Source organism: Cupressus sempervirens, chromosome 7, assembly GCF_028749045.1.
Source record: "Cupressus sempervirens isolate cs-2001-9-10 chromosome 7, ASM2874904v1, whole genome shotgun sequence".
Lineage (NCBI taxonomy): Eukaryota > Viridiplantae > Streptophyta > Pinopsida > Cupressales > Cupressaceae > Cupressus > Cupressus sempervirens.
Window position 1 is genome coordinate 624,363,850 of NC_143124.1, and position 144,179 is coordinate 624,508,028.

Consider the following 144,179-nt stretch of genomic DNA (forward strand, 5'->3'; position numbering starts at 1 on the left):
TCTTCCAATTTGCATATCAGACAAATTGGACTACCCATCTTAATTTACATAAACAAGATGAAAAAATTAACTAGAGAGAAATGAGTTGAACCTCACTAATTTGCTACAAACTATCAATAATGGCCTAAATAGAATTTTTACCTCCCAGACTAGCAACTTCTACAAGACTAGTGATTGCCAAAGACAAATTGGCAATGAGGAAGAAAGAAGCTTGATTGTATATAAATAAGCTTGGCCACCATGGCAATTTCTTGAATGTTTAAATCTTTAAATCTTTAGGAATCTTTCCCATAAATGCAAATTTGAACTCTCTTTAGTAACGAAAAAGAAGAGATACATGCAAATTGCAATGGAAGAGAGAATGTCACTGACAGTGACAATATATCTATTTAATGCCCACCGCAAGTGAAACTGGGTAGAGGGAGATGTGTAACCATACTAGAGACTTGAAGAAGGTCTAGGTTCTGTTCAAGGCATTTGACCCAAAATAAAATGTCAATTGTTGATATATAATCATCAAACAATAAACAAATGTTAGGTGCACATCGCGTTAATCAACAACATCATCCATTGTGATATCTCTGATTAATTGCCATTTGGCATATGCTAACATTACACATAACAAGTATTAAAAAGTGGTTGTTCACAAGTACAATTATTTTCTTTTACATTTATAGGTAACACATTCACTTATAGATTATATATATTTTTCATAAAAACAAAAAAAAATTGCCTCATACATTATATATTTTTCTCATTAGAAGGAAAGAATCGCCTCATACATTATATTTATTTCCATTAGAAGACAAAAAACCATCTCATATATTATATACTTTCCCCAAAATTAATGCCTTAATTGCCTCAGTTTTATGAAATGTTACAATAGTTAGAATAAAATTGCCAATAAAATTAAAGTTGTTCTTATGTTGAAAATAATTTACCAATAGAAATTAATTTTACCCCCTAAAATAATGTTTTTGGTTAAGAAAGCAGGTTTTCAAGGGGCCCTAATACCTTGTACAAAATATCTAGAGTAAACATTAAAGCCCATTAAGCAACAACATACACACGACAGAGCCAGCAAACAAAAGACAACAAAGAAAAGCCAGAAAACCAAAAAGACATAGAACTGGCCAGGGGACAATTGGTCATTAACCCATTCTTTTAATCATCTTCGTTGCTTGTTCTTGAAGCACGTCTATCTTCTCAATGACATCTTTGATCTGTTTGATTTTCTTTGTGGTAGCCCTGGTCCTTCTTCCCATGCCTTCCTTGCTCTCAACTCCAGGTCCAAAATCATCATCCACAACAACAATAGCTTTCTCCCCAACGTTTCTCTCCATCTTGGTGATCAAGATTTTGACATGCTTGTTGGAGGCTTTGAGAATATTGTAGCTATGTTTTGGAATGCTCCAAAGTGTACTTTCAATCCTATTGACTTTATTTTCTAGCGCCATCACCTAGGCTTCCAACCTATAGAAAGTGGCCATGTCAATTAGGGACCCAATAGGGGGATTGTCTATGTTCTCAGTACCATGCATCTTGTTACCACCAACCCTCTCCTCAACCATGGTCATTGTATCCTTCAAGTCCAAAATCTATCAATGACATGGTATAATTTCAAAATTCCAACTATCCTTAAGCTAAAAGAGTTAAAATATGGTTCAACCCAACAAGTTTCCTAATGAAAACCATAAGAGTTAGAATATAATCACTCACTTGACATATAATTCTGCATATATTCAATTATAAAGCTAATAACAAAAAGACCCCAAAAACATAGTTAAACATAAAATGACATGGACCCAACTTGTAACTTAAAGGTTGAGCTAATTATAGTGTTACAAAAATATTGAAATAATAGTCTTTGTAAAATTCATAACCCTTTACTACTAAGCCATCATTTTAATTTTATATAACTAGCCTATTACCAAGAATATTCTCCCACTCTTATTTAAGGATGAGTGCTTAACAATATGCAAAATGATATACATGATGTAGTTACAACCATTTGGGTGCACACTACTTTGTTACAATTAACTCCTAGGACATGTGAAGAGATATTTGTCCCCTCTGCTTGATGCCATAATTTCTACTCAACAACTTGACATTAAAGCTTCCATTTGCAAGGCTTGGACCTAGACATGTGTCTCACAAGCATGTGTTACCATTGATCTCTCTTTTTTCATCCTCTAAAAAAGTCACATGAGTGTGACATTTGACATTGACAATAGAAAGGAAAACACTAAAAATAGAAAAGTTATATTGTTGACAAGTATTGACCATGACATATCTCAAATATCCATTGAGAATACTAAAAGGACAAAATGTTTACCATGGCTTCATAGGATATTTCAAATTGTATTTATCCTTGGGCTATGTGTAGACTTCTTCATAACACTCAAATTAATAGCCAAAAACAATCATATTCTAACATAGAGCACTTCAGCAAAGACACAACTAATCCTTACATAAATATTCATTAAACTAACTCCAATATTACTATTTTGATTGGAATAGTTAATAAGGAACACACAAATACATGTGTTGTGCACACAAATATACATACAACATATATATACATGCATATATGTTTACATATACATATACATTAATATATATAATTATCTCCTTATTTAAAAAATCTTAGTCTAGAATGATGGGAATAGTAGATTACAAGACTATGGAATAGAGAAGATTTATAAATTTCCTAATGTTAAATCTATTATATAGGATCTAACTTGTTTGATGTTGGATGTCTTCATTTATTTATGAAAATTGTTGGATATAGTGAATCCCCTAGATTTGAATAAAATATGTAGTGATAATGTTATGTGGAGTTATTGAATATGCTTATGATTCTTCTCCCTAACCATTCTTTAATCAAAAACATGTTGAAGTATATAACTAAAAAACTTTTGTGAGGGATAGAGGGAAATTGTTTGTATCTTCATGAAAGTCGTAAATGCATCGATTTACTTGATAGCTGAAATTTAACTATGTAAGGAGTTTGACACGTGGAATAACAATAGTAGTGAGTGTTCGAGTTTCACTCTTTAGTCATATGGTGTTCGTGCTTGACAATGAAAGTATTTATAATGAGATAAACAATTGAGATTATCACAAGGTTTAGATTTTATCTATCATCAAAGTGTTGTTAATAAAACATGTATAATGTAAAATAAAGGAGTCATTGATTTACAAATGTTTCTTGGATCAATTGCTAAGTCAAACATTTCTTTGGTAAGTATTGAACATATTTAATGATCATTTTTTATGTGTAATTAAAATCAAGTAGTTTGTATTCAAATGTGTTTTTTTGACATGATATTAGTTTCTTCCCATATCTTAGTACTCTATTTGATTGTAGCAATCCGCACAATTTTCTTGATGTCTCAAGTTACATATCTTAAATTCTTCAAAGTTCGATATATTTCCAAGGACACTAACTTGTTTCGAGGTACGAATTTGTTTTCCTTGATTTCAATAGCTAAAAGAGTAATTACTCTTTGGTAGTTTCTATCACACATTGCTCTTATTTTTAACTTTGTCAACTAATCATAAGAAATAATTTTCTAAAAGAAAATTTTGCCAATCATAAGAAATAATTCTATTTTGTTTTGATAGTTTGAATAATTCTGAACAAAGATAGGCAAGAGCCCACAACACAATGATAAATTGTGAGCCTTTTATCGAAGAGGTCTTGGATTTGAATCTACTCACACTTAATAAATGATAATAATTAATCACAACACATAATAATAAATCTTGACTCTGACCTCTTACTAATTAAAAAATATATATTGAACAAAGACTAATAATGATGACAACTAAATATTATGGACTAGTATTATTCTAAGAATCCCTGAAGTTTTATTGATTAAGTCTTTTGTTTTAAGATTACTCTTTGATAAGAGTATTCTGTGATAATTGTATATGCTTCTATTTTCTTCTAAATTTAATTGTTGATTTGTTGCTTTTTAAATCTCTTCTTCTTATGATTTGTATAATATGTTAGATATTTGTTTCTTTTATTCTTTTATTTTTGTTTGAAGTGTTGTTACATTACTATTATGACAAGTATTTGTTAGTGTTGTTGCATTCATGCCATGACAAGTATTTTTTGGAAAACTTTAAACCAGCTAATATTCATTAACCAAAATTTATGATAAAAACTCTGAATGAGTGATCTATCTTGGCTCTAGTCGATTGGGTGCCTCCAATCGGACCAAACTGACTTGCCCAACACTAAATTTATTTTCGGACAGCTGCTTCTCCCACAAATAAACCCATTCAATTCAAGTTCTGTGGAGTTATTTTTAAAATTTTAATTTCAAAATCTCTGATCATAGACTATTAATACTACTTCAGAAATCTGAATTATGGGACAGCACAATGTGTAAAATAAAATTGAATATTAATATGAATTGAAATTGAATCTGGCCACCATCAAAAACGTGGCGAAAAACCGCCGCAAGACTCATTTCACACTAATATTACCAGTTGCGCTTTTTCACTTTTCTTAATTCTATGTCTGAATGCCCAAAGAAATCTAATTTCGAATGGTATGTTATCTTTCCTTCTGTTTTTTTTTTTACTCTTCTTCTTCTTCTTCTTCTCCTCTGGGCATTGTGTTGTGAGCAATCTGAAGTCACATTGGTTCTTTTTTTCCAAAGGGAAATTTGGTGGAATACGAAGACAGTGATTCAGAGGAAGGTATGAAGAAAAATGCCGGCCAACCTATTAAATTATCAGGAGATCAAGATAAATGCAAAGGCAAAGGAATTCCAGAAGAATTGGAAGAATGTGCTTCTACTATTATATGGCAGGACATTAATTCTCACACCACATGTGAGGTAAGATGGCCCACATTTCTTTACTGTTTTGCTACTTGATAACTTGGCTTCTTGTTTTTAGTTGCCCGTCTTCTCATTTATCTTCATGAGAAATGAGGGTGGCCTTTTTTCTCTTATTTGCTACTTGACGATTTGGCTGCTTGTTTTTGATTGCCCAATTTACCTTCCCCTTAACTTTGTGAGAACCGAATAAGTTCCAGCTTCTGAAGTTTGTTTGGTTCTGAAATTGCTTGATAGTGAAGCTTGTTAGAGGTACTTGACCACGGTACATTAGAAAACGAAAATTCTTTCATGATTCTTGAGACTCTTTCAACATAATACTCGAATCAAGCCGCTGGGTATAATGATACCTTCAAAGGTCAGGTTTATAATTAGTTGTATGAATGTTAGCTGAACTTGTATAGATAATGTTTTCGAAAGATGTGCTTCCATTCTTCAGGAGTGAAATGTTGCTTCGATAATTTCCAACTCATGCACACGCTCTTCGAAATAGAAGATTTACTTGATTCGAAAGGATTCCTGGATTTCAGAAAAATTCAAGACAGAATTTAGGGGCCACTCTCAAAAGCATTTTAGAAGTCTTGAATATTTCTATTTGACATTGAGCTTAGAAAATTCTATTCGACTTTCGTGACTTTACAGAGTTCTCACCAAGTATGTGCTTGGCGATTCATCAAACTCTGGTCATATTTGAACTCTTATGTTCATGTGACATTGTTCAAGGTTAACATTAACAGAATTTCTTTTACTTTTTTTTGGAGACTTTGGATTCCCTCAGTAAGGATAAGTCTGAATGCCAGAATTGTTTAATTTATTTTTTGCTCGTTACCTTCACCTTTAGTTCATCCCTTGTATGATGATGAGCTCAACTCCTACTCAGTGCTCTCTCTAATATTTTAATTGATTATTTTCCATGATTCACATATAAAGACCTTTTTTGCAAAATCTAAATACTTTGCATATAAGACTTGCACTATAACACTCAGGCTAACGAAATTAGATATTACGCTGACCGTTGGAACTTTGACATCGAAAACCTTAGGCTTTTATTACTAACAAATATGCAAGCTCGTGAATTAATGTAAGAAAATATCTATTTTCTTATCACTCACATTTTTATTTACAGGCAAGCTCATCAAACGCATCATGGAGCTCCATCAAAAGATGGTTTGTGGATATGGGATGCTCTTCCGCCATAGTCGATAAGGCTATTGATATATATGGTATTAATGCATTTCTCTTGATATATATGGTATTAATGCATTTCTCTAACTGTGATTTCAAGCCGATTTTGTGATTATTTTTTGTATTGTGCTTTAGCTTTTCTAATAATTTAAGTTTTCTAATGCCAGGAACGAAGAATGAGGATGACATCTTAGAATATGTATTAGCTTGTCAAGTGAGTGAATTGATTCAGATTCCTAAATTGTTGAAGAAAATTTTCTCTTTGGTCTATGATAACAATTGCAGTTTTGTGTTTATAGGCTGCTGACTATTCATCAGATTCGAGTCACCAAGATTCTTTCACTGATTTAGGGAGATTGGAATGGGAAGATATGTATAATTTTGGAGAGAATGAAGTGAAAAGCCATCCGCAGTTTGCTGAATTTGTCCATCTAAAGGTAATAATTTCATATTGAAATGCTAGAAATAATCTGAAGTTTTTGTTGATGTAGTCCTAGGTTTGATGTAAGCAAATCATCTGTGCTATAAATTTTTATATGCATTATCTAGTAAATTTGTTTTTTAAAACTTAAACAAATTACCCTAATAAGAATGATGGGGTATGGAAAGTAGGAAAATTTTCGAATATAGAATGATATTTTGCTTGCCTTAATATCATAGAGGATGGCATAGGATATGTTTGTACGCAAAAATACAAAAAACTTAATTTCATAATTAATGGCCTACAGAAATGTCAAAATACATAATAAAACAAATACCCATGCACAACACTATGAAGTACTTGTGCATTCAATTCTTAACTAATGAATTTCATAAATCTAAATCCTAAGAAATACCTTGGAGCTATGTAAAATTTCTTTGTTGAAAATGATACATTGTTCCATGTTGGCATGCACTCGTCTATAATATTATCAGACCAATCATAATTTGGAACAGAAATTCCCCACTTATTAATGGATTTTGAGTACTTCCAGACATCTTTTATGCAATTTTCGGAATCATCAACATTCCAGTTGTAGATCCCTGAGTTGAAATCAATGACCACTTCGGAAGTACAGAATTGGAATTCTAGATATCCCTAACCCATAGTCCCTTATCTAAGGGACAACAGTGGTGTCCCTAGTGCTACATATACCAAGATCACAACCCTAAGACATTTTCTATCAATCCCATGTGCTCATACCAATGGAGTTACATTAACACATTTTCAATCCTAAAATAAGTATTTATGAGATATACTAAATAATATATCATTTTGAAATCTTTTTGCAAATACAAATTTTAGTTAGTTATTCATTAGTTCGGATTTTCAGGTTCACAACATGTTTTTAATAAATAATAAGCAAAGATATAAGTTTCTCAAGTCACCTGTGCTTTTGCACATGGTTCTTTTTGCAGTTACATTGATCATGTTTTGGTCATTTGCAAACAATGGCATCTCTAATTTATTCATTTCCTTGAGGTTCAAAATGCACATCCTTTCTTTTGCACCTATTTTTTTCCTATATCAAAAGACAACTCTACGATATATGCCCGAGAAGGATCTTGGACCTTAGAAGTACTTTATTTTTAAAAATAGATTAACAAATATTAAAGACGTGGGAATCTTAAAAATAAGATAGTTAAGAAAATAAAAAAGTATGGACTGTTAATTATTCTTCCTAAACATGGTTTCCTCCCTATGCACAAGCAGCTAAGAATTTTGATTTGCTGACATTTATATGAAAGGAGACCAAGATACAAACCTAAAACATATGAATATATAGAGTATCTATATCATGTGATATGCCAATATTTTCTATTTTCTTCAACACCACAAGATAAGTATTTTTCAGTAGACAATTGGAAATTAGGACCTTCGCAGAGTTAAAATATGGTTAAATATGGAGGCTCATTAGGAGAACCCTTCTATCTTTAGGATTAACTTCCTTAACTGGCTCAACTTGGAGCAAAGCATTGAGGAGGTTTGTCCAGATATTAGTTTATAATATATATATAGAGACCATCAAATTTATACCCTATCCTTGTATGCCGATGCATCTCCAAACTTGGGTTGCTTGGTTGTTGAATACATGTTATATCATGTCCCTGTTCAGTATTTTTTGTTAAATTTTGGGTTCCTTCTGTACTTTTTTTATTTTTTGAAACAAAAGACAAACCGGACCAGAAAAATCAAAATGAAATGAATTACTAGAAACTTCTTGTCAAACACTTTCTGGCCGGAAAAATAGCTCTAACTTCACCCCAATCTAGCAAAAGCTCACTTATAGATGATAAATTACCCCCAACGAAATGCTGGTTACGGTATGATATGAAACAGACAGCCAACATTCAACCTATATGCAATTACACTAAGATCTAAGTAGAAAATGCTCACATACAAGCAATATCAATGTTGATATAACTAAAATTGAATGAACAGAATTTCCAAATGGCAACAAACATACAAGAACGGAACCCTAGGATATAAAATTTGATTAGATATGAATTAAAATGCCATTTTATCACCTTCACTATGCCTTTATTAGATTTGCAAAATGCTGGAGCAACTTGAAATGACTGACATGCACGATTTTCAGATTCACAATAATAGATCTTGATAGCCATCTCCTCTTTTTTCCTCTTTTCTAATTATTTTTGTTCCTCAAAATCTTTTGATTGAAGTTGCACTTCATGTATATCCTCAAGAGGCATATTTGGTCATGGATTAGCATCTTGGCATGATGGTATTTTAATTGGCGAATGCCTCCCCCTTGAAAGGTTGTTTTGCAATGGAAACAAGTAACCTCTCCTTTGTCTTGCCTTGGGTTAACAATAGCATGTTGTACAATAAGATAAGGTAGCAAGATAGATTTCGCCTTTATTCCCTGGTGCGCAATCAGAAGGAAGATGATACAATAGGCTCAAGTGGAACCTATGTGCTAAGTGAGTCAATGATCCTTCACAATAATGAATTAATTGAGATGATTTAGAGGAAAATGATACAATGATGCAATATTGGAGTCTAAAAAAGAAAAACCAACAAAGATTTCAGGAAATACAAAATGATAAAAAATAGTAAGCAACCTGTAATGATTCGAAATAGAAACCAGACAACTGTACCAACTTGTGATCAAATTCTGAAGTGGATTTGTAGGGTACAAATGCCCAAGGCATTTTGTTCCTGGGAACTGAATGCGTCGCACATTATGTTCCTTGTGATTTGACCTGAAAATAGTTGTCTTCCTGTCGGATCTTGGACTCCCTGGATAAAAAAATAGGGATGAAGGTTAGATACAGGGGTTTTCCTCAGTCAAACCACTATTTGGAATCAGCATTGAAATGATATAAAGGAAATGAAAGCACACTGTCATATAGCAGAGGCTAGATCTGAAAAATAGAATATGGCATACCTTGGAAAAGCAAATGGTTCTTTGGATGTGATCAAGTATGTTGATGCAATAGCTTCGACTTAGCACAAAAACTCAAAAAGTAAATTACGAAAGACAAAACCTTATGTGATGGATGTTGCAGTTTGTCACAATGCTTGATTGGAGAGAGAAGAGAGAAGACTTGGATGAATGCAGATGTATCTCCTTTGCTTGACATGCAATGAGGGAAAGAGGCTTGATCCATAGAGAAGAACACCTTGAATGCTTGAGAAAACGTATAGATCCTGAGTGCTTGAATGCTTACCTTGAAACCTTGGACACGAATACTTGATATTAGTTGCAAATTCTTAAACACAGTTCTTGAAATGAGGAGAGATAGGGTGTTTACATGCATCTCACAACATCTCGGGGTTAAAGCTCAAGCAGGATGACTATAAATCCAAATACCCAACGAAATCAACAATAAAGGGGCTTGTTTCCAATTTTAGTGCAAATCTTGGGGAATAAAATGCCCTGGGCATTATGTTTCTAGGAACACGGTGCCCAAGGCATTATGTTACACCCAATCGGGGCTCAAAATAGAACCAAAAATCCCAAATAATAAGGGGATGCCGAATTACAAGGTATCACTAATGTTGAGGTCAAGACTAAACATGAAGGCTACAAATGGTAACATAGGGCCCACATGATGAAATAAATTATTGGATTAGAGGAATAACAGACAAGAACATTCAGAAATAGGGCTGACTGTGAGATTGAAATGTCTTTTAGTGCCATATGAAATCTTGTAATGGAAAAAGCACTAAGCTGAATAATTATTAAAGTGTACACAAATGCTAGGTGCTTACAGTTTAAAATGGTACACATGTTTCCAACTTCACAACAAGTGCCCCTTCTAACTAGGATTCAAGAGATTGTGATAAGGCAATCCACAAGTCTCAAGAAAGGTGTTATAACATATAAATAAATATATTAACATTTATGATTTGTAATTACACCAATATAGAATAATTTGGGTTTTCCAACTATAAACTTAGATTTTCTTAACAAATGTGTCTAGCATTTGTTCAAAAAAAAGAATTGAACAAAATAGGAAAAAAAGGGAAAAAGAGAGATTTTTTGTTTTAAAAAAAATAACCTTTAAAATACAAACTTACCTCTTAAATCTTGCTTGAAATCAGCAGTGAGCTCTTCCTAATCCTCCAAAGACTTTTCTAGATGCATAAAAAGTAGCTATAAACCTGCCCAAATATGATTTAGAAACTGATTTTAACTCAATCTCCTTGGTTTCCCTTCAAGGCAATCCAACTTTGGCTCAAAGTGCAATGAGCCGTGCTGGCTCAACTTCTAACCAATCCAGTTATTGTCAAAGTTTTTAATTTGTTTTGTAGGGTTTGCCTTTTAGAGAATATATAAATATCAGAATTTACAAAAATAAGAAAATTAAATTAAATCCAAAATGCTTGCGATTTTTTTATTTATTGGTAAGAGACCAAAGCCAAGATTAATTATTATGGGTTGTGATTGATTATTATTATTTATTAAGCTCGAGTAGATTCGAACCCGAGACCTCCCAAATAAGAGGCTCACAATTTACCATTGTGTTGTAGGCTCTTGCCTCAAATTACTTGCAATTTACCAACAGAGATTGCCTTATTTTATTAATTGGAAATATAATGCATATTAGTGGAAAATATAAAGACTGAAAAGAAATTGCAGCTTATTGGTGAATCATGAATTAAATTGCTCTGCTAAGGAAATAACTTCAAGCCCTTTCATAATTTGATCCACAGATCAAACAATGGTATATGCCCAATATTGCATCAAACAGCGCCACCAAACCTAGGCAGTTGGATAAGAATTCCAATACCACTACTGTAGAATCTCTTGTGAGCACTGAAAAGGGGTGTGGTTCCCTTGTAAATGCACAAAATTAGACTTTAAAATACTGCTACAGATGCTATGAGACAGCTGCAGATTTATTCTTGATATTGTTAAATACTATTCAACTATCCAAAAACTTCAACCAATTTGCACAATCTGGACCTTTGAATGAAGTCCACTGATAAGCGATGATGCAACTAGTCTTCAACAGTTTTGGAATCGATCAAACACTAGAAAATTAACATCCTTCGATGCTGAAAATACATAAAACCTAGGTTTAATAGCTCAAATCCCAAGAACTTTCAATAACCAAAAAACAACATTATATTTTATTTCCTTGGGCTTTTATATTTCCTCAATATGTTTCGATCATGAAGCTTCCACAATAAGTCACCTTAATGACTTGTAAATGGCTTTGAATGAACTTATAAATAATCCTTACTTTGGGCACCAATTTCAATAAAGCATTTAATATTCATTAGTGATGTCTCATGGCCCCAATTTACTTCATTAACTTTATAAAGGACTTTAAAATATTTCTATTGTTGACCATAGGGTACACCATGATAAAAGCATACCTTTTATCAAGGTTGCATGGGGACGGGGGTACTTGGGGTACTTATGGAACGGGTACGACTATTTTTCATAATAGGGTATGAAGTACTTGGTTATGTCAAACTTTATTTTTAATTATACTTTTATATTTATAGAAAATATGAAATTATGAGTGATGACAATAGTTTTTCAAAACAAGAGCAATGATGAAGTTTGCAAATGTAATGTATTGTTTTCAGTTTCAGATTTGCTATATGTTTGTAATAATAATATATGATAAATGTTTGGATGCATAACAAAGAAGGCAGACTTTATGCAAGAACAAGAAAATCATAAATCATATGACAATGACATATTGCAAATGATAAACTTCTGACTTGAAGAGTGATAAAGTTTATTGTTAATTAATATTGTATCAAAGTTTCAAACTGATTAGGTATTGAATTAAGCTTGATAAACAACAAGCTGATATGCAAACAAAAAACCAAAGAAAAAAGTCAGAAATCTTAATCAAGGTCCTTAGCTATGATGCTCTCCATCAAGTACCCAGTACTTGGGTATGTGGGTACGAGTACTAGGGGTGTGAGTACGAGTACCCATGCAACCTTACTTTTTATTTAATTATAATGGCCCCTCACTTAATAGCACTTAATAAATTTAAATAATAACTTTATAATATAACCATTAATAAAAAACTTTATTAATGCCATTATAATTCTAGTATCTCATTGATTACTCATCTCTTTGTCTTGTCTGAATTTGTAGGTCAACCATTGCTTCCAATGCACAACCAACTACATTACTAAAAAATTGTAAGGTTCCATCTCTATCAACTAAAAATAGTAAGTTCCATCTCTATCAACTCCTAACTTACTATAATAGGTAAATCCTTGAATACCTGATCCACAAAGATGCCAATGGTTAACTATACAATTAAGGTCGGATAAATATAGAAATGTTGGATATATGATTTACTATAAATAGAAAGTGTACCAAATTGACCTAAATGAAGAGCAATCCTAAACATATCCAACCTTTGGAAGGAAAAAAGCCTCCTTTGCCAACTGGGATCCTCTACCCAACTGACTTACTTGGCGAGGGCCACCAATAGGCTAATCCAAACCACTAACCATAGTGAGCTAAAACGGGGACATTACATTACTCTCCCAGATCCCAAGGGTAGAACTCTATAATGTTCCTGTGGTGACCAATTAGCTCATGTAACATTATGACCAATACAACTAATAGAACCTGTCAACCTAAATCAAATCCAACTATAAATGTTGCAAGAGTGAACATCTTACATGGAAGCAATTTGGAAGGTTGACAACGCTTGCTTCCCAAAACTGTGCAAAGTGAGTTGTTATAGACATTGTCTAACACGTGTGCAAATAAACTGTGTGTTTGAAAGGGGTCATGGATAGGAAAATCAAAGAAAAAACTGTAGGAACTCCTCATTATATAAACTCTTGAAAACTCCTACGCGATCCTTGTTTGAAATCCTAATGCAATGGTAAGATCCCAAACATCACGAACACTCATCTTAGGTGAGTGATTAGCATCAACCTCAAAAAGTGGATTATCATATGAAAATGCAATATCCATCTCAAACAATGAACTGTTCACAAAGTGAACCTCACCACTATGCTGATCTGAACTAAATATCTTTGAACTACTAGAGTCATGAAATTTGGCACAATCCTTGTGAATCGTATCATGCTCATCAAATCTAGGAGTATTCCAATCATGTGTAACCAACATCTAAAATATAAAATAAAATTGATTAATGATTAAATCCACATGAACTAGAAACAATCCTATTAATTTACCTTATTATTTAACTACATTTAATTAATTAATTAATGCATGATAATATGTAAACAGTAAAACACACTTACTAAATCAACCTAAATATATTACAAAATAATCGAGCCCCATGAAATAATGACAACGTAGGGCTAGGAAATGCCACCTACGAGCATATTAATAGAGGGACCTTATGATAGGAGATGACCATGGTTAAAAGAGGGGGAAATGGTAGAAAACTTGGAGGGTGACATGAGCATATAGGAGATATAAGTAGGAACAAAAAATAAACCAGCCACGGGGGAGTAAGGAAAGATAAGAACAAATAAGAAAAGAAGAAAGGGAACATTTTCAGGGATAGGGAATTAAGTAAAAAGAAAGTTGCTAAGGTAGGATTAATTCCTTGCCACTCATGTGAAGGCAAGAAATACAAAGTCATAGGGATATATATAAAAATGACTACCAAGGTGACCCAATGTGTAAAAAGGGTATAAAAAATTAGAGAGAAGGAAATGTATAGGCTAGGGTCAAAAGGAGTAAAAGAAAATAAGTACATAAGCCTGTTAGTGTAAATAATTATTATTTACACTTTACTTAAGTTTACTTAGGATAAATGCATTATTTTATTATTTATTAGGTTAGACACCTAGGAGTATGCGTACTCATATGAGTTGTTATGTTGACAACACAAGAGTTAGCAACTCTAATTTAGCACATGGTGTCTACAACACTGGAGTTTGCATAATTAACTGAGTTGTCATATAGACAATATAGTTGTTTGCACTCTAATTAAGCACATAGTGTCTACAACATAATTTTACGTGACACACCTATGCAGGCTTATCCTCTCATCATCGGACTAACTCTTGTGCTCAATGGAGGATAATCCACTCTTAGTGGACATGTGCTTAGTTGTGAGGCTTATCATATTGCTAACTCCTAGTCATTCTAGAGGCCTTTATATATAGGCATTTCTAGTGTACTTGTACATCAATTCATTTTGATATTGTTATTATAATCATACATCATTTGATCAATATTGTGCTTGTTCTTGAGCTTCTTGATCTTGGCATCATTTTTCCCTAAGGAAAATTCTTATATGGTATCAGAGCTATACCAAATTCTTACATGGTATCAGAGCTGAGGGAGCATCATTTCATAGCCATTGGAGATCGTTCTTGCTTCACATCTCGAAGGACCACCGATTCATATCCGACAAATCTGCAGTCATTGGGAGCATCTAGAGCCAAAGCGGACCTCACCATTGCATCCGGAGCGTTGATTCGGTGAATTTTGACTATAAATTTGCCTACACTAGATCATAGTCAAAATTGAGGCAATTTTTTTTTGCAAACTGGCACTCGAAGGCCCAATTTGTAGAATTTGGTATGATCTATTAGATCTGTATAATTTGTTTTTCAGATCAGTATTTATTTTCACTACAATTTTCATCTGTTATTTTCTCTACAATTTCCATCTACAATTTTTTGCAATTTTCCAGAATATTTTTTCAAATTTTTAACCTGGCCCCCACGGAGGAATATTCCTCCATAACCGGCGAACTGCATTTCACAAACTCGGTGGAATATTCCGCCCATTGCTGGCATATTCCAACGGCCCACGGAAATCGACAATCAAATTCCACCAGAGGCTTTGAGTTGCTTCAATACCGTGGCTCCTTGTTTAAATACACCCTCGGCAATATACATTCGATGTATGTGGGACTAATCCCACAACACCCACGTCTTGGCTCCCGCAAATCTTCTACCGTAAACCTGAAGATTCCGTTGGCTACCTTCAACAGTCCACCGGCCACCGTCGATGTCAACCCACCCGCCAGTTTTCCTTCCGTCGGCTACAATCTCCCGTCAACGGCAAAAGCTCCGACGCTAATTGTTTGCTGCACCCGCCACATTTGTCGAGACCGTGTCATCTTTCGGCCACTCTGAAGCCACCAAATGGCCTCCTTTGCCAAGCGGCTAGCTCAATCAGCATCCCACTCAGCCCGTGGGACACATCACACCTCTGCGGCCATGTACTCACACAGTCAACAGACTCATGTCTGTCACGTCGGATCCAAGACAGCTCAGCCAGCCTAGTCAGCAAGCCACGCAGACTTCCGTACAACTGACATCATCGTTTTGTATAGCTAACGTCAACATCCGTACATGCCACATCAGTAGTGACGTTACCTACCACATCATCAAGTGGACCTTTTTTTGCTGATGCATGCATTTTACTGTCTTAAAATTGACAGCTGTTTGACTGCCATCAGCAGGCCCAGATTGCACTACCACGACAGTCGTTTGGACATCAAATTTAACCTTGCAATTTACTAATCAGACCCCTCACCACATTCAGTTTTGATTTGACAGTCTAACTTCGGAGGCCATATCTTAGTCATCTGGACTCCAAATCAGGTGCAATTTTTTTTTTTTTTGTTAGAATTTCCTGAATTTTTTAGTGGTGCTATTAATTTCTATTTTTGGTGCACGAATTTGTTAGAAATTTCAGTTTTTGGCGACTGTACCTATCCAATCCTACATTTTGCAACTTTGAACGCTCCGTACGGGCTCATCTGGACTCCAAATCAAATTCAATTTTTTGTAAAGTGAATAATTTTTCGTCTACTTTCTAGAATTGCAATCAAATTATAGGCTTGTGTGGACAAAAATACCACTTTCAAAAATAGGTCCTTTTTTGCATTGTAATGCTCTGATCAAACTTCAAACTTGTTGTACATCGGAGCTATAGTGCATAGTACCAGATTTGAACTCCAAGAGGAGGTTTTAAGTAGAAAATCAGAAGAGCACTAAGGCCAAAATTGGCAAGTGGCTATTGTAATCGCACTAAGTATAAATTGCCAAAATCTTTCATTTGGGGGGGGTCTCTTGATTGAGTGAAAAAGGGGTGTGTATCTTGGTGTTGTGTTCCTTTTTTCCTATTGTTATCTTTCTTTTCTTGCATCATGGGAAATCTTAAGATTCCAAAATTAACACCACATAACTATGCCACATGGTCTGTTAAAAAATGGTGTAAATTGATGCATGAAGAAGTTTCTCAAAATGTAGATGGTTCCTTTCCTAAACCAACAAGTGATCAAGTATCTAAAATTGAAATTGATGCTTGGGAAAGAGAAAATAGGAAAGCCCTAAGTATTCTTAGGTTAGGGGTTGAAGACAAGATCCTCTATCAAATCATGAAGTATGATACATCCAAGGAAACTTGGGATGCTCTAAAAAAACTATATGGTCAAATGACTGAGGAGGATGTCTACGACATTGAAAATGAGCTTGTCTCCCTAGATCCTAACAGCTTTGATTCTATTCAAGTTTGTATCATTAAGGTGAATGAGTTGAGAACAAAACTTGATGATTGTGGTAGTCCCATTAAAGATGACAGGTTGATTTATCTAATTCACAATAAGTTTCCATCTGAATACTCCACATTTGTCTCTTCTTTTAACACCACAAAGACTACCTTAGGAGCTTCCTATAAGAAAATCACTTTTGATGATTATGCTCAGCTGTTAGAGGATGAACAAGCTAAGTTGATAACAATGGGGATTCTCAAGTCTTCAAAGTCTAAGGCATTGGTGGCTAATAATGAGTGTTCTAAAAATTCAGCTAGTGAAAGTTCAAACAAAGGAAAGGGAAAAAAGAAGTGGAAAGACAATAGACAAGGGGACATAGAAAAGTCAACACCACAATTGAATCAACAACAAAGCAAGTCTTCTCCTAATACCAACAAAAAGGGGGACACTAATCAGGAAAAAAAGAAGTGTGCCTATTGTAAGAAGATGGCTCATGATGAACATCAGTGTTATTACAAGCAGATTGATGAGTTGAAGAACATCATGAAGAAACACAATGTTCCACTGCCTAATGCTTATAAGGAGAAAGGATCTTCATCTTCAAAATCTAAGGGCAAAGGGCATGCTTTACTCACAAACACTGTTAGTCAGGGAGAATGGATTATTGACTCAGGTGCCACACATCATATGGGTGCTTCAAAGAGCGATTTTTCTTCAATGATGCATTCAGAGGTTCCTCACATCTTTGTAGGAGATGATACTAAAGTGGAAGTTGAAGGTAAAGGTGAAGTTGAGATGGATAATGAAGCATTCAAGGATGTTCTATATGTTCCTAATCTTACCTCCAACCTTCTTTTAGTCTACCAAATCACTTACTATGGAGGTGGAAATAAGGTTGAATTTCTTCCAGACTCAGTGGTAGTGAAAAGCATCAAGGATGACTCAATGATTGCAATAGAAGAAGCTAATCATGATTCAAGACTTTACACTTTCTCTTCCTTTTTGCCAAAATCAAATGCACAAGCCTTGTTATTACAGTTAAATACAGAAAGCAAATTGTGGCATGAGAGATTTGGACATCTCAACTACAAGTATCTTTAGCAGCTTAGCAGCAAGAAAATGGTTCATGGTCTACCTCAAGTCCAGTTTTCAAAAGGTGTTTGTTCAGGGTGCTCACTTGGGAAACATCTAGAAAAAAATGCATAACAAGGGGAAGTCTTGGAGAGCACAATGTGTTCTTGAATTGGTTCATAGTGATGTGGCGGGCCCGTTTCTAGTGCCATCATTTGGCAAATCTCGCTATGCACCCACCTTCATAGATGACTACTCTTGCTTTACTTCGATCTTCTTCATGGCTCATAAGAGTGAAGTGTTTGACAAATTTCTCAGTTTCAAGGCTCAAGTGGAAAAGTAGTAAGAAAAAGCCATCAAAGTGCTTTGAACAGATAATGGGGGGGAGTATGTGAACTCAAGACTAATAAACTTTTGTACTCGAGGGAATTGACCTTCAACATTTAGTACCATACATGCCACAGCAGAATGGTGTTGCTAAAAGGAAAAATCGAACCCTCAAAGAGATGACCACTTGCATGCTACTATATAAGTCTCTTGATCAAGTCTTTTGGGCTAAAGAAATGAATTGTGCTAACTATATCTAGAATAGGAGTCCTCATAAAGCTTTGGATGGTATAACTCTTTTTGAAGCATGGATTGGAAGGGAACCTTCTGTTAAGCGCTTTAGAGTCTTTGGTTGTCCAAAATGGGCACAAATACCTTTGCAGAAATGCAAGGCATTGGAAGCTCAAAGCAAACCTTGCATCTTTGTTGGTTATGCGGACTCACATAAAGCCTACAAGTTGATGGATCCAGAGACACATGACATATTCTATGAGAGGAGTGTACATTTTGAAGAAAGTTGTCCAAGCTTTACTTATTCAACTCCTCCTTCTTCCTCCTTCGTTGAACAAAGTGATAGTGATGGTAGTGACTTGGAAGATGTTCGTCCATGACCCAACCAGAGGCATCAACAAGTAGAGGTTGAGGATACTCCTACTACATCTTCTTCCACTAGACCTAAATGGGCTCAACTGACTTTTGATGCAACAGGACCATTGGCAGGGAATCCTTCAGAGACACATGATGTATTCTATGAGACGAGTGTTTGAAGAAAGTTTTCCAAGCTTTACTTCTTCAACTCCTCCTCTTTCCCCCTTCATTGAACAAAGTGATAGTGATGGTAGTAACTAGGAAGATGTTTGTCCATGACCCAAATAGAGGCATCAGCCAGCAGAGGTTGAGGATACTCCTACATCTTCTTCCACTAGACCTAAATGGGCTCAGCTGACTTTTGATGCGGCAGGACCATTGGCAAGGAATCCTTTAGATACTAGGAGGACAAGATCACAACACAACTCACTCCCACATGCTTATACTGCAGTTTCTTTTGATCCACAATCATTCAAAGAAGCATCAAGTATTCCAGAATGGGATAGAGCAATGGAGGAAGAATATAATTCTCTTATGAGAAATGATACATGGGACTTAGTCTCTCTTCCTAAGGGAAGAAAATCGGTTCGATGTAAGTGGATTTATCAGACCAAGTTTGTAGCGGATGGAAGTGTTGATAAACATAAGGTTAGACTTGTTGCAAAAGGTTTCTCTCAGGTACCTGGCATTGACTACACTGAGACCTTTGTACCAGTTGCAAAAATGAATTCCATTCGTTTGACACTAGCTGTAGCAGCAGCTCAGAGATGGGTTGTTCATCAGATGGATGTGAAAAGCACATTCTTGAATGGTGATCTTCATGAGGAGATTTATATGGAGCAGCCATAGGGGTTCATATAGGATTCTACCTTGGTTTGCAAGTTGAAGAAATCTATATATGGACTTAAACAAGCTCCAAGAGCTTGGTATGCCAAGATGGATTCTTTTCTTCTCTCAGCAGGGTTCACCAAATGTCATTCCGATCCGAATGTCTACATTCTTCAGAGGGATGATTCACATTTTCTTCTTGTGCTTTATGTTGATGACTTGATTATTACAAGGAGCACAACATCCATTATTGATAGTGTCAAGGCTACTTTGCAGGACAGGTTTTCAATGACAGACTTTGGTCTACCTCACTATTTCCTTGGTATCAAGATGCATCAGTCTTCATTAGGGATTACATTATCACAACCCAAGTATGCTCTTGATCTACTTGCTCGATTTTGCACGAGTGATTACAAGGCTGCACCTACTCCTTTTTTTGTAAGTGTTAAGTTAGAAGCAAAGTGTTCCACTCCACTTGTTGATGCAACTTTGTATAGACAGTTGGTTGGAAGCCTCATCTACTTGACAGATACACACCCTAGCATCTCATTTGCAATTGGCATGGTTTCACGCTTCATGCAAGAGCCACATGAACTTCATTGGAAGGCAGTCAAACACATCCTCCATTACATCCAAGGTACACATACACATGGGATACACTATGCAGTTGGTACAGGACTTCAGTTAGTGGGATATATAGACTCAGACTATGCAAGGGATCTTGATTCTCGCAAGCCTACTTCAGGATATATGTTTCATCTTGGTTCCGGCCCCATTTGTTGGTAGAGTAAAAAGAACACCATTGCTTTTTCATCAACTGAGGCTGAGTATCGAGGAGTTGTGATTGTAGCGACAGAAGCTATTTGGTTGCAGCAGATTCTGGAGTTTGGTTTTGATCTACCCAGACCCACAATCATCCATTGTGACAATCAAAGTGCCATTGAAATCTCAAAACATCCAGTGCAACATCAGTGCACCAAACATATTGAGGTTCATATGCACTAAATCAGAGAGTTGATTCATGAACAGGTCATTGCACTACAATATTGTCCTACAAAGTAGTAGATAGCCAACATCTTCACCAAGCCCTTCACGGAGGTCAAGTATCTTCATTTGTGAGATCTCTTGGGGGTGAGCGGTTTTTCACTAGTGGGGGTCACATGACTCTTCTCTTCTATATTGTACATATCTCTCTTTTTTGGGGAGGGTTTTTCCCATGAGGTTTTCCCTCTGTCTTTGTTTCCAGAGAGATTTCATTGCATTTTCTTGAATTGCATTGTGTGTACTGGATTGCATTTGTACTTGGGTACCTAACACGCCCTAGTAGTCGGGACCCATTATGCATTTCATCATAGCTTTTGTGAGCTTAAATGCATTCCCCTAAGTTGCACTTAAGGGCGGTGTTAGTGTAAATAATTATTATTTACACTTTACTTAAGTTTACTTAGGATAAATGCATTATTTTATTATTTGTTAGGTTAGACAACTAGGAGTATGCGTACTCATATAAGTTGTCATGTTGACAACACAAGAGTTAGCAACTCTAATTTAGCACATGGTGTTTGCAACACTGGAGTTTCCATAATTAACTGAGTTTTCATGTAGAAAACACAATTGTTTGCACTCTAATTAAGCACATGGTGTCTACAACATAATTTTACGTGACACACCTATGTAGGTTTATCCTCTCATTGTCGCACTAACTCCTGTGCTCAATGGAGGATAATCCACTCTTGGTGGATATGTGCTTAGTTGTGAGGCTTATCATATTGCTAACTCCTAGTCATTCTAGAGGCCTTTATATACAGGCACTTCTAGTCTACTTGTACATCAATTCATTTTCATATTGTTATTTTGATCATACATCATTTGGTCAATATTGTGCTTGTTCTTGAGCTTCTTGATTTTGGCATCATTTTGCCCTAAGGCAAATTCTTACATGGTATCAGAGCTATACCAAATTCTTACAAAGCCATTCAATAAACAATAAGGGAATAGGTATTATATTCATAGAAACATCATTCCATTGAATACAAATAAAAGAATAAATATATTATGTTTGGAAAGCTTGGCAAGGCAAGTACCTCCTTCAAAGTGTATGAATAGGGAGTCATGTGAACAAGAATATAAGGTAAGAAAAGGTATGATATAGTTGACATTATTTTCAATTTTATATATTGAAAACATTATATTATTTTATTCATTGAAATGACAAATGAATTATATACGAGTGTTTTGGAAGATGGCTTATGTTTTATGAAGAAGTCAATATAGCTCCTTATGGGAGAAGAGATTGATCCTAAACTTTCTAGGGTTAGTATGTGAGATTGACACCATGGAGATTAATAGAACCCCTACAATGCTAGTATGCGAGATCGTTATGATCCACATCTAATCGATATGATTGAAACTGATATAATCTTCATGTGCTAGAATATTCAAATGATTTCAACATATACATATGTGACTGGCCTTGGATAGAGGATGCCCATCCAAGAAGAACCTCAAGGGTTGCACTATAGAGAAGATGGTGAAATAACCGAGGATGGTGTTAGAATTGATATTATATAATTCAAAACTTTGGAGATCCTCGTGAGGGTTAGGGATCCGATCTGGAGATGTCTCTAAGGTTGGGGTTAGGATAGAGGGTGCAATAGTATAGTTAGGTTTATTATTATACAAACTCTAACATTTATTTGCAGGTATTACATGTCTCAAGATAAGTCTAATAACGGGAGCATTACACAACATTGAAATTCTCTATGGTTGTGGCAAGCATGCTGCCATTAACCTTAAGTTTCCCAATCAAATGATGAGAAATCTAGAACTTATGAGTCCCATGCAAGCTCTTTTTATCAAAGTTTGCACCATTATATGACGTATCTACATCACTCACCTTGTGATCAATAACATGTATTCTAAAATCAACGCACCAACGTCCAAGACCATGTTGCTAAGCACCTCAACGGATGGCTCAACTGGTAAGGTAGAAGTTGCTGATATGACAGTATCTTCACACACTTTTTCCAAGGTAGTTACATGTCCATCCAAAACCCGATCCTGGGACCTATTATATTGTTAAAGTTTTGCCCAGAAAATAATGATAAACAACAATAAGAAAAGTAGAACAAAATTGCACAAAGGATGCAAGAGATTATCCTGGGAAAAACCCAACCACACAAGAAAAACATCTCTTTTATTAAGATAATAAAATGTTCAAGTACAATGGTTTCCACCTTATATAATACACAAGGCAAACATATATATATATATATATATATATATATATATATATATGAAAGACCATTTCACAACAAGGTCTCTTCAATTTACGGAAATTAGTATGGCACATGTCCCTACATATAAAATTATCTCAAATATTATCATAAATATCTTCTTCAACTAAAGATGACCATAATGGTCATATTTCTATTTCATAAAATCAGAGATAAAGATCTTTATTAGAGCTACAATTTTTAACATTACCAACCACTAAGCTGTTTTCCAAGGTCTGATTTGCAACATCAAACTTCTTCTGACCCGTATCTGCATCGCATAACTCATTTCTAACACCCAGATTTTGAGTGTTAACACAGGGGAACTCCATACAACTATCTTTCACACATTAAATGATTGCTATCTTAGGAGTAGGCTCCACATTATGACTGTTGTCATAAAAATCAGAACTGTTCATGTCCGCTTCTTCCTCAAATTTCACTTTTCTACCACCAAACACCATTTTACTATCACTATTGTTGTCAGCAATTTTGTATTTGCAAAATCAAGGCAACACTTTGAAAAAAAAATCTTTACTTGAATTCTCTAAGGTGTTTTATTAGTTGATTTGTTTTTTTGTTTTTTTCCCTAGGCTTGTTTCATTATTCCTTTCATTTTGAGCTATGTCAAGCCTAAATCAGAGCTATATTTCAAGACTAAATGAGAAATTAACCTGCAGGTGGGGTTTTTATGCCTAACTGCAAGTCTTCATTTATTTTTTAAAATCTTCCGATGTGGAACCAAAAGTCCACTAAGGCCTCTTAAAGTCATGGAATACAGGGCTTTTAATAGTCATTATGTAGCATCTTGGGTATCATCTACTTGGAATCTAGACCTAAAATATGTGGACTTTAATTAGATTTTAATGTATTGGTGGGCTTTTAAAGCTTTGCTGCATGCCTTCTTTTCAAAATTGAAATGCTTGTAGATGAACATGAAAACCCGTCCTTAGAACAAAAGAATGTTTTTAATTAAACTTATACTTGTTTGGTGGGGTTTCAAGCTCATTTGCAAGTGTTATTTATGTTTTAAATGGAAGTGTGTTTTAGTTATAATGGTGACTTAAAATCCTGTAATGATCAAAAGGGCATCTTGCAAAGATGCCTCCCCAAAAGGCAAGGTGGTGATTTTTAGATGCATTGCACATCCAAAAACCTGTGTATGTGTTTAAAAAAGACTTCTAAATTCATTATAAAATCTGTTCCTGCTCTTTTAACATATTTTTGACATGTTAAATCAATGTTAACCCCCGTTAGCAGCCATATAAGAGAAAAAAGTGGCAATTTTTGTGTTTTACATATTATAAATCCCACTTTTATCTTTAAAGAAGAACTTTTTACTTGTACTATACTTCCAAAAGCCAGTTTTATTAGTATTTGAAGTCCCTGCTCCAAATGCAAGGCATTAATACATGCGTCAGCCTTCTAAAATCCCATCATAATGCATCAAGTGCATGGTTTTTCAAAAACAATCACTCCTGTCACTTGTGTATGGATATTAAAATCACCTGCTACCTTAATGCAGCATTTCTTTCAATACGAAAGCCATCACTATTGTCGGTAAAAACTATATTATAGCTGATGGGTAGACTTAGTATCTAAAAGGTTGCATTACAGTTGAGTCACCCCTTTGGTAAGTATATGTACATTATCTGAATGGATTTATGGATTATCACTGTAATTGGAATTGCATATCTGCTTATATGAATAAAGTATCTGTTATGTGTTACATTCTAATCTATTAATGCGATAAGTATCCATTTACCCTAGACGGTAAACATTTGGCGTCGTTGCCAGTCGAACCTAGTACAAAAAAGGCGTTATGAAGATTAATGTTGAATTTGCTTAATAAGGATAGGAATAAAATAAAAGACAAGGATGAGATACTCATAGCACAAGAAGCATTAATCCTCACACAACAGGCGAAGTGAAGGCAAAAGTTTCAACAGCTCACTGACAAGCATAGAAGTGGTGGAGCACAAACTGAGAGAGTGCATTCACCTAGCAGACCGAGGAGTGCCGATGACTTTCTTGAGGAAATGTGATAGAGATTGAATTTGTAGAAGAGACAAGGGAGGAGTTCCTAAACTTGTATACGCCAAGGGTAGATTATCCGAATAGAAGGGAAGGAACCCGCACGGCTCGAAGTGATGAGGGAGCACGAGTGTAGGGTGAACTCTTTCCGATACACCTAATGAATGGGTACAAGTTGAAGAAGACCTTTGCACACCACAGAGTAACGCAGCTTTCTGAAGTAGTGCAGTTGTGCAAAACAACTCAGGTGTTCAGAACAGCGTGGGTGCACAACAAGTACCGCAAATACAGAAGAAATTAATAATGGCAGGACCAAAGGAAAAATTGCCAAAATTTAATGGCAATGGGATGGCCAATCTAGTTAGACATTGTAAAATATTTGAAACAATCTGGACAGCGAACAGTGTAACGGATCAAGAAGACTGGGTCTGACAGTGTAGCGATCGATTGGTTTTCAAACACCGAACCAAAGCAGTTAACTACATGGCCGGATGTCAAGAAAGAATTCATAATAAAGTTTTGACTGCTCAAGGATGATAACGAGATAGTAGCAAAAATCTACAATACGAAACAAGGCAAGAATGAAACAGTCCACATATACGTGAGGAGGCTGAAGAAGCCGGTAGGAAAGATAGAAAGCCAACTAGCAGATGGGTTGAAGAAAAGGTGTATCGTTAAAGGGTTATGACCATCACTACAAAAAAAGATGAAAATTGTACCTCTAGCATCATACATGGATGCATATAACTATACGATGGACTTGGAAAGTGAACTAGAAAATGGGCAAAAAGAAGAAAGACAAATCGTTGGACTCAGAAGATTCATCCTCCGAAAGCAACAACGACAAGGAATCAAGTAAAAAGGTTCAGGCACTAGAGAAGGACATGCTACGTATGATAAAAGAGTTCAAAAACATGAAAAAGAATCTTGGCCAAGTGAGAGAAGGGGAACTGTGGTGTATGGATTATGAGGGCCACACAAAGGGCTCCTATCCTAAGAACCAATTTTGCAATATCTGCCAAATTGTGGGGCATTCCACCAAGGAATGCCCGTTCAATATGTAAACGAATTGACGCCAGCAGGTACTACTAATGCAAGAAGTGTCCACCTTGGGAGTGGGAATGAATATGAACAATGACGCAGCAACTTCAGTAGGGTACTGAAACAACAATCGATGTAGACGAGGTGACAACAACAATAATGGGGGCCGAAGTTGAATATAGTACGATCCAAGTGGACGGCCAATGATACAATGCCGTGTGTGCAACCTCTAGAGCCACTTCACCAAAGACTGTACTATAAAGGGAACACCACAGCTATTGAGCAGATGGTGTGGCCCTGGAGAGCATGAGGATTCAAAATGCCCTAAGCCCAAGGTGAACCTGTTAAGTATAGAAACATGTGATGAGGAGACATTAGCCATCACTTGCATGAAAGCGAAAACATTTCCAGATTCGGAAGAGGAAAAGAAAAGGTTGCAGTAAGCACGAGCAGAATTAGAAAAAGAAATGGAGGCTGAAAAATTGCAAACAAAGGACACTGTCGGCACCTCAAGGAGGAACCAGGCAGAACAAAATATCACATGGCAAGTAATGCAAGCTGAGGTTCCCATGAAGCTGAATGACCTTACAATGCCTCAATTATGGATTGTAATCCTAAACATAACACCATCTTCGAAGGCAATGGAAGAGCCAAGAAAAGACACACAAGGTGGAAGCAGAACAACTGCTACGGACCCAATGCTACTTGTGCTCACCATAGGAAAACACCCCGCAGTAGTGGCGATGGGTATTCTTGGAACCATCCACGAACACCATCATAGATGGAGGGTTAAGAGTGAATGTACTGCCAGAAGAAACATGGAAGAAGTTGAGGCAACCTACGTTATGGCCACCTACATTCCAACTGCTCACCACCAATCAACATGGGATCAAACCCCTAGGGACCCTGATGGCACAACCTGTAATGATTGGGACACAACCATTCTTACTGGACTTCGTGATCATACCGTTGAAAAGAAAAGGGTACAACGCCATCCTCAGATAGGGTTGGCTAGTATAGGTGAAAGTAAAACACGACTGGAAAAGGAACACTCTATCCATGGAAGGTGGAGGTCATGAATTTGTAATTGACCTACATACACAGATGATAGGAGAGGAAGCAACATTGTCAGATTTTGAAGGCGAAGGAGATGATGAAGGGAAGAAACGAATGGAACTCAACAAAGAAGGAATCTTGAGACTAAAAGGAGGGTCCAACAATGATGACCTAGATTCGGTGAATGGCCTACTCCATTGGAAAATGGAGGACTATGAGCTCTTTTCGATCTATCACATTTAGGGGTCGAGGAAGGTAATAAAGGAGAGGAAAATGAGTTCTTGAAGGAATACAAAGAAGTGAAAAGAGAGGCGTAGATAGACGAAACACCAACACATACATTTAGTGAGCCTATTAAATATGAAGAACCCACAGTAAAGCTGATGAACTTAGGGGATGAGGCTAACCCGAAAAATATATTTGTAGGGGATGACTAGAATCCAGTCTTGAAAGTAGCAACATTTAAAATATTTATGGAGTATAAGTATTTTTTTGCATGGACATATAAGGACCTGAAAGGGGTACACTGGAATTATGCGTCCACTGCATCTCATTGATAGGAGCAGTACCTATATGAAAACGACCATATCGGATGAGCAAAAACTATGTCGCACAGGTTACAAATGAGATTAATTGGATGCTTGAAGCAGGCATTATTTTTAGGGTACAAACGAGTGAGTGGGAATCCCCAATCATGATATCTCTAAAAAAAGACACCACTCAGATAAGGATAGACTTTCTATGCTTGAATGCAGTAACGATTAAGGAACCGTTTCCCATACCATTTATTGACAATATTTTAGAAGAAGTGGCAAGGCATGAAATTTATTCACTCATGGATAGATTCTCTGGATACAACCAAATATCTATTGCAGAAGAAGATAGGCTCAAAACAACCTTCATTATAGAAGATGGCGTATATGCCTACAAAAAATTGTTGTTCGGTCTGTGCAATGCCTTGACAGCATTTCAAAGAATTATCCTGCACATCTTCAACAAAATGTCTGTGGGAAACTTCAAAGCATTCTTAAATGATTGGTCAGTCTTCAGTATGGAGGACAAGCATCTGACCGCACTCAGGGAATGTATGGAACGATGTCAATGAGCACAACTAACACTAAATCCGAAGTGCAGATTTATGGTACCTTAGGGGAAACTATTGGGGCACATCGTATGCAAAGTAAGATTTAAGATGGATCTTGACAAAGCCCGGGTAATCTGGAAATGCCACCTTCAACAGATGTCACTGAAGTAAAATCATTCCTAGGACACATAGGGTACTATCGAAGGTTTATTAAGAACTTTGCCAAAATATCTTATGCACTCGACAAACTAACCTGCAAGGGAGAACCCTGCAAATGGAAAATGAAGTAGGATGAAGCCTTTGAGGGATTAAAAACATGATTAGCCACAACACCTATCCTGGCTTATCCAAACTGGGACAAGGAGTTCCATGTACATGTCGATGCATCGAACTATGCAATTGGAGCAATGTTGGCACAGATAGGATCACAGATTGGACCATCCGGTGTACTTTGCAAGTAGACTATTGTTTAAGGCAAAAAAGAATTATGGTACAACAAAGCAGGAGGCTCTCAGAATGATGTACGCCGTGTAGAAGTTTAGACACTACCTACTAGCTACTCCATTCTTATTCTACATAGATCATCAAGCCTTGCTATATCTCATGAACAAACTGATCATCCAAGGATAGATAAGCAAATGGTTACTGTTGTTACAGGAGTTTACATTTAAAATTGTGGTACGGCATGGGAAAAGCCATGTAAGTGTGGATCATCTATTCAGGATTAACTCAGGAGAACCTTCGGAGGGAGTTAATGATGACTTTCCCAATGCACAACTATTCCAAATTGTCATACTACCATCCTAGTACTTGAGTATTGGTGAATATCTCTTGACAAGGCAATTTCCTAGAGAAATGTTGCCAAGGGAGAGAAGGAAACTAGCGCTGAGAAGTCAAACGTTCCAATTGATTAACGGGTTGATGTATAAGATGGGACCCAACCAATTTTTACGACGATGTGTTCTAGAGGAAGGAATCTCAAAGGTATTAAAGGAAGCACACGAAGGACCCGTAGGACATATGGGGCCAAATACAACTGCACGGAAGCTACTTCTCGCAGGATTATGGTGACCAACCATGCACAACGATGCCAGGGAGTGGGTCATTGCATGTGATACATGTCAAAGGGTGGGGAAGCCACTCAAGAGGGATTTCATGCCTCTGAACCCTTCACACGCACAGGAATTATTTGAATGTTGGGGGTTAGACCTTGTCGGACCCCTCAAGGTGAGAAAAACCCGAAGATGTAGGTACATTGTTGTAACAACAGAGTACCTTACCAACTGGGTAGAGGTCCAAGCCCTACCAGACAACTCTACAGTGAGCATGGCACTACGAGTAGATCATCACAAGGTACAGGATCCCGATACAGTTGAAAAGCAATTGTCGAGGACATTTTGTCAATCACATCATCCAGCTACTGACAATAGAATTCAAAATATACCATTCTCTATCGAGGCTGTACTATCCTAGAGCAAATAGACAAGCGGAAGCCACAAACAAAATCTTGGTTGCAGTAATCTACAAATCCTACGCAATTGAAGGAGAGGATTGGGAGGAAAAGTTGTCATCGACATTATGGGCATACTGTACCTCTTACAAAATCACCATGGGACACACTCCATTCTAGCTGATGTATGGTCAAAAAACCGTAGTACCAACAGAGTTCATGGTACCAAGTCTATGAATAGCGATCGAAAACAAGTTGGGAGATATGGAAAGTCTTAAGGAAGATTGCACAACTTGAATAAACTTGAAAAACGAAGATTACAAGCACAATGGGCCACTGAAGTTTCACAGTGCAGTTGCAAGGTATGGCATGACAAGCACTTGAAACTAAACAGGTTCCAGCCAAGTCAACTAGTATTAAAATACAACGGGCATAATGAAATCAAACCAAGCAAATTTAAGGTGAAGTGGGTCAGGCAATATAAAATTCGTGAAGTGGGCGATATCAAAGCAATAAAACTATGGACATTGGACAAGAAGTAACGGATGTAGTAAATGGGTCGAAATTAAAAATCTACCATGAAAGAAAAAAGCTTCTAGGAGAAAAGGAGACTCCCCCAGATGAATAACTCAAAGGCAATATAAAAATATAGTAATAAGTAGTAAAATATATATATATAAGAATATGAAATAAATAAAAATAGTTAATTATAATAAGTATGTACAAAAGCGAACAAGAGGAAAGAGTATAGTAGTAGGACCAGGAGAAGACCACCGTACAAAAAGACTTGCAGGCTTGAAGAGACCATCTTACCCTATACCATATGACCCCCAGAAGGAGAGAAATTGTGAATACACCTACCGTACAGCCAGTGAAAGAAGGAAAAATAAATGAAGTACACTTATCATACCATATAGCCCGGAGGGACAATAGCAATAAAGTCTAAACACTATATGACATACAAAATAGACACCGTACGACAGAAACATAATTGATAATTTACGACAACAGTAGTATGGGAAGATACCATACAGTCAGGAGGAGTTGTTGTCTAGAGTCTCTTTTGTTAAATTTTGAAGTTGTATGAATTACACAAAATAGAATCAGGATACCGTACAGCCTTTTCAGAGTACTGTGTAGCCACAAAAAGAAGAGTTGGAAACACCACCATTACAAAACCGTACAACCACCGTGGAAAGTGTTATAAAGAACACCTTCCTTTTTTCAGGAAACCATTTAGAGTCACGCAAAGCAACACACCATTCACAACAGAGGTCATAGAACCCATACAAAGCACAAGTAGAAGACATCACATGGTTGATTGAGAGAGCAAAGGAGAGAAAGCATTGTATAAGCATAGGAGAGGGAATCACCACCATATGGACATCGTACAAACCTAGAGAGACACACTAAGGAAAAGTACCATATTGCCATTGTGTAATGTGGACATCGTACGATTGGAATCAATGGGCATTAGGAAGAGTGTACTCACGCAGAAGATTGGCAGACTTAGGTACAGTAGTTGTGAAACTGTTCAATCGCTTTCGTTTTGTGCAAACAAAAGAAAGGACAGTGATGGAGAGTGTAGGGAAGAGGGCCTTGAAGAAAAAATTAGAAGAAGATTCAGCCACTAGCACAATGAATAGGAACATACAAGCTTTACCATCAGGACTGCGTATTGCAGGAAGTACAGGCAAAAGAAGGCAAGGGCATAAGTACAATCGGCTACAACTACGCACCTCACACCACAAACTATGACTTTCAAGGGTTTGAATGGGTTGGAGTGTAGGAAGTGGTGGCAGGAGACCTCGAATGACCATTTTGCAAAGGAAAGCATACAGAGGGTGCAAGTGGAATGGGCATTGCGGATGCAAGTGTTCTGCATTCGCAACTTTGAGGGTTTTCTTTGCACCATGCTAGAAACCTATGACTGATTTTCGCAAACAATTTCATTTATGTATCTAGGATAGAACCTCGTGATATCTTTTAAAGTAGCAGATTTCACAAGGGTGTTCGGCATACCAGGTAATGCACAGGGAGGGAGAAAAATTAACAAGCCAAAGAAATTAAGTCGAGAAGTGAAGGCATAGCTGGTAGAACTAGTATGTGGTAAATGGCCTCAGGCAAAAAAATGAAGCCTTAATGGATACTTCGGTGGGAAGAGGATTGATGTGCAGGAAGGACACTGGCATTGTCTCATGGACTCGGTAAAAAGTATACTCATTGGATCGAGTAGGGCATCAAATATCTCATTTCTACAGGTGAACATGATGAACAACATCATGATTGGCAGAGTATATGACTGGGCATTTTTATTGGTTGAGCACATGAATGAGTTCATGACACTGCAGCACAAAACATTCTATATACCACACTATGCCATCGGTCTATTTCTCAATGCCACAACACGGATGATACCTGCTAATAGACTGGAGATCAAGCCAAGTCCGATAGAACCAAGGGAGCCTTTGATCATGCAGTGGAAGCACCTTGATACTCCAGGAGGGCAGAAGGTCATTGGATAGAAGAGGCTACGATAGGAGGTGGAGAGCTTAGAGCATGGGAACACTGATAGTGGGAGGTAGGGCACATCCTCTGAAGACACTGTAGACTCGGAGGAGGTGGAGGAAGATGATGACATCAAGGTTATCATAGCGCCATCACTATTGTTTCTGAGGTCCCTCGCAGCTACTTCTCACTCTCACTTAGTTCCGACAGGAGTTCACATTCTGGAATTTGGGTAGTTTAGGCAGCCTGTGGTTATGACCCTAGTCACCGTAGCAGCCAGACCAGTAGCACAACCATCAGCCCGACCAACATCAGCACCTCTAAGGGTTGTTGAGCCTTCAATCGATCGAGAGGCTTTGCAGGCTACAGTCGTAGTTCTACCAGAGATAGGGCTTGAGACACATACATTCGCAATTATACCCGATGATGAGGTAGAGACACAGGAGGGAGTGTTGGAGGTACCTACATAGGCAGAAATTGTCGAGGGTTCAAGGACATCCGGAGTTCACTTAGATGTAGTGGGATCTGATGTAGTGGTAATGATAGACGATGCATTATTGGCCACCTATAAGGATGCTGCAGTCGAGAACTTAAGTGAGCAAGAGCTGAGTGGGTATTTGGGTAGGAGATTCAGCATCAGACCGATAGTGCCAACACTTGTCACTATCTCACCCATGAGAGAAGTATATGAAGTGATAGATCCTCCAACCCCAACGAAGAGTCATCCTACCGTCATAGTGGAGCCACCACCACCCCCACCTCCAACAGGGAGCACGACTGAGAGGATGCTGGAAGCGATAGAGACAGCAATGGCCATAGAGCACACCACACCATCTAACTCCTCAACAACTATGAAGGAGGAGGATATTGAGACATACTTAGTAGATGTACTAACTTGAGGTAGACAAGTAGTAGTCTCGGCATAGAGACGCATCGTAGAGTCGGTGGTACGAGAGTTAGAGCAGGTCTTGGCATTTATGCGGGTTAGTTTTCCAATGGCTTTCTCTATATGTTTTGAGGCGAGAGGATGGCCGAACATAGAGACCCTAGAGATGCGATAGGAGTGGAATACTCAGGAGCTTGTGGTGGAGAGTAGAATTGAGCAGCTCACGTGAGGGATAGTACAGGTGTATCGAGAGGCATACTATGCTCTGCACAAGAGTGAGGCAGATCGGGTAGTAGCAATAAAGGCTCGAGAGGAGACAACTAGCAGACTAGCCTTAGTACAAGCGAGTTTGGCCACCCAGCAAGCGGCTTAGGAGGAGCGGGCAACACTCATTGCTGAGAAGGCAGTAGTTGTATCTTAGTTGGGGGATGCGAAGAAAGAATCAAATACAAAGGAAGTGGAGCTCCGAAGGATAACTGACATGATGAAGAGAGCACTAGAACTCGAGATGCAGGCCAAACTGAATTTGGATGCTCAGACGTAGCAAGTACATGAGTTGCAAGCACAATTGAACAAGCTCTGGGCACAGAGGACATCTACCACACTAGCTGTACCAAGGACGCAACCCTCTACTTCTTAGTTTGTTTTGAGTTTTGATGTTTAGTAGTTAGTTGTCTTTATTTTGTAGTCCACAGACGACTTTTCTTTTGGGGGGGGATGATGTTGTCAACAAAAACTATATTATAGCTGACTAGTACAGTTAGTATCTGAAAGGTTGTGTGACGATTGAGTCACCCCTTCAGAAAGTATATGTACATCGTCCGAATGGATTTATGGATTATCATTGTAATTGGAATTGCATATCTACGTATATGAATAAAGTATCTGTTATGTGTTACATTCCAATCTATTAATGCGATAAGTATCTTTTTACCTTGTACGGTAAACAGTCACTGCTCTAAGTGTGGCATTTTGCAATGTTTTGCAATTCTAAAAACATATCTTTACTCCTCTTCTATGTTTCTATGCTTGCAATGTTGATCAAGAATGGTTCATTTTTATGAGACAAAATTCAGATTTAAACTTGCAGTGTTAAATCAAGAGCCCGTCTAGGGAAAATACATCATTTTATACAATGAGAAGATGGTACTAAAAAGTTGTGATGCCTTCTACAAAGCTTGTATAGGGAAAAACGTCTTTTGATGTGCAGCCATCAAAGCACATTTAAGAGCAAAAATTGATCATTTGTAGCTTGTGTTTCTTCAGTCCAAACTATTTTCTCCTCTTAAACGGTCCTTTTTTACCCAAACACTATTTTTTTGACACTTCTATGCCTTCTAACCTATGTCTTCTCGAACTTCAAACTTGGAACTGAACTTAGGTTTTCAACATTAACAAGCTCCCTGAGCAAGTTCTAATGCCAAGCACTGTATCCATAAGAAGTCCTAGTTGAAACAATATCCTTGCACTTTACTTTTATAGCATACGGTCCACTTATCATTGAATTGTACTATGTCCCTTGCAATTATCACTTAAGGTTTGACATCGGCAATTTGTCTTTTCTATCTTCCCTTTCACCATGTTCTAAATTACAGTCATGAAAGCGTTATCTTTCTTCTCGAATACTAAATTCTCTATGCCATTGACCCTCAAGGCTCAAAGGCATTTATTGACTTTTGCCTTTTGTCATACTCTAAGCTTGTCCATTGCAATTCAACATTTAAACTTTCACTTAATGCATTGAAACAACAACACACTATCTCCACCACAATCACTAATCTATTGACAAAGGTTTCAGGTGCTTTGAGGATATTTTTTACAATCCAAAATGTTTGATAACCATTTGACAAGGGTTTAACAGTGGATAAGCTTATCATTCAATTTACATGAGAAAATGCAATCACAATTTGAATTTGACAGTGTGACATAACAAAAGAACCATGCAATATCATCTCTGTCCATTTCATATGTGGATACCCTTTAACCTCTTTTTCACAGAGTTAATGTGTCCAGATTTTGCTTTTACAACCTTTTATGCTACCCTTTTAACATTTCATGGCACATGCATATACTTAAAAGTGCCCTTATATGTGTCATGTATCATATCACTCTCATTAACATAGCACATGATCATTGACTATGACGGTAAAGAAACCAGGAACATTGAACAATGATTCAATTGATAAGTAGGAGATGATTTCCACAGCTAGTCAAATTGTGATGTGAATATCAGGATTTAACTGTGTGATTTTTGAGTCAAACTCGATGACCCATGTTTCATGAGTGGTGATTCAACATGAATCCATCTCTCATGAGAATAAATGGAACACTTAGCACTCATTGGATCTAGGTGATGCTCACAGGGGTGAAGCACCGGGTTTTCCCGGGAGGTCACCCATCCCAGTACTACTCCAGCCTGAGCGCGCTTAACTACGGAGTTTCCTCCACAGTTAAACCCAAAGCTTGCAACCCCATTTGCAAAACCTTCACCAAGTGTTGTGCCTTATGAACCCATCTCCTACTTATCAATTGATGAGCTTAAGGGGCTTTCTAATGAATGGTTCATAAGGCACAACACTTGGTGAAGGTTTTGCAAATGGGGTTGCAAGCTTTGGGTTTAACTGTGGAGGAAACTCCGTAGTTAAGCGCGCTCAGGCTGGAGTAGTACTGGGATGGGTGACCTCCCGGGAAGTCCCGGTGCTTCACCCCTGTGAGCATCACCTAGATCCAATGAGTGCTAAGTGTTCCATTTATTCTCATGAGAGATGGATTCATGTTGAATCACCACTCATGAAACATGGGTCATCGAGTTTGACTCAAAAATCACACAGTTAAATCCTGATATTCACATCACAATGATTCAATTGGTAAATGCACTTTGTCATGGTTATATGACTCCAACACGCAGTTTGCCAATAATTACAAGCATTGTGTATATGCTTGAAGCCCATAAAGCACACTTTAAAATGCATACACTACCTCAAGTCTATGCAAAAAACCCATATGGTCCTCTAATGACTAGCATACTTCATTTATTGCCTTTTCACCATACCTACTCATGAACTAGCATGAAGATCTCACTCAACAAATAGGTGCATAGAAAGATAATGCACTGTCATTATGTTCCATGCAGCAAATATGGCATCTCCTAATAACAACGCAAGGGGTTTACGGAAAAGAAACAACAGTCCTGCACATAGGACCTTCCTTTTGAACGTTTGAGGATGTGGAAACAAGTTGTTTCCAACTCCTGAGGTCCCTCCCTTATGATGCGGCATGTCATACACCTTCTTATGACTCTGTAATGTGTCATTACTCCTTCACCGTAGATGTAGTTCTACACCAAGCATAACAAGCTCCTTGAAAAAAATGCTCCATTGCTATTACAAATGATGATATAACCTAGTCTACATGTAAATGCATTTTCATGTGTAAAGATTTTTAAATAAGTCTAGAATTTTATTTTTTTATTTTAGCTTTCATTTTCATTATTGTAAAAAAACAAAAATCAATGAAGGGATTTTTGTTTAAGAATTGTAATATCCCCTCTAATGATGAAATATAGTGATAAAATTATAATTGATACCACTATTTCTAAATTGATTAAATAGATCATTAAGAATATATGATGACATGGCTAAGTGATCACTAGTTAATTGCAATATTAAATATTATAGTTACACATAAAATAAGCAATTACTAATGAATCCTAATAACAAATAAATCAATGAACTTTCGATAGTGAATTACTAATAATAAATAAACTAAACTCAATATTTGAATGGACGTATCCCATATTACAAAGGTACGTAGGTGCATTTATATAACCAATACAATAAGCACATTAAGGCATCGGGAAATGCTAGATAAACATTGGACAAGCATGAGTCAAACTACCAAAACATAGATCACAGGAATTACATACAAGGCATATAAAAGGAGCGAATAAGATATAACTGTGGCCAAAAGATTTGGAAATGCATTCTATAACATGTTGATCACCGTTATTTGCAGCGAAGGAATTAATAAGACTATCTATCTTACATTATATGGATACCCCATGTGGATAAGCAAAGTGGGATGTAATTAATATATAAAAAAGTATAAGAGACAAAAAAAAATACATAACTAACCATGGGAAAAAGGCACACTAAATCATGCTTGGGAAATGGCAAAAAAAGGCCAAAATAAATAAAAGTCCTTAATATTAAAAAAATGTATTGGAAAGAATAATCCCTCTAAATGTTCTATATATAAGGTTAAAATGGATAAAGATAAGAAAGTATAAATTGTGCTATAATAAAGGAAATGTTTTAATATTAGTAATAATAATTCATAATGAATATTTTATATGATTAATATATACATATGATATAATTAAGTATGGAATGAATTATATATTTACATACATTTGTGCTAATAAAATATATATATGCATATCTTAGAATTATAAATTATAAAGAAATTAGAATTATTATTTAAATAGGAAAATTTTCATTTCTTACTCCATGTTGAGGTATTTTTAGATAGGGAGTTTGTGGAAAGGCAGAGTAATTTCGGACACATGGCAGATTATCCCAATACTCGGGTTAGGCCTTGAGGGACGTTTCATGTAATTTGTTTCATGCGACCTTCGCATAGTAAATCTATCATTTAAGAAAGACCTGAGTACTTAGAGGAAGTAATGGGATTTTGGTAAAAGACAATTAAATGATATAAATAAATTCAATTGATTATGATTCAAAATTATATGTTTAATGATACCATTACACAAATAACCCTAATTAGCAATTATTATGATAATAAGTCAAGTATACTAAAAAGGGATCATGCCTCGAGCAATTGAGCAACCTTTCATTTCTTTCAGCCTACAACTAGGGTTTTTTATTTTTGCCACTCCTATGGTGTGGGCCAGTGTGAGTGATTGGGGGTTGAAGATCTGTGCAGAGGGAAGTGTGGTCATAAGAAGGTGAATGGAGTTTTCGGTATTGCGTCTAATAGGGGATCGCATGCAAAAGGTAACAACAACCACCTACAACCTAGTAATAGGTTTGTATAGTTCATGCCCCTCTCCCAGCACTTTGATAGAGAAAATCATGGGTTGCTGCTTTTTGATGGGGAAAGACAGCCAAGGATGCCCCTGTCACAAATCCACACATGGAGAAAGTGCGGAGTATTGTAGGGTCTCAAGTGCAGACAGGCAAAAATAAAGGCCCACTGAGGGTTACAATGGCAAAGATGGTGAGGTAAATGTTCACCAAAAGACTAGGGTATCGAAGATGGAATGCATGAATGGAGGCGGAGTGGGAGATTCAATCAGATTTTAGAAGACAAGTTCTATAACGATGGAGATAGCAGATGAAATGGAAGAAGAGGTAAATTACAATGTTGATGTTTTTTCTAGGTTAGGTCTGGTAGGGTTCTTTAGAGGCCTTTAGCCAAGTCTTAGTGAGCTCCACAAATGGATACCAAAAATCTAGGAACCTTTTTTGGAAGGCTATGTCTAGATTTACCCTTGTGCAGGAGGGTTCTTTATTATAGTTTTTGAACATGCACGTGATAGAGCCAAAATTCTTTGTGATAGCATTTGGAGTTGGGAGCAAATGTACCCCTTAATGCTGAAACCATGGCACCCTTCTTTTTGTCCTGCTACAGAAACTTTTGACTTGATTCCTCTATGGGTGCGACTTCCTAATCTTCCTCTACATTACTGGTTTGTTTCTTGTCTTGAAGCTATTGGCAATTCTCTAGGAAGCTTTTTAATGATTGATGAAGGGTCTTCTAATCTTCTCCATTCTACTTATGCGTGCATATTAGTGGAGATGGATATTTCTGATGGTGTTCCAAAAGAAATTTTGCTTAAAACTGCAAAAGGGTGTTGGACACAGCCTGTAGATTATGAAGGAGTGCCTTTTTGTTGTAGGTGGTGCTTTCAAATAGGGTATAGAGCTGATCATTGCTCTAGGAAGAGATTGACTAAGTCAGCCTCATGGTGGAAAGATGTAGCACACCATCACTATACCGTGGAGAAGAAAGGGCAGCAACAAAAGAGTTTTTCTCAAGTTGTGTTGGATGCAGCTTCACAATAGAAATCTGATATTCAACATCAAGATGCTCATTTGGTTATGAAGATAGCCACCACTGCTATGGAGGAGAATGTGAATAAGGCTTCTGCTACACCAGAAGTTAAGGAAAAGAAAAGACCAGTAGGATCTCGTGTAAAGGTGCATGAGAAACCAGACAAAAATCTGCAGCAGCAAGACGGGGGTCATTTGGATGAATACTGCCCTGACAATATTCTGCAGAAGCATGAAGAGGGTCATTTGGATGATGGTTGTTACCCTGACAAAAAAATCAAATGGCATGGAAAGAGGAGGCAGCTAGGTTGGAAGATAGTTGGGAGATTGTGAGAGGGAGAAAAGGGAAACACGACAGCAAATCATTTGATATGGTCCTCCGCTCTTAGAAGAAGGGAGGAGTTAAGAGTAATTTGTAATGGTTGCATTTGGTTTTGAAGTAACTGATATTTACATGTTATTGGATCTTGTTATGCTTTATCTTTATTTGGAAGATGGCTTTCCTTACGTAGTCATCCTTGGTTTGGGCCAAGTTTTAACTCAATTAAATTAATAAATTCATACCTATTACCAATCAGAAAAAAAGGGATCATTACAATTGGTATCAAAGCTATGATCTTGCCATCCTGTAGGGTAAGTACAATTATAAAAACTTTGATCAATAAATGGTCAAACAATTGAATGCATGTGATAATTTATCCTGCAGACACATAAATGATGAATATAATTTCATGAATACAATTAATTTATTGTCAAGATGGGAGAGGCAGAGTAAATCCTCACAAGATAGGTAGATTCCAAGATAGGTAAGGACATGTGTTCCAATGCCTTGAGGAAAGATTCCAAGATAGGTGAGAACATGGTTTCAAATGCCCTAAGGAAAGAGTGCAAGATAGGTGAGGACATGATTCCAAAATCCTTGAGGAAAGACTCCAAGATGGGTATGAACATGCAGTCCCAATACCTTAAGGGAGCCCACTCGTAAATGAGTATCTAGGGCCCTACGACATCAAAATTTACATCCTTCTTAAGGAGGTGAAGTAAGAAGCAAAGAGAACTTAAATCAATGTGATAGCTATCAAAGCTATTGAGGATTATTCATCATCTTCTTAAAATTGATTCAATCTTAAATGCATAAATCCATCTTTGTATTTGAGATAAACATCAAAGAAACCCTAACAAGATTTTAAAACTATGAATATCATCTTTCAATTTTGAAGATATCAATCAAATTATATTTGGAACCACTTGAAGAAATTCAGCACCTCGACAATATGAAATCTATAATTTGTCATCATGTAACATGTGATCATCAAACATATTAATAAATTGATCACTTTATACTCAATCAATCACCTATTATTATGGATTGATCTTACATCCACTAGTCTGATCATTTCATGAACAATTAGAATGATATCACTCATAACATTACCATTAATCGATAAAGCTAACAAAAGAAATGGAAATTACAATTGCTTGAGGACAAGCAATTTTGAGAGGGTAGGACTGTAATATCACCTCTAATGATGAAATATCGTAATAAAATTGTAATTGATACCAATATTTCTAAATTGATTAAATAGATCATCAAGAATATATAATAACATAGCTAAGTGATCATTAGATAATTGCAATATTAAATATTATAATTACACATAAAATAAGCAATTACTAATGAATACTAATAACAAATAAATCAATAATAAAATAATTTTATTTGACTAAAGTTTCAGTAGTGAATTACTAATATTACTAATAATAAATAAACTATACTCAATATTCGAATGCATGTGTCCCATATTACAAAGGCATGTAGGCACATATATATATATAGCCAATACGATATGCACATTAAGGCATTAGGAAATAGTAGATAAACATTGGACAAGCACAAGTCAAAGTAACAAAACATAGATCAGAGGAATTACATATAGGCATATAAAAGGACCGAATAAGATATAACTGTGGGCTAAAGACTTGGAAATGCATTTTATAACATGTTGACCACCATTATTTGCAGCAAAGGAATTAATAAGACTATCTATCTTATGTTATGTAGGATAACCCACGTGGATAGGCAAAGTGGGATGTAATAAGTATATTAAAAAGTATAAGAGACAAAACAAATAAATACATAACCATCCATGGAAAAAAAGCATACTAAATCATACTTAGGAAATGGCAAAAAAAGGCCAAAATAAATGAAAGTCATTAATATTAAAAATATGTATTGGAAAGAATATTCCCTCTAAATGTTCTATATATAAGGTTAAAATGGATAAAGATAAGAAAGCATAAATTGTGCCATGATAAAGGAAATGTTTTAATATTAGTAATAAAAATTTATAATGAATATTTTACAAGATAAATAAATGATTAATATATACATATGATATAACTAAGTATGGAATGAATTATATATATATATATACATACATTTGTGCTAATAAACTATATATGATATTGAAATCTTATAATTATAAATTATAAAGAAATTAGAATTATTATTTAAGTATGAAAATTTCCATTTCTTACTCCATGTTGAGGTATTTTTATATAGGCGATTTGTGGAAAGGAAAGGCGGAGTAATTTCGGACACATGGCAGATTATCCTAATACTAGGGCTAGGCCTTGAAGGACATTGCATGTAGTCTGTTTCACACGACTTTCTCACAGTAAATCTACCATCTGAGAATGACCTAAGTAATTAGAGGAAGTAATGTGATTTTTGTATAAGACAATTAAATAATATTAATAAATTCAATTGATATTGATTCAAAATTATGGGTTTAATTATTCCATAACACAAATTACCCTAATTAGCAGTTATTATGATAATAAGTCTAGTATAATAAAAAGGGATCATTACAGAATCTCTCTATTACAAAATCATCTCACTCATTCTATTTGTGCAGGTACTTGTATATCTTAGACAGATAGGTTAGTGTTTACTTTACACAAAATGCTCTCATTTTTCTTTTCACATTGCATAAAATATCTAAATGTAGGAGTTTTGAATTATTTGTGCTTGTTCATTTGACTTGTCAAAATTTTCAAGAAATGTGTTCCTATCAAGATATACAAATGTTGTCGATATGAGCACCTTCAGTGAAGTTAAAATCAAATGGCTGTTTACTAATTTTTATCATGTGCACTTTCCTTTTCGAAAGGGTTTGAAGAAAGTGTCAACTACTTCAATAAATTCTTTGGAATTTTGTTACTTTGTTAAGAAAAGCTTCTAACTTGTATCATTTAAAAACATTTGCATACTTGCTAAGTTGAATTATTTTTCACTGTCACAAATTACATCATAATAAGGAGATCAACATAAATGTGTTCCATGCTCCATATTTATTTTATATGCATGTTTTTTATATAGTCTCTTCAAAATGTATTAGGAGGTCCAACCAGAATATTTTGAAGCAGATATTATCATGGCCCAACTGATGGAAATGGGGTATTCTGAAAATGAAATCTCTGCAGCCATTCAAATAAATGGTATGTGATCCTGTAGCTGATTGGAAACTCTGTTTCTTCCATTTAATTTCATGCTCAATTTTGCACACAGAGTTCACCCATTGTATTTTTAGATTCAACCTCCATTGATTGAGGCATTTTGTGAATTTAATTTGAAAATACAATATTAGAAACAAAGGCTGGCCTAGATTTGTAATGTCCCCAGTTTGATGCTCTGATAGTTAGAACTGATTTATTCAAATTCAAGAGACTTTTTCTCTAGGAACTCCAATATTGATTCCTACGAAGACAGTGTTCTTGATTGATATCTATAATTTATGTGATCAATTTCCCGAAAAGACTACTTCCAACTAGAGTGCCCCAATGTAGATGAATTCTGTAATATGAAAATATTCAATGATGGATATTGGCTGGCCATATGATTGATGCTTTCAGGTATTACTATGAGTACTTTTGTCAATTGAGTGTTTTGTTATTTTCTCTTGAACTATTTAACAAACATGAATCCTCATCTGGGAGTGCTTCTATTTATTAAGATAGGATGTTGCTTTGATCAATCCCTTGACTGCTATTACTCTTTCTGAGTTAGGATAATGGTCACCTTTCTTTAATGTTTTTTTGTGGGGTCCTCCTGACCGGTTAGTGTGTTCTCTGTTTTGATTCGATTCAAGCTTGACTGTCACCTAGCCTCTATTTGTAGTTGGTGCCTTTGAACCGGCATTTCTGGTTCATGACTGATGCTACCGTGTTGGATATTATTTATTTGACTTCCTGTTGTGCTGCTTGACTTAGACTTACACAATTCTTCCTTGACCTTTCTTTTGCCATGCTCTTTGAATGTGTGGCAACATTATCATCTATGGATACTCCAGAGATACAATGCAGATAAGTAATGGATCGTCCAACCTGCTGTTGAATGCCTACGTGTCACCTGTGCTGGAAATGATTGATTGTAGACTCATGTAATCAATTAATGTATTATCCTGCTTGTTCCTTCCTGAATAGTTCTGACTTATGTTACGTAGCACTGATTTAATCTATTATGTAGTTGCTAAGTCTGAAATAATCTCTTGTTCCTAATGTGTTTAGAATTTTCGACATTGCTAATTGTCTTGGTTTGACTCCCTTCTATTCATCAGCTATTCCTTATTTATATCCTTATCTATTCCTGTGCCTGTATTCACCCTCCATCTCTAATCTTTCTTCAGCGTGATACTTGTAATGTTCCTCCCGTGATATAATCACCACCACTGTTAATATAATAAAATAATATGGCAACCCTCCTCCTTGCTATGCCAAGTTTAGCACCAGCAAACTGTTTTGTCTTTGTTATTTTCTGCATCAGGGATATGCTGCCTGTGATCCTCCATTCCTTCATATCCTTCTTAATTCTTCTCTGTTTGCATTTGGTTATTATTATACCTACACACGAAGAACTCATTAAATTGTTTCAGATTTTCAGCCTGGACAAACATGTCTATAGATTATCTTTTGCCGTTTTTCCTTAATCGCTGGCTTTAAAAGGGTTGGCTTCAACCATCAAACATTTGCAAATGTAGAGGATTTGATATTCAATATATTTTTTCATCTGTATATCTCTTATGATCTTCTGTTCGTGGTATGATGGCATATGTAGGTCTCCATAGTCTTGTGTGTGGATTAAATTATAGATGCCAAAAAAACAAACCGCCAATATTCTGATAGAATATTCCTGTGTCTTGGAGCTGCCTGAATTCTTCCTTCATATAAAAATGAACTTCTCGTAATCTTCTCCCTCATTTCCACCAAGTACACATTATATATGTGCCATGATGGATGAGTCACACCTCTACAGTGAATCGTAACTTTTAGTCATGCAATTCCAGCACATTGCTATGTATATATATTTAAGTTCATATTATTATTTATGTAAGTTATGATTATACTATTTGCTTATTTTTTTTATTGCCTATTAAATTTTATTATTCTTTACAATATTCATTTATCAATAATATGAGAATATAATATCATATTATATTAGTTAACAAAGATTTATTATAATTTATTTGTTCATTAATGTAATCTTATTATTATTAAAACATTCTTAGGAATAAGGGGGGGCATTACAAGATTAATGTAAGACCGATAACATTCTCACTGAAATATTTAGAACTTTATAACAGTTTACCATCTTGCTCTTGAGTGCAAGTTTCCAGGTTCAAAATTCAAATTACTAGTTACTTCCTCTTTCTGTAAGTAGCTATAGGGTCATTATTCTGATGCTTGTAAGAATCTACAAGTTAATTTGACGATTTTTTCTATTCTCATTTTCACTGACAAACAAGAGCATTGGAATCCCTCTATACAATCTGATTTCTAGCTAGTAGATAAGATAAATTTATTAATGTCCAACAAGAGACCACGAGGGTCTAAGGGACTAAAAAGCATACAAAGAGGAATCTACTAGCAGCTGGAACACCAAATGGTGTCCAAGTGAAGAACAAGGCAAGAAATCAAAAGAGCAAGAGAGACAAACTAACTAACTACTCCTCACAAGTGAGAAGTAGTCAAGAACCGAGGGGTATAGCCTCGGGTGAGGGTGAGCCTCGGGCTGTCTCGAACAGTCAGTGAGAATTTGGTGATGCTACTGAGTGTAACCTCTACAAGGTCTCACAAACCTGGTGTGATCCAAAGAGTGGCAAAGGGGCCGCTTCACCCCTAGGCTAGGGACTCAGGGGCAACGAATGAGAAGATGAGCTAGGTGGTAGACTGCACTAAAGAAACCTAAGGCTGCAAGATGTGGTCACGAAGCCGCAAGGCCTCTTGAAGGTAAAGTGCCAAACATCGTTGATCCATGCACCTAAAGAATGATGAGAGGGATATTCACTCTCCGAATAGACGATGAAATCTCCCTCTAATCTCATAGAAAAATAGGGTAGCGGCAGATAAAGTGGGTCTTTTTTTTTGCCTCTCTAAGCTGGTAGTGTTAGTGTAGTTTTTTTATTTTTCCTATTTTGCTAGATTTTTCCTACACTTTTAATAATCTCGCTTAGGTTAATAAAGCATGTCTTATTAGGTGAATGGTTGTGAGGTGTCACCTTCCTACATGTGAGCATCCATTAGCTATCTTGGGAAGATACTTTGCTATCTTTAGTCTGATAGATGGTTGCTCCTCATTGGTTGGTGTTGCCACCTCCTCCCTCTTCCTAGCCTATATAAGCATGCTATCTGGCTTGTATTTGCATCTCTTGTTTTTGCATCCTCTTAATGCTATTTTGCTTCCAGCATTTGCATTACTCTCTTGGAGACTAACTCTATGATGCTATTTTGATTTTGTATCATTTGCATTCATAGTTTAGATATTTATTCTTTGCACTAGTTTTCTGGGTTATTAATCTTATCAGATTCTAACATGGTATCAGAGCTTTTCTATGTGCAAGAGTAGATTTTAATTTCCTTATTTGAGAGATTCAGGGGGGGCAAATAAACTTTATTGTAGTTTTTTGAAAAACGAAGTATGCTCTTCTCTTGCATCTTTGGATGATCCTGAGAATCAGAAAAGTTTTGACAAAAGCGGTTTTCCTCTGGGGTTTCAATCTCAAATTTGACAACCAACTTGCATATTTGGAGTTTTCAATCAATTTTGCAGGTTCCAGCATGCCATTGATGGACTTAGGAAGCTGATCCAGCATTTGCATGTCATATTCTTGTTGCTAGGGTCGTTTTTTGATTTTTGGAGCTGTTTTTTACTGTTAAAGGCATCTGATTTATACTACAACAACATCTTCTGTACATCAGCAAAAAAAACGCTTTTTGGGTTTTATTTGCAGCCCCGAAAAACCATCTGGGTATCTTTTAGATTTTGCATGCAAGCTGTATATTTTGCAAAATCGAGCATGCAAAGCTACAGCCATACCCCTCTCCATTGGCAGTCGTAGATTTGAACGCAATTTTCAAATATCTCATTCTTGCTCATACGGACTCCGATTTTGATGATTCTTGTTATGAACTTGGCTATTTTTTTGTGCTCTATCCACTAGTGGAGTTGTTTTTTGATTTTCATGCATGAATTCTTCAGAAATTGCAGATTCTCAGCCGTGACTATGCACAGTTCTCGTTTTGGAAACTTCAGAGGATCATAACTTTCTCATACGACCTCGTATCAAGGCGATTCTTTTTTTGAAAGTGCATGATTTCTCGAGTAGATCGCAGTAGTGCTATTTTTTTCTTTGATTATTGTGCCCAAGTTTCACTTTTAGCATATGCTCTTCATGAGGGTTTGTAATGCATTGAAATCAAGACCACTAAGTATTTCTTTCTAGTGGTAGTTGTAAACGCACTAAAATAAAGTGTCAAATCATATTTCTTTAGGGGGGTTCTTTGATTGAGTAAAAGGTGGAGGGCTTTGTCGTGAATTTCTTCTCTGCATTTCTTCATCATGGATCAAACAAATATGCCCATCCTAACTCCATACAATTACTTTGAGTGGAAATCACGCATGACAATTCACTTAAAGAAAGCTGGATTAAATAGGATAACTATGGGACTTGAAACTAAACCTGCTAAAGATGAAGATAAGCCTAAGTGGTTTAACAAATGTGACGAGGCATTTGAAACATTGTGTTTGTCTGTTTCTCCTGACTTGCTATTTCACATTGAGTCTTTGGATACACCAAATGGAGTATGGACAAAGCTAGAAACACTATTTGGCACACAAGATTCAATGAGGGGTCATATGTTGGAAAATGAATTAATTAGTTTGAGTCCAGGCAATTTCAACACAATCCAAGATTTCTTCACCAAATTAAAATCACTAAGGTTGCAGTTAAAACAATGTGGAATTGAAAAGAAAGATGAACAACTGATTCTTAGTATTCTCTCTAAGCTAAGTTCAAAATATTCTATGTTTGTCTCTACCTTCTATGCTACTAAGGGTGCACTTGGTACTCAATTCACCATGCCATCTTTAGATGATTTTGCTGTCAATCTCACTCGAGAACAGGACAAGCTAATCTAGATGGGCACTCTTATGTCCTCTAAGTCACATGCCTTGGCTGCCAACCAAAGCACAAAAGAACAACAAAGACAAAGTAGTAACAACAATAGTAAGGATAAGAAACAAAAGAATAGCAAGGAGAAGAAGGATCAGATATCGATTTCTTCAAAAGCAACTATTGATACACCATCTTCCAAGGGCAATAAGCCTAAGAAAGAAAAGGTCAAATGTGTCTATTGTGAAAGACCTGGTCATGATGAACATACATGTTTGCAGAAACAACTTGATCACTTGACATACATTCTTGAGAAGAATAATATCAGTGTTCCTGAGTCTATCAAACAAAGTTCTAATGAAGGGTCTAACAAGGAAAAAGAAAACAGCAAGGGGAAAGGAAAGGGCAAGGCCCTTTTTGCAGTTGCTTCCTCACCATCCACTTGGGTTCTTGATTCGGGTGCTTCACACCACATGGCTTCATCTAAGGAAGAACTTGCATTCTTGGAGCTGTGTACTATGCCTTCTATTTTGATGGGTGATAACACTCTTGTTGAGGTGTGTGGGAGAGGGTCTATTGATGTGGGGGATGGCACATTCCATGATGTTCCTTGTGTACCCTCATTGTCAACTAATCTCCTATCAGTACACCAGATCACTCACACAGGTTTAGGCAAGCGGGTTGAGTTCACTCCTGATTCAGTTGAGATACGTGAGTTGCACAATGATTCTACAGTTGTAGTTGGGAGAGCAGATCATCAGTCATGGCTCTATATGTTTTCTCACTTTGTTCCTGATCCTCCTTTGACTGTTTCACTCACTCACTCTAATGATGTGAGCAGATTATTGCATGAGCGGTTTGGCCATCTTAACTTCCACTACTTGCATCAGCTTAACCAGCAGAGCTGGTCACAGGGTTGCCTTCTACTTTGACATTGGAGTCACTTGGAATACATGATAGATCTTCTAATGGGTCAGATTCACTTGAGCAGTCTTCTACCTCCACTTTTGATGCAGAGAGTGATTCAGAGGACTCACCTCCTTCCTCTCCTAGTCATCATTCACAGGTTGATGATTCTCCTCTAGATTCTCCATCTTTTGGTCCACTTTGGGCTAGACAGACCTTGCAGTTTGCAGGTGATTGGGTTGGGGATCCATCAAACACCAAGCAAACTCGTTCACAATTCCAAGATGCTCTACATATCTTCATTGCTACTGCCTCAAATCCACAGTCCTTTCATGAGGCTTCTGGTATTTCTGAGTGGGATACAGCTATGCAGGAAGAGTATAGTTCCTCGATGAGGAACCACACTTGTGATCTTGTCCCTTTTTCTAAGGGAAGAAAAATTGTTCAATGTAAGTGGATCTACCAGACAAAATTTGCAAGCTTTGCTGGGGGTATGGGATGCTTCATCTTTTGGGGGGGCTGCTTCCTCTCACTTGGAGTCCTAATTTTTTTTGGGGAGTCTCTTTTCTCTCTCTTTTGGGGGAATTTTATGTACATGGGTATCTCATTAGGTTTGACTTGCCGGGACCCATTTCTACATCCACCTAAGCTTCGCTTATGGGGGGGTGTTAGTGTAGTTTTTTTATTTTTCCTATTTTGCTAGGTTTTTCCTACACTTTTAATAATCTCGCTTAGGTTAATAAAGCATGTCTTATTAGGTGAATGGTTGTGAGGTGTCACCTTCCTACATGTGAGCATCCATTAGCTATCTTGGGAAGATACTTTGCTATCTTTAGTCCGATAGATGGTTGCTCCTCATTGGTTGGTGTTGCCACCTCCTCCCTCTTCCTAGCCTATATAAGCATGCTACCTGGCTTGTATTTGCATCTCTTGTTTTTGCATCCTCTTAATGCTATTTTGCTTCCAGCATTTGCATTACTCTCTTGGAGACAAACTCTATGATGCTATTTTGATTTTGTATCATTTGCATTCATAGTTTAGATATTTATTCTTTGCACTAATTTTTTGGGTTATTAATCTTATCAGATTCTAATAGGTAGAGATGGCACATCCTCTATTCTATCAATTTGGTGGTCACTCTAGATCCGTAGTCAATGAAAGCCCACTCTAAAAGAACCTAAAGAGATGCAAAGGGCATGCATACAACGACGAGTGATGTACCAAGGGTGCATAATAATCTCATCGTGTATAACCATGAAGTGCTCAGTGTAGAACGCCATCCTCAACCGAAGACCTCCCAAGGGTTGCTCCAAGTCATGATAATATATTGTTTGTAGATGTCAGCCCTAACATTCTCATTGAAATCTTGTTGAGAGGGGAGGAGGTGAGCTGGGACATCTAGAGAGAACTAAAAGGGAGGAAGATGGTTCATTGAGATCCCAATCAAACCAAGAAGAGAAAAATTCCTGGGAAAGCCAATGACGAGCCCTGTAACCACCTCAGAGGAGCAATAGGCCAAGTGGGAGTATCTGTAGCTACCCTTCGAAGAGTCTACAAAGCCTAGCAACCAGTGGAGAAACCAAACCAAATCGAAGATGGTCCCAAGCCTAAAAGGATGGGCACCAAAGTTAGCCAAAATGATACTGAGAGGGGTGGACCGACGACATCTAATAATACATCGGAGGGTCTGAACCCGCTCCAGGGAATCCCAATCAGACTCAGGGAGAGGATTCCACTCATTGGATATGTAAAGGATAACCGGTCTGACCAAAGAGTCTGGGAGGGACATCTTGGTCATAGTATCCTGAAAGTGGTGTTTGAAGCACTGTCTCTCAAGCAATAGTTAGGGAGTCGAGCCCCTTGTTCACATGGGGTTGCATAGCAAGTCTCAAATTGAATCAGGGCCAAGAGAACTTAACCCCCAAGTAAATATAGGGGAAGTGATCTCAATCTCCTCAACCCGAAAGTAAAAGTGGAGATGAGAGGTCTTAAAGCAATAGAAGACCATCACCCAGGTCTTGCCTAGGTTCACAACTAACTACTATAGGCACAAAAGGAAGCCGACCCATCAAGATGTCTTTGGAGCCCCCTCAAGGGAGGAAGCCAAGAGAACCACATCATCAAAAAAGATCAAGATGAAGATAAAAACCTGGTGTAAGTAGTAGCCATCACCAAGGAGCAAGAAGTCACGGAGGAAGGTCATTAACTCATCAATGTAGATACCAAAACAAGTAGGATAGAGAGGATAACCTTGCTTCACCCCAATGGTGCTCTAAATGTCGTTTGAGAACCCCTAATGGATTCTAAACTTGCCCACCACACACTCATATAACCTCATGATAATCATCAAGAGAAGCTCAGGAATCCCAATATCTCTAAGCCTCTGGAAGAGGCTCGTTCTAGGGATAGAATCAAAAGATTTGCGAAAGTCTACAAAGTAGCAATAGACTTTCATCGAGTAGTGTCGAGCATCCTCAATGATACTTTGTGAAGTGAGAATATGATCCATAGTCTAGTAAACAATCCGAAAACCAGCATGTGCCTTGGCCCGACAGTGTCAACAGTCAAGCTACCTAGATAATTGAAGGTTCAACACTATGGCATACATTTTGGGAAATGTATGCCCAATCACGATGATCCTATAGTTGTCAAGGTCTAAGACCGACCTGGTCTTATGTATTAGATATATGATGTGTCGTGACCAAGAGTCAAGGAAGCCAGTACAAACCACTCTATTGAAAAGCTCTGTGAGGTAAGACCCTAAGACAGTAATGCCAAGCTTGAAGAGCCCTGCTTGGAACCCGTCCTCATTTGCAATCCTGCTATTGTTCATGTATCTAACTACCTCACAAATGTTGGAGAAAGTGAAAAGGTAGCAAAGAGGTGGGGAGATGAGATGAAGGAGGCCTAGCCAAGGTCTCATAAAGAGTGGAGGTGTGGGATACAAGGGAGCTATGATCGAGGGAGGAGAGTGGGGGCGATGACGTGGAAACATGGTATGCTAAAAGAGCTTTGGGGATTGCAGAAGAGAGGCACAAAGGGATTTACACTTCAGCACTCTAAACATCTACTTCTTATGGCAAAGGAAGCGGTAGTAATCAAGTCTCAATCGAGAAAAAGAGGGGGAGCGGGTGGAGAAGGCAGAATGAACCGAGTGGTGGAAGGACTTACAATCCTCGTCAAATCATTGGTTCATGGGACAAGAAAGCTTGCATGAAGGGCTATGAGAGAGTGGGGAGGTGTGGTGGGGGATGGAAAGTAGGGTGGATTCCCATAACGCAACAATAGGCGAATAAAACATGTAGGGGGCATCTCTAGAATTCGCGAAGGAATCCTAGGGGAGGAGTTGTTTAAGGAGATGGAGGAAGAGGTCACAATCACCCTCAGTGAAGCAAAAGGAAGTGTGCATGGGGGAAGGAGTGGGGAGAGGAGCCTTAGGTAAGGGGGAGGAGGAGGCAGAGGAGAGAAGGGGATGGGCTCGAAGAGGGAAGTTGAGGAGGGCATATGATTGGCCAAGGGGAGGCGAGAGATGGTCAAGCGGTTGATGAGGACAATAACGGAGGCAAAAAAAAGGGCGTAATCGACAACACTCGCGTCATCACACTGAGGCCAACAAGTGAAAAGGTCGAAACCCAGGAAGTAGGAAAGCTCGTTCAAGATCACCAAGACCAAAGACTCGCACAACTATATCAAATGACATCCATATCTAGTGAGGGGTCCCTCACTATCCTCTGAAACATGATACAAGGCCAGAGTGTTTGGATCAGACTCTATGGTGCAAGTCAAATACGACTCACGATTGTGGATGGGTGTCTGAAGATATATAGTCCATGCATTAAAGTCCCCTAAAATAATGATGTCCCCTGTGGCAGAAAGTATGGTGATGTACTCTTATAGATCCTGGAAGGGTACCCATTGTTCGTGCTATGCACTGCATGGTATGAGGAGGCTAGTAGAAATTAGCAAACAACAATGTAGATGTCCCTAAGGTATGACGTCCTCCAACTAATTTGTACCCACATGAATCTAGCGAAGTTGTTGGAATGAGCCACAAAAGTCCAACTAAAAAGGCATTTGCTAACTAAACACACAACACCCCAAGAATCTCTGACCCCACCAAAACACCTGACCTCATCCCCAAAAGTTGACAACCATTGGGAACCGGACATGCTTGGAAGAGGATGAGTTGGACTCTCATGAGTTTCTGTGACAAGGACAATGTCGGCCAAACCGAGGGCATCCTCAAAAGACTCGGCAAGGACCGTAAAGACTCATTGCCATTCTAGCAGTTGACATGGAGGGAACCAATGTGGGGTTCCACCATGCCCAACTCTTGCCAAGAACATCATTTGGCCTTGGCAGCCAACCTCAAGTCACACCTAGGAGGAGGGAGATCCCGAATAACTACTCTAAGATTCCTGATAGCGACCCATTTTCCGTTGTGCCTAGCCTCTGCCACAAGCTCTCGAGAATGCCTCATCTTTGAAACCTAGGTTCTAGTGACATCCTTGTCTAGATAGATCTTAGTAGGAAGAGGAAAGAGCTTCCTCCTCGCTCTAAGAACCCGCAAGCGGCCAGCAAGTGGGAGAAACTAGAGAAAGAGAGTGTCATCACATCCCATCCAAGCCCTGTCAAGTATAGTATCTGTAAGACCCAGGTGGTCCCTAAGGAAGGAATATCCAGCAAGAAGGGGGTCAGAAGAGGAGGGAGGGAGGCCTCAAACCTACAAGTTCAGCTCATGAGCCCGCCTAACACACCCGTTGGCCAGCTTAATTTGAACAAGCTTCTCAACACTCGAAAGTGGAACAGAGTCGGGATTGCTGCAAATAGAAGCCCAAGATTTTAATTGTTCTTTGATTTTTTAGGGTAAGGAGGATTGCTTGCCCACAAGTTCAGCATGTTGGTCATGAAACTCCTAAACTTGCTCTTTGCCAGTGGCAATCAACAACTTAAGGTCGGCTGAGGTGTTGTCAAGAGTAGAGGAAAAGCCCCAAAACTGAAATTTCAAATTTGCCATAGTGGAAGATAGAGAAAAGACCGTGTCCTTCAACTGTGAATTTTCAATCTACAGCTTAGCAATGTGGTCCATCAATCGCCAGTATCTAGTGTACTCAAAGGATCCATGGTCAGAGAATCCAGCAAGATTGACAAGAAGGGTCCACCACAATAGGTTGTACACAAGAAAGATCCGATAGAAATTAGAGGGGACAGAACAGCCTACAGTTGCAACAGGAGGAAGATAGGCAGAGCTTACTACAAAATCCCCTGCAAAGAGAGCCTTTGAATGCCACAACAGACGGTGAGGTAGAAAACACAGAGGATTTGGAACACCCAACCAGCAACTTGCAGTTAGTGCACAGCAAAACCACCCAAAAACCCTAAACACCTAGCCTAGAAAGCACAGAAAATACACACAGGAGCACCCATAGAATGTAGCAACCAAACGTAATAGGATGCAGAAGGATACACTGAGAATAAGATATCCATATCATATGCACAAGAAGATATATGTGTCGTAGGTAAATATTGTGTAGTCGACAGGATGTATGTTGTCAGTAGATAGTGTAGCCGATGGATCCCTTCAAGAAGGTTCTTTTTATGTAGCCAATGAACCCCTTTGAGAAGGTTCTTCAGAGAGTATTAATACACCCTCTTGGGTCATTGTAAAGCATCTAATTATTAGAAGCATAATGTAATTTCTTTGGCATATGCGAATAATACAAAGAGTTTTGCTATTGTTATCTATTGTCTGTGTGCGTTGATTTCTTTACCCAATACGGTAAACATTTGGCGTAGTTGCCCGATGGACCTAGTACGCAAGCAGACGGATGAAGACTAATGCTGAATCAGCTGAACAAGAATAAGAATAAGTTGAAGAAAAATGATGAAATACGCACTGCGCAAGAGAACTTAATTTTGGCACAGTAGGTCGAGCACAAACGAAGATTTCAGCAAATTACTAACGGACACCGTAGCATAGAAGAATTGTTGGAGGAGACTCGACAACGGGTGGAATTGGTGGAAGAAGCAAGGGAGGAGTTTCTGAACCTGCATACATTGAGGGAAGAGAATCCAGACGGAAGGCGATCGACTCGCACGGCTCAGAGTGCCGAGGGAGCACGAGTGTGGATTGAACTCTTCGTCTGAGTATACTTCCGAAACTGATAGCTTCAGTTGACGAAAACCCTTCTTCACCAAATAGCACAACTGTCAGGAGCAGCGTGGGTGTACAGAAAAGCGCGCGTGTGCAGAACAGTGCGGGTGTACAGAACAACACGGGAGTGCAAAACAGCACAGGAGTCCAAAACAGTGCGAGTGTAAAACAACGCAGGTACACAACAAACCCCTCAACTTCGAATAGCGAGAATGTAAATAGAAAACATGTCCTGGATAAGCTTCCCGGCCAGGTGGTCTTCTTAATAGAAGAGACATTTGTTGATAAGCTTGTGCTTGTTTGGAAAGATCATCATAAATGATTAATGTATGTTGTTCTTTATATATAATGTATTCGGCTAAAGCTGCTCTTGTATAAGGAGCAAGATATTGTAATGTAGCAAGAGAATCTGCAATTTGCGCTACCACAATGGTATACTCCATTGCACCACGTTCTTGGAACGTATTAACTACCTGAGCTACCGAAGAAGCTTTTTGACCAATAGCGACATAAACACATATTACATTATGATTTTTTTGATTTATAATCGTATCTGTAGCTACTGCCGTCTTACCGGTCTATCTGTCCCCAATAATCAATTCCCGCTGACTGCATCCTATAGGGATCATAGAATCAATAGCAATAAGACCCGTTTGAAGTGGTTCATATACAGAATGTCGTGAAATAATACCTGGAGCAGGAGATTCGATCAATCAAGATTGGGAAGATGAGATCTTCCCCTTACCATCAATAGGTCGAGCTAGCGCATTTACAACTCGACCTAAATAAGCATCACTTACTGGTATCTGAGCAATTTTTCCCGTTGCTCTCACGGAACTACCCTCTTGTATCATTAAACCATCACCCATTAATACAGCTCCAACATTATCTAATTCTAGATTTAGGGCAATACCTACTATACCATCTACAAATTCTACTAATTCCCCTGACATTACTTTATCAAAACCATGAATATGAGCAATGTCATCTCCTACTTGAAGTACAGTGCCAATATTAACAACCTTGACTTCGTTATTATATTGTTCAATTTGTTTACGTATCATACTACTGATTTCATCTGGTCGAATAGTTACCATTAACACTAGTTAATTCTCTTTTGAAAAATAAGACCTAGTATATATATATAACATTAATCAATTATGTTTTTCATGCCTAGCAGTAAGTCGATATTATGCTCGATCGTACATAAATGTAACTCACTATTCAGACGATTATTCAGAGTTCCTAGAGCTCTTTGGACAGCTTGGCGAGAAATTTGTTGTCGAACCTATTCAATTACTCTTTGTTGTTCCAATTGAACGGTTTCATTCTTAAATTTTCTAATTGTTTCAAATTAACAGAAGCAACATTGATAAGATCCTCTTTTTCTTGTTCTATTTGAGATTATCCATTTTCCCGAATTTCACGTGCTCGCATTTCTACTTCTCGTAAGCGAGCCCGGGCTTGCTCAAGCTGATTAGCAACTCCTTTACATAATTCTTCAGAACTATGAATAGTACTTACTATTTTCTATTTACAGTTATCTAATAAATTACTTAATGAAAGTAGATTATCTATTCATAAGTTGAACGAATAATCTCTTCCCAAACTGAACACGAATCTTTCGATTCATTCAGCTTTCCCGCTCGGCTTTTTTTACCAAGCCTACCCTTTTCGTTCATATTATGTAAATTTAAAAAAAAAAAATCAATCTATCAAAGACCGAAATCTACGAAGGGCTCTTTTGCCAAAAGGGGTTTTTTGTTATCAACTGAGTTGTTTTTTCTTTTCGCATTTTTTTCTTGAATAAATTTGCTTTTGTGTAGGTCGTAAATGGCAGGACCAAAGGAGAAGTTGCCTAAATTTGATGGTGATGGAGCAGTCGATCCTATCCGACATTGTAAAACTTGCAAAACAATTTGGAGGGCAAATGGCATAACAGATACAAACAAATGGGTCCAACAGTTTCCGGCCACCCTACGGGGTGTTGCAATTGATTGGTTTGCCGATACAGATCCCCAGAAATCAACCACTTGGGACAACCTTAAGAAGGAGTTTACTACCGAATTTCAGTTGTTGCACGATGACAACGAAATTGTAGCGGAGATATACAACACAAAACAGGGGAAAAATGAAATAGTCCGAGCCTACGACAAGAAGTTGAAGGACTTGATCAATAAAATGGAGAATAAGCCAGCTGATGGGCTACAGAAAAGATGGTTCATTGAAGGCCTTCACTCGAAGTTGCGAAAGAAGATGAAGATCGTACCGCCATCATCATCACTGAAGCGTACAATCGGGCAATGAACTTGGAAAGTGAGCAGAAGACAAAAAAGAAGAAGAGTAGCTCGTCGGATTCAGATGATGACACATCTTCAGCAGAGGAAAGCAGTGATGATGAAAAGGGCAACAAGAAGGTTCGCGCCCTCCAGAAGGATATGAAGAACATGCAAAAGGAGACCAATGGAAATGAGCTATGGTACACCAAATGCAAGAAAGAAGGCCATACAAAGGGATCCTGTCCGAAGGACCAATTTTGCGAGATTTGTCAGATCAGGGGACATTCCACAAAGGAATGCTCGTTTAATCTGAAAATACGAGGTCCTCAGCAAGTGTTCCTGACATAAGAGGCGTCCGTGTCAGGAGGGAGCGGGAACACCAGTACAAAGGGTGCCACATCGGGAGGATACAGAAATAATCGGCGAAGTCAAAACAACAACACTTGCAACAATAACAATGGCAGCCGAAGTCAAATTCAGTACGATGCGAACAAACGACCGATTGTTCAATGCCGCCCATGCAATTTGTGGGGCCACTTTGCCCGAGACTGTACAACAGCAAGCGGACCAAAATTATTATGTAGATGGTGCGGACTCGGCAATCATGAAGATGCTAAATGCTCGAAGTTGGGAGTTAATTTGATCACCGTCGGGACGGATGAAGAGGAGGTTTTGGCCATCACACGGAAGCAAGCGAAAGTGTACCCCGACCTGACAGAAGAAAAGAAGATACTGGAGGAAGCACGAGCAAAGATTCAGAAGGCAACACAGGCAGAGAAAGCACACCTGAAGGACACTGTCGGTACCTCAGCAAGGAACTGTGCGGAACAGAACATCGTATGGCAGATATTACACACCAAAGTACCAGTCAAGATAAATGATTTGCTGCTCACAATGCCTTAGCTCCAATCCGCACTAACAAACATCGTTCCCGCTGCTAAACTACTTGGAGAACATGGAAGGGAGCACGAAAGTGGAGCAAGTATAGCGGACAAAAAAGAGAAGGAAAGTGGTGCAAGTATAAAAGATTCGATGATGTTACCTCTCTCATCCAGACAACATCCAGCAGTCGTCAAGATGGGAATTCTAAGAACTGTTTTGACAGACACGATTGTGGATGAAGGGTCTGGTGTGAATGTGTTACCAGAAGATACCTAGAAAAAGTTAGGACAACCTACGCTGTGGCCACCAACCTTCTAGTTGCTCACGATAGACTAGCACAAGATCAAACCGTTGGGAGTCCTGATGGCACAACCACTGACGATTGGAACACAGCCATTCCTGCTTAACTTCGTTGTGATCCCACTAAAGAGGAAAGGATACGATGTCATTCTGGGCCAAGGATGGCTGATACAAGCCAGAGTTAAGCACGACTGGAAGAAAAATGCTCTATCACTTGAAAGAAAAGGCAGAAATACGTCATCGATTTACACACCCAAATGGTGGGGAAGAAGCTCTGTCATCAGATTCTGAAGAAGAAGATGAAAGGAGGCAGCGTATGGAACCAAATCAGGAGGGAGACCTGTGGTTGGAAGGAGGATCAACGGACGACGATTTGGATTCTGTCAACGGTCTTTACCACTGGCAGATAAAGGACTAAGAACTCTTTTCGAGCTGTAATATGTTAAGGGTGGACGAAGGTGAGAAAGAAGAGGAAAATGAATATCCAAAAGAATACAAAGAAGCGGAAGAAGGAAAGGCAATTACGGTTGAAACTGAGGGGAAGAACATACAGTACGAACCCAGAAAAAGGAAAGATCCAACCGTACGACTACGCAGAAAGAAAATGTTACATCGAACCACAGATATAAAGGTGTCGGCAGCACGGAAGACACATCATACGGTTTGCACAGGAAACAGAGAGGAAGGGTTTAATAAAAGTTGTAGCAGTATGGAGTGGAGGTGTTATTGACGGCAAGAAGGGGCAGCTAATGGAGTCCATGATACCGAGCTTCGGAAACAAACTGGGTGATATGGAAAATCAGATGGAGAGATCGTGTACCTTAAATAAACTTGATGAGCGACGATTGCAGGCACAAGGGGCCCCGAAGGTGACACAGAACAGGTGCAAAGCATGGCATAATAGACTCCTGAAATTGAACAAGTTCCAACTGCAACAATTGGTGTTGACATATGACGGACGGAACGAGATCAAACCAAGTAAGTTTCAAGTGAAATGGGTCGGGCCGTACCAGATTCGGAAAGTGGGTGATAACGGAGCAATAAAACTATGGACGCTAGATGGAAAAGAAGTGGCCGACGCAGTGCATAGGTCGAAGTTGAATGTCTACCATGAAAGAAATAACGCACCTCCGTGGACGAACAACTGAGGAAAGAACGACTGTAAATACTGTATATATGTAAATATTGTACATATGTAAGATACGTAAGGACAAATGAAAAAAAAAAAATTAAAAGAGAGAAAGAGTCACCGTACGGTGACTTAAGTTGTGTTGGAGGGCACTGTACAAAAATTGCAAAGTACTGTGTGGCGGGTTTTAATATAAAAATTTGCAAAGCACCGTACGGCCAATTTGAAGGACGAATACAACGTACGGATTTGAAGAATATAGTGACTATTACCATCATACGGAATTGAGAATTGAGCTTCCAGTTTGCTATTGTACGAACTTGATTAAGAAACTTTCTGATTGCAACCCGTACGAATTTAGAAGTTCCAATTTGGCGTACGGATTTCAAAGTTTAAGTTCCAATTTGGTGTATCTAAGTTCAAAAGTTGGCGTACGAATTTGCAATTAAAGTGGGCATATGAATTTGCAATTAAAGTGGGCGTACGAATTTGAGGAATAAGGTACCTGATCACCACTATACGGATTTTAGAAATTGGCTTCTCTATTGGGGCCGTACAACAGTTGGAGGTTTAACTTCATTTTTGCTACCGTACGGAATTTGAAGATGTTCTATTAAGCTCATACGGATTCTGCAAGTTAACTCCTTTGTTGGCCACCTTACAGATTTGGAAGGAGAAATTGTATACAAATTTGGAAGGTTGCTTTAGTATGGATTTGGAGGAGAAGCTTCCTGTTTGCTGTCGTACAAGGTTGAAGGTTAAAGCCTTATGTGTGCCGCTGTATGGATTCAAGGATAAATCCTCTGTGGGCACCGTACGGTCTTTTGAAAAGACCCCCATACCTGTATGGAGTAGGCAGCAATAATTTTTGTTATGTTGTTTATGCATTTTTCTTGTACTGTACAGCATTTGAGGAGTTTGAAGGAGATTGTCTTGCACGGCAACTTATTGAAGGAAGGTTTGGTACGGCTTGTCGCCAAGGGTTGGATTTACAAAGTTCTAGAAAAATAAAGGAGCAAAAAAAATTAAAAATAAAAATAAACAACGATAGATTGAAACAGTTTGGAATGAGTAACACATGATGCCAAAGGGAAGGGTAGACATAAGCAGTTGTCAGAAAGAGTGTGGAATCGAAAGAAAATGACAGAAATAGTGTGTTCCATGCAGTTTTGTGTGGGTTTTGAAGAGCTAATTTGGTCTTAGCGGCAAAGGGCGCTGCCCCTCGACCCCGCCCTATATCGCAACAGGGAGTGTACTCGGGGTGCTGCCCCAAAACCCCGCGGGGGTGCCGCCCCTCAACCCCACTAGGGGCAATGCCCCCTAGACCCCCAGTCGTTGTGGTTATCAGTCGTGGGAAGTATGACCAGTTGATGAGACCTAGAGTTACTACAAGCATGGAGTGTTTGTGTACCAAAGGCACTTGGAGTAGGTGTTGGACGTGAAGCTGTCATGGTGGATGCATAGAGAGCTCGGGAGGAGCTGATCATCTAGTCGGAGGCAGTACGGTGACACTTGGCTCAGGGTACCCAGGAGTTGGAACTAGAGAAAGCAGCACGGGTGGCTATCAAGGTTAGGTAAGGAGACAGTATTGTGTTAGCAGAGGTTGCTGATGCAATGTGGTTTGGAGACCAGTTTGGTGCAAGCACGAGATAAATGTGAAAGTGATGTGACAGAAGCAGATTTCTCTTGTTGCAGTTAGTCAGTTAATGTATTTTGTTTGTTAATTGTCTCAAATATTTTGTAATTGTCGTCCGGAGACGACTTTTTCTATTGGGGAGGATGATGTTGTAGGTAAATATTGTGTAGCCAACAGGATGTATGTTATCGGTAGATATTGTGTAGCCGATGGGTTCCTTCAGGAAGGTTCTTTTTATGTAGCCGACAGACACCTTCGGGAAGGTTCTTCGGAGAGTATTAATACACCCTCTTGGGTCATTGTAAAGCATCTAATCAACAGAAGCATAATGTAATGTCTTTGGCATATGTGATTAATACAAGGAGTTTTGTTGTTGTTATCTATTGTCTGTGTGCGTTGATTTCTTTACCCAATACGGTAAACAATATGGTTTCAAATTTATATGTAATAGATAATTGAGCTCACTAACAAGAATAGTGATTGGCTTGCTAGAAAGTAAACATGAAATATTCGCCAGGTGATCTACAAATGAAATTTCTGGAATAAATGTATTTGAACATACCCTCCCTTTCAATGCAGGCAATGATCATCAGAAAATAATATCAGTGGATCTGAAACGTCCTAACAGAAACAAATCAATGTGTCAAAATTCTGGATATGCAGTCATCAATCTGATTCTTTGAACCCTAGGATGGCTTGGCAACCCAATCCCAATCACTCAAATTGGAAGATAAAGTTGCTGACGAAAAAGGCTATTGCTGATTGTCTGTACAATCTGATCTTATTGAAAAACTTTCTGATCTGACTGTTCTGAAACCATGTCAAAAATCTGGAGAGTTATAATTAGAACCAGGAAGGCAAGGCTCGCTGAAAAAATGAGTGTTGCTGATGTACAATTTCTCAGCTGTCTCAGATCTGCTCCAAAATGACAAAGAATCCCTGTCCCTCTTCAATGCTGCAACCTGATAAATGGATCCTTCACTGATTTTCTCTGAATGAATTCAATGAAGTTCTCTCAAATCTTTAGACATTGGCACAAATGAAACCTCTGGGTAAAGTTTCCTGCAGAGCAACCCTTGGGTGGTCTTTCACACTTGTAGGCCACTAAATCAAAGAAAAAATGTCCTTTGGCAGCTTGTTCAGAGAAGCCCTTCTCTTCACCTCCAAGCTGAAAAGCCAATCTCCAAAAATGATTTCCAAAGATGATGAATAAAGCCCACAATGCACTTTTATTCCTCTTCCAACTCTAAAGCACCTTTTAGGGTTTTCAGGATTTAGTAAAATATTATTCAATCTCCTCCATGATCATCATTCCTTCTCATTGCCCCTTCAATTACTTTTAAATAAACATTAAAATGTTTATTTTATTTTCTCCACTTTATTTCTCCATAAAGAGGCGTCCAGTTTATTGCAATATTTTATGACTTAAATAAGTCACTTTATTAATAAAATAATGAAGTTAACTTATGCATTAGTTTAAAGTAACTTAAATTATTCTAAATTCACTTTATAAATTGACTTTAATTTATTAAATTAAAACATCAAACTCAACTATAGAATAACTTTAGTCTTTTAATTTTCTTATTCTAAAACCCTCACCTCTTCAACTGAAAATTGATGTTGCGCCTGGCCTGCAAGTGATGTCTAAATATAGTAGACCAATTGTCAGTTTCTTAAAAAATAAAACCCCTCCTAAAAAATAGTAGTCTGTCTTTGAACAATTGAGATGGCTCATCAAACCCCTGCAAGGCTCCACAAGCTCCAGATGGTCAATAAGAGAACTGCCAGTCTTCCAATAAACAGGGACTGCTCCTGATAATTAATAGATTGGTTTTGAACTCTTGAAACACCAGAAAAAGCTCCCAAAAGGGAAACACAACTCTTGAATGGGCTCCTTATCAACTGTATTAGCATATCAAACACTTAGTGATAGGCGTGCCCCTGCAAAAGATACTGACCTAGGTAATGAGGACATTACAAAACATAAGTATGGATTTAATATGTGTTTTCTATTGGAGCTTGGATTGTTTCTACTGAATACTGATTATGAGTCATTTTGTAATCATAGATGTTTGTTTGAACAAGTCTCACAGCCTCAAAAATTAAAGTTTTCTTTTGAGCCCTCTTTAGAAATCATCTGAACGTATTCGGTTTGGTTCTCCACATGCTATAAAGGGCATCATATGTCATTGGGATCCACTCAAGGGATTCATTACTACTTACATGAATTCTCTTTATTCACATTGAATTTTGATTGGTTGCTTGGAATTCATCACATTTCTTGAATCAGAATGCCATTCTTAGGGAAACTTCCTCTGATGGGAAGTAAACAAAAAAATTATGTAAAGATCAAGTCCTAAATAAAAGTCGTCAAAAGAAAATGCAAGACACTCATGTCATGCTATCTGACCATCATGTCTTCTGTCTATCTGCACCATGGATTCTTTTTGATAGAGTGACAACATCCATTTTGCAGCTTGCATATGTCACAATCAATGCCAGTGATTATGCAACTTATATCATATAAAGGAGAAAATATTTTTCTATTCATGAAATATGCATATCAAATAACAAGACCTTTGCCAATATATCTTGTAACTAAGAAGTATCTTATTCTTGGTATTTCTGATTCCATCAGCTATTCCATCATGAGTGCATCGTTGCAGAGCTATATCCTTATTATTAATATTTCCAACTTTTGTGATATCAAGATTCTTATCTACAATTCTATACATGCATTAATCAGGTCCACCACATGAACAGTACTGTCTCATCTCCTAATCCTTTTCAAAGAAGAAATCTCCTTATGCAGACTTTTTCCAAAATAGTACATCCAAGAACTGGTCAGATTTGAGAATTCAGTCTGCTAATTTTATCGTTTACATTTTATAACCTCAAATTTTGTTTGGATCATTCCTTGGCTATAGCTTCTATTTAAACTGCCACTAAAGTTCTCTATTTTAGAACTGAATTTTTGGTTAACTTATGATTTATTGACCCTTGATTATTTCATCTAGCTCCTCGAGTACTCTTCCCAATTTTTCTCGCACTCTTTTGAAAAAGTAGTTTCTTATATTTTTCTGTAAGAACCCCAACCGATTTTAACTTCAGCATTGTACATCTCTTGCATTTCTACTTTATATTTCTAGACTTGTGTTAGATGGATTTCGTCAAACAGTAGGCCTCCAAAGTCTAAATTAAATTTCCTGATCTTTCTTGTGCCAAATCTTGCTGTAATGAACCCTGCTGACTCATTCTAAATCAATGTTATAGAATTTCTTTTCTGGCTTTTTAAGTTTAAGTTTTATAGTTTTTTTTGTGTTTTTGATAATCTACGTTTTATTTGGTGTTTTCAAATATGCAGAAGTGATAAAACTCAGAATACAAATTTAATGACTAACTTTGGATCACCAACTAAATTGCTATTATTCAAATTGCAAATGCACCTATACAATGACTAATTCTATTGATAGAACCTGGCATCTTGATGACTGACATTGGCTATTTGGGAGTGAGAACAATTTGAAGCAGCCAATATATTCACACGCCAATGCTCTGAACCGATCGCACCTTCTAATGTAGAATTGCTGCCAACATTCAAGATAAACCACAGCACTATGGAGTACGGCATTGCCTATATAATGGATCGTAATCAGTGAATCCCAGGAGCTGCTGTAACACTACTGATCGCAGCCTTAATGTGCACACCAAATGGCATTATTTCTGATGTATATTTGCATAAAATATAGACACCTAGATGAGACATCCAGTCTATCTCCAATTTGCAGCATTAATGAATTATGGTTCTTCAAGAAAGTCACCTTCAATCTCACCTTGGAAACGCAGACCAGAAATCAGTAAGAGGCACGATTCATTGGCAATGAAAGTCAATTCAAAGTGCAGACCAGATATTACAACTCTTCAAGTTCTCCAAACCTCACACCAAAACCCTTCAATCTCCAATTTCACAAAAACATACGCAAATTGCCAAATAATGATATATCGATTTCATTCAAGAATGCATTTTATAACATTTATAAGGCCCAAAGCTTCTTCCTCACACTAGATGCCATGCAGCTTCTTGGATAAACTTTTGACTAACAACTCTTCGTCAACACACTATCAAATTAGAACAACTTATAAAGCCATTTATTTAGTTAGACTTGATAAATAACTTTCAATATGCATCACATTATTCAAGCCCATTGAAACATTGATATAGTCTAGACCCAAGCCATCATTACTACACTACCAAAAATGGAAACCCCGTTCACCTGACTTGCCATAAATAGCAAGTCACACAAACTGAGACCCTCAAATCCAAGTGTCATCTCATAAGGGTCACGATGATGAACTGACATCCCCATGCTCCTGGGACCAACTAAATCAAGGACACTAGAGTCCTCCCTCCCAAGATTGCTTGTCCTCAAATAATCGCAATCCTAGGTGCTGAAGTATATCGTCCGACTCACAAGTGGCATCCTCATCCAGTAGACCCTTCCACTTCACCAAAACGTGTCTAATGATTGTCAACACAAGTGCCTCTCCTTGGTGTCCAATATCGCCTCAAGGATCAACTCTAACCTCCTAGTGTCATGCAATGGGGGTAAAGTAGAAGATGGGACATGTCTACCTAGTGCCCTCTTAAGGCGCGATACATGAAATACATTATGCACTTTTCTTTCCTTCGGTAAATCAGGCTCATAGGCTACCTCACCCATGCATCTAACTACACGAAAGGGACCACAGTATCGAGGCTTGATCTTCTCAGTGCCACTCTTCCTAATAGATGACTTCCTATAAGGTTGCAACATCAAATACACATCACCCACTTAGAAAGAGGAGCAATCATTTGTTGATAAGTATATTGCTTTTTCTAATTCTAAGCCTTCTAAATGTTGTCTCTCAGAGTCCTCATAACATCCTAATTGTCTTGTTGTAAGTCTCTTGCACTGGGCACCCTATTGTCTTTAAATAACAAATCCACAAAACTTGGGGGATCATACTCGTGCAAGGCTCTAAAAGGGGACATCTGAATAGACATATAGTGAGTGGAATTATAGCGATACTCGCACAAGTATATCCACTTGACCCAAACTCATTGCACTGACACACAGTTCCATAGATAGCCTTTGACCCACTTATTAATAATCTTAGTCTGGCCATTAGTTTGAGGGTGGTAACTAATGCCCGAATACAACTCCGTCTTGCACAATCTGAACAACCCCTACCATAAGTGACTCATAAATTAACTATCTCAGTCCCTAACAATGCTCCAAGGTAAACCATGCAACCTAAAAACCTCTTGGAAGAACAACTCAACTATCTGTGTCACTAAAAATGTAGTAGTGATAGGAAAGAAGTGCCCATATTCGGTGAGGCGATCCAGCACTACAAAAATGCAATCTCTGCCTTCAGCTTTAGGGAAGCCCGCAATAAAATCAATAGATAAATACTTCCACTTCCTCTTAGGAATGGGAAGTGACAATAGTAAATTGGTTGGATACGTTCGCTCTTGTTTGTTTTGCTGACAATCTGAGCACTCTCTAACATACTGCTAAACATCTGACTTCAAGCTCTTCCACGTGAACTTCTCCCAAATATGCCTATTAGTCTTAAAGAATCTGGGATGTCCAACCAATAGAGAATCATGAAAGGCTCGCAATACAATATACCTAACACTTGATCCTAAGACCAATAAAATCCTTCCCTTGTAAATGATCAACTCATCTACAAGAGTAAACCTATTGTCCTATATACTGCCATCATAGATACCAGATGCCCGCTTATCCCTAGCATAGTTAGCAACGATGAAGTGTCTCAAATCCTTAGATATCTCTATGATAACACATAAATGGGGTCTCTGTGAGAGTGGGTCAGCAACTACATTCTAAGTATCCTTAATATAGGAAATATCATAATCATATGACTCAAGCTTGTTAACCCACTTTTTCTGCCTCTCATTGAGATCCCTCTATCCAAGGAAATGCTTCAAACTATTATGGTTAGTTTTGATGCAAAACTTACTGCCAACAAAATATTGCTTGAACTTGGACAAAGCAAGCATAATGGGCAGCATATCCTTATTATGAACACTAAAAGCTCTCTCAAGACCTCTAAGCTTCCTACTCTCAAATGCAATAAGAGGGAAATCTTGGGGAAGAACAACACCAATGTCCTCACCTGATGCATGACAATGCAACTTAAAAGCCCTTAAAAAAACTAGCAATGCTAGTGTTGGGCATGATATCATAATTTGCTTGAACTTCTCAAAGCACTCCTATGCCTAAGAGGTCCACTCAAAAACACCCTTACATGTCAAATCAGTAAGGGGAGCTGCATGATGAGAGAAACCAGCCACAAATCTAAAATAGAATGCACATAAACCAATAAAGTCTCTAAGTTGTGTATGGTTCTCTAGTGTAGGCCATTCAAGTATAGCATGAACCTTATCAAAACCCATCAAAACTCCCTCTGCACTAATAATATGCCCAAGATTAAGTAAATTTGTCATACCCAAGGCACATTTGAACTCCTTGGCATAAAAGGAAGCCCTGTCCAAAAAATACAGCACTATATCCAAGTGCACCACATGATCATCCCATATCTTATTGTATACAAGAATATCATCAAAGAAAACTAGAACAATTCTCCTCTACTCATTATGGAAGACTCTATTCATGGTAGAGTGGAGTATTGCAAGGGTGTTAAGAAAATCAAAATGCATGACTAAGAACTTAAAAATGACCAAATGACACCTAAATGTTGTCTTTTCCACATCGTGCTCCCGAATGTAATATCATAGTCGAATATTTTCCCCAAATTTACTCACAAATAATTTTCAGAAAATAAAATATATCTTTTGCAAATAAAACCAGCAAATGTTCATTAAATACTTCAAAATATGTTATTCCATTATACATCAGCAATATCAAAAATCCAATCTTCAATATAGTTACACAATAATTCTGATGTGAATCCACCACAAATGATGAATTGGGGCTAGGTCCAATCCACCCAAGAAGAACCTGAGGGTTTGTGTCCTTAGATCTTGAATAGAAATTGAAGCTTCCTTAATTTCTCCAAGAGAAATCTCAAACCAAATCAATATCCAAGCATTCTAAATGAAACCGTCTCTTCTCCATTTAATGTCCAATGTCATTACTCTTTGGCTTTCGTAACCCTGTCTCCTTGTTTTCTTGCCATTTGTCTCTTATTAATGCCCCTTTAATATTAAACCGACCCTTTTATTAACCTGCATTAAGCTCTCATTAGCCAAACTAAATATTTCATAAATTCAAATTTAATTTTTCTAATGTTCTCAAGGGGAACATTACACCGAACTTTGGAGTGGGGATAACCGGACCTCAAATCAATCTTGGAGAAGTAGCATGTCCCGTGTAACTCATTAATGTGTGGGATAGGATATAGGTTTTTGATAGTCCTTATATTCAACATCTGGTGTCCCATATCGCCCACAAATCAACTCTAACCTCCCCTCGTCATCCAATGGGGGTAAAATAGAAGATGGGACAACATTTCTACCTAGCACACCTTCTAAAGGCGCAATACATGATATACATTATGCACTTTCCTGTCCTCTAGCAAATCAAGCTCATAGGCTATCTCACCCATGCATCTAACCACATGAAAGGGACCATAGTATCGAGGCTTGATTTTCTCAGCCCCACTCTTCCTAATAGATGATTGCCTGTAAGGCTACAACATCAAATACACCATATTACCCACTTGGAAAGAGTGAGCAATCCTTTGTTGATAATTATACTTCTTTTTCTAATTCTAAGCCTTCTAAATTTTGTCTCCTAGAGTCCTATAACATCCTGACTATCCTGTTGTAAGTCTCTTCAATTGAACACCCTACTGTCGCTAAATAACAAATCCACAAAAATCATGGGATTATACTCGTGCAAAGCTCTAAAAGGGGACATCTAAATAGACATATCGTGAGTGGAATTATAGCGATTACCCTACTGTCGCTAAATAAAAATCCACAAAACTCATGGGATCATACCCGTGCAAAGCTCTAAAAGGGGACATCTAAATAGACTTATGGTGAGTGGAATTATAGCGATACTTGCACAAGTATATCCACTTCACCTAGACTCATTGTGTTAACACATAGTTCCATAGATAGCACTCGACCCACTTATTAATAATCTTAGTATGGCCATCAATCTAAGGGTGGTAACTAGTGCTCGGAGTCAACTCTGTCTTGCACAGTCCGAACAACCTTGCCAGAAGTGACTCATTAATTGGCTATCTCGGTCCCTAACAATGCTCAAGGGTAAACCATGCAACCTAAAACCTCCTGGAAGAACAATTCAGTTATCTATGTCACTAAAAATGTAGTTGTGATAGGAAAGAAGTGCCCATATTTGGTGAGGCGATCCATCACTACAAAAACGCAATCTCTGCCTTTAGCTTTAGGAAAGCCCACGATAAAATCAATAGATAAACACTTCCACTTCCTCTCAAGAATGGGAAGTGGCTATAGAAAATTGGTTGGATATGTACACTCTTGTTTAATCTGCTGAAAACTTGGGCACTCTCTGACATACTACCAAACATCTGACTTTGGGCCCTTCCATTTGAACTTCTCCCAAATCTACCTACTAGTCTTAAAGAATTTGGGATGTCCAACCAATGGAGAATCATGAAAGACTCGCAATACAATCTACCTGACACTTGATCCTAAGACCTATAAAATCCTTCCCTTGTAAATGAGTTGGTAAATGATCAACTCATTTACAAGAGTATACCTATTGTCCTATACACTGCCATCAACAATACCAAATGTCCACTTATCCCTAGCATAATTAGCATTGACGAAGTGTCAAATCCTTAGATATGTTAGCAACCACATTCTAAGTATCCATAATATAGAAAATATCAAAATCATATGACTCAAGCTTGTTGACCCACTTTTTCTACCTCTCATTGAGATCTTGCTATCCAAGGAAATGCTTTTGGCTATTATGGTTAGTTTTGATGCAAAACTTACAGCCAACAAAATATTGCCTGAACTTGGACAAAGCATGCATAATGGCTAGCATATCCTTATATGAGCACTAGAAGATCCCTCAAGATGTGTGAGCTTCCTTCTCTCAAATGCAATAGGATGGCAATCCTGGGGAAGAACAACACCAATGCCCTCACCTTATGCATCACAATGCAACTTAAAAGCCCTTAAAAAATTTAGCAATGCTAGTAGTGGGCACGATATCATAATCTTCTTGAACTTCTCAAAGCCCTTCTCTGCCTAACAGGTCCACTCAAAAGCACCCTTACATGTCAAATCAATAAGGGAAGCTACATGATGAGAGAAACCGGCCACGAATCTACAATAGAATGCACATAAACCAATAAAGCCTCTATGTTGTGTCAGGCTCTCCAGTGTAGGCCAATCAAGTATAGCATGAACCTTATCAAAATCCATGCAAACTCCCTCTGCACTGATAATATCCCCAGTATAAAATAAATTTGTCATACCCGAGGCACATTTGGACTCCTTGGCATACAAGGAAGCCCTGTCCAAAATATACAGCACTGTATCCAACTGCACCACATGATCATCCCACATCTTATTGTATACAAGAATATCATCAAAGAAAACCAAAACAAATCTCCTCTACTCACTGTGGAAGACTCTATTCAAGGTAGAGTAGAATGTCGCACAGGGGTTAGTCAAATCCAAAGGCATGGCTAAGAACTCAAAGTGACCAAAATGACACCTAAATGTTGTCTTCTCCACATCTTGCTCCCCAATGTAATATCCCAATTGCATATTTTCGCCAAATTTACTCACAAATAATTTTCAGAAAATAACATGTATCTTTTGCAAATAAAACCAGCAACGTACCAGTAAATGCTCATTAAAATAAGTCAAAATACATTATTGCATTATACATCACCAATACAATAACCAGATATCAAAAATCCAATCTTCAATGTAGTTACATAGTCAAATTGGAAAGAAACTAAAAAATTCTCAGCTATGAATCCACAACAAATGATGAATTGGGGTTACGTCCAATCCACCGAAGAAGAACATGAGGGTTTGCGTCCTCAGATCCTAAATAGAAGCTGAAGCTTAATTTCTCCAAGAGAAATCTCAAACCAAATCAATATCCAAGCATCTCGAATGAAACTATCTCTTCTCCTTTTAATGTTCAATGTCATGACTCTTCGGCTTCCCCTGCCTTGTCTCCTTGTCTTCTTGCCATTTTGTCTCTTATTAGTGCCCCTTTAATGTTAAATTGACCCTTTTATTAATCTGCATTAAGCTCTCATAAGAGAAACTAAATATTTCATAAATTTAACTTTAACTGTTCTAATGTTCTAAAAAGGGAATATTACACCGAATTTTGGTGTAGTGATAACTAGACCTCAAATCAATCTTGGAGAAGTAGCACGTCCAATGTAATTCATCAATGTGTGGGATATGATTCTAGTTTTTAATAGTCCTTTTATTCAACATCTAGTAATCAATGCACATTTTGAGTGTACCATCATTTTTCTTAACCAAAATAACCGATGAAGCAAAAAGGGACTTACTTGGCCTTATGTGACCCATAGAGAGAAACTCCTAAGTAGGCTTCTTTATCTCATCTTTTAGACAATTAGGGTACTAGTAAGGAGTAATCATAATGGGGGCTTAGTGTCCTCCTCTAACTCAATGGTGTGCTCTATGTCTCTATCAGGTGATCTGCCTAGTGGTAAATCACTAAACACTTTAGAGTGTTTAGTTCTAAGCTATTGTATTTCTGGATGATAAGCTAATTTATCTGTCCCATCAAGTATAGGTGACATCCTACATTCTACTACCCAATCTATTGTATCAGGATCAATGAGACACTACATCCATCACATTGAAATCAGATTTAAATTATTTTTCCTGATAGCTTCAAGGATATGAGTTTTACCATCCATAGCAAACCTCATTTCCATCCTTTTAGTGTTAAGATAAATGTCCTCTATATAGTGTAACCAACTCATACCAAGAACAACATGATTACCTCCCATGCTGATAAAATAAAAATATTCCTTAAATGCATAATAATTTAGCTTCATGGAAAGCTCAATAAGCATCTTGTTACACTTAAGAGTGTAACCATCAGCCACCTATACTCTAATGCCCTCAAACTCCTCAGTTTAAATGCCCATCTTGGAAACCAACTCTAAATCAATAAAATTATGAGTGGTGCCTATATCTAAAAGAGCAATAATTCACTGCCTTGCCAAGAAACCATGCAATCTGAATGATCCTTCCTTTCTCATGCTAGAAAGGTACACTACCTTGAGATTAGAATCATCAATAACTTCGGCAATATTTACTCCCTCGTGTGTCTCTTGTTCATTTTCAGTTGGCTGTTCCAAAAAATCAGAACTCTCTTCATTATCATAAAACCACTCCATCATCCTATTTTTACCCTTAGGCTTTAAAGGGCAATCATGTTTTTCGTTATAAGGACCCCTACAACAGAAATAAAGCCTCTTCCTCCTCGAATCATTAAATGTTTCTTGATCTAAAGGGACTATCATAGATCTCTTAGAATCAAAATTATCAACCTTCTTAGGGGCTTCCTTATTGTCATAATATGAAGTAGAAGGTTTAGGAGCAAACTTGCTTCATGGAGTAGACATCTCTAAGTTCCTCGCCTTCTTCATAGCTTCTTGCAAAGTAGGTGGATCTAGGGACTCAACCTAACCTCTAAGAGGCTCAACTAGTCAATAAATAGCACCACCTGTCTCCTCTCTGAAATGTCACACACCATCACTAATAAGCACTGAAACTCATTGATGAATGACTCAAGACCTCAAGTCTATCTCAATTGTGTCAACTCACGGAAATAAATCTCGATTTCTTTCCTATCAAATCTCTCTAACAATCTATCTGCAAACTCCTGGTATGATACAATCTGGTCAAGGTACAATGACACTAACCCATGGTACCACCAATCATGGGGCTATGCCATCCAGATACAACCAGTAAAGCGAATGGCATCCTCCTTAGTCGTGGGATGTAAAGAAAGGTAAAGTATCGAGCTTATGTCCAGTGCATGAGTTCAAGTGCATTCATTAAAGCATCTTCATTCTTAGATTGGTATTCATTTGTCTAAGCAAATAAATGATCTTTGCATATTGCTTTTGATTAAAGTTTTAAAGTATTTTTTTGTTTGAAGAACTCGGCTATTTTGAAGAGTCAAACATTGTTTCGAGTGATTAGCACTTGTTAGTTGAAGTGTGGTTGTCAAGAGGAGTTGTTGAGGATCTGTAGTTAGCCAATGTTTGTTAATGGTTGGCACTCAACACCTCTTTATATAGGTATTATACTTCACTTCATGTTATGGAATGTTATGTGTGGTAATAATACTATCTCTAAAATATATTGTAATGATATTGAAGCAATGAATAGACATTTTTGAGTTCTCTCAAATACATTGTTTATGTTTACTATTAAGTTTCATAGACATTTTATTCTATTGTAAACATAGGCCCTATGGGAAAAACATTTGTCATCGTTTCCTAGATTAATTGGGAATGACGATAGGGTATCAAATGGCAAAAATAATATAATGGGCCAACTAGTGAGAGATGAAGGCACCACTAAGTTGTAGCAATAATGAAGAATTGTTTGAAGGAGAAAGAGCATTGATAGTAGATTATATGAATATATTGCTAGTTTCTAATAAATCTTATGTCTAAAAGGAGGCAATTACGAGTGGAAGTTCTTGAAAGTTTGGTAAGGAATTCATTAGGGGTGAGTCCAGCGATGGACCATTTGATGTGCCACTTAGCAAGGCTAATGGTACAACACTTTTTCCATCAACAAATCTTACAATGACACGAGGAGAACAATCGAAAGGAAGAGAGAGTGTGAGGAGATTCGTAGACGACAACACATCCTCAACCCTACAAAGGGAGTAATTACTGCCAACAACCTTAAACAAGGATATAAACTATATCCCAAGGGGACAAGGAGACAACTACGAGGCCATTCAAAAGGCACTAAGATTGGAAGATCAAGCAGAGAGACACGATGGCTACAAAAGCTTGTTGAAGGACTATTTGAAGGGGTAGAAGGGTTATGTGAAGGATATCCAGAAAGGGTCAAAGGGTGTGAAGTGGGTACCTATGTCGAAGGGGGTACTAACATGTACATATTCACGGAGGTGTCGAAGAGGGTGCCTGTGCTGAAGGGGGAGTGTAGAAGGTGAGGAGGTATTTGAACTAGTCAAGAATGCTTGACACCTGTTGGAACATTTGACCCTTACACCACCAGGAAGTAAAGACTTTCAAGGGGCAGAACTAGAAGCTACATATCGAAGGTAGTTCAAGGGATTGAAGGTTGGAGAACTGGATAGTGAAGAGCACATAGAAGAAGATAGATGCGTGAGGGACAAGTTGCGGCCAAAAGTGTCAAGACGGCATAGGGGTGTCAGCATTAGAACAATTTTTTTTAGTCAACCACACCAAACTTGGGAGTCATACCCCATCCGGACCTAGTACTCAAGGCAATAGGCAAAGCCGGTCTAGAATATCAAAAAATCAAAAGTTGCTGAAATTTATGGGTGATGAATCAAAGGATCCTATACATGCAAAACATGTTAGACAATTTGGTCGGCCAACAAGCAGACCGATTACAATGACTAGGTGACACAACTTCCAACAACAAACATTGAAGGAGCTGACATATATATGCTGCTGGAATTTGTGAAATCTTCCAAGTTGTTGTCTAGTTAGGGGACCTATTAGCTAAAATTTGTTTAAGAGTATAATTGGTATGATTTACAACTACGTTATCTTAAACAGAAACCAGAAAAAGGGCATAGAGCTTATGTGAGTGATCCATAGGTTGGGAACAGAATCTTAGGCCAAACTAAGTTTGATTGAGGGGTCTGCTGAAAGTGCAGAATCATTGTTAATAGTTCTTTAGAGACTGGATTTTGCATTTGACCATGTTTGTCACTTGGGATTGGAGAGAGATTTCAATTTTCTGGTGATTCTTCTTTAAACAAGCCTTCCCTCGAAGATATTGTTCCATAGACTGCAAGTAGTGTGCTATTGTATAAGTTACTTACCATTACCCATCATCAATTTCCAATCTACATAAACTTGCAGCCTTTAGGGATTTGGAGCATGCATATTGGGATTTATATTTGGAGTTACAGATGGGTCAATTTTGGAAGTGATTGCTCTACACTTTGGTATATAAAAAGGCCTTGTTTATTATGTCTGATCATGAACAGTAAACATTTGAGCTTTTTTTGGGCATGAAGTAGTATCATCAAAGGGAAGTTATTTCAAATCAGAACTGATTTTGTACCAGTAGTAATTTTGACTGGTAACAACAGTTTTAAAAATGAGATCTGAACTGTCAAAACTATCTATTTGGTTGTTATATTGAATGACAAGTGATTGAAAGCTTGCTTATGCATCCATTATTTGTATTAGTCTGGAACTATTAATCTACTGTTTTGAAACAAACACTCAGAAAATGAACAAGACGGCTCGCATACAAAATGTTTGACGAAATGTCAATTCTCTATAATTAGAAATCTGGAGATACTAAGGCTATATAAGACGGGCTCTTACAGAACCCTACACAACAGTATGAAAGGTCACGCATGACCTCACACCTACAAAATTTTGGGTTAGGATCACCTCTGAGGTGACACATTTTTGTATGTTCCATTCATTTTCAATGTACTTGCCAAACGCATTCCCAAGATTCATGATGTGTAATGACCTTGCTCAAATCTGACCTTAAAATGATGATTGAAGGCTCGAAGAATTTCGTCAAACACTTCACATACAAAGGTCATATGACTGATAAATCATTTCAGTTTTCTTTAATGACTCTTTTCTTCAATTAGCATCAATGAGAATGTTTACAAATGACTCTAAATTGACTAAACAATGACCTAAAATGAATATGCAACTTATTTTGACAATATTCAATGCATATATGTGATGGAAACTACTTGCAATATGCAGCTACAGCAACTAGTAATTATGACAAACACTTTGGATGCAACCTAAAATGACATTTATGCACTTACAGTCAAGTGTTATTTTAACAAACATTTGATATGCATAATTATAACATTATTTATGCCAAAAAAGATAACCTACAACCAATTGACATTTTGACAAACAATTGGCATGCAAACTAATAAGTTGATCATGAATGGCAATAACATATTCAATTACAATAGTAGTTGACCAACAACTTATATCTCTTTTGCAATAAAATGTCTACTACAATGATGCTATGAATTGGTCAAAACTCTTGGCCTACAATTGTTTGACAATAGTGTCGAATTTGATTTTCTGAGTATTCACTTATAGTAGCAAAATTAAAATGCCTATGATGACAATGCAAACTACTTAGTGAATGCAAGAAGAACTTGGTAATGATGACGCCCAATGTTGTTGATGAAGAAATAATAAAAATCCAATGTGATAGGCACCTTCCAAGCTCAAATTGAAATACTCAAACTGCTGCCCCTGTTCTTGCCTGGCAAAAGTTTAGATAATTAATTGCAGCACCAAACGCCTTCCAATTTGCCCCTAAGATGATTGTCTCGACGATAGGAATTGAATGCAACAATACCCAGAATGATTGGCCTCCTCAATCGAAAGGTATGAGCAAAAACATGAGACTCACATAGGCTGATCAACCTCCATGACAGAAAATTATGAAGGTCTGTAATGATCCTACTCAATAACATAATCAATCTCAGCAATACATCAATTGCTGAAGTAACTTCTCCATCAAATGCAACAATACATCAATTGTTGCAAGTAGAATAATACATCAACTATTGTACTCAAATAATCTCCACCGTGAAGCACAAGATTGGACTTCTGAAGTAAAGCCCGCAATCAACAATAATTCAGCTGGTATCTCACAGCCTCAAAATTGCGTAACCAATGAGGGTTTTCGTCCCCAAAGATTCTCCAATGACTGAAACCCTAGCTGGCTTCTCCACCAAATAATCACATCAAACAATCATCAATTCCTGGATGATGAGAATGAGGCCCATGATGTCTATTTTTACTTTTTCCTCAAGAAGTTGGCCCAAAATCTAGAAGCTTCTAGAAATTATTTTATTTTTATTAAGTGACTTTATGATATATTATTTTATTTAAGTCACTTTATTAAATTAATTAAATATAAAATTACCTTTTAATATTTATTTATTTGATAACTTAATAAATAATTAACTTAATACCACTTATTTATTTAATTAAAATAATTAATTAGTCATCCTCATAAAATATTCATTATTTTGGACAACTTAATTAATTAAATTAATTAAATCAAATTACCTCCAAAACGGGGACATTACAATCTGCCCCTCCTGAAATTGCTTGTCCCCAAGCAATCTCAGCAACAAGTACCATTATCCTCCGCCTAGATCCGAAGTAAAGACCTGTGTAATGTCCCAATCATCAACAAACAGCTCCTGTGAAGAAATCATCAGCATCAACAGTACAAAAATTAGCAACTGAGAAACTACACTCAACACCCAAACAACTGACATCACTGACGAAATCATCTAAAAAACCAACTGGAGATGCTAATAGAATGAACCACTCTGCGGAACTCAAGCCAACTGAAACATTGACTCTATTAAAACTCACACTTGTCTAACTGACACTTGCACCCAACTGCACTGTGGATATGACAACAACCATAGGTACCTGAGTCATTGCCACCAAATCCAATCTTTGATAAATTGTCTTGGGTGTGTCGATACTGCAAGTTGTGTAACTTGCAATTGCCAATTCCATCTGCAAAAAATGGTGCCAATCCATCCCATAGTGGATGGTAAGAAACTGGAGTTGATCTACACCTGCGTGAAATCAAATCTTCTATCTCTGGGTCAAAAGAAAAATGATGAGCATACCCCACCGTATAATGCCTTAGGAACCCCCAAACTCTGCTACTGGCTCACCATCACTAAACTGGGAATTAGCAGATGGCTCCAATCTCTGACTCCGAGTGGCTGTAGGCTGGATAGGACCCTGTGCAATCCGCTCAACAAACCCCACCTCAAAATCCCTGTGAGGTAGCATAGTAGAAAGGATCACTATAATCTCCCCAACCAATTTGCAAATAGCACTAGTACCTCGGATGAGAACACCTTCTAACACTTTATGCGAGTCCAAATGAACACCTACACTATCCAGCAAATACTCCATGAACGGTTCAGTGCAGTAAAAATTGTACGAGGAAGCATCAACATACTCCCCCGCACACCACAACTGATCCCTCTAAAAAGGTGGCACAACCAACTGTACCACACTGTCATCTGTGTGAGAAGAATCGATCTAGAGACTCGACTCCACTAGTATCCCAAACTCATCAGGACCACGTACTCCCAAATCCTGAACATGTGTGTCAACCCCAACAACATGTTCCTCAATAACAACTGCAAGAGCGTACTCACCACCAACCACCTCAATATACAAATGAACTAGGTCTGGGGCTGGTGTAGACCGCAAATGCTCCAACTCCACGGTCACCTCCTCTAACTGAAACTGCGACTCCTATAAATCTCGCTATGTATCCTACAAAGCCTCAATAGTCGCTATGAGCTCCTGGGTAAGCTCACTCACCTCCTCCTCATGATCCAAGAGTGCCTCATAGGCTGTACTCCCCCACTCAACCAGGTGATCATGGTTGGCTACCAACTGTAAGTAATCCTGTCTCAAAACCCTGACAGCTTCACGCAAGGCATGACCCTCTACCAAAGAAAAGTAACCACCGCTGGACTCATCTGTCATAGAAGCACCCCAACCAGTAACAGCCAACAAATAACGAGTGATATCAAAATGCTCAAGAGTAGTAGCGATATCTCTCTCGCCAACTCTCAACTGGCCGATCACATGGTGACTCTGCACTATGGGCCTCCTATAAAGTCTCAAATACGTTGTCCACACTATGAGAGAAAGCTGAATCAAACGAACTCCCCTCAAGATCACCAGTGCTTAGTGTACTTACATCTGAGTACACCTCCACACTCTGAACGCAAGCATCGAACTCATCCCCGTCTAACTCTGAAGAAGTTGCTGCTGAAACTATCTCATCATCACACTCTCCAGCTCCCTCATCCTCTGCAACTAACTGAGAGTCCAAGTCCAAACAAATATCATCAGGGGTCACTGACAAAGTAACTCCTTCAACTGACAAGGTGGCCTTGGCTGAAACAAACTCCTGCCACTCAGACTCTACCTCATCCTCAACTATGGGTTCTGACAACACTGAATCAAGGAACCCATCTCCACCAACTGTCGACGCTAAATCTATGCCCAAAGTCAGAAATAAAAATCCAAATACACTATAGCACTCATCATCCTCACTCACAGCAACAGATGAATCTGGAATGCTAGTGTATATATCCTCTAACTGCATCTCCTCTACCGACTCTGACCACGTACACAGCTCGACTTCGACCTGTGGATAAGCTATATTGTAGCCTGGAGTGTCATGAGACAAAACATCTATAACACTCCCATCCTGAGTGTCGTCACTAGAAATCTCCATGCTCACATCCTCAGCACAGGAATATAACACTGTCTCCTATACTAAACCCATACTGCGACTACTATCATAAATATCAAAACTGTCAGAGCTCAAACTCTCCTCACAGACATCACTCAATATCATATAGGGGGCATCGTCACCAATGCAACTCACAGAATCCTCGAAAGTGTCCTCAGATGTGTCCATACTAACAACTCTCACATTACCTGTAGGAATCTCAACTACAGGCACGGATCGTTGTACACATGACTCATCGTCAACCTGTGCACCAACAATGCTGGAGCCCAAACTGAAATCAAGTGTCCCCTTTGTAATACTTTGATCACCAAGTACACCACTGGGAGACTCCATAGAAGCCTCGAGCCTATCTAAGGAAGCCATTGCCTCCTGAACTGGAGCCATGCTACTAAAGTTGACATACACATCCCTAATGACAATTCCCTCCGAAGAAGAATCTGAATGATCAGAGATGATTACAACATCAACTGCCTCTGTAGAACCCACAATAACTACTCTAGGAGCCTCAACCTAGTGATGCTCGACACTACTACCCTCCAATGGCACAGAAACATCCACTGAGTCTGGTGCAACAAAACTATCATCAGCACTACGAATGGTAATAGCAGGTGCTGAACTAGATAATGGTACATCAGCATCACAATCAGCGGCCGGAGAAAACTCAAGTCTTCTCCCCTACGAACCCAATGTCGGCCTACTAAAAGCAGAAGTAAAATATCTCGCTGCCCTGTCAACTATAGCCGGATCCGACAATATCTCTGCAAGTCGTTGCTGATGCAATCTTAATTTCTCGACACTTTCCACCAAAGCCTCTAACTCTGTTCTCTTCCCTCTACTACTGTGTCGACTTCTCGAACTCAACCTCCTGTATCTATCCATGGCTGGAAAATAGAAATACTGATCACTCTAATAATAATCTCATACGAATAATGAAATCAATTCCCACAGGATGGCAAGATCAGAGCTTTGATACCACTATAATGACCCTGCTCAAATCTGACCTTAAAATGCTGATTGAAGGCTCGAATAATTTCGTCAAACACTTCACATACAAGGGTCATATGACTGATATAACATTTCAGTTTTCTTTAATGACTCTTTTCTTCAATTAGCATTAATGAGAATGTTTACAAATGACTCTAAATTGACTAAACAATGACCTAACATGAATATGCAACTTATTTTGACAATATTCAATGCAAATATGTGACTAAAACTACTTGCAATATGCAGCTACAGCAACTAGTAATTATGACAAACACTTTGGATGCAACCTAAGATGACATTTATGCACATACAGCCAATTGGTATTTTAAAAAACATTTGGTATGCATAATTATAACATTATTTATGCCAAAAAAAAAAACCTACAGCCAATTGACATTTTGACAAACAATTGGCATGCAAACTAATAAGTTGATCATGAATGGCAATAACATATTCAATTACAATAGTAGTTGACCAACAACTTATATCTCCTTCTTTGCAATAAAATGTCTACTACAATAATGCTATGAATTGGTCAAGACTCTTGGCTTACAATTGTTTGACAATAGTGCCAAATTTGATTTTTTGAGTATTCACTTATAGCAACAATTAAAATGTCTATGATGACAATGCTACTTAGTGAATGCAAGAAGAACTTGGTAATGATGACGCCCAATGTTGTTGATGAAGAAATAATAAAAATCCAATGTGATAGGCACCTTCCAAGCTCAAATTGAAATACTCAAACTACTGCCCCTGTTATTGCCTGGCAAAAGTTTAGATAATTAATTGCAGCACCAAACGCCTTCCAATTTGCCCCTAAGATGATTGTCTCGACGATAGGAATTGAATGCAACAATACCCAGAATGATTGGCCTCCTCAATCGAAAGGTATGAGCAAAAACATGAGACTCACATAGGCTGATCAACCTCCATGATAGAAAATTATGAAGGTCTGTAATGATCCTACTCAATAACATAATCAATCTCAGCAATACATCAATTGTTGAAGTAACTTCTCCATCAAATGCAACAATACATCAATTGTTGCAAGTAGAATAATACATCAACTATTGTACTCAAATAATCTCCACCGTGAAGCACAAGATTGGACTTCTGAAGTAAAGCCCACAATCAACAATAATTCAGCTAGTATCTCACAGCCTCAAAATTGCGTAACCAATGAGGGTTTTCGTCCCCAAAGATTCTCCAATGACTGAAACCCTAGCTGGCTTCTCCACCAAATAATCACATCAAACAATCATCAATTCCTGGATGATGAGAATGAGGCCCATGATGTCTATTTTTACTTTTTCCTCAAGAAGTTGGCCCAAAATCTAGAAGCTTCCAAAAATTATTTTATTTTTATTAAGTGACTTTATGATATTCAAATGTTCACGATATTCAAATGTTCAGACAATCCTTTTTCCCTAGGTTCAGATATTCAAATGTTCAGACAATCCTTTTTCCCTAGGTTCAGATACGATTGGATTCATTTCAGTAGACCATGGGCATCGTTTTATAAGCTTTTTTTGCCCAAAAATCTGATAACATCTCCGTACGAATTTCATGGCGAATTTAGACGTTTTTAAAATATTTTATATGGGTTCACCGAATTTCGAACCTGAAGCCAAAAATTCGGCGAACCCTGTGACATAGAATAATAGCATTCTACTATCAAATGCAAAATCATTAAGTTTGAATCTTTATTATTTTATTTACTATTGTGAATAGATGTTCTCTATAATTTTACGTCCTAAACATAGACATGTTTTTAGAATTGAGTAAGAAAGAATTTTGAAAGCGCCTAGACCTTTGTACAAAAGCAAGAAAAAGTTGCCCAAACAATATGATTGTAATAGACCCAAACAGACCATGAATGGCACAACCAAGAGAAAGAGGAACAACTGCAACCAAACTACAAACCAAAGACACGACTAGGATCACTAGGGTCCCACATGGATAATACCACACTTGGAACATTTTGACTTTACACCCCCAATGTGAACATGAGTTGACATAGACATGTTGACATATAATTAATTTCACATTGTTCTCATAAACAGAAAAACAATTGGTTTCAAACTTTTGAGACTGACTAACTTTGGAAAATCATTGCAATGGGTATCCCAAATGTTTAGTTTGCAATTTGGGTAGCAATGGTGGATGAGTAAGTTAGACATGCCTTCGTAATGCAGAACTGGTGAAAATATTTTCTAGGTTAATAGCAAGCGACATATGAGGTTTCTATAATACTAGTACATCCTAAATTTAGAACCATTTATCAAAGAAAATTATATTCCTTTGTTTGTGTTATTTAATGATTGATAACATTGATGCTTTGGAATATTCCAAATTTGAATGCACAAGCAAAGATGCAAGTAGATATAATTTATATGTAAAGTAGTTCTCTCTTTTTTGAGCAGAGGGGAGAAGACCAATAATTCTAAAAAAACTGTATGAGGAAAGGAAAGAAATATAGAAGAAAGAGGGATGTTAAGAATTCTACATCAAAACTTAGCAATTGTACTTGATTGGATCTGTAGCCAACACCCAGATCTATATTCTGTATGCATACTAACAAAAAAATGCATTTCATTGAAGAATGACAAGACATAAAATCCTTATACAAAGGATTTGTATTTGACTTAGATTGGTAAAAACAGTAGTGTCTCAAAAGAGATATCTAGCAAGCATTTCAAAGAATTATTTTCATTATAAACATAACTATTTAATCTCAATTTACATAATTTCCGCTAATTGATTTCCAATTGTGCATTTGAAGAACCTATGAGATGTAGATGTGTTTTCTATTGTTATTCTCATCATATCGTTCCCTCTCTATGGCTTCTCTAATTAGTAGGTTTGTTCTACAAGCCATGATTTTCAAGGTTATGAGTGGATTTTTAATCAAAGTTGTGATATGTGTTTGTGCTACAGGGGTTCATACTCCTATGCATGAGTTGGTAGATTTTATTCATGCTTATTTACGGCAGAAAGAAACTGGTAGCATCGTTGTAAATGCAGTTCTTGAAAATTACAAGGACAAGGTGTGTGTTGTTTCCACTTCTGTTAAAGTGTTACAAAATCACTAATAAATATCAGATTTCCAATGATCTATATAATGTCATGGAAGCTTATATTTGATTCATGTATTCATGTAAAACATGGTTTTGATAAGGTATATAAAGGTAGTTCTTTTATGGAATTTTCACCTTTGATATATGATTTTATGTAATATGTGTTGGGCAAGCACTAAAACCAAGCTTACGTTGATGCAGCAATGTAAACCACAAATATCAATTACATTTACAATGGAAATAGGAGATTAAAAAGGTAGTAAAGGAAAAGATATACTGTTTTCACTAATATGTAAATAATTTTAAATGATGATGTCTGTGACATCATTTGTCAGAGGCATTAATACCTCTAACATTCCAAGATATCAGCTTCATTATACTTGAGGAGAACAAGCACTCGATCTTTTGTTTACTGAAAATTTCCCATCCAAGGTAGTCTGCCCTCCTGCATCTATCTCTTTCTTGAACTTAGCAACCTTTGTGATTTTCTCCCTTGCTTCATAGGAGACTTCTGAAAAGATGTCTCAGAAGAGTTTGTGAATAATCAAAATCAAGCGATGTATGAACATCAGAATCCATGTTGGTTTCCTTTTGTGTTTCAAAATCAAATCAAGGAGTTGGATGATATTCTTTTAAAACCTCAAGAGTGTTAGACAGTTAGAAGTGACTTTCCTAAGCAAGCAGACTTTCATCTTCATCAAGTAACATTTCCTATGCTATTTCATCAAACAAATCTGAACCTGCTGAATAAAGTACTTTTTCAGCCATTTCATCCAAATTATCTGGAGTGTTCCCCTATTTAGACACTTCTATATTAGGAATTTCAGTAGAATATTTTCCATCTGTGAATAGCTGAGGCTACAATTGTTCGTGAGAAGATGATAAAATTTAACATGTTTGATCTCTGAAGCTTTAGTGATACATCAATGGGATGTTTAGACACCAATAATTGACGGACAAGAGCATCGAAATAATTGAGAGAAACAAAAGCAATAATGTTTACATTTCCAGTCTTTTATAAGAATGATGAAGCTGAAGTCCTTTCTTAACTCGAGTAAGAGCTGAATGCCTGCATGACTGATCCTCTTGAGTATATGTATTATTGATAATTGGCTTCTGGGAGAGAACATGCCCTCCCTATGAATCCATTATTACTATCTTACCCAATGGAGATTATAAATCCGTCTTTTTATTACGAGATGGATGAAACTCATGTTCAATTCCTACAACTCCCTAAGGATTTGGACAAGAAGCTTTACTATGATCCAAGTAAGAAGTTGAACGAGCATCTTTTCTATGCTCCAGGGAATGACAAAGAACACATGCATTATGTGGATTTTCTACAAAAAATAAAATCTGAATTCATTATCAAACTTAGAAAGTATTTGAATCTGACTTGGGAGTATTTTAGTAACATCTAATAAGATACATAACCTAATGGGCTTTGAAGGATCTTGAAAAAAAACATATCAAGCTTGAGAAAGATTCCTATGTGATCTGACATGATTTCTATCAACTCAAGCTCTCAATATTCAAGAACAAGAGATTTAAAGTTTGGAGTCCATGGATTCATGCATAGACCAGATCCTTCAAATACCCAGGATTTTACTTTAAAAACTGCAACACACCCATTACTTAAATGAAAAAGTATAAAGAATATGCCCTTCAAGTAGTCTAGATAGAGAACTTGAGAAACTCCTTTTCATTCCTCAAATAAAAGAGCCTTCAATACATCTATCTCTAATGAGAGACTCCAAAACTTACTAGATAATAGCCCTTTGTCGTCGATATTGGATTTGAGGAAGCAGAAGATCCTGAGAGAATGTGATGTTGACAAAACCTTGCTATCTCAATGTGGCCTTATGTGGAGAGTTGTTGAAGGGGAAGGTTTCTGTTGAGGTTGATCACATTGAATGATGTCTTTACATCTCCATTGCAATTTTAACTGATTGTAACCCTTGAAATTATTTTTGCTTGACTTTTGCTTGATGGACCTTATTTTCCCTTTTCATCGGGACACGGTTTTGAAAACTCTTGCCTGTTTATTTTGATTTCCTTTAATATCTTTTGGATTTAAGGGAACCGCTTTCTCTGATGCCTGAATTGTTCCCCACCTAAGCTCATGATCATTAGCAAGATTAGCAAGCTTCTCATTGCATTGCCTATGCATTTGATTAACATCCTTTGGATTAAAGGAAACCCATTTGTCTGGAATTTGAGGGAGAAATCCTTTTGGTGCCATTGCCGAAAAAGCCCTAGCATCTCTTTTTTGTCATCCTTATCATTGTGGTGGTTAGGATTAACAGCCAGAATATTAGTCACTCCACCATTTACCCAAATGACTAGTACCTTTTAACTAGAAGTAAGCCCCTTTATTGTGAGTCTCATTCTATGAAAGGCATCCTTTAGTTGAAGGATTGACCACTCCTAAAAAAGACCTAACATCCTCCCCATTGACATTATGAGTAGTTCAAAAATCTATAGCACTAGCTGAGTACAAGGGATCCAAAAAACGTAATTGCTTATACTACTACCAAAATTTTAAACCCTCCCCCTGTACCTCTTATCATTTTCACAAATGTCAAAAATCAGTTGCTCATGCATGACATTACCTTAACAATTTCTTCACTGATAGCTATCTTCTTCATTGATAAGAAACTGTAAATCCACAGATCCATCGTCAACCATTGACGGATAAAGTGAAAATGAATGTCAATATGCTTAGTGTGCTCATGGAAGACTAGATTTTTGGCAAGTTTGAGGACCCCTTGATTGTCGCAAAAGAGGGTTAATGGCCTCGTTGAGGCATATGGATGTCAGAAAGCATCCTACAAAGCCAAACTCCCTTACAATCCTTCTTTGATTGTTCCCCTATATTCATCTTATGTAGAGGAAAGAGATATGGCATGTTGCTTCTTACTATTTCAGGTAATAGCACATGTTCCCAAATTGAAGACATACCCAAAAGCAGACTTTTGGTTATTAACTAAGCCTCTCCAATCCAAGTCTTTGTAACCAATAAGTCGAGCATCTTTGGTTAATCCATAGAGGACACCAAAATTAGTAGTGCTCCTAACATAGCGCAAGATGTGCTTCGTTGCACCCCAATAATCTGAATTGGGAGCAATCATGAAGCAAGATATGTAACTCATTGCAAAGCTCAGATCAGATCTAGTGGTGGTGAGATATATCAAAGTGCCTACTACTTGTCTAAATATGAATTCATTCTCAACAAGATAACTAGATTTGCTAATAACTTGAGACCAAACTCCATAGGTATTGATGCAAGTTTACAATCTTGATTCTGAATTTGGCCAACAGAGCCCATGATTTCTTAGACTACGGGATGAAGAGATAAAGATGGATGTGACTACAGCCAAAACTTGACACCTAGGTAATAGTGAGGAAGTCCAAGGTCAGTCATGACAAAAGACTGATAGAGATTCTGTTTGATTCCTTGAATCAACGATTTGGAGCTGCTAGTGATAATCAAATCATCAATATATAAACTAGAATGATGATATATATGATTGCCAGTAGTCTTGAAATACAAATTTGAGTCAAAGGGACTCCTTTGGAAACCTTGATTTGAGATGTACTTATCAATTTCCATGTACCAAGCCTGAAGAGCTTTCTTAAGGCCAGGGAGTGCTTTCACAAATTTGAGTATCTAGTATTCTTTACCAACAACCTTGAATTTGAGAGGTTGCGTCATGTACACTTGTTCCTGTAAATCACCATTCAGGAACACACTCTCAATGTCCATTTGATGGACCTACCAATTCCAATGAGCTGCCATGGCAAGGACTAATTTGATGGTGCTCATCTTTATAGTGGGGGCAAAGGTCTCTTCAGAGTCATTTTTCCCATTGAGAGAAACCTTTGGCAACAAGACAAGCCTTGTACTCATCTAAAGTACCATCAACTTTGAATTTGACTTTGTAAACCCATTTGCAATCGATGGGTTTCTTTCCTAAAGGAAGATCTCATAGAACCCAAGAGTTATTTTTCAATAAGCTATGATCCTTAGTCTACACAGCTTCTTCCCACTTGGGTATTCCTTTTGTCTCTATGTATTTTTGAGGTTAATACACACTATTAATGTTTTCCGTGAGAGCAAAAATTGCCAAGCTAGAAGGCTTTGCTCTTTTCCAAGTAGTTCTACCTTCAATGAGATCATCATCATGAAGATCATAAATCATCTTAGCCCACTATTTTTGCTAAAGAGTAGAAGTGCTAATATCTAAAACAAGAGGTGCAAGGAGATCATCATCATCAAAAAAAAAGGTTGATGAATCCTAAGCAAAATCAAGTGGCATGGAAGCATAGCTAGGTGAGCCTATTGGAGAAGGAACTAGGAGAGGTTGGAACATGAATAGTTAGAGCTTTCTTAGCTGAAACCATCCCATTAGGGGAGATGAATATCCAAGTCTTGAGCTTGGAGGCACTGCTCCTTTGAATTCATAATTGGAGAGGGTTAAAAGGGCCCTCATATCTTATCAAATACCACATCACAACTGAAGATGAGATGATTAGTCTCGATGTCAACCAAGTGGTAGGCTTTTTTATTATCACTGTAGCTAGTTAGCATGAGTTTTTGAATCTTGGTATCTAACTTGGTGCGTTCAGCATCAGGGATCCAGACAAATGCAAGGAGACAAACTTTGAGATGACTAATTATGGGCTTATGGCTTGACTAGGCCTCTTCCGAAGTTTGTTTCTTAACAGCCACTAGAGGAGAGTGGTTAAGAAGATAGACACCAGTGTGAACAGCTTCAGCCCAAAATTTCTTGGGAGCATGCTTGTGTTCAACCATAGATTGGACCATTCGGTGATAGTGCAGCTCCAACACTCAACAACACAATTTTGATGAGGGCTGTAGGGCGTTGCTAATCGGCACTTTATGCCACATTGATCACAAAGTTGAGAGAAGGAAAAGGAACAAAACTCTCCTCCATTGTCACTTCTAAGAGTAATAGTGTGTTGACCAAACTCTTTCTACATATGATTTGAACTTTAGAAATACAACAAACACATGATTTTTTACGAAGAAGATACTTGCACACTTCACAACTAAAATCATCAACAAAAAGTAAAAAAATACCTAGACTCAATAATAGAGGAAGTATCCATAGGTCCACAAACATCACCTTGAACCAATCGTGATACCTTAGAAACTCTCTAAGAGTCATCATCGGAAAAAATAGTGTGATGTTGCTTATTAGTCTAACATGCTCAGCAAACTCCAAGACTCTAGGTCTGAATCTCTAACAACCTAATGACAAGATCTTCCCGAACAAATTGAGAAAGATAGTGCACAAAGTGCCCATACTATTGATGCTAGAGTGTACTAACAGAGGAGTGATGGGTTGCCATAACAAGCTCCTAAAATCTCCAAAGTCAACAAGTTTGGAAAGAACATGATCTCCAACACCAATGGCAATTGTGGACTGAATTTCTTGATCAATGGTACTGTAGTGATGTGAATTGAAGGTCACATCGTATCGAGGAGAGTGTCTCACAATTTGACTGATGGAGATAGGATTGAGTTTCATGCTTAGGAAATAGTACAAATTGAGGAAAATCAAGTTCATTACTCTAGGTTGAATCTAGATATTGCCTCTATCAGCAATGGTGTAGTCTTCTCCAAAAATTATTTAATCTAAGAATGGTTAGAAATCTATGAACCAATCCCAACAATGAGTAAAGTGGCGGGAAGCACTTGAATCAATATACCAAGCAAAGGATTTTACATGATCTACAAGTCTTTAGCCGTGAGGGTGTAAAAGGCAGATTCACCTAGCTTAGAGTGCTCTATTGCATTTGCTTAAGGTTGTGAACTAGATTGCTTGGCTTGAGAAACTAAGTGTTTCTAGCACTCCAACTTCATCTGACTAAACTTATGGTAGTAGTTGCACTAATTGAGCAAAAGAATTATAATGAGATGACTAAAAAAACTAATAGTTGCCTGTGGATTTTGCTAAGAAGGCTTGAGAGGTAGAAGACAAGTTGGTACCACTATCGGATTGTTGTTTCCAGCGATCTTGTTGTAGAAGAATTATACTAAATTAGAAAATGAAATAATAGAATGAGTACAAGCAATGTTGAGAGTTTCAACAAAGTGCTCATAGGAAGTTGGAAGACTTTTCAGGCTGATTACCACCATGTCTTCTTCCATTTTACGTCCAATGGCTTCTAACTAAACACGAATATCTTTGATATTATTGAGATGCTCCCATGGGGGTAACCATCCATCATGGTCGAGAAGAGTGTGTTCTTTAGATTTTGTCCAAGGTTTCATGCAAACCTTTCAAATAGCTCCAAATTTATGCAATTGCTTTATCGAAAAAACCTACAGTAGTTTATGATCAGTGACAAAAAGTTTGATGAGCATGACAGCTTCTCAAATCTATTCATCAAGATTTATCCTTGTCTTTGCTTACTTCCTCGAGACGTTTAGTTATGTCCAACACAATTTTGTCAAGACAGCTATAATAAAAAAATGTCATCATATGTTGCTTCCAAGTATTGTAGTTCTTGACATTAAATTTTTGACTATCTTCAAATAGAATGTTGATCAAAAGATGTCATTGGATACTTTTCAAGGTACAAAAAATGAGTATGTTTACAAAGGCAAGTATAGGCACAAATATCAATGTGAATATGCTAGCATAGAATTTGAGGCAAAGAAAGTTGGAAACCGAGACACATAGAACATTCTAAGACAACCCAGTTGAGGTCTCAAAAAACCCACCAAGAATCTATAAATGAATCAAATTTCAACCGGCAAACATTTTGAGGCATGAAAATTAGGTGCTCAGAAAAATATGAAAGCAACTTAGTTTAAGTCTCAAAAACCCCACCAAGAATCTGCAAGCAGATTAAGGATCTGGGAAAAAAAACTAAGATTTTTAAGTTAAAAACCCCAGTCATCTTGTTGAAGGTTGCAAAAATGCAATGAAGAAAACCCAACACGGTTTGAGTTGGATGAGAAATGACTTCTACAACATAAAATGTGGTGGTTGTAGAAGGTGATGACCAAAGGACTGGTTGTATTTATAAAACCGAGTCAAAAAACAGTCTAGAATGAGAAAAATCTTGTTTTTAACAAAACACAACTACTCGAATGGTCATTTTAAACAGAAACCAATCTGAAACGATGTGTGAGGGCACAAAATAATCTCATGGGAAATAGAGACGACCCAAAATGTGATTGAAAATGCCACAGATTTTTTGGAAAAAAACACCAAAAAGAAACTTTATGGATGAAAGTCTAGCCTTTGGAAACATAGAGACAACCAACAAACAAGTCATGAGTGCCAAAAATCCGCGGACGAGACATAGACAAGCCAAAGAAGTAAACTAAGGTTGCAGATTTGACCAAGAAAGAAAAACGTTGTTGGTTAACAGTTTGTCTTCCTTGGGTTTTGGTTGATACCTTGACTTCTAATATGCCCAGTATTGTGGAAAACAAAATGATTAACGACGGAATGGGTCAATGTAGTAATCTATCAAAGACCCCTAAATTGAAAGGTACAACTCCCTTGTAGTGCAAAGATTTGCAATGAATTTGTTTTTAGTAGATTAGTTGGTTTGAGGGGCATGCTCTTAACCAAAGACCAAGAGAGGTGTATCCAGACTGGCTTCACACTTCAAGAAAATCTAGGGTAGTTTTAAGTGATGATTTACCACCTCCACAAACATGAATGTGCATGAGTCATTTTTAAGCTCATATAACATCTATCATGCAATCTATTTTAGCTCTAAATGAAAAAAACTACAATACTAAACTATCTACTAATGCACACTACATAAGAAGAGAAAGTATGATCAATCTGACAATACCCAAATTGCCCAAGTGACTGAGATTTGGCAATACTTAGACTGCTTACTAATCAATCACTCTTATTAACCAAATCTTGGACTTCTCACACAACAATGAAATGCAAATAAACTAACTTGTACAGAACAGGGGAAATAAGAAATACTATAACAAAGGGAGTAAAGCTTACAACCACTGAAAAAGATTGAAGACTTAAATGAATGACAAAATTAAAATGCAGACATAGATTCTCACACCATAGTCCCAGCTACAGGGGTTTGCCCACATAATAATTTGCCGATCCAATTTATTCCTCAAAAAGTTACATTCATAGGCCCTTGTTAGAAATGGCCAGTTACATTTGATGATTACATTACAGAGAATCTCTGAATAGGCTAAAGCTAAAAACAGGATTGACTACGTCATTTTTCAGTTACAAAGTCCAAGCCTACGAGAAAAATGTCAAATATGGCTACAATATTAGCAATTGAGAAAGAGGAGAGGTGACACTTGTAAAAGAGAGTGTCAAAGCATCAGTTTTTCTTTGGGGTCACTACCTTAGCCCTATATGCCTTCATTGCACTAGTTACACTGTTGAGCTCGTCAATACCTGGGATGAGAATGTTATCAGCTCGAATCATCCAGTAATCATGCATTTCTATCAATTCTTCAACTCTGTAGATCTTTGATTGGAGCTTCTCCGATGCACGCCTCATAACAAAATCCGCTGCTAAAAGCTGCAGGATCTTTGACATCTAGAAGCTTGATGGATCAATAGCTTCTTCCACAAATGCCAGAATTTTAGTTTTCATGCACTTAATGTCTATATATTGACCAGTATTGCTGATATATGATTCTATGTGCAGCACCTTTACAGGTTCGAATATTTTATCCATGACTTTTTGCACTAAATCATGTTCATCTTTTAGCTCATTTTCAGACCTTATTGAGCTCTCAATTATGAATTCCAGTGATTATTTCCAATGAAGCAATGGTTCTTGGCCTGTTTTGAGAATCCCGTGGGTTATGGCAGCATTGGTTTTCATATCAATTACCTCCTGCAACAAGGCTAATTGCTCTGTCAGACCCACTAATGCTTTGTGCATTGAGGTTTGATGGTTGGACACTGCTTCTCTCAATTTGTCAGTATCTAGCAGCAGGTTCCCAAGGTTCTCAATGAGGGGGGGACCTTGGGCCTTCTTTTGATCAATCTAGGCACAACCAATTTGACCAAATTGCCTCTCTTGTTGTAGCTTTAGTAGCAGATCCTTATTTTCCTCTGCACTTGGGTCAAATGTTCTTGTAGAGGTGCTTCCAAGTGCAGCCTTGATGTACTCCATCAATTCCTTATTTGAGGCTTTGAGTACCTCTTTATCTGCCCTTCAGTCTTCCAGTCTATCCTCGATCTTATCATTTGCTGATTTCCAGATGTTGACTATAGAATCATGCATTGGAATGCCTATGTCAACAGTTTTGATCTAGAAATCAGTTGTAGCTAGTTAATGAAACTTTCCCTCCTTCTAAGGTTTTGCAATCTCTACTAGCATATGACCAATAGAAGAATCAGTGGCCAAAGGCATTATAGTCTTCTGCTTCTTTGCCTTCTTTGATGCTGGCTGAGATGAAGTTGCTTACATAATGAGGTCCTTGGATGGGGCAACTTCTTCACATCTTCGCTTCTTCTAATCAATAGTCTCGTCCAACCATGACTCAGTTGAAAGAACATTGATTGCTAACTATAGGGCTATAGGATTGAAGAGCTTCCTTGCCATTGGGGGTGTCTCCTTGCTCTAGATGGCAGTAGGAAAAGCAGTTACCTTGGTGATTGAGAGGGCTAGAGTGTCACCTTGCTGAGATGTTTCTTGCTCTTGACCATCTAGGGGATTATTGTCACCATCCAAGTTGGTGACTTGCACAAGGGAGGAGGGCTTAGCCACTGATTTCTCTTGAACCTACTCTATGTTTTTCTTATCATCCCCAACCTTTCCCATGTCAAGAAGAGATCCTTCTCCACAAGTTGGAGTAATTTGGATATTCTTTTCAGGAGGTTGATCTCCTCCACCGACAGACTATGTTGGACCAACTGATGTTGAAGTAGTAGCAGTTGTGGATGTAGCAGCAGTTGATTGAGCTGTTCTGGAGACTACTCCATGGGTAGAACTTGCACTTCTAGTTATTTTCTTCCTCGCTCTAGTCCATTCCACCCACTTGTCTGTCCTCTTGATGATTCGACGCATCGGGACTTCCATTGTGTCAACAAGAGGACCTTCAGTCGGAGTTGACACAATGAGTTTTCTTGACTTGCTCATAGGTTGAGGGGTGCATGTAGGAACCATCATCTGCAAGATCAGAAACATCAACAATATCATTATGCATTTTAATTTCATCTACTGTTAGCCTAGATCAATACCTCTCCCTGGTCTGGTATTCATCATAGCATCTGGCCCAATAGTCTTCAATATCCGAGACATGCCTATGAGCATATCCAAGCTTCAGATGATCTCTCACAAAGTTCATTGGGTCATATTGAGGCCTTATTACCTCATAATTAGTTAGTTTAATCTTACTCTCAAAGCTTTTGACCAGGTTCCGAGCATCAGATCTAGAAGCACAGGAATAAGGTCCTATTACTATTGGGAAGGAAATACCAACCATCTTCTTCACATTGGAACACAAGGTGTTCACATCCAGTATTTGTTTGCACAGTTCAATAAGAACAACTTTGTCCTCTAGATACCTGGGAAGTCTTTTGGGGAAACCATCAAATGCACCAATCCTCAGGTAGGAGAAAGACGGGAATTAGATGAAACATCATCCAAATTGGCCTATAGCTAAAATAGTCTCAGGTGAAAACCTGTGCTCAGGGAAACCTTGCAATTTCCGACACAACCTCATTGTAAAGGCATCATTAACCTTTACATATTCTTCAGAGCTCCTCTGCAGCTGTAGGTGTGGATAGAACTCATATACCTTCATATTTTCCTCATAGTTTTTGATACTGGGAAGACCCAGCTAGAGGTGATGTGTGGCTAAGGCATATATTAAGTATGAAGACATATAGAACTACCCAAATGCCTTAGCCGAACCTAGCCAAGAAGCAAGCTCTTCACATATGATCTTAGCCTAATCGATCTACAATCTGTCAACACATATGGCATGTACCAAGAAGCAGTGGTTCTCGATGAAATCCAAGATTTCCTCCCTTCCTTTCAATCTTAGCAATAGTGCCAAGATGTCCACAATCTCTCTTTTTAAATTGGTTCCAACAAGAGTTTTTGGAGTGAGGTGTCTAGAACCAAGTTCTCTGCATGTCTTCTCTTCTTAGGGTCTTCTTTTCATTGAACATTGATGCAACGGATGAGAAATCAATGTCGCATTATTGTTCTTTCACTGGGATGCCAAATGCCGATTGCATCAATGCTTTATTAATAGACAGCAAAATGGACTGATCAGGTAGCAATATTTGCTTTGTCTCTAGATTGTATCTTTCGATACATTCTTTTACTAATTTTGGCACTTGCACGGCCATGGGGAATCCAGCAGCTTCAACTAATACACTTTCCTTCAATTTTTGGGTTATTGGGTGAATCGGCTGAGAGTTGAGCCTTCTTTGCAGATCACCTAAATCGTAAAATTTGAATGAGGTATCTAAGAAGCTCTTCAATTCGCTTTCCAAACCAATCAAACGATCATACCCTACTACTCTAATTGCCATTAGCCTACAATTTCATAAAGGGATAAATTGCTCGATAGATAGCCATTAAAACAATGGAGAACTATGCTTGGGAAAAATCTAATCATATAGATGTGGGAATCCGAACATTGGCGCCACACAAATGAAATAAATCACAATTAACAACCATAACGGACGGATTTGTAATAAATTTGATGGTTAACGGCTATTTAAAACTTTCCATTTCCACCTATATGAAGATTCATAAATCCAACAATCATTTCATTCACTTTAAATCTCCAATAGTAGCAAGATTAGCCACTTACCGAATCAATTGAGTTTGGCCTAATGGAAAGTCCCTTCTTTACTTCAAAATCCAGAACAAAGGTTCTCATCACAACTTCCTACATGCGAGGAAGGAGATCTTAGAATTATCTTTCTACAAGCTTGCCTTTTCCTTTGATTCGGGATTTCAATGCGAGCAATACTCCTTCAACACCTTGGGCATTTCGTTTCCCTCTTTTCCACATAAGGGCTTTCTTTCTTAATTTCCCAACTTAATTTCGGGGAAGCCACGGAATGGATACTCTACCTCAATCACAAATACTTGATTTCCTTTATATCAAGGCCAGAGGCTTGCAGCTGACTTCACCAAAAGCATCTTTATGGCATCTCTGCAGAATATCCTCGTATATATTTCTTAGAATTGTTTTCTTCCCTGTCCTCTAGAAAGGAAGCCTTGAATGCTTCTATTAGACGAAAAAGCACCATTGAGACCTTCGCTTTCTGAAGAGAAGCCTTTTGACACATTTTCCTTTACCTTTGTCGTTTCTCCTTATATATCCTCGAAACGAATTGCTGACCGTGGATTCATCATTTAGTGATGCGTATCAAGGGCCAGGATTAACTTCTTTATAACACTGTGCCTGGGTCCCACTGAACACATGAAATCTTCTAAATAGAGCACGGGTCATCTTAGCTTCATAAACACATCAGAAATTTCACTTCCAGAGGATGAGCTGTTGACAACATGAAGTCTCATCTCGCTACACAGAAATGAATTCTGAATTCGGATCTTCGATCTAAGAGTTTCATAGCTTTATAGCTTTGATGTCTTGATCTTTTATCATGAATTGATTAGACATAAATCTGCAGATGCCATTGCTACTTTGTTCTTCGGATTCTTGCTTAATGAAGTTCGCCAAAGGCGGATAGACAGTGGAACGGGCTGGAATCTGTAGGAAACATGCTTACTTGAGGTAGTGATAAAGATGTAGAACAAATAGGACTTTCTTCTCATCGGAAAGATGCTCAGACAACAACCCACCTAGACCTAGATCACCTAAGACCTTAATGCAGTGGAACAACTAGAATCCCGCATGGAGGTATAAGGGGAAGTGGAGCAGGGAAAACCCGGAAAAGACACATAGGGAAAGCATTAGGATGCTTGATGAGAAGAGAACCACCTAGGGACTATCTTGACAAGAAATTGAACATAATTGCAATGAAAACACATCAAGCTAAAAGCTCAAAAGGAATGGATTGGAAGTCTAGCAACAAACACAAAAAATGCATTTTGGGTAAAAAAAATTATGATTTTGAGGGCAAAAGATTAATGTCATTGTTGGTTGAAGGCACACAACCCTACAAAAAAAAACTTAAGGTGCTAAGAAAAATATTTTCGAAGAAAACAAAAAACCGATAATTTCATCTAGAAATCATAATTTTTTCAAAAAACTGATTTTTCTCTGATACTATATTACAAGAAATAATTGGTAAATTCATTGATTGAACTATTAATAAAGAACAAATTGTTCTTATAGAGTTTACTAAAAAGAAACATAAAAATAATAGAAAGAATCTATTATACTAGATATTTACAATATCTAGAAGTGATCATTAAAATAAAAATAGCATAACTCACAAGATATTATTTAATAGTTTTAAATAATATTACTAAATGTAGAGTTGTTTTGAGAAGATAAGAAGATGCACATAATGATGCAAATAATTGGAAACAACATTCACTGCCATCACAAAGTGTAGGGTACTACTAACAATTGAAAAGTAGTAAAATGAATACTAGTGGGAAATAAGAAAACTTGAATTTATTTGAAAAGATTGGATAAGAAATGGGTACTAAAGTTAACAAAGCTAAATGTAAATGTGATTCTATGGCTTATTGACCTCAATATAAGATGATATAATAATTGCCCTATGTGTTGGAAATAATAAATATAGCATCTCATATCTTGTAAGGAACTCTACATGATAGTGTACTACATTGGGGGTATATTGGGTCAACAAACCTTTTGAGATGGGAATTGCTAGACATATTAATTGTAGTGTCCCCGCTATTAGGGTTAGCTTGGTTCAAGTAATACCTGCAAAATAAATCTCAGAAATAAACAATAACAATTCTAACTATAATATTCTACCCTCTATCTTAACCCCAAGCCTTAAAGACATCTCCAAATTGGCGTCAGTCTCAAATATTGGCACTACAAAGTTTAGGGTCAATCTCTTCTCCCATAAGGAGCCATATTGACCTCTTATAAAGCATAAAACATCTTTCATAACAACATTCATATATTATTCATTTGTTAATTTCCACATTGTATATTTATCATATATACATAAATTATATATATATCACATTTATTACATAATTATAATATTCATGAATAATGTTGAAAAGGAACATTAAAAAAAAGTAATCATTATTTATGCCTAGTTGGTTTTGGGACTGCATTGGAAGTTTTTGACTCTGACCACGATATGAGTCTTTCCTTAATTCCTTATTCACCATTTGAAAGAGGCTTATAGATATATAGCACTTGTTACTTTATTTGATTTCTTCTCTTCAGTTTCAATTTCTTGCTTAATTCTATCCACTGCCAATTTTGGCATCTCATCGTTCTTTCGATTATGGGATATTCTAAACTGTTACTCTGTGTTTGTGCTCAACTCAAGTTCCAACTTATTTCAGACTATTCTACTTGTTCTTTGAATTCTTTCCAGACTATTCTAGAATTTTGCAATATTCGACAAGGTATGAATGAGTTGTTGACAAGCTGGATTGCTTGGACATTTTCCTTACAAATCATGGTGCTTTATTGTAGTCACACAAGTATTTGTAATTCATTTTTGAATAAAATTCATAATGTATCTATCTTCAGACAATATAATCTAGTAGTGTGGGTGTGGCTTGGTCAATCTAACATGTTACCAACTATAGACCTTCATCGCTTGGCATGCTTCCATTTTTTCCCCAAATATGCAAAGGTTATTTTGATGATTTATATGTTGTTTGAAAAGGGGGCATATCCTTTTTTGTTATTTTAATGATTTATATGTTGTTTGAGAAGGCGGACATATCCCTTTCTCTTTCATGGGATGCATCCCTTTCTTGGATGCCCGTGTAGAGGGTCAATTTGACCAAAGTGGTTATCACTCGACAAATATAATTGGAATACTATTAATATTACATGATTAATGTAACTATTACTAATTCGAAAATATTAGTAATACACATGTATAATATCAAAATTGTGATTATTATGATATTGTTAATTTAAAATTACAAAGACAAATTGAATAATAACATTATTGGTATTAATATTATTAATATTGATTTCAATTGTACTAATATCTGATATTATATTGATAAATGGTACTATTAGTATCAATTAGTTGATATATGGTTAATTAATATGATCAAAGGGTCAATTATCGAATAATATGACTAAGTGGAGATTTAAAGTATTGAACTAATTCAAATACATTAAGGAATATAGTTGGACCTACATATAATATTGGTCAATTGCTAAAGTGTGTTAGAAATTAGAAAAGGTAAGTTATACGTGACTCTCAATTAGAATTATATAATGTCCTAAGTGGGTAATAAGGTTCATGGAAATTAATATGTATTCACCAATAAAACATTACTTATTAATGCCATTGTAGTACAATAAGATGATTACTATGTTACTCCTGAGAAATATGATTAGGGTGCAAGGAACTAGTCCAACTCTTTGTTTAACTTAGTGGTTCAAGTGAACCACTACACCTTGATATTAAAATCTACCAAGTCCCATTATATGGATGTCATTATGTTCTAAGCCTAAACAAAAAACTTGTTTTAAACTATGTGGTATTAATATTAGGGTACCAAATGTTGTACGATATCCCTAATAGGTAATTGTAAGAGTCATGGGATGCTCATAATGATTTAGAAAAAATAATAATGGTGAGGCATAATTTAAGATCATGATGTCCTTAAAAGAAAGAGTTAGATTGCTCTATTTAGAATTGTGTTGAGATCCTCAGCTTGTCGATAAGAGTCACTATTTATTGGGGATCATTTAAAAGAACTTTGTTTAACCATAAAAATGTAATAGAGAATATTCAGTTGTGGGAGCCTATGTGTAGGCTCCTTTAAGAAAGCTCGTAAGAACTATGTGCAACTTTGATCCATTTGGAAACAAGAACATAGTTGGTCCTTGGGTGAAGAATACAATTGTGATCTCAAGTTCGTAGGAAAGGGTCTAGGGAGTGGGGGATAACTCTGAAGTTTGGGGGTGATTATTTTGACCACCAATATTTCATAGGCTTTAAATGAGGCTGAAATGAGTATCATATGGTTATCAAAGAGATAAGAGAATTTAATATTCTATATTTAATACATAATGAAATCACAAGTTTAATCCCAAAACTATAATACTTCGATTATATACTCCTGTGTAGAAGGAGAAATTCATCAACCTCAAGACCAAGTAAAGTCTCAAGGGATGAACTACCTCTTGCACCACCTCACTTCAACTAGTGCTCTAGTTTGCTAGGGGATCAAGACAACTAGGCAATTAAGAAATTTAATCAACTTAAACAGACAAATATGAGAAGCTGAATCAACTGTGTTATGGCAGTAGATAAAAGTATTTTAACTATCTGAAATAAAAGAGCTAGCTATCACATCCAACTATCTAACTCCCTAAGCTCATTGTCCAAGACACGTGTGCAAATCGATGAGGACAGAGTAGGCATAAGACGCTAGCACAACATACGTTCATCCCATATGGACAAGCTGTGGAAATCGAGACAAGAAGCGATAAAACTAAGATGATAGAAAAAAAAACTAAGCCAACTAACTGGAAACGAAAGAGATAACTAGACTACAAAACTGCAACATACACGAAAATGAGATGAGAAAAGCTCACAAATAGAAAAGGTTGACAAAGCCAACAATTCACTTGGCCTCTTCTTCCAATGAACCTACACACATGGAAACAAGGAAAATTGATGGATGGTTGTTTGAGAACCTCCTTCGTCATATCCTCACTTTGGTGTTTCCACCTCCACACAAACCAAATAGACGGGAACAACGTGATAGATAACTATAAAGATAAGGGATCAAAATAATGATATTGAAAGATATAACATAAAGAGATACAATATACCAAGCAAAATACTAAATGATATAATCTAAGTCCTCTTCACCATTGAAAACCAAAGCTCAATGTAGTGAAGGAAATGATGCCCAAGAAATCACAAACAAGTTGTCTGAATATAATAAAGAGCTCAAGAACGCAATGAGAAAGTTGTGAAAATGAAGTATGAAGTCAATAAAGTGAAATGAAGTTCAAAAATGGGATTATAATGGAAAAGGTGGAATCTTTGGCATTAGCAGATGGTGGTATCAAGTGTTGCACTAGAAAGTTGGATGTTGCAATGCTTCAATGGCTTATTGCATGTGTACATATTCACAAGACGAGTGCATGCAGCACAGACATCTTTGCAGCACACACATGTCCTGGGCTGACAAGGTCTCGTGGCCAAGATTCTTAAGGGGTGGTGATAAGGCTAAGCGGAGATGTAGGGGTTGACATGGAATTTTGTGTTTAAGCTCAAGAAGGAGCTTATAAATAGATAGATAGATAGATAGCTAATTTTATTTGCTTTCTTCTCTTCAGATTGAATTCTTTATTGCCGACCAATATTCCATGCTTAATCCAAATTACTGTCAGTTTTGGCATCTCACGGTTCTTTTAGTTATGGGTAGTCTTAATTGTTACTCTATGTCTGTGTTCAACTCAAGTTCCAACATATTTTGGACTATTTTACTTGTTCTGTGAATTCTTTTCCGAACTATTTTAGAATTTTGCACTATTTGGCAAGGGAATCGTCGACAAGTTGGATTGCTTAGAGGTTTTCCTTACAAATCATGGTACTTTACTATAGTCACACAAGTATTTGTGATTCATTTAGGAATTAAATTCACAATGTATTTGTCTTCAAAATATAATCTAGTAGTTTGGGTGTGGCTTGGTCAATCTACCACATTACCAATTGCAAACCTTCATCACTCAACATACTTCCGTCTTATCCCGAAATATGCCATGGTTGTTTTAATGTTTTATATGTTGATCGATGAGGGGGCATATCCCTTTCTCTTTCATAGGACAGGTCCCTTGGAAACCCATGTAGAGGGTCAGCTTGACCAAAGTGGCCATCGCTCGACAAATATAATTGAGATACTATTAATATTATAATATGATTAAAGTAATTATTACTAATTAGGAAATATTAATAATACACCTAATTAATATCATAATTAAAGTTATTGTGATATTGTTAACATTACAAAGACATATTGAATAATAATGTTATTGGTATTAATATTACTAATTTTGATTCTATCTGTACTAAAATTTGACATATATTGGTAAATGGTACTGTTAGTATTGATTAGTTAATATATGGTTGATTAATATGATCAAAGGGTCAATTGTCAACTAATATGACTAAGTGGATATTTAAAAGCATTTAACTAATTGAAATACATGAAGGAATATACTTGGACGGTACATATATCATTTAAGGTTCATGATGATAATATTGGTCAACTAAACATGGCAAAATTGGCTTGTATTCCCCAAGTCTATCATATCCTTGATTGCTAAAGTGTGTTAGAAATTAGAGAAGGTAGGTTATACTTGACTCTCAATTAGAATTCTATAATGCCCTAAGTGGGTAATAAGGTTCATTATATGTATTCACCAATAAATCATCAAACTTATTATGTCATTGTAGTACAATAAGATAAACCCTTGAGAAATATGATTAGGGTGCAAGGAACTAATCCAACTGTTTGTTTAGCTTAGTGGGTTCAAGTTAACCATGCACTTTGATACTAAAGTCTATCAAGTTTCATTATATGCACGTTAGTATGTTCTAAACCTAAACGAAAATGTATTTTAAACTATGGGGTATTAATATCAAGGTACTAGATATTGTATGATATCCTTGATAGGTAATTGTAAGAGTTATGGGATCCTTGTACTAATTTAGAAAAAATTATTCTAGTGAGGTATAATTTAAGATCACGATAACCTTAGATGAAAGAGCTAGGATTGCTATATTTGGAATTATGTTGAGATTTCCAGCTTGTCGATAAGAGTCACTCTTTACTAGAAATCATTTAAAAGAACTTTGTTTGAGTATGAAACAATAATTAAAGAATACTCAATTGTGGGAGCCTGTGTGTAGGCTCCTTTAAGAAACCTCTTAAGAACTACGTGCAATTTTGACCCATTTGGAAACGGGAACATAGTTGGTTCTTGGGTGAAGGATACACTTGTGACCTCAAGTTTGTAGGGAAGGGTCTAAGGAAGGGCAGATAACTCTGAAGTATGGGTGTGGTTCCTAATTAGTTTTTACCATTATTATTTCATAAGCTTTAAGTGAGGCCAAAATGGGTATCATATGGTTATGAAAGAGATAAGCGAAGTTAATATTTTGTATTTAATACATAGTGAACTTGCAAATTTAATCCCAAATCTATAATACTTTGACTATATACTCCTAGGTAGGAGAAATTCACCAACCTCAAGACCAAGTAAAGTCTCAAGGGATGAACTACCCCTTGCACCACCTCATTTCAACTAGCGCTCTAGTAAGCTAGGGGACCAAGACAACTAGGGAATGAAGAAATTTAATCAAATTGAACAAACTAAATTGAGAAACTAAATTAACTATGTTATATCAATGGATAAAAGTATTTTAACCATTAGAAATGAAAGAGCTATCTATCACATCCAACTAGCTAACTCCACAAGCCACTACCCAAGACACGTGTAGATTAAGGAGGATAGAGAAAGTACAAGATGTCGGCATAGCATGAGTTCATCCCATATTGACAAGCTATGGAAATTGAGACAAGAAGCGATAGAACTAAGATGATGACAAACAAACTAAGGCAACTAATAGGAAATGAAAGAGACAACTAGACTACAAAAGTAAGTGCAATATACACTGAAATAAGACGAGAGAAGCTCACAAATATTGAAGGTCATCAAAGCCAACAATTCACTTGGCCTCTTCCTCCAACAAATCTGCACACGTGCAAACAAGGAAAATTGATGGGTGGTTTTTCAGAACTTGCCTTAGTCATATCCTTATTTTGGTGTTTCTATCTCTACAACAACTAAATATACAAGAACGTCATGATAGATAATTGTAAATATAAGTGATTAAAATAATGTTATTGAAAGATTTAGCATAAAGAGATACGATATGCTAGGCAAAATACAAAATGATATAGTGTAACTCCCCTTCACCATTGAAAGCCAAAGCTCAATGAGGTGAACGAAAGGATGGCCAAGAAATCATGAACAAGTTGTCTGAATACAATAAAGAGCTCAAGAATGCAATGAGAAAGCTGTCAAAATGAAGTATCAAGTGGGTAAAGTGAAATTGCTCAAAGCAAGTAAATTAAAGTAAAAAACTAGGAATATAATGGAAAAGGTTAAATCTTTGGCATTAGTGGATAATGGTATCAAGTGTTGCACTGCAAAGGTGGAAGTTGTAATGCTTCGATGAGTCATTGCATGTATGCAGATTCACAAGACGAGTGCGTGCAACACAAACATCTCTTAAGCATACACGCACCCAGGGCCAACCAAGCCTTCTGGCCAAGATTCTTAGGGGGTGGTGATAAGGCTAAGCAAGTATTGATATGAGGATTGACATGGAGTTTCATGTTTAAGCTAAGGTAGTATAGATAATTTAGGTAGTCACATGAATATTCGCCAAGAAATGATTCCATAATCACCCAAATATCTTCTAAATGTATCATTCCCTGCTTTCAAGACTCGTGCCACATTTGGTTACCATCTTTCATGTCTAGCAAGGGGAATGTTGCAACTAGTTAATACTTAGAATGCCAACTAGGAAACAAATCCAATCACCTCCACTTTCCAACTTTGAAATCCCAACAAGATAGATCAACAAAGAAGTCTTAATGTTTCCTTGTAATCTTTTCAAAACTTAAAAAATCGTAGAACTTGCCTTGTTACCAAGACTTCAAAAATTTCAAAATCATTCTTCAAATCCAAGTGTGAAACTTGAGTGGCTACACCTACAATGAGCTAGGTTAGATCTTCCACAACCAATCCAATTTCCCTAGGGTTTTCCTCCTCGAGTAGTGCTCGCCAAGAAGCTCCCAAAATTTAGAATAGACAACTTTCCTAAGGTCCCTAATCCTCCATTTAAAATAATTCATAGCAGCAAATTAATAAAGTGACTTCAATATTTCTTTTAATTTTTACTATAGTCATTTTATGAAATTAATTATTAAAACTATTAGTAAAATGTTACCTTGATATCTAACAACTTGAGAATCTGGGAATGTCCCAAAATTAACCTAGGGGAATTAAACAGGCTAAATGGGTTATTTTTTCTACCCCTCCGAAAGGGACACTACAACTCTCCTAATAATATTGGTCCTCTTAGACCTTGTGCTCAATTTCTCAACATGGAGATGGACTTGCCAAGTTGAGTACTAATAGTGGTTCTACTACAAGAGCCCCAAATTCTAGACCAATTACATGGAAATCTTTTGAATCTAGAATGTGAGATGTTTACTAAATTAATCATACAAAAAATGAAACAACTTGAGAATCTTTGATGTGTCTTTCATATTGCACTATCCTCAAAACACTAGGCAACTAGAACCAGTGTTGCAATATTTGTAGATTGCATAGAGAACCTAATATGGTCAAGTACTCAAAGTGATTCTACAACAAGAACCATCAAATCTTGCACATGTAAAGCATGCCAAAGCATGCTAGTCAAAATATTTGATGCATTAATAATTTAAGTTTCCAAGAATGACACTTAAGGCATTATAGATTTTGTCAAAGGTTAATGGAAGATCTAGACAATAGGCTACTATCAATAACTTTAAACATCTAAAAGGGGCTTACATATTGTGTTGATATGTAGTAGAGTTGTTTAGAGAATTTTGCCTTCAAAAATGTTGTTAACTAATTGCAAAACATCTAAAAGTTCTTCTCTTGTATATTTGCTTTGCTAATCTCTTCTTAATAGTTTATGAGTCCCTCCATTACTTTAATCACATTTACCCAATTATCCCTTGTCATGTCATAGAATTAAAAAATATTATATTTTATAACATATAATGCCTCAAAAAGCACCATCCCAAGGGTAGGATAATGAAAGTTGTTCTACTAAGAGAAAGTAATCTTCTCTCTTGTATATTTATCCATGCAATACATCCTAAATAGAATTGCCAAAGCTTGGTCAATTCTATCTATATGACCATTGGTCTCAAGGTGACGAGAAGATCTATATTTCAAACTGATCCCTAATGCTATTTGTACATAATCCAAAACATTGACATCATTATCGTGTTTTATCAAGTATAATTTGTTTTAGGTACATTATTAAATCTAAATATCTCAGACAAACCTTTAGCTGAAATACAGAAATCATCAATCATTTTCTAAAATAGATTGGGTAACTTTTGTAAAATTGTTAAAAAGTCCATAGTTTTGAGACTTGAACCAAATTTTGATTGACATAGGCTAGGCTTTGTGTAAAAACCTAACCAAAAAAAAACATATTTTTAATTCATTCAAAAATAGAGAAACTTAGGGCAAAAAACACTAAAAAAGTACTTTGCATAATGCATTCCATATTAAATCAATTTTCAAATAAACACAAAATCTAATCAATTACATCCACCATTCAAACATGCATACAAGAAGGGATAAAAATTAAAATAAGATATTGAAAGTTGATATAAAAGAAAAGTTTGTTATGCATCAAATTGTTTTCTTGTACACAAAATTGGAATTAGAAATCCATGTGGCCAGAATCAACAAGCAAGCTACAAAATTGAGAAGAACCAATCCTCCCAAAATTGGTTTAAAGATGTTGGAACCTGCCATGTTTTACGTATGTCAGAAAAGTAGCTGCAACCATCCTATTCATAAAAGAGGTAGCAACAAGATTATCTTCAATAACTTGTTCGTCTCTAGTTGTACAAGCTCACTCCTCCCCAGATCGCTCTATCACTACCTAATGACCAGCTTGGGTCAACTCATCTATGGTTATCCTCTATAAATATAAGGTCACCATCCTCAATAATCCAATCAAATGCAAAACATTTTTCAAATCAATATCTGTTATCATTGACAAGCTATGCTTGTGCTAATTAGCTCTCAAACTATTTTTAATCCAAACCATACTATTTGAATTTTTAGTCAAATGATTGTGGAGTTTTATGTTCAGAAATCAAAATAGGAAGATAAAAGAAATAATCAAGCTATAAAGAGGCAGAAATTTTATTATATAAACCTCAAGATTGGGACAACCAATTGGAAAAGGAAATCACACATTTTTTCAAGCTTCCTTAGATTACTTAAAACAATTATACATCTAAGAAATTCAAACAATGTGTTTTCTATTTTTCAAGTATTCTCGAGTTTTGAATACTTCTGCCACACAAGTTGGGTAGTCATCATAGTCTGCCTAGCATGGTTTTTATGTTGTGCTCTCACTTTGTAATTTGGTATGTAGCTATCCTGAATCCTGTAATACAATCTGCTTCTGAATCCAATTCACTATGGGATGCCTTTGATTCCTCACGTTATCCAATTCAACTTGCTCATGTCCTTAAATAGATGTTGGAAGATTCTCTCAATGCATAAGAGTTTATAACTGCATTTGGAAGAGCAAAGATCTAACAGTTGACATCAAATTTCATTTGTCATCAACAGAACCCCCCTTCATGAAAACCTACAGCTTCATTATCATTTGGATGGTTTCAAAACTTCCTTGGCCATTATAACCTGCCCGGACAGGATCTGACAATTTCAAATTACCACTTGATATTTACAAAATTGTCCTTTTAGTAATTTCCTCCATCTCCCGTTAACCAAACTTTCAGATGTAGACTTAAATGAAGTGCCCTTTTTTGGAATTGCATAACTTTCTGAAAAGAACGGGAATAAGTAGAAGTATTCAAATTTGAGCACCATCAAAGTACTAAGTTTGGTCCTACAAGACAATTGCATCTACAAGGCCAAAACTGTGTCCATCCACACCAAACAGCCATTGAACTCATATAATATTTGTGCAACAACAATAATAACAACTGCGTGACAGATCACTATGATGCCCTTTTCTTTGCTAAAAGTGGATTCCTCATCTTCTGTCATCCAAAGCTTCCCTTCTTCATTCTGTCAATGCTCTAGTTCTCTCACATTGCTACATACAATTGATACCAACTCTCATTCTTTTCTATACACACAACAAGTGGAACAAATGACATGTTACAATGTTATTATCGCAATGTAAACATATGCATGCTTACAACTGCTTTTAAATGTTCGTACAATTATCCATGCTATTAATTTTGTTAGTTTTGCTAGAATCCGTGTTCCCCAATGCAATCAAGTAACCCCACTTATCCTCCATGCTCTAAGACCATACATGTTCTTCAACACTATTACAGCTATTTTTCATTGTGGTTACTTAATTTAATTATAAGCATATAATAACGTGTTCATCTGCAGGGAAAGAAGAAACAAGATGGAGAGGTATGCAGGAGTAAATTTCGTAAAAGAAAGAAGGAAGATATTATCATAAGTAGCTTGGAAACTGAAACCCCTTTAGCCCATAAGAGGTTAATGGGCTTTGGGGTTCCTGGCTATCCTGCAAAAGGCCGTTCCAAGCAATTGAAGGAGTTTATGCAAGGGCCTCCATTCTTCTATTTCGAAAATGTTGCCATTGCACCAAAGGATGTTTGGAAGACTATATCCCGGCATTTTGATGGCATAGAGGTGGAGTTTGTTGACTCCAAGTACTTTTCAGCTTCAAAGAGACCAAGAGGCTATGTACACAACCTTCCAATAGAAGGTAGATTTCATCTGTTGCCTCTGCCTCCTATGACTATTCATGAAGCATTTCCTCAAACAAAGAAGTATTGGCCTTCCTGGGATCACAGAGAAAAACTGAATTGCATATGTGGCTCACGAGCCAGTGATGTACAATGCCAGGAACTCAGGTCAATAGTTAAAAGATCTCATGGTAAACCATCTTTGAGTGAGCAGGCATACATACTTCACATGTGCAAGAAGAACAACTTGATATGGGTGGGGCCAGATCAGATGGCCCCTCTGGAGCCTCACGAGATAGAGCTTGTACTGGGATTTGAAAAAGATCACACCCGGGGAGTGTCATCTATGACAGAGCGCCTTCAGTGTTTGGGAAATGCATTCCAAATTGACACAGTAGCATACCATTTGTCTGCATTGAAACCATATTATCTCAGTGGAATCAAAGTCCTCTCTTTGTTCTCTGGTATAGGTGGAGCAGAGGTTGCTCTCCATCGATTAGGGATAAACTTAAAATGTGTTGTATCTGTCGAAATATGTCCAAAAAACAGGCTTACACTTAGTTCCTGGTGGCAGAAAACACAACAAACAGGCACACTGATTCAGAAGGAAGATGTGCAAGAATTGACCAGGGAAGTACTGGAGGAAGTTATTGATAAAGTTGGAGGGTTTGATCTCGTTGTTGGTGGCAGCCCCTGTAATAACCTTTCTGGCAACAACAGAGTTAGCAGGAATGGCCTGGAGGGGAGACAATCTTCCATTTTTTACGAGTTCCCTCGGATTCTGAATGAGGTCAGGCAAATAATGCAATCCAAGGCTCTCCTTTAAAATTTGATCTATCACTATAGCGCCATTTGTATTTTCAAAATTGTTTAAACGGCATTGGTGTGACTGTGAATCATTTCGATTCATCTATTTTAAACTCTTTCTTCTATAAGCAGGATAATCTATAAAAACTAATTTTATTTTTCTATCGGGATGCTCTATCTATGATGTGGATATGTCTAATATTTTGTGTACATATTGATTCTACAGTGGCATGCCATTGATCACAAGTAAAAGTTTTCTATTAAATTTGATTCCTAGTGGTTTCTTTGATTTTGGTTCCTGCGAAATGTTCTTAAGTCACATATAATAATACCTTCTAAATAAAGGATGCTTATTGTAAGAAGAAACAACAACTATGTTAGAGAATTGTGCATATTGCGGTATACTTCTTATCATGCACATTCTATCTATTTAACAAATTATTGTCTATGAAGTTCCCCTTCAAGATGTTTTGGGGTTTTGGAAGAATGAGAATATCTCCAATGCAGAGCTTATATAACCGATCTTTTGCTCACAATTTTGAAAAGGGTTTTAAAAAATATACTACGTAACAAGTTGCTCATTCTCTCTAAGTAAGATAAGCCTCACAATGAGTCTAATAGTACTTTTACGAATATCTTGGCAATTAGTTTTTGCAATATAATAGTACAGTAGATATATATTATTATTTGAAAAGATTATTTATTGCACATTGGTATGACTGCAGATGAATGTGTTCTTGAGCACCTATAATTCCGTGTCTATCAATTTAACATATTATTGTCTATGAATTCCCCGTTACAGATATTTTGGGGTTTTGGAGGAATGAGAATGTCTCCAATGCTGCTTATATAACAAAATCTTTTGCTCACAATTTGACTGAGATGCTTTTAAAATATATATTATATAACACGTTTTATATTCTTTATATAAGAAGTTTATTATTCTATCTAAGATCAGCCTCATTATAAGCAGCATTGCCTCACTATGAGTCTAATAATACTTTTAGCAATGTATTGGCAAATAGTTTTTGCAATATAATAGCATACAGTGTCAACAATTTAGTAAATGTTATTTGATAAGATTATCCATTGTCCATTGGTATGACTACAGTAGATAAATGTGTCTTTGAGCATCTATGTGTTGTGTACAAGTACCTTTGGGGCAAGTTAGGTTCCCTTATTTGTGGCCTTGCCAGTCAACCCCAATGGCTTTGATTAATACAAAAAAAATTGTGGATCCAATCACATTAGTTTCCCATGTGAGTGGTGGTAGCATAGAAGAGCTACTATCTATGACCAAACACTTTAAATTAAATCCATCTTTGTGATCTTCCCCTGTTTGTTAACTAAGAACATCAAATGGTAGGATGCTTTGAGGGAGCAAATGTCTAGTAGGCTAATAATGCAGAAATCCAATGGACCAAGATATTCAATATGGTTAGGGCACGCTACTGTGACTACAGAGATGATGAACTGGTGGTTCTTTCATTCAACTTAAGCCTTAACCTTTCAATCATATGTTTTTAATAACTATTATTCTCGTCATATTTTAAATCATCTATTACCTTGATAGATACACTGTAATTGTTTTTTATTGAGCATGCTTGTATCAAATGAGCACAATATCAAAACCATGTATAAATGCGATATAGATTTTATTAATATGAGGCTGATTGATATGCCTATATGAGATGATCACTTACAACAATTTTTTTCCTGTCAGCTTGCAGATGATGTAACCAATTAGTAGGAAACCATGGTATGACAAAAAAAAATCCAATATTCATCTTGGTTGCCAATATCCATAAACAGTTAAGTGATAAGTAAACTCAAATCAAAAATATTTGATATTGTCTTGATATTCACTGATAAGCCAACAACTCTTATCAGAATGGAGGAGTGGAACCAATTTTGAGACAACCAAAATAAGATAAACTTGAACTTTTCCACAAGTAAATTGTATACACTGTTGTTATACTGTACAAAAGAATTCTTCTAGATTTTTGTGAGATTAAAGATGATGTCATCATTGCTTGAAGAATTTTTTTGAGGTGTCTGAAAAATCATCTTTATTTTGGACTTGCATGCTTGGGACAGACAAGCAGCCCAAGGATAAGGGCTAGCATCGCAAAATTTGTTCAAATACACAATCAAATTAGAGAGATAGCCAAGCAGTTGTACACCCTATCAAGGTTCTTTGCCCTCATTTAGGGCAACATCAACCAACTAAATTTTATGGTAGGAATAATAAAAAATGTTTAGGGATAATCCCTTTTCTAAGGCAAGAGATGGTTTCAAAGTCAGAGACAAAAAGATTGGTCCACAATAGTGTTTTTGTGAGCCTCTTATTTATTATCATATGATTTGTTGTTTTTGTGTTCCTGATTGTGATGACTAATTTTCACAAAGAAGCCCGTATGGATCTTCTAACCCAATGATGGTCATCCTACATTTCCCTCACACGTCTTGGACTCTCTTTCTAGCATCATTCACCTTGTATATCTCCTCTTCCAAAGGTTGTGCAGGATTTAAAGATTTCACTAACATCAAAAACTCTCTCTAAAGGGAATGTCGCCAAGATTCTGTCCGTAGTCTAGCTACACGGATTTCCCCAAGTTATTTTTCTCGTACCACAATTTTTCCTCTTCTACTATTGAGGCCAATGGCATCTTCTCTATTTATCGCGTTTGGCTTGTTCTCATTCCCAGTTAATCTCTCCTCTTTGGCAATATTATAATATCTAGTGGGAGGCAAGAGATAAGTTCGAACGTCTAGTTTTATTACAAGAAGAGCTACAATGTTACATATCCTTAGTCTCTTGCCAAACGTTCATCCTTTCAGTCATCATCTCTATTATGCTTGGCCTTTCTTCTTCTACAACTACAGTCCTTTGTGTTGGGATATGAAGCCCAACAGTCATATGTCTTTTCGTTCTCCTTATTGACTCTTTGTATTCATAGAGTTCTATATAATGGCTGTGTGCAGCCCATGTATCGTATCAGTTAATTAATACAAGCAATTCCCTGCTGGAGTGTGGATGTAGGCAAATTTTTGCGAACTATGATAAATCTGTGTTATTGTGTGTTTCGTCTTCTTTGATTCATTTTTTTTGCTCGTTATTATATTTACAATTGGTATCAGAGCTGAGGCGAGGCTAGAGCACAGATGGAAGACGGTGAAGTTGATTTTATCATCAACGAATTTCTTGGAGATTTGGGCTCGGTAGAAAATGAGGCTATGCATACTAAGAGCAGAAGAATCCGCCATGTGCAGTGGTGGGATGGCTGGGAAAATAAGCCTGAAGCTGAACCAGAAGATTTAAAAGCTCTTAAATCTGAGCTTTATACAATTCTTGAGCGCATAGGTGCACCTAAGAAAATTATCATGGAAGAATTGCAGAAACAGAAAAGAGAAGATAAGTCCAGGGAATCTGTAAGAGCATGGTGTTGGAATACTATAAAATGGCTTCTCTTATCTCTGGTTCAGACCTAAAAGACATATGACTGTTGGACTTCATATCCTAACAATCTCCCCTGTCGAGTCCACCTGACACTGTCATGCATCATGGCATTCCCTACCACAGGATTTTAATAATTCACCAGTTTGTGCCATGCAGACCGCTGCCTTTGGTAGTTGGTCAGGAAGACTGTTGCTTAAGGAACAGAGGTTTGATGCGCTCATGCAAGACTGCACATATATGAATTGGAAAGAACATATGTGGGAGCAACAAGCTGTATTTAAATTTTAAAATGACCGAGAGCATTGTTCCTTTTGGATGCTCTGTTGAGGATTGCAGAGAAGGGGGGAGTATGTGGCTTTGTGATGAAAGAAGATATTTATAACTCCAATCTCATGTGGAGAAGATTTATTAGGAGTGTGCTGGAGCAAAGTTTAGCAACCTTGAGATCATCTCAAGGCCTCATTGTCCTCTGAGATTCTAAAAGGGTAGCTTGTTTGATTTCTCTAATAACAAACACAATTCACTGGTTAATTCATTTCCTATTAATAAATAACTAAAGAGTCCGAAACCTCGTAAACAAAGCTTAAGATAGAGAGCATAAAACCCCTTGAAAGCCATTAAAATGTATCACAATTTTAATTTTAGGAGTCTTACTCTCCAAAAAATGCTCAATGGGGGTCATTTCTTTCCCAAATGTGTAATGTTCAATTGTGACCTCGTGTCTCAACAAAAACGAAAAATGAAATCCTCCAGAAATATCACACAGATATCATTATTTTCCCAAAACCTATGTCAACCATGAAGTCCACACTGTCAGCAATAAGAAAACTCGACGCAGAAGTTAATGTGCTAATGCCCGAAAAGTAAGGATGACTTCAGAGCTTGAAATAATCTAACATATCTGACGAAGATTCATTCAGTGCAACTGAAGTTCCAATTCCTGCAAATAAATAATTTGGCGTCCTTTATATCTAGCGTGCAACGATCCGCGGATAGGTTTTTTTTCCCCCTCGAAGGGAATGTTTAAGTCGTCCGGTTAAAGTCAGGAACGGTACGAGTTAGATATTTACTACTGAACTAAGGGCCCGTTTGGTTGCAAGCGTGAGAATGGAGAATGAAGAATACGAATGGAAAAATGCATTCCAATCTTGTTTATCCCTTGTTTGGTTATGCAAGTTTAAATTGGAATAGGGTTAACTTGCAATTGGCGCCATTTGAAAATATTTCTGAAGATGCAATTGGCACCATTGGAAAATCGCTAAAATATTTGAAAATATTGAAAACAAAGTTCCAGCGCTCACAGGTCAAAGCGGATTTGAAAATTTAATCAAATTTGAAAAAATCAAAATGAATGCAAGAATAGCAATTCCAATTACAAGTATTTTTTGGAATGGACAAAAGCTCATTTTGAGGCTAAAATGAGAATACGTACTCCTATTCCCTATTCCTATTCTACGCACCAAAAAATACAAATCATATTCTAATTTCCTATTCCTATTCCAGTTGTATTCCAGCAACCAAACTGGCCCTAAAGTGTGCAATGGGTAGGCCAAATTGTGTGGAAGTTTATTTGTGCATATGATTGTTTAGCGAATGAGGTTAATTGATAAATCATTAAATAAATAATGTTCTTTGTAAAAATAAATTTTTTTATTATTTATCATGGTCTTTATTCAACCATTAATGTAGCATCATTTTGTTTGCAAGTGGAGAATATCATGGTATTGTAAAATTAATGAGCTACTCTACAAATCAAATCTGAGCACAATATATGGCATATCCCTTCCAGATACAACAATAACGAGTTCCAAATGGTGACATGTGGTCTACATGCAACATTTATAACAAGATGTCTATGGGGCAGAGTTTAAAGCATTTATTTTGTTAATAACTCATTTTATGCCATGAAGATGGGGGATGAAACTCTTTGTAAGTTTTTTATTGAATCCACATTTTTCTCGAATATAAGTTTTTTATTAAAAATTTATTGAATCCACATTTTTCTCAAATATCATTTCCTAGTAACAAAATTTCATTTCCTACATATATGAAATCCTTGCAATCCTTGTTTCATCTCATGTGTCACATTCTTTGTTTGAATTGGTATTATTATTTATTTCTTATATATTCATATTGCTACGTTATTCATTATACATGACTAATAAATAATAATAATAAATCTATTTTATATTTGAATATTTTTCAACTTGAATACTCATGTACATGTTGAATTCGTAGAAGGCAATATTGACTACAAATTGCCTATTACCAACATGGTGATGACCAGCATAGGCAACCCCAACCATTGTCAGACAAAGGAGCATCTCTCTCTCTCTCTCTCTCTCTCTCTCTCTCTCTCTCTATATATATATTCCCCCCATCTTTTTCTTTCCCTCCCTATCTATCTATCTCCCTACCTTTCCCCTTTTCTATCCCTCCCTTCTCTACCTAGCTCTCATTCCCTCTCTATTTCCCTTCCTTATATCTCTTCCTACTTTACTCCCTCATTTCCCCTCCTCTCATTATATATGTATATGTGTGTTTGCATGAGTGTCCCATATTTCTCTTTCTATGTCTTCATCTCTAATCAAGTCTCTCTACTTCTCTCTTTTTGGAAGCATTGCCTGTTGGAAATATAAGAGGAGTAATTGAGAGGGGAGGGATGAATCGGTTACCACAAAAAGAAATCCAAGATCCCTTTGCTGGAAATATAAGAGGAGTATCTGAGAGGGGAGGGGTAAATCAGTTACCACTAAAATAAATCTCAAATCTCTTAGATGTCAGCATAGAACATAAACACTACTGAAAATATTGTTGCTCAACAAACACATAGGCACTCGATTAATACTAATATTATGTTGTAACTTGTTAACCACTGAAATAACAACTGTAACTTGGCAAATGCTTAACATGCAAATCTTAAGATATTGTTTATGATTAACCTTAATTAACTTAGTTGCATACACATGAAAGAAATAGCATGAACACAAGTGACGCCAAAATTTAACATGGAAACTCAATTTGGGAAAAATCACCAATTGCAACTAGTTACTATTTTTCACTCTTCTGAAGTGAGCCCTATTAGGAGCCAACCCTGTTAAAGGTTACAAAACACACTGTTAGGTGTCCTGTTAAAGGATTTAATCACCCTGTTAGGAGTGGCCTTGTTAGAGGTCTTTAAACACTTCAATCTAGAAATGTCACCTTGTTAAAGGATTTACAAATAGTTATTAAGCCAACTTTGATAAGAGATTTAGATCACTGCTACAATGGTTAGAAAGTAACAATGAGATGACCTAATTTCTGATGCAACTGAATTGCTTATTATAGATCTCAATTCTGGCTCAAATACTTGATTCTTCCCAATCAAATGTATCTTTGCAGTTCCTCAAGGATATTCTTCTTATCTTTCTAATTTTCTTCCTCTTAACATCTTCTATTCTTTCATACACTTGCACACATTCAATCCACAACCTTATATTTATATCTTATGCATTGTCAAATTCGGCTTGAATATAATTAGAATAATTAATATTCATCTCCTTAGTCAGCTAGAACCAACAAACAAATCCATTGAACTCAATATGTCAAAATAAAAAACCCTTCGTTAGCCAACCTTGCTCGATAAACACTAACTCAGAACTAATTTTCTTGTGTTATCCAAGTGAACTCAGTTAACATTGCATCTTCGCAAAGTTTCTTTGGTAATTGAGTGAGCTCAATTAACATTGGTTCCATCTAACATATCCTTTTTTATCTGATTGAGCTCGTTTAACACTCAATTTCTACAAACTTCTCTTCAATGCCTGAGTGAACTCAGTAGTCACTGCCTTCTGAACTTGGCAAACACTAGAATGCTTGAAAAACATAGGAAACTGTCTTCATTGCTCGAGTGAGTTTGGCATAAACTATTTGGTAAAGATATGACATTTTGTGTAATATCAAAGACAATACACAATTAACCAATTGTTTTCAACAATCTCCCTCTTTGGCATTGATGGAAACACAACATGTCATAATACAATGAAATTTCAAAGCAAAATAAAGTAAGGAAAATATCCTTAGTTTTATTTTGATTCTCATCCATGAGAACTCCATCTATCAGTGTGAACTCCCTCTACCTTCAATTTCTCCCTCTATTAGCAAACTCTATCTTAAACATTTTCTTCTGATAGCAAACTCTCCTTCTTTGATATCAGACCAAGTTCTTCTTTGATATCTCTACAAATTCTCCCTCATCACATAACTCTCTTTTTTTATAAAATTTCTGTAAATATGACATCAAACTCTTCCTCTTTGACATCTTATGCCAAAGACAATACTCAGTGAATAGCAATGTACCTGATGTATTGATTCATATGCAATATGTCTTTTCATTACTACATCAATTGACTGGTCTTCAACATGCTCTGATTGATGCACCACTAAACTTCATTTAGTGAGCTTTAGATAGAAGAATAACCCCTAACTTACCTCTTAGATACAAAAATGCATCCTTAGGTAATAGCTTTGTGAGTATGTCTGCAATTTTTTCTTTAGTATTTACATATTCTAATCTTACCTCTTTATCTTGCACCAATTCTCTCACAAAATGATATTTTATTGCAATGTGTTTGGTCTTGGTATGCATCACAGAATTCTTTGATATACTAATTGCACAAGTGTTATCACAAAAGATAAACATTGGATCCTTGATTTCTACCTTCATACCTGCCAACAATTGCTTGAACCAAACAACATTGGAACAAGTAACTATTCCTGCAACATACTATGCTTTTGCTATAGACTAAGAAATACAATTTTACTTCTTACTTGTCTAAGACACTAGTCTTTTGCCAAGAAAGGACACTCCACCATAGGTGCTCTTCCTATCATCAACACTTATGCCCAATCAACATCTATAAAGGCTTTCCAATCCAAATTGTCTCATTTCTTGTAACATAAACCATAGTTACCCTTTAGATACCTCATGATTCTCTTGATTGTCATCATGTGATTTCCTTTAGGATTTGCTGAAAATCTTGCCACCATACCAACTGCTAATGCAATATCAGGCCTTGTATGCACTACATATTGCAGTTTACCAATCACTAATCTGTATGTGGTCTAATCTACCTTTTTGGAATCATCATTCTTGAAAAGCTTATGTCCAGTAGACATAGGTGTTCCAACTAGTCTTAAATCCTCCATTCCAAATTTCTTTAGTATCTCCTTGATATATTTAGATTGAATAATGTAGATACCATCTTTCTTCTGCTAAATTTATAATCCAATAAAGAATTTTATCTCTCCAAACATGTAAATCTCAAATTCTTTACTCATCTCTTCTAAAAAAGCTTTGCATAAATCATCATTTCTAGTGAACAATGTATCATCTACAAAGATTTTCTCCAACATAATCTTCTTGTCTGGTCCTTTGATGTATAGTTTGTTGTTATCATTTTTCGTTTGAAAATCAATCTTTATCAAATAGTTACGAAGTCTTTCATACCAATTTTTGGGAGCTTGCTTGAGTCCATACAATGCCTTGTGCAATTTAGAAACCATATCATTTTTGCTAGGATCTACAAAACCTTCTGGTTGTTCTATGTAAACTTCCTCTTCAAGAATTTCATTAAAAAATACTAATTTCACATCCATTTGATAAACTCTAAATCCTTTATGTGCAACATAACCAATTAAAGTCCTAACACCTTCTAATCTTGCAACATAAGAAAAATTTTCACCATAATCAATACCTTCTTCTTAAGAATAACCTTTGCATACTAACCTTGCATTATTTCTGGAAACTTCTCCATCTTTATTCAACTTATTTTTAAAAACCCACTTTGTGCCAATTACATTCTTATCCTTGGGTCTAGGAACAAGAGTCCAAGTCTTATTCATTTCTATTTGATCTATCTCTTCATTCATTGCTTCAATCCAACTTTCATTATCTAGAGCATCTTTAATTAATCTAGGTTCAAATTCAGTAAGCAAACATGTACCTTTCAATTTGTTTTTTTATATTCTTCCATCTTGTCTCCAATGATCAGGTGCATGGTGCCTTCTGACATATCTTGCTAACACATGTACTTTGGATTTAGAACTTGTTCCACTTGCCTTGCCATGATCTTCTATATCAAGCTTGAGTCCTACTATCTATGACTCGGGTCCTTTAGACTCGGTTTGCTCTAGCAACAACTAGGTAGCCTCTAACTGTGACTCGAGTCCTTCAAATGGTGACTTGTGTTGCATTGGATGCAACTCAGTAGCTTTTAGAGATTTTGGGGACTCAGGAGGTGAAGTCTGTTGACTTCCAAATGGATTTGGCAATGTATCAAGTTCATAGTCAATAAACTTTTTGTAGTCCTTGGGTTCTTTGTTGCTCTTTTCTTCACTCTTTTTTGCTCTCATCAATTCTCACATGTGCACTTTCTATGATCTTATGAGTGAATAAATTTAAGTATTTATGTGCTTTACTTCTATAGGAATATACCTTCATCACCTTTGACATCAAGTTTACCTTTCCTAAATTCTTTCAAGATATAACATTTTCTACCAAACACTTTCAAGTAACTTACATTAGATGTGTAGTCATACAATAGTTCATAAGGAGTTTGATTTGAGTCTTTTTTCAGCTATACTCTATTTAAGGTATGCATTGCAGTACTGATTGCTTCCTTCCAGTATTTGATTGTAACATTCTTTCCTATCATTAAAGTTCTCGCACAATCCATGATGGATTTGTTCCTTCTTTCAGCTATACCATTTTGTTGTGGTGTATTAGGGGAATGCTACAAGAAGTAACATTGTTGAAAGTGTGACAAGAAGTTAATGTTATGTTTTACGTTTTGTTTTAAATTTTAATGTTTTCAATTAAGTCTTATGTGTGGTGGCATAACTAGAATGGTAATTCGATGAGCCTTCTAGGTATAGCCACCTAGGACAACGTATGTGTTGATTTTTCAGTTATGTAGTTTTCTTTAAGTCATAATTTTGGGTGTTCAATAATTAATCCAATCAAATTCTAGATTGTGACAGAAAGTTGGTGACATTTTTTTTCTAATTTCTTGGATTCTCATGATTTCAAGAAATGTTCTTGAGAAGGAGATGTTTCATATTCCAACTGGATAGAGAGAAAAGCCAATTTTTTGATGTAATAGAAGGATTGAATGCGTGAGAGATATAGAAATTTCACATTTTATGCTATGTACATTTTTGCTTGAAAAAAAAAACTTTAAGTGGAATGTGCAGTTTTCATTTGCTTTTACAAAACTTGTAAATCTGAAAAGTCTGTGTGCAAGATTTGAAATCAATTGAATAATTAGTAGGAATAGCATCCTATATCATTTTATTTTCCTTTAGAAATTTGCAGTTTTTGTGTTAATCACAATAAATTCAATTTTAGAAAATTGTGCATGTAAGCATTCATTGTTTTGAGAGTCAAAATAGGGAATGAATCACTTATAATCTCTCTATGATTTGTTCTTGAGATCGTGAGAGAGAGTCATGTATTATAGTATGCTATTTTATGTTTGTTTTTCCTGTTAATTTTGCTTGTGCTCACGTGGGAGGAAGTGTTTGAAAATGGTGAATATCTCTATGTATTTACTGATAGCTTGAAAAAATTTTATTATACATGAGGGGGTTTCGAAATTGGGTTAAAAAGAGGTCAAAATGTATGGAAATCTGAAACATGCATTAACATTTGTTAGGGATTCGGCTGGAGGAAGTTCTGTGTTGCGATAGGAGGTCAGAAAAGTTCATGTTGCATGACAGTTTTCAGTGGGTATTGATAAAATCAGTTGGTTGATAGTCTGAATGAGTTTTTTTTAATCGTTCCTGAAGTTCATGTTGCACGTTATCATTTAAATATGTATAAAGAGAATCAGTTAGTTAATTGCAGAGTTTGATTTGTGTTTGATCCTGGAAGGTGCATGTGCCCCTTGAAGCAACTCAGTTGAGTGACTATTTTCCTCCTTAGTTTTCCAAGGTGAGGCTCTACATCAGGTCTTCCCATTCATGAATTCTACCTTGAATCCAATGTTATTCAATAGTGCCACACTTAGTAGATTATGATTTAGTCCTTCAACCCAATAAGCATTATCACATTTAAGTTCATTGGTTAGTGAGATGCAACCTTTTCCCTTTATGCAACATGGTTCATAATTTCCAAATCTTACACTTCCACCATCATAGTGTTTTATATGTTCAAAATTTTTTTTGTCACTAGTCATATGATGTGAATAACCACTATCAATAATCCATGTATCATTTTTTCTCATATGAGAATAAGTGTCATTTTATCTTCTTCATCATTAGATTCATTTTTTACAGTAATATAGACCATCTCATCATCATCCCTACTATTTGAATCTTTAGCCATAAAACAATATTTCTTACCTTTATCCTTGTATTCCTTGAAGTTCTTGAAATCCTTCTTTCTTTTGAACTTGTTGTGCTTCTTTTCATCTTTGTCCTCTCTGTTTGGACACCTTGCAGCAATGTGACCAACTTCTTCACAAGAAAAGCAAATTAAAGGAATTTTACCTTTATAATTTCTTTTGCATTTGGGATACCTCCTTGCAAGTAATGCTTCAATAGTTTCAAGATTACTATCAAAACTATCTTCTTCTTCACTTTTATATTGTTTTCCTTTTGACCTTTTAGTTTTCTTCTTGAGTGACAACTTGGCTTGAAATGCAAACTCAAGATTTCTAGAACTAGGAACATAATTATCATAGTTATCTAGCTCAAATATTGTCAATCTACTAACTACTACATCTAATGTTATATCATTCTTTGGACTGTATCTAATTTCTTGAATTTTTGATACTCTAATTGCATATATAGGAAGAAGTGTTCTGAGAAACTTATTTACCACTGTCTCATCCTCAATCTTTCCTCCTGAAGCATTGATTGCACAAATAATGGCTTTGATTTTGTCACTATAGTTTGCAATGTTCTCATCTTCCCTCATCTTTATTTGATCAAATTGTCCTCTGTGAATTTCTACTTTAGCTCTTACATTGTCATCTCCTCCATAGATGGCTTTCAGCTTGATCCACATCTCATAAGCAGTTCCATAGTCTTTGACTTCATCAAAATTGGCATAGTTGAGAGATGAAGCAATATCAATCATCATAATGTTATGACTCTTCTTTTCTGCAATTTCTTCAATAGTCATAGTTCTTGTAGGTGTCACATATTTGGTGTCTAGGTACTTTAGGCCTGAATCTCCAATGGTTGTCGAATGCAATCTCATGAGTTCCTACCATGCCTTGAATTTATCTCTATTTAGCTTGGGAATCTCTCTTCTGTAAGACATCATGATCTTTAGCTTAGGTCCTTGAAACCTTCTCTACAAGCACCAAAAGCTCTAATACCAATTGTTGGAAATATAAGAGGAGTAATTGAGAGTGGAGGGGTGAATTAGTTACCAATAAAATAAATTTTAGATCTCTTAGATGTCATCACAGAACATAAACACTATTAAAAATATTGTTGCTCAACAAACACACAGGCAGTCAATTAATATTGATATTAGATTGTAACTCGATAACCACTGAAATAATAGCTGTAACTTGACAAATTCTTAACATACAAATCTTAATATATTATTTGTAATTAACCTTAATTAACTTAGCTACATACACATGAAAGAAATAACATGAACACAAGTGACACTGAGATTTAACATGGAAACCCAATTTGGGAAAAACTACCAATTGCAACTAGCTACTATTTTTCACTCTCCTAAAGTGAGCCCTATTAGGAGCCAGCCTTGTTAGATGTGACTCCATTAGAGGATTTAATTACCCTATTATGAGTGGCCTTGTTAGAGGATTTACAAATAGTTGTTAAGTCAACTCTGTTAAGAGATTTAGATTGCTGTTACAATGGTTAGAAAGTAACAATGAGATGACCTTATTTCTGATGCAACTAAATTGATGATTATAGATCTTAATTATGGCTCAAATACTTAATCCTTCCTAGTTGAATGTATCTTTGCAGCTCCTAAAAGATATTTTGTGTATCCTTCTAATTTGCTTCCTCTTAGCATCTTCTATTCTTTCATGCACTTGCATACATTCAATCCTCAATTTGACCTTATATTTATATCTTATGCATTATCAAGTTGGCTTGAATATAACTTCGAATAATTAATATTCATCTCCTTAGTCAGCTAGAACCAACAAATAAATCCATTGAACTCACTATGCCAAAACAAGAAAATCCTTCATTAGTTGACCCTGCTCAGTAGACACTAACTCAAAACTGATTTTCCTATGTTAACCCAATGAACTTGGTTAGCACTACATCTTCACAAAGTTTATTTTGTAACTAAGTGAGCTCAATTAACACTAGTTCCATCCAACATTTCCTTTGTTACTTGAGTGAACTCCGTTAACACTCAACTTCTGCAAACTTCTCTTCGATGCCCAAGCAAACTCCACAGTCACTATCTTGTAAACTTGGCAAACACTAGAATGCTTGGCAAACATAGGAAACTATCTTCATTACCTAAGTGAGCTTGACATACACTATTTGGTAAAGATATGACATTTTATGTAACATCAAATGCAATACACAATCAACCAACTATTTTCAACACCCTTAAGATGCCAATACAATACAAAACCAAAACTTTGTTGAAACTGAAATGTTGTTATAACTTGGTTAAAATAGGAACACTCAATTTATACTAAGAATTGCTATCACTCGGTAAAAATTGAAATAATCACTTCTTAAGATGTTTAGTGTGTTTAACCTTATTTAACTTAGTTTCATAAACATAAATCAAATAACATAAACACAAGGGACACCAAGATTTAATGTGGAAACCAAATTTGGAAAAACCAACAATTGTAACTAGGTACTATTTTCACTCTTCTAAAGTGAGCCGTGTTAGGAGCCAACCCTATTAAAGGTTGCAAAACACACTATTAGGTGCAATCCTATTAAAGGATTTAGTTCACCCTATTAGGAGTGGCTTTGTTAGAGGTCTTTAGACACTTCAATCTAGAAATGTCACCTTGTTAGAGGATTTGATAAATAGTTGTTAGGCTAACTCTGTTAGTAGATTTGATTCACTACTACAATTATTAGAGAGTAACAATGACTTGACTTGATTGCTGATGCAATTGTCTTTGCTAATTTTAGATCTTTTTTTTGGCTTAAATACTTGATCCTCCTTGATCAGAATGTTATTTGCATCTTGGTCAACTCGGATACTCTGATATCCTTCTAATTTGATTCCTTGATTTATCTTTTAAATCTCATGCTTCTTCACAATTCAATCCTCAACTTGAACTTATTTTTATATGGCTCACCTTGTCAAGTCGGCTTGAATACACTTTTAAACAAATAAAATTCATCCCTTTAGTTGGCTAGAACTAACCAACAAAACTGTCAAATCCAATATGTTGATACGAAAAATCCTTTGTTAACTGACCCAACTCAGTCAACACTAACTCAGAAAAGACTTTCTTTCAGACTCCCTTTGGTAACTAAGTGATCTTAGTTAACATTGGTTCCATGCCAACTTCCTTTGGTAATTGAGTGAACTCAATTAACATTGGTTCTGTGATGTCTTCTCTAGAGTGCTCGGTATATACAAGAAACTTCCTTCAACACTCGAGTGAGCTCAGATAACAGTGATTGCTTAGTAAAAGACTTGAAATTTGTGTAACAACAAAGACAATATATAATTAAATAATTATATTCAACAATCTCCCTCTTTAGCATTGATGGAAACACAACATGTCATGATACAAAGAAATTTTTAGAGCAAGAAATAGAAGGATAATATCTTTAGTTTCATTATGATTCTCATCCATGAGAACTCTCTCTATCAGTGTGAACTCCCTCTAACATCAATCTCTCTGATTTCTCTTATTGCTCTAACTGCAATTTCTCCCTCTGACAAAAAACTCTTCTCTTTGATATCTGACTCAAAATTTTTGATTTTTTATATGACACACTCTCCATCTTTACTGATACAAAAATTTCTCTTATATGAAAAACTCTCCCTCTTTGACATCTGACGCCAAAGAAAACAATCAACATAGTTTTCATGTACCTAATGTACTCACTCATGCAACCTGTTGTGGCAATATTCCATCAACTTGTTCGATCATCAAAGTGCTTGGTTGATGCATCACTAAGATTTGATTAGTGAGCTTTAGATAAGGGAATGACCCCTATCTTACCTTTTAGATACAAGAATGCATCCTTAGGTAATGGCCTGGTGAATATATCTACAATATGTTTTTTTGCATTCACATATTTGAATCTCAACTCCTTGTCTTGCATTAATTCTCTCAAGAAATGATATTTTATTGCAATGTGTTTGGTCTTGGTATGCATCACTAGATTCTTGTATATGTTGATTGTGCTGGTGTTATCACAAAAGATAACAAATAGGTCCTTGATCTCCTCCTTCATACCTGGCAACAATTGTTTGAACCACACAATGTTGGAATAATTGACTGCTGCAACAACATATTTTGCTTCTATTGTAGACTGAGAGATATAGTTCTCCTTCTTTCTTGTCCAAGATACTAGCCTCTTTCCAAGAAAGAATGCTTCACCACTAGCGCTCTTCTTGTCATCAACATTGTTGTCCAATCAACATCAATGAATGCTTTCAATTCAAAATTGCCTCCTTTCTTGTACCACAAACCATAATCTTTGGTACCTTTCAGATATCTCATGATTCTTTTTATTGTCATCATATGATTTTCTTTAGGATTAGCAGAGAATCTAGCCACCATACCAACTACTAATGTAATATTAGGTCTTATGTGTACTACATACTAAAGTTCTCCAATCATTGATCTATATGCAGTCTGGTCTACCTCCTTAGAATCGTCATTTTTTGAAAGCTTATGTCCAGTAGACATAGATGTTCCAACTGGTCTAGAATCCTCCATTCCAAATTTCTTCAATATCTTCTTGATGTATTTTGATTGAATAATACAGATACCATCCTTCATCTATTGAATTTACAATCCAACAAAGAATTTAATCTCTCCAAACATTGACATTTCAAATTCTTTACTCATTTCCTTAGAAAAGATTTATACAAGTCATCATTTCTAGTAAGTTGTTGTTATCATTAGGTCTTTGAAAACCAATCTTTATGAGATAATTATGTAATCTTTCGTACCAGGCTCTCGGGGCTTGTTTGAGACCATACAAGGCTTTGTGTAGTTTGCAAGCTATATCCCTTTTGCTAGGATCAATAAAACCTTCTGGTTGCTCAATATAGACTTCCTCTTCTAAGATTTCATTCAAGAATGTTGATTTCACATCCATCTAATATGCTTTGAATCATTTATGTGTTGCATATGCAAGTAGTGTTATAACACTTTCTAGTCTAGCAACATGAGCAAAAGTCTCTCTGTAATCAATACCTTCTTCTTAAGCATAACCCTTGCAAACTAACCTTGCTTTGTTTCTTGAAACTTCTCCATTCTCATTCAACTTGTTTCTAAATACCCATTTTGTGCTAATTACATTATTGTCCTTGGGTCTAGGAACAAGAGTCTAAGTTTTGTTCCTTTCAATTTGATCAATCTCTTCATTCATTGCCTCAATCCAACTTTTATTTTCTAAAGTATCTTTAATAGTTCTAGGTACAAACTCGATAAGAAAACATGCATTTTTAAAATTTTTTCCTTGTCATTGTGCCTTCTAACTAATCTCCAATGATTTTCTCAAGTGCATGATGCCTTCTCACATATCCAACAAGTCTAGGCTCCTTCTTTCTAAATTCACTTGGTTCACCACGATCTTCTAAATCATGCTCAGGTCCCATTGTCTGTGACTCAGGTCCATAAGATGACTTGGTTTGTGTTGGCTAAAACTTGGGTCCTTTTGATTGAGACTCGAGTCCTTCAAACTATGACTTGGTTTGCACTAGCTGCAACTTGGGTTGAACTGAGGATTTTTGGGACTCGGGTGGTGAAGACTACTTACTTCCATTTTCTTGAACTTTAGGTAAAGTATCAGGTTCATAGTAACAAATTTTCTATAGTTTTCAGATTCTTTTCTACTTTGTCCTTCACACTCTTCTACAAATTCATCAATCTTTACATGTCATGCACTTTCTATAACTTTATGAGTAGATAGATTAAAATATTTGTATTCTTTTCTCTTATTGGAGTATCCCAAGAATATGCCTTCATCACTTTTCATATCAAATTTTCCTTTTCTTGACTCTTTCAAGATATAACATTTGCTTCCAAATACTTTGAAATAACAAACATTAGGTTTATAGTTATACCATAATTCATAAGAAGTTTGGTCCGAGTCCTTCTTCAGCTGAAATCGGTTCAAGGTATGAATTTTTGTGCTAATTGCTTCCTTCTAGTATTTGATAGCAACATTCTTTTCTATAATCAGTGTCCTTGCACAATCTATAATTTATCTATTTCTTCTCTTAGCTATGTCATTTTGCTAAGGTGTACCAGGTGCAAATACCTATCTTTTGATTCCTCTTTCATTGCAAAATTTATTGAATTCACCTCCTCTATTTGACCTTAAACATTTTAGTTTCTTTCATGTTTCTTTCTCAACTCTAGCCAGATACCATTTGAACTTTTGAAAAGCTTATGATTTATCCTTTAAATATGTAATTGTCATCATCCTAGAATAATCATCAACAAAAAAAATAAAGTACTTATCTCAATTGTAGCTTTGTATGCTAATAGGTTCACAAAGGTCTGTATGAACTAGCTCTAACACTTCTTCAAAATGACAATTCTTGCTTTTTAAATTTGTCCTTCCCATCTTTCCAATTTAACAATTTTTGCAAATGCCCATATTAGGTCTCTTTAGGCTTGGAATGCCTCTAACCCTTTTATTCTTACTTATGTTGACCAGGTTGTCAAAATTCACAAACCTTTTATTCCATAACTAGCTTTCTTCTACTTAAGCTATGAAACATGAATTTTCAGTTAGATCTAGGTAAAAAAAATTACCTCTTGTTTGGATGCCAATTCCAACTAGATTTCTTTTTCCATCCAGTAGCTTGGCTTTTCTATTCATGAATTCTACCTTGAATCCAATGTTATTCAATTGTGCCACACAAAGTAGATTTTTTTTCAGTCCTTCAACCCAATAAGAACTATCACATCTAAGTTCATTGGTTAGTGCAATACAACCTTTTCCTTTCACATAATAAGGTTTGTCATTTCCAAATTTGACACTCCCACCATCATAGTGTTTCAAGTGCTCAAATTTAGATTTATCACTAGTCATGTGGTGAGAACAAACACTATCTATGATACATGTATCATTCTTACTAATATGAGAAATGAGGGTCATCATATCATTCTTATCATCTGATTCATCCTTAACAACAATGTAAACCATTTCATCTTCTTCACTACTGTCAGAATCTTTAGCCATGTAACAAGATTTCTTACCTTTATCATTCTAGTCTTTGTAGCTTTTAAAATATTTCTTTCCTTTGTCCTTTTCATGCTTCTTTTCTTCTTTGCCTTCTTTGTTTGGACACCTTGCAATAATGTGACGAACTTCTTCACAAGAAAAGAAAAGAAAATCAAAGGAATTTTGCCTTTGTACTTTCCTTTGCCTTTGGAAAATATTCTTGCAAGAAATGCTTCAATGACTTCAAGATCATCATTAGAACCATCTTCACCTTTACTATCAGACCTTTTTCTTTTAAATTTGACAGCTTTCTTCTTGAGTGATAATTTGGCTTGAACTGCAGACTTAATGTTACTAGAGTTAGGAACATAATTATCAAAGTTATCTAAATCAAAGGCTTTCAACCTTCCCACTAGTATTGTTGGAAGAGGAGTAACTAAGGGGGGTGGGTGAATTAGTTACTATAAAATAAATCTCAAATCCCTTAGATGTCAATACAAATCAAAACTCTAATTAAACTATATTTTGCTATAACTCAACAAACACACATGCACTCGATTTACTCTAGAAAATACTACAACTCGGCAATAACAATAGTAACTCAAAAAATGCAAAAGTTAAGATATTTTATGTGATTAGCTTTAAGAATAACTTAGTTTCATACACATAAAAAAAAAAAACATGAATATAAGTGACACCAAAATTTAACATGGAAACCCAATTTGGGAAAAACAACCAATTGTGACTAGTTATTGATTTTCACTCTTCTGAATGAGCCCTATTAGTAGCCAACCTTGTTAAAGGTTACAAAACACATTCTTAGGTGTGACCTTATTAGAGGATTTAATCACCCTGTTAGGAGTGGCTTAAAGGTCTTTAGACACTTCAAACAGAAATATCACCTTGCTAGAAGATTTACAAATAATTGTTAAGCCAACTCAGTTAAGAGATTTAGATCACTGCTACAATGGTTAGAGAGTAACAATGAAATGACCTAATTTCTAATGCAACTAAATTGGTGATTACAAATCTCAATTCAGGCTTAAATACTTGATCCTTCTTGATCGAATGTATCTTTGTAGCTCAACAAGGATATTTTGCTTATCCTTCTACTTCGCTTCCTCTAAGCATCATTAAATTTTTTGTTATATTCCACACATTCAATCTTCAACTTGACCGTATAATTATATCTTACACAATGTCAAGTTGGCTTGAATACAACTTAGAATACTTAATATTCATCTCCTCAATCAACTAGAACCAATAATTAAATGAATTGAACTCAATATGCCAAGACAAGAATAACCTTTGTTAGCTGACTATGCTCGATAGACACTAACTCAGAAATAATTTTTCCATGTTAACTAAGTGAACTTGGTTAACACTGCATATTCACAAAGTTCCTTTAGTAACCAATTGACTTGGTTAACACTAGTTCCATCCAATATTTTCTTTATTAACCAAGTGAGCTCTATTAACACTCAACTTCTACAAACTTTCCATTGACAACTGAGAGAACTCAGTAAACATTGACTTCTGAACTTGGCAAACTCTAGAATGCTCGGTAGACACAGAAAATTGTCTTCATTGTTTGAGTGAGCTTGGCATACACTAATTGGCAATGATATGACATTTTGTGTAACATCAAAGACAATACACAATTAACCAATTATTTTCAATAATCTTCCTCTTTGGCATTGATGAAAACACAACATGATATAACACAATAAAATTTTAGAGCAAGAATAAAGTAAGGAGCATATCCTTAGTTTCATTATGATTCTCATCCATGAGAACTCACTCTATTAGTGTGAACTCTGTTTGCCTTTAGTTTCTCCCTCTATCAGAAAAACTCTATCTTCAACATCTTCTGATAGTGAACTTTCCTTTTTTATATCAAACCAAGTTCTTCTTCTTTGACATCTCTGAAATAAAATTTCTGTGAGATATGATAGCAAACTCTCCCTCTCTAACATCTCATGCCAAAGACAATGTTCAGTAAATATCAATGTACCTCATGTACTGATTCATTTGCAATGTGCCTTGTTAATTCAACTATTTGATCTTCAACATACTCTAGTTGATGCATCACTAAACTGTATTTAGTGAGCTTTGGTTAGGGAAATGACCCCTAAGTTATCTCTTAGATATAAAAATGCATCCTTAGGTAATGACTTAGTGAATATATTTGCAATTTTCTCTTTAGTATTCACATATTCCAAACTTACCTGTTTATCTTGTACCAATTCTCTCAAAAAATGAGATTCTATAGTGATGTGCTTGGTTTTGGTGTGCATCATAGGATTTTTGGATATCTTATTGCACTGGTGTTATCACAGAAGATAACCACTAGATCCTTGATCTCTATCTTCATACCTACCAATAGCTGCTTGAACCAAACAACATTGGAGAAATTAATTGTTGCTTCCACATATTCTGCCTCTTCTATGGATTGAGAAATACAATTCTACTTCTTTCTTGTCTAAGACACTAGTCTTTTACCAAGAAAGAATGCTCCACTACTCGTGCTTTTTCTATCATCAACACTTCCTTCCTAATCAACATCTGTGAATGCTTTCAAATCTAAATTGCCTCCTTTTTGTACCATAATCCATAGTCTTCAATACCTTTTAGATATCTCATATGATTCTCTTCATTGCCATCATGTGATTTTCTTTAGGATTTGTTGAGAATCATGCCACCATACCAACTACTAATGCAATATCAGGCCTTGTATTCACTACATAATGAAACTTTTTAATCATTGATTTGTATGCATTTTGATCTACCTCTTTGGAATCATCATTTTTGGAAAGCTTATGTCTAGAAGACATAGGTGTTCCAATAGGTTTTGAATCTTCCATTCCAAACTTTGTTAGTATCTCTTTGATATATTTGGATTGAATAATGTAGATACCATCTTTCTTCTGCTAGATCTACAATCCAACAAAGAATTTTATCTCTCCAAATATGGACATTTCAAATTCTTTACTCATCTCTACTAAAAATGCCTTGCATAAGTCATCATTTCCTATAAATAAAGTGTCATCTACAAAGATTTCATCCAACACAATCTTCTTGTCTAGTCCTTCCTTGATATATAGATTGTTGTTATCATTTATTCTTTGAAAATTAATCTTTATCAAGTAGTTATGAAGTCTTTCATACCAAGCTTTGAGAGATTTCTTGAGACCATACGATGCTTTTTGTAATTTGTAGACCATATCTCTTTTGCTAAGATCTATGAAACCTTCAGGTTGTTCTATGTAGACTTCCTCATCAAGAATTTCTTTCAAGAATGCAATTTTTACATCCATTTGATAAACTTTAAATCCTCTATGTGTTTCATATGCTAGAAAAGTTCTAACACCTTCTAATCTTGCAATAGGAGCAAAAGTTTCACCATAATCAATACCTTCTTCTTGAGAATAACCCTTACAAACTAACCTTCCTTTGTTTCTTGAAACTTTTCCATCTTCATTCAACTTGTTTTTGAATAACAATTTTGTGCCAATTACATTTTTATCCTTGGGTCTAGGAATAAGAGTCCAAGTCTTATTCTTCTCTATGTATTCTATTTCTTCATTCATATCTTCAATCCAACTTTCATTAGCCAAAGCATCTTTAACATTTCTAGGTTCATATTTAGCAAGCAAACATGTACCTTTCAATTCATTTCTTGTCATTATTCCATTTGACTTGTCTCTAATGATCTGATCAAGTGCATGGTGCCTTCTGACATATCTTGCTAACACAGGTACTTTGGATTTGGAATATGTTCCATTAACCTCTTCATGATCTTCTATATCAAGCTCAGGTCCCACTATTTTTGACTCAAGTCCATTGGACTTGGTTTTCTCTAGCAACAACTTGATAGCTTTTGACTATGACTCAGATCCTTGAGACTATGACTTGGGTTGCACTGGTTGCAACTCGGTAGCTTTTGGAGATTTTGGGGATTTAAGAAGAGAGGCCTCCTGACTTCCAAATAGATTTGACAATGTATTAGGTGTATAGCAAACAAATCTTCTGTAATCCTGAAGTTCTTTGTTGCTTTCTTCTTCACTCTTTTTATGCAAATTCATTAATTCTCACATGTGCACTTTATATGATCTTATGAGTAGTTAGATTCAAACACTTGTATGCTTTACTTTTGTGAGAGTATCCTAGGAATATGTCTTCATCTCCTTTAAAATCAAATTTACCTTTCCTAGACTCCTTCAAGATATAACATTTGCTACCAAATACTTTCAAGTAACTTATATTAGGTTTGTAACCATACCATATTTCATAAAGAGTTTGATTTGAGTCTTTCTTCAGCTACACTTTGTTTAAGGTATGCAATGTAGCATTAATTGCTTCCTTCCAATATTTGATTGCAATACTCTTTTCTATCATTAAGGTTCTTGCATAATCCATGATAGATCTGTTCCTTCTTTTAGTTATACCATTTTGTTGAGGTGTACTAGGGGTTGATACTTGGGTAAGTGCACAAAGTTGTGGTGCCAAAAGGGGGGTATAAGTGGACACCTTTTTCCTGAAATCAACAAATTCTGGACTTCAACAAGAATTTGAAGATAGTTACACTCAAAATTTTAAGATATGAAAAAAACAAAAGTCGTAGTCCTTTGAATCTAGTTTCTAAACTACTAATTTTTTTTCAAAATGGTTTAGTTTTAGGTCCTCAAAAAAGGGGCCCACAGAAAGTGGTACTGTTTATTCCAAAAAAACATAACATAGTACAAAGTGTGGCCCCCCTAAAATTTTAACTTTTTTTTTGAAATTCTTTAATCGCTCCAGTCAAAAGTTACCTAACACTATGTAGTTTATCCCAGATTTTTCGGGTAATTTTATAATGTGTATTTTTTTTTAATGAATTTTTTAATTAGACCCATCCCAAAAATGTGAAATATCTGTGTGCTCCCCCTAGAAATGATTGAAAACTAATCTAAAATCAAAACTTTTTTTTTCAAAGTGTGTAGAATGGAGTCTAGTTTCTAAAAAACTAAGTTGTTACAAAATTCGATGAATGAGCTAAAATCTATAGCCCAATTAGTACATGGTGGTTTTTGACAAAAAATGAACATACATTCAAAAGAAATTATAGATGAAAGACTTAAAATAGTTCAAATTAAAAATAAATTATATGGTTAGATAGCTAACACAGAGACCTATAATGTTATGTAACCTGATCTTATCGATACCCAACCATGAGGAATCTTGAAGGGGAGCACACAAGAAAAATCAATCATTTTTGTATGTTTGCTGGAAAACACATCTCAGACATGTTTATAAAGTCCAAACCTTTGGGTTGGATCTCCAAGGAAAAACCAAGCCTTAGGCTTGGTTTTAATGCAAAGCTTTGAATAGCGTGTGAACCCTCTAGTGCGCACGCGCTATTAAAACGCTATTGAATTCGAGGTAGTGCGCATGCGCTATTAAAACGCTATTGAATTTGAGGTAGTGCGCATGCGCTATTGAGACCTAAATTGCAAACCAAAACCAAGAGAGAGCTAGGGAGGGTGGGGCGAGGGAATGACTATTTGTGTGTGTGAGAGATATAGAGAGAAAGTAGGGGATGGGAGAGGGGAGAGAGGAAATGAGAAAGAGTAGGGGTGGCAGAGAGAGTATAGGATGGGAGATAGAGGAAATGTGAGAGAGTAGGGGTGGCAAAGAGAGTACAAGATGCAAGAGAGAGGAAGTGTGAGAGAGAGAGAGTAGAGGTGGCAAAGAGAGAGTACGGGATGGGGGAGAGAGATTGACAGTAGGGGATGGGAGAGAGAGGAAGTGTGAGAGAGAGTACAAGTTGGGAGAGAGAGATTGAGAGTAGCGGATGGGGGAGAGAGAGAGTAGGTGGTGGGAGACGGAGTGGGAGAGGAAGAGCGAGAGAGAGGAGGATGGGAGTGCATGTGTGTGAAAGAGAGAGAGTAGGGAATGGGAGAGGGGGAAGATAGAGTAGCTTGAGAGAGAGTAGGGGATGGAAGAGAGAGTAGGCGATGGGAGAGGGAGTGGGAGAGGGAGAGAGAGAGGGGGGATGGAAATGTGTGTAAGAGAGAAAGAGAGAGAGTGTGAAAATGTGAGAGAGGGTAGGGGGTAGCAGAGAGAGAGTAGAGAGGGAGAGAGTGAGAGTGAGAGAGAGAGAGAGAGTGAGAGAGAGAGAGAGTGAGAGTAGGCAGTGGGAGAGGGAGAGCGAGTGAGAGAAAAAGTAGAGGTTGGGAGAGGAGAGAGGGGGATGGGTGTGTGTGAAAGAGAGAGAGTAGGGAATGAGAGAGGGGAGAGAGAGATAGAGTAGGGGATGGGATAGAAAGAGAGTAGGCAATGGCAGAGGGAGTGGGAGAGGGAGAGAGAGGGTGGATGGAAGAGAAAGAGATTAGGCAATGGCAGAGGGAGTGGGAGAGGGAGAGAGAGGGGGGATGGAAGTGTGTGTAAGAGAAAAAGTAGGGGATGGGAGAGAGTGTGAGAGTGTGAGAGAGAGTAGGGGTGGCAAAGAGAGAGAGTGAGAGTAGGGGATGGGAGAGAGAGGGAGAGAGTGAGAGAGAGAGAGATAGTAGGCGATGGGAGAGGGAGTGGGAGGGAGAGAGAGAGGGGTAATGGAAGTGTGTAAGAGAGATAGAGTTGGGGATGGGAGAGAGTAGGCAATGGGAGAGGGAGTGAGAGAGAGAGAGAGAGAAAGAGGGGGGAATGGAAATGTGTATAAGAGAGATAGAGTAGGGGATGGGAGAGAGTGTGAGAGTTTGAGAGAGAGTAGGGGGTGGTAGAGAGAGCTTGTACAGGATGGGGGTGAGAGAGAGAGAGAGAGAGAGAGAGAGAGAGAGAGAGAGAGAGAGAGAGAGAGAGAGAGAGTGAGAGAGAGTAGGGGATGGAAGAGAGAGAGTGAGAGTAGGGGACGGGAGAGAGAAAGTAAAGAGGGAAAGAGAGTACTTGAGAGAGAGAGATAGTAGGTGGTGCAAGAGGGAGTGGGAGAGGGAGAGAGAGGGGGGATGGGAGTGTGTGTGACAAATCTAGAGAGTAGGGAATGGGAGAGGAGAGAGAGAGGGGGGGATGGGAGTGTGTGTCTATGAAAGAGAGAGAGTAGGGGATGGGAGAGGGCAGAGAGAGAGTAGGGGATGGGGGAGAGAAAGTAGGTAGTGGGAGAGGGAGTGGCAGAGGGAGAGAGAGAGGGGGGGAATGGGAATGTGTGTAAGAGAGACAAAGTAGAGGATGGGAGAGAGTGTGAGAGTGTGAGAGAGAGTAGGTGGTGGCAGAGAGAGCTCATACGGGATGGGAGAGAGAGAGTGAGATTAGGGGATGGGAGTGTGAGAGAGAGTAGGGGATGGGAGAGAGAGAGAGTGAGATTAAGGGATGGGATGGGAGAGAGAGAGAGAGTAGAGAGGGAGAGAGAGAACTTGAGAGAGAGAGATCTAGTAGGCGGTAGGAGAGGGAGAGGGAGAGAGATAGGGGGGATGGGAGTGTGCGTGAAAAATGTAGAGAGTAGGGGATGGGAGAGAAGAGAGTGGGGGGATAAGAGTGTGTGTGTCTGTGAAAGAGAGAGAGTAGGGGATGGGAGAGAGTGTGAGAGTGTGAGAGAGAGTAAGGGGTGGCAAAGAGAGAGTACGAGATGGGAGAGACAAAGTGAAAGGATGGGAGAGATAGAGTGAAAGGATGGGAGAGAGTGAGAGAGAGAGAGTAGGGGGCGGTAGAAAGAGAGAGAGTATGGGATGGGAAAGACAGAGTGAAAGGATGGGAGAGAGTGTGAGAGAGAGTAGGGGATGGGAGAGAGTGTGAGAGAGAGAGAGTAAGAGTAGGGGATGGGAGAGAGAGAGTAGAGAGGGAGAGAGAGAACTTGAGAGAGAGAGAGATAGTAGGTGACCTGGGAGAGGGAGACGGAGTGGGAGAGGAGGAGAGAGAGGGATGGGAGTGCGTGTGACAAATCTAGAGAGTAGGGGATGGGAGAGAAGAGAGAGGGGGGATGGGAGTGTGAGTGTGTGTGTGTGTGTGTGTCTGTCTGTGAAAGAGAGAGAGTAGGGGATAGGTGAGACTGTGAGAGAGAGTAGGGGGTGGCAAAGAGAGAGTACAAGATGGGAGAGACAGAGTGAAAGGATGGGAAAGAGTGTGAGAGAGAGTAGGAGGTGGTAGAGAGAGAGAGAGAGTACAAGATGAGAGAGACAGAGTGAAAGGATGAGAGAGAGTGTGAGAGAGAGTTGGGGATGGGAGAGAGTGTGAGAGAGAGTTGGGGATTGGAGAGAGAGAGAGAGAGTAAGAGTAGGGGATGGGAGAGAGAGAGTAGAGAGGGAGAGAGAGAGATAGTAGGTGGTGGGAGAGGGGAGAGAGAGAGAGAGAGAGAGAGAGAGAGTAGCGGATGGGAGAGAGGGGCAGATGGGAGTGTGTGTAAGAGAGAGTAGGGGATGGGAGAGTGTGTGTGAGAGAGTAGGAGGTGGCAGAGAGAGAGAATGGGATGGGAGAGAGAGAGAGAGAGTGAGAGTAGGGGATGGGAGAGAGTGTGTGAGAGAGAGTAGGGGATGGGAGAGAGAGAGTAGAGAGTAGGGGATGGGAGAGGAGAGAGAGAGGGGGATGGGAGTGTGTATCTATAAAAGAGAGAGTTTAGGGGATGGGAGAGAGAGAGTAGTAGATGTGAGAGTGTGAGAGATAGTAGGGAGATGGGGGAGAGAGAGAGAGAGAGAGTAAGATGTGGGAGAGGGAGGATGGGAGTGTGTGTGAGAGATCTAAAGAGTAGGGGATGAGAGAGGAGAGAGGGTGAGAGAGATAGAGAGAGTAGGTGGTGGGAGAGGGAGAGCAAGAGAGAGTAAAGGATGGGAGAGGGGAGAGAGAGAGAGTGTAGGGGATGGGAGAAGGGAGAGAGAGTAGGAAGAGAGAGAGAGAGTAGGGAGAGAGAGAGAGAGTGAGGGTGGAGAGTGATGTGTTCTCACATAGCGCGTACGCACTATGTGAAATCACCTAAAAATGGTCAAAAAGCAACTTTGGGGCCCGTTTCATTCATTCTCTGCTTTTGTTCTGTTCTGCACTCTGTTATCCCGACAGAAATCACGGGTTTCAATACAACAAACACTCTTTCAAGGTGGCAAACACTATTTCAAGCTAACAAACACTATTTCAAGGTGGCAAACACTTTTGGAAGCTAGCAAACACCAAATTCAATCATTGAATACACGATTTGAAGACTTTTTGAATATTCCTTGTATAGAAAAGGTTAGTGCAATCTATTTTAAATATTGTTTGTTGATATATAGATACAAATTTGATTATAATTTGACATGTTTAATATATAGTGAATTCATTGAAATTTGTATGTTTCAATGAAATGTTATTTCGAAATGGTTAAAAATTTGACAAGTCGGTTTATATATATATTGTGTATTCATTCAAATAATTATAATTTTTATATGTATTTGAATAATTTGTAATTTACACATTTTAAGTAATTCAAATGTTTGAATAATTTGACATGTAGAAATCATCATCATGCCAAGGAAGAAACCAAAAAATCAAACAAATGAAGACAGGGAGAGAGATTTGGCAATTAAAAGAGATAAAATGAAATTACTACGTGAGCAAAGAAAATTGCAAAGCAATAATGAAGAATTGACTTTCGAAGAGGATCAAAAACCACTGGTACCAAGAAACAAAGAGGAAGAATTGGAAAGACAAAGAGAACGAATGAGACTGTTACGCTCAAGAAGACAATTGAATTGTGAAGCTACACCATCTTCTAATGTTGGAGTCATATCGTCTGCTACACCATCTTCCAATGTTGAAGTCATATCGTCCTCTCATGTTGAAGAGACACCGATTTGTAGATCCGACGATATACACACTCCATCATGTCATGTTGAAGGCACAACATCAATACATCAAGTAGGTGATATTCCATCTTTTGCATCTTATTGCCAAGGCACATCATCTTCGGTTCAAGGTATGCAATACACTCAACTTTATGTTGATGTTCAAAATGTTGAGAGAATTAAAGAGATTATAACACCTTCTAGAATTCATTTTAGAAGACCAAAATATTTGATTGATATTGATAGTAATATTTTGAAATCAATGCCTGACAAGATTAGCAAGTGTACTTGTCAAAGAAAAGTTAATTGTATGTGGAGATTATTTTTTGATGAATTAAATATTACAGGTTAATGCCAATTATTTGTTGAAATGATTAGGAATTTAAAATTTAGGACTATCATGAAGATTCTTGGGCTAAGAACGATGGATGATTCAAATGAAAAAAACATTGTAAAGAATCTAATGAATGCTTATGACAAAGTGGGTTCTAAATCATGAACCAAAGATAGTAATATCACAAGACGAGTACTTACATCGACAATAGTAAGTAGCCAAATGAAGAAAGCTCGACTCATGAGAAAGACAAGTAAAACATTAAAATTTGGTAGAGGTACTCTAAGGAGAGCCATGCTAAGGCGTGAGAGATTGGAAGATCCAACAAGAAATGAGTTATGGACATTTAGCGATAGACTACCACGAAAGGATAAAAAAATTAGTGAAGCCTTGAAATCATTGATCGAAGTTTTTTGGAAAAATTACACATGTGTTTCCCCTAATCAAAGAGATGTTGTAAGAAGGAGGATTGGTAGCCAAAATCACGAGCCACATGCGAAACATTTTTTGGACACAACTTAGACACAATTTTTTGCAAAATTTATTGATATGTATCCTCAAATTCGAATAAGTCAAAGATTTTTTGAGATGGGTAAACCTTTTTATGTGAAGATAAATCACACACGTACAACTTTTTGTTGTAAGATACATATTGAATTTTCTAACCATTTTGATGTTTTTAGGCATATATGCGTAATTTTGCATTCTCAGTTTGTTTTGCAAGATTGTGACATAAATGAGCCACCAAGATCTTCAAGGGAATTCATATCCAACATTTTATGTGAAATAAGGGATGGCCAACAATTTTACAAGACATCATGCTTGGATGGTACGTGCTTATTTTGTGGTTCTTTGCAACTTTTATCAACTTGTCAACATATGGATAGTACACATGCAATTGGAAATGAAATGGTAGATTACGGAAAATTTAAGACAGTGACATATGCTCTAAAAGATGGGAAACATGGTAAAAGATGTGATTTAGTCATTGAAAAGATTCCAGTGTATGAGTTCATGAATATTTTTCGTGAAAACATTATTTACGAGTATGCAAGGCATACCCATAGAGCTCGATGGCTGGATTTGCAATTCAAGTTGTGCAAGGATACGTTTCCACTGGATACCATTATTTCGGTTGTAGATTTTGCAAAGAACTACACACTACAACCACAAAATGAGGTGCAAGCAAAGTATTATACTTCTCAACAGGTTTCCATATTTGTTCACATAACATTCATGCATTCACCTACAAGTACAGAGGATGACAGGAAGATTTTGAGGGAGTACCATTTTTACATCAGCGATGATTGATCACATTCTACGGAGTTCGTACATGGTTGTTTTCAACTATTTTATGGAGATTTGGCTAACAGAGGCATCACATATCGTCAACACATTATTTGGTCAGACAATTGTGCATCTCAATTCAAGAATGCACGAATGTTCTATTGGTTGAGTAGGATGCACAAGTTGTGTAGAATTCAATACATGTGGAATTTCACAGAGGCTGGTCATGAAAAGGGAGAGCACGATGGTGCAAGCGCATGCATCAAAAGAGCCTTAGCTCGTGAAGAACTAAAGTGCAAAGATGGAGCAATATTGACAGATGCAAAATCTATCGTCCAGTGGTGTAATGCTACAATGGGTCCAGGTAAGGAAGGTGAGTCTACGGTTCGTAGATTTTTTTGGTTGATAGATAATACTAACATTGCACCATATCAGGATTGTTGCACATTAACAGGATCCAATGAGTTGCACTCTTTTAGAAGCTCTAATGCAGGTTCATGGAGTATCCACACACGAAAAATGGCATGCTATTGTCCATCATGTGCATATGAAAATTGGGATGATTGTGAGTCGACTAAATGGGTGGACAAATGGGATATACGGGTTTTGGACCCAATTGACACCTATCGTCCTCCACAAGCACTGGAAATGGTACAGATGGAATCATCTATTGACTTTGACCGCTTGTCTGATCTAGTGCAACCTGGTAATATATATATTTATATATCTTTGTAATTTCAATATGTAACTTTATAACTTTTACGCAAGTAGTTTCTGAATTAATGACCGCATTTTGTACATTTGTCACTGCAGGCCATGTTTTTGCTGTTATTGCACTTGAAGACAATGAAGAAGGGACAGATTATTATTTGTGTCGTTGTGTTCAAGCCAAACAAAAATTGGATCACTTGGTTATAGATGGTGAAGGTTTAGAGTACCATGTCTGTGCGGTGGTTGTAACCGGCACATGGCTTAGACAATATTCTATGAAGAACCCTAACTTGTGGTTATTCGAGGATTGGCAAATGGAGAGGAAGATTCTTCATTATTCAAATCTTGTTGTCGCATCAAATGTCCACTTGATAAAATATGGTAGAAAACCACATAATAAGAATCTTTGGAAAGTTCGCGAGTCAGACCACGAGGGAATACTTGAGACATTAAAATGTCGAGCAGATCCAGTTGGCTCATTAAATTGAATACAGAGAGAGGGAGAGAGAGAAAGAGTGATCAACTGGATCCAAATACATTGTTGCAACCTCTTCCCCAAGACTATCCACATGACTAAGGTGGACCGTATTGTTATAATGTGTAAGTGATGAGATTTAGTTTAAATCATAGATTTTATGTTTTGATTTGTTTAGAATCTGGATTTTATGTTTTGATGTCTCCAATTTTTTTAAAGCTAGAAAAATATTTTTCATATTTTCTTATTGTGACGATATTTTTCTTTCATTGCATGTTCTCTTGGATGACAGGAGGGAGAGAAGAAAAATAAGTAGATTTCCAAACAGCCAGCCACCCTTCTTCATGCAATTTATTCATTTAAGGTAAAAGTCTCATTTCCTTTGTTTGGCTTTGGTATTTGGTTATTTAAAGTCATTATTCTAGTTGGACCTTCGTATGTTTGAATTTGGGATTGTTTAGTGTCTATTTGTTATGATTATACTGAATTATTAATTCTATGATGTTTCTATTATTTAATTATTTAAAATAAATTAAAAATTTTTGTATAAAATTATTATTTTTTATTTCTATCTATTTGTTATGATTATTTCTATTATTTAAAATAAATTAATTCTATAATATCTCTATGATGAACTATTTATATTTCTAAACTTTACATATTTTAAATTAGATATCTCTCGACTTAATTTACCAAAAAAATTAATTAAAATTTTAGGTATGCTAGTAGTACACCATGACCAACAATCAAACTATTATAACAATACAAATACATTTAAATAGTAATGTAAGAATGGTTTAGTTCACATAAAAAATAAGTCTATCTTAGATATTCTAAATACATCACAAAACTTTATCGCTTCAAAAAAATTGGAATTTCTCCCATCTACTTGAGTTCCCATCAATTGTCCATAAAACTGGGAAAGGGAATAGGTGCTATGCTCCCAATCACAACATCCTCCTGTCCACTACTAGGAGATGTGTGTAATGTAGGATTCAGCTCCATCAACTTAGTCATTTTTTTCATTAGTTGATTGGGACTCTCACCATTTGTTGCCAACTATGGTGACAATGCTTGGGGTTACACTTATTAAGTAAGAATATTTCCTAATCTAGGGATTAGAGAATTGAACATATCAGAATGTGATTTATGCTATGGGAGAAGAGGTATGTTGGGTATTAGCCTCAAATATTTCTTCATGTAAAGGTATATCAGAATATTTCCTTCATGTAAAGTGCATTAGCCTCAAATAACTTCTTAGTTTCTCTTGTTCCTTAGAATTTTGTATCCTTTTCTTTGGTAGCTATAGGAATCTACTGGGTAAACCACTATGTTATTTTCTGTCTAGTGGCATGTAACGTATAAAATCAACATCTTCATCATAGTCATTTTGGGCCTGGGTATCAAAAAATTGTTAACTATTTATTTCATCATGGTTGCCACCATTTGCAAAGCATTAGATGACGTCCTTGGGGTCAACATGTGGTGGGGATGGAATTAAAAGGGAAACATTTTCATCCCCACAAGTATTTGGTTACCCAAGGTTTGTGACAACCTCCTACAACCAATCTGGTTTTTAATCTTGCATTAGCAAGCTTAATCTAATATCAATGTTTGTTGTATGCTCAAGGTTTTATCTCCTATAATAGTCCACTGGCCGGTTCAGGTTTTTTGGTTGGGTATTTTTAGGTGCAATTGTACCTAGTCCCTTCATATTTTGTCCATAACTCCTCAACTAAGTGTTAATTGGTTCATCTAATAAGCCATTGACTTTTAGGAAGGATTCAATAGTGATTTCCTCCCCCTCGCTTTACAACTCATCAATATTTGCATCATCTATAGTAGTTGTTTCTTCTGATCCACTACTTGTGGGTTGTGGTTTAGATCCCTGTTTTCCATCCTCATCAACAATGAAGCACTTTCTTGGGCCTATATCATTCACTAAAACCTCCCTATTCAAAGACCATATCCCTATCCTATGGAAACCACTCATTATATTATTAGGTTAAGTGCCAAATTGGAGGCTTTGCTGGATAACATTCCTAACTCCTCATCACCAATATTGATTTGAGGGTTCCTAGCCAACCACACATTCCAAATATGTTTTAAGTAAGATTTTAATGGTGAGAAAAAACTAACATCCAATGATTGACACCTATAGATGGTATACGCTACAAGTGACACACAATCTATGCCCAACTTCTTTGCTTTATCAATTATTTTCCATGTCATATGGATTCCATGATCATCAAATACTAGAAGACACCTTTTTGAGACAAACACCCCACATGGAATTGTTCTTACAAAGTGGTCTAGCCAATTCAAGAATAATTATTTCATCATCCATCCATGTACTTGGACTGCCATGCAGGCCTTGATATCATAATTGAAAATGTAGTTTTTTATATGTGTCTTAGCCTTGAACAAATAAAAATTGGAATTCTCTAACCAACAGTAATGTAAGGAGACCCACCTTGCTAGTTTAGGCCACTATGCCCAAACTAACCAATGACTTCTTCTGATCCTATAGGGTTTCTTCCTGACCCTATTCCCAAGAGGATATCTCCCAACTATCCCCTTCCCTAGGATCTATGCACACCAATTGACTATGTCAACTTCAATCACCCCAATATTCAAATGAAGGCATTTTCTCTCTACTAGGAAAAATTGGGCACAAACCCCAATGCAATATCTAGGGTTATTATATGGCCCTCAACTTGATATTTCCAAACTCTCCTAATCATCACAAGACTCCACTCACCAACCCAAATCATAGATGTCCTTTTCTTTCTTACTTGACCTACTAGGTCTAGAGCCCCAATTAGGCCAAAATTTTCAAACTCACTAGGTGCTCTTGCACCATTCTCCCCATGTGACAAAGAACTCATGGTGGATAAATCTGAAGGAATTTCGTAGGAATACCTTTCTTTCCAAAATCACTCTCATCTATCCATGTTACTTCAAATTCTAGTTGATCCTTCCATTTGATAAGATGCTTCATATAGGTGCCATGACAAGTCTTCTTCTTGATTCTTGAATCCATAACCTTTTCAGCTTTTGGCTGAGATTATAATGGGATAGTGACTTCTTCAACCTTTGATTTTGTTTCTCCTTCTATGAATGTAGGCCCTTTATATTGAACTTAGTCCTTGACATTAAAGATCAGGTAAATTTCCAAGTTTGGTGGGAGTTCTATTTTGTCGGCATTAGAACCATAATTTGCAAGTACCTTACAAGGTCCTATCCTATGCATTTGTAGCTTGGTTGGAACACCCTATGCAAGTACCAAAACTTGTCCTTGGCATCATATCATGGCCTCAACACCTTGGATCATCTCAAAACATCTCATCTAACATGTTCCAACTCCTTGCACACTCTCAGCAACTCATCTCTTACACTTTCTCAATTTTGCCTCTTCTAGGTTTGTTCCAACTAGCCCTTGCCAGTCACTAATTTGTTGTTTTCTCCAAAATTTTCCACAGAACTTCCTAAACTATTGAGTGATTAAAATACCCTTTTCCTCACTCTAAAATATACTCCAAAACCAACTACACTTGTTTTGTAAAATATCACTCAAAACTGGCTATTTCAGTCTACCAACTAGGCCTAGTTTGAGGCCATTTACAAAGCAAATCACAATCCCTTGACTTTTAGAA

The 144,179-nt window shown here is 36.8% G+C and overlaps 1 protein-coding gene across 2 annotated transcripts; it reads left to right on the forward strand.

Moving 5' to 3' along the window:
• Positions 1-4,201: 4,201 nt before the first annotated feature.
• On the forward strand, positions 4,202-109,258 carry LOC149548246 (DNA (cytosine-5)-methyltransferase DRM2-like). Of its 2 annotated transcripts, XM_089792296.1 has the most exons (8): positions 4,202-4,565; positions 4,677-4,856; positions 5,983-6,079; positions 6,209-6,255; positions 6,341-6,478; positions 42,597-42,696; positions 83,454-83,563; positions 107,967-109,258. In XM_089792296.1, exons 1-8 carry the CDS (start codon positions 4,563-4,565, stop codon positions 109,113-109,115), a joined length of 1,824 nt encoding a protein of 607 aa, XP_089648422.1. In that variant the 5' UTR covers positions 4,202-4,562; the 3' UTR covers positions 109,116-109,258. The 2 variants fall into 2 exon arrangements, with proteins under 2 accessions (XP_089648422.1, XP_089648423.1); XM_089792297.1 differs by lacking the exons at positions 4,202-4,565; positions 4,677-4,856 and adding an exon at positions 4,924-5,214.
• Positions 109,259-144,179: the final 34,921 nt, after the last annotated feature.

Coding starts and splice junctions, on each gene's coding strand:
- LOC149548246 (XM_089792296.1), top strand. Junction 4,857..5,982: donor ATTCTCACACCACATGTGAG/GTAAGATGGCCC, acceptor TTTTATTTACAG/GCAAGCTCATCAAACGCATC. Junction 6,256..6,340: donor AATATGTATTAGCTTGTCAA/GTGAGTGAATTG, acceptor TTGTGTTTATAG/GCTGCTGACTATTCATCAGA.